The sequence below is a fragment of the Cetorhinus maximus genome, chromosome 25, assembly GCF_964194155.1.
Source record: "Cetorhinus maximus chromosome 25, sCetMax3.hap1.1, whole genome shotgun sequence".
NCBI lineage: Eukaryota > Metazoa > Chordata > Chondrichthyes > Lamniformes > Cetorhinidae > Cetorhinus > Cetorhinus maximus.
The window spans coordinates 23,994,377-24,138,555 of record NC_135903.1 but is presented as its reverse complement, the minus strand read 5'-3'; the positions used below and the strand labels follow the sequence as shown (position 1 = coordinate 24,138,555).

At 43.2% G+C, this 144,179-nt stretch overlaps 2 protein-coding genes and 3 long non-coding RNA genes across 8 annotated transcripts; 2 read left to right on the top strand and 3 right to left on the bottom strand.

The window, feature by feature from the left end:
• Positions 1-44,835: 44,835 nt before the first annotated feature.
• Positions 44,836-55,284, bottom strand: LOC144667740 (uncharacterized). 2 transcript variants are annotated; one of them, XR_013573366.1, is made up of 3 exons: positions 55,202-55,284; positions 45,963-46,058; positions 44,836-45,022 (listed from the first exon to the last, which is right to left on the bottom strand). It is a non-coding gene; the product is annotated as an uncharacterized LOC144667740 (long non-coding RNA). The 2 variants fall into 2 exon arrangements; XR_013573367.1 differs by lacking the exon at positions 55,202-55,284 and adding an exon at positions 54,770-54,851.
• A 2,023-nt stretch (positions 55,285-57,307) lies between these two features.
• Positions 57,308-61,863, top strand: dlx3b (distal-less homeobox 3b). The gene is made up of 3 exons (XM_078529631.1): positions 57,308-57,791; positions 59,377-59,567; positions 60,661-61,863. Exons 1-3 carry the CDS (start codon positions 57,458-57,460, stop codon positions 60,964-60,966), a joined length of 831 nt encoding a protein of 276 aa, XP_078385757.1. The 5' UTR covers positions 57,308-57,457; the 3' UTR covers positions 60,967-61,863.
• On the bottom strand, positions 57,740-66,426 carry LOC144667967 (uncharacterized). The gene is made up of 2 exons (XR_013573402.1): positions 66,114-66,426; positions 57,740-58,069 (listed from the first exon to the last, which is right to left on the bottom strand). It is a non-coding gene; the product is annotated as an uncharacterized LOC144667967 (long non-coding RNA).
• A 450-nt stretch (positions 66,427-66,876) lies between these two features.
• LOC144667739 (uncharacterized) lies at positions 66,877-97,015 on the top strand. 3 transcript variants are annotated; one of them, XR_013573363.1, is made up of 4 exons: positions 66,877-67,019; positions 68,614-68,706; positions 91,293-91,388; positions 95,838-97,015. It is a non-coding gene; the product is annotated as an uncharacterized LOC144667739 (long non-coding RNA). The 3 variants fall into 3 exon arrangements; XR_013573362.1 differs by lacking the exons at positions 66,877-67,019; positions 68,614-68,706 and adding exons at positions 77,512-77,851; positions 79,865-79,938; XR_013573365.1 differs by lacking the exons at positions 66,877-67,019; positions 68,614-68,706 and adding an exon at positions 77,520-77,851.
• LOC144667965 (homeobox protein DLX-6-like) lies at positions 70,072-76,981 on the bottom strand. The gene is made up of 3 exons (XM_078529630.1): positions 76,436-76,981; positions 75,525-75,718; positions 70,072-72,193 (listed from the first exon to the last, which is right to left on the bottom strand). Exons 1-3 carry the CDS (start codon positions 76,734-76,736, stop codon positions 71,942-71,944), a joined length of 747 nt encoding a protein of 248 aa, XP_078385756.1. The 5' UTR covers positions 76,737-76,981; the 3' UTR covers positions 70,072-71,941.
• Positions 97,016-144,179: the final 47,164 nt, after the last annotated feature.

The following is a 144,179-nucleotide window of genomic DNA, read 5'->3' as shown; positions in this document are numbered from 1 at the left end:
TTAGAAATATATAGTATGATAAAACAAGTCAACACATGGTTTTACATAAGGAAAATCCCGATTGACAAATATCTTAGGGTTTTTTGGGATGTAACTAGTAGTATAAATAAAGAGGAACCAGTAGAAACCTGAATTTCCAAAAGGCATTCAATAAGGAGCTACACAAAAGACTAATAGGCAAGATAAGGGCTCATACAGTTGGGGGTAATATATTAGCACGGATAGAGGATTGATTAATGGACAGGAAGCAAAGAGTTGACATAAACAGGGTATTTTCAAGTTGGCAGGCTCTGACTAGTGAAGTGCTTCAAGAACTAGTGCTGGAGTCTAAGCTATTTCCAATCTATATTAACAATTTAGATGAAGAGTCAGAGAGTAACGTATCTAAGTTTGCTGATGATAAAGCTGGGTGGAAAGGTAAGCTCTGAGAGGAACAGAGATATGTGCAGGCTTACTGGGTGGACAACAAGCTGACATAATGTGGGAAAGTGTGAATTTATTCACTTTGGTCGTAAGACTAGAGAAACAGAATAATTTTTAAACGGCATGAAACTTGTAAATGTTGATCTTCAGAGATACTTGGGTGTGCTCATACAAGGAATGCAGAAAGTTAGCATGCAGGTACAACAAGCAATTAGGAAGGCAAGTGGCACATTGACCTTTATTGCAAGGAGACTGGAGTACGGGAATAAATAAGTCTTGCTACAATTGCAAAGACTTTAGTGAGAGCACATCTGGAATATTCTGTGCAGCTTTATTCTCCATATTTAAGGAAGGATATACTTGCACTGGAGATGATAGCGCAGGTTCACTAAATTGGTCCCTTGGATGAAGGGGTTGTCCTATGATGAGAAGCTGTGGAAATTGGGCTTATATTTTCTGGAGTTTAGAAAAATGAGAGACAATCTCATTGTAACCTACAAGATCCTGAAGGGTCTTGACAGGGTATACACCGAGAGATTGTTTCCGCAGGCTGGGTAATATAAAACAAGGGAGCACAGTCTCAGGATAAGGGACTGATCATTTCGGACTAGGATGAGGAGAAATTACTATACTCAAAAGGTTGTGAAGCTTTGGAATTCTCTACCCAAGGGGATTGTGAATGCTCCATCTTTGAATACATAGGCAGATATTTGGTCTCTCATGAAAGCAAGGGATATGGGGAGCAGACAGGAAAGTGGAGTTGAAGCCCAAGGTCAGCCATGACCGTGCTGAATGGCAGAGAAGGCTGGACAGTTCGTGCTCCTGCTCCTATTTCTGTTGTTCTTGTAACTGTCCACAGAGTTCCAGACACATTCACCAGGCCAAAAAAGGAATAGAACTCAAAACTGGAACATTTATTTCACTGGATTGCTTTGATATTGAGCAATTAACAAAATGGTAACTGTCTTCTCACCGAAATGAGCAATGGAACAATGGCTTGGAACGAATTTGTTTTTTCCTTTGGGGCTTTCCTACGCTCCCAGAAGAATATCTTCCCTCAGTGACAAGATTTGTAAACTATGCAGTTTGTTAAATGATGCTGGCATTAACGATTGAAACATGCAGCCCCACTCCCAATCAATTCACAAACAACTATACAAGTTTCTACCACTTTAGGTCTCACAGTTTACACCAATGAAGGAGAAACCATTATTTTAAAGCAGAAGTCAGGGATCAAAATTTTGTAATAATGCGCAGAATTTTCTGCTTGTCGGGCGAGCGGAATTGGAGCAGGTGTGGACGGGCGCGGACCCAATCGTCACCCGTAATCGGATCCGTGCCGCCATTTTAGGTGGGTGGGCCAATTAAGGGAGTGGGTGGGCAGCGGCAGGACTGCAATGACCTTGCAAAGGCTGTCAAACATGGCTTGTCAAAGGGCTCCCCAGAGCGCTGCGGGTGAGCAGGCCAGGCAGGAGGGTAGGGCAGGGGGGCACGGTGCCCCTCGTTTTTCTGACGATTGCCTTGCTGCCCTCCTGGAGGAGGTGGCAGCACAGCGGGAGGTCCTCATACCTCAGGACGGGAGGAGAAGGCCCCCCCCACATGACCAAACATGCCTGGGAGGAGGGGGCGGAGGTGGTGAGCTCCCGTGACATGGTGCGGTGCACCTGGGTCCAGTGTCGCGTGCGCTTCAATGACCTGTTACGCTCGGGAAGGGTGAGTACCGTGTTGGCATTGGGCATTTAACCCAGTAGGTAGGCTTCCCTCCCCATAGTGCCGCCCCCCCACACCCACCGTGTCTGAGTGTAGTGACTGCATTGAATCATTGTGTCCTTCGCTGGGTGGGCCAGCAGATACTGCCCATGCCGAGGTCACCTTGAGAGGGTGGTGAAGAGATTGGTTCTGCCCCCGCAGCATGTGGTACGCTGAGACCCACATTACTGTTTTGGGGGCAACCTGGAGGAGATGCATCTAGGCACAGTCCTGGAACTCCAGGATATGTCAAAGTCAGGGTGATGACATGCTGGGAGGGGAGATTCAAGGTGGCGTTGGCACCGATCGATCTGCTGCCCCCTGCGCTCCACGTGCTTGCGCCTCCTTGCTATGGAAAGTTAGACCGTGTGGTGCCTAATGTGATGTAGGCAGCATTTGGCCAAGGGGGTGGGTGGGGGGAGGATAGGGCTAGCATCTTTGTGTGAGTGTTTGGCAGCAGTGGGGTGAAGAGGCACTGGAGCCCTGCAATGTCCCACTCTGGTTGGGGTGGGCCGGCCATAAAGAGAATCCAGGTACAAGTTGCACTAATCAATGCTCTTCTCTCCTTTTCAGGAGAAGAATGCACATAATGCCGCCGAGCGGATGAGGCCCAGGTGGCGATTCTCAGCTGCTTCGAGCAGGAGGCCCTAGATCTGGAGAGGCGCCATGCGCCCAAGTCCACCGGTGTCGGTGAGGCTGGGGTGCCACGGGCAGGTATGTTTGCCCAGCATTGAGGTCACCATTGTTCTCCCAAAAGCCATGGCAGTGCTGAATGTTCAGTGATTGAAGTTTGCAACATGGCTTGACTATGGCTTGTGGAAGGATGAGCATATAATGATCCGGGGGACAGGGATGTACATTGACATTGTTTCCACGTTAACTGATCCAATGCCCTTGTTCTTCCTTACAGCATCAGCAGAGTAGGGCCGGGAGGAGGAGCTGTATGGACCCCCTCTCACACCTGAGGGCCCTGAAGTCTCGGCCTCACCAGCGTCACACCATCTCTGTCAGGCAGGCACCAGCGCAGATACTAGCACCTCGGTGGGAATTAGAACATCGGCTAGTTTCCCGTGGCACAGCAGTGAGGGCATTTCACAGTCGCTGGAGGAGCTGGCAGAGACAGAGAGTGCCCATGGCGCCAACAGTCGGAGGGCTGCAGGGGACCAGGCACATGCTCAGCCGGTGGCTGATGATGTGCCTCTGGAATCGTCCGCGACACAGCAAACGCAGGAAATACAGCCGGGTGTGCAGAAGCATCTGGGGGCGATACATGAGGCTGTGCTTGGCTTGGTGTCCATGGTGGAGGAGTCTACACGGACGATCGCTGAAGCCTCATGGCCGAGCGCCATGCATCCTCCATGGAGAGAGTGGCGACTCTCGTGGAGAGGCTCCTCCACGAGACCAAACCGGGCTTTCTGGGGATGCGTTCGGACCAGCAAGCCCTCACATCGGCATTGACCTCAGCTGATCAATGCCAGTGTGGGAGATGGTCTGGGCACCAAGTTTCCCAGCTCGGTGCCCATCCATACACAGTGAGCAGGGAGGTCCGAAGCAACCTTATGTCAGTGCAGCAGCTGCCTGTCGTCTCTGCGGGCACATCTCAGGGCGCTCCGGATGAGGGCGACAGCTCCTCCTCCCCTCTGCCAGTGACCGTAGCATCCGGTGAGGATGCGACAACTGGGGAGATGCCAGCTGTGGCACTGGCAGCTCTCTCCCAGGTGGGGCCAGCACAGGCTCCACAGGCCAGAGGACGACCGCCAAGGTCATCGAGGCCACCAGGACAGCAGAGTGAGTAGGTTGTCTCAGATACCACTCCCAGCGAGGGGGCAGCACCAAGACGTAGCACCCAAAAACGTGAACATAAGGAACCTTAAGCACACCACGGGTTTATCACTGGTGCTTTTGTGTTGGCCTGCAATGAGGTCTTTATGAGTTGGTGTGATGTTTAACACCTTTGTCATTTTGTTTTCTTAAGTTCCTTTGGTTGTAATATTAAATTCAGACATGTCACCATGGCTGAGTGTGCCTCTTTCCTTTTGCAGGTGGATGGTTACCAATAATGTTATGAGTGATTTGTGGGACATTCAGCTTTATTAACAAGGCTCTTAGTTAATGTTCCTATCCAGGCAGATTTTGCACTTAGGTGTCGAATATAGAACCTGCAGCCCAGGCTTGTCCTGGAGGTCCATATGCGGTGTGCTATCTGAAGTATCATTGGATTAAAGCCTCCCAGTGTCCCTGCCTCCCTGGAGTATGCCCAGGTCAGCGTCTACACCCTCAGCATTTCCCTGTGCGCTTGCTCATCCTCGGACTCACTGCTGGACTCATCGTGTGCAGCCGCAGGCACTGCATCTACATCTTCATCATCCACAGCGTCCCCCCTTTCCAGCGCAAGATTGTGGAGAGTGTAGCATGCAACCACTATCAGCGACACACGATCTAGGGGTACTGGGGTGTGCCCCCTGAGCAGTCCAGGCATCGGAAGCACATCTTGAGAAGACCGGTAGTTCTCTCCACCACAGCCCGTGTGGAGCCGTGGCTCCTATTGTACCGCTGCTCAGCTTCTGTTCTTGGATGGCGGAGAGGCATCATAAGCCACATTCTGAGGGGATAGCCCTTGTCCCCCGGCAGCCAACCATCCAGCCGGGCTGGAGCACTGAAGAGCCCCGGCATCTGGGAGTGCCTGAGGATGTAGGCGTCGTGGGAGCTGCCTGGGTACCTTGCACAGACTCGTAGAATCAGCATCCTGTGATCACACACTATCTGCACGTTCATGGAGTGGAAGCCCTTCCTGTTGACGAAGGCACCGGGCTCACCTGCTGGCGCTTTGATGGCCACATGTGTACAGTCTATTGCACCCTGGACACGGGGGAAGCCAGCAATGGCCGCGAAGCCTCTGGTTCGCTGTGTCTGACTTGCCCGGTCGCAGCGGAAGTGGATGAAGGTCAATGCACGTCTGAACAGAGCATCTGTAACCTGTTTGACACAAGTGTGGACAGCTGATTGGGAAACACCACAAAGATCACCCACCGAGCCCTGGAAGGGGCCAGAGGCATAGAAGTTGAGGGCAGCTGTGACCTTTAGAGCCACTGGCATGGGCTGTCCACCCACACAACTAGGGGAGATCTCAGACCCAATCACCTGACAGATATAGTTGACTGTCTCCCTTGAGAGACGGAGCCTCCTTCGGCACTGCACCTCAGACATATTGAGGTAGCTGCTTCGCTGCCTGTATATCCTGGCAGCAGGATAGTGGCGTTTTCTGCGGCCCCTTCCATCTTGGGCTACCTCTTGGCCCTCCACCTCTTTGGCCTGCGCCTGTCCTTGCAAAGGTGGCTCCCCTAGAGGCTGAATGTGCACTCCTGGTTTCCTCCCCCTTCTAGCCCTCCCTTCCTCCTCAGGGGAGGTAGCTCCAGTGGAGAGTTCAACTCCCATTCCCAGGCTAAGGGAAGGCTTCCTGAAACCTGCAGGCCCAAAAAAGATTCTTCACTGCAGAGTGCTGACCTGAAGGTTGTGAGTCCAGTCCAAGTAGCCGGTATGCGTTTTGAAGTATTGCAGATCTCACAGGCAAGTATCAGTAACTTTGAAAAATCAATATTTGACAGAGAACACTCGCGACTCCACCGAGCCTCTGATCTCACCCATGGATGAGGTTTGTACAAATGTGTCCTACCCACCTGCCTGTTGCGCTGACCCGAAGATCGCACGGGAGCCGAAAAATCAGCGTCAATTGGCGCCTCAAGGGCATTAAGTGGACCATTAATTAATGGCGGGCGCGCATCGGAGATCATCGCGCGCTTGCCCTACGAAATATTGCGATGGCACACGGTGAGGTCGGGACGCTCGCTCGACATCACCACGCAACATTTTACGTGTCGGCGTGCGGGTCCCACCCCTGCACACCAAAGGGAAAATTCTGCCCAATATGTTCATAAAAAAATGGTATCTCATTGTACTTGTGAATGTATCAGTACGACACATACTTGGACTTGCTTTTAAGATATTGCACCAGATTAACTGACATGCACCTGACTGGCAGAGTACATCAGCCTGCAAACTGCTAGTCCCTTGCAGCACAACTTTGAGGGCCAGGTCTCTAAATTGTACGTAGAAAGCCACAGATGTTGAACAGGCGTCCTGTGCACTTAAAATGCGACAATTCAGATGACAATGGTTAACGCTAGTCATTGTGGTGGCTGTTACTTTGGTTTGGGTTGAAAGCTGTGGCACAAAGGAAAATGGGAAGCAGAGGCAGAATGAGTCAATGCCCAGGGCAGAATCTTCCCCGTTAGGGGGCGAAGTTCAAGAGTGGATGTGTGAAGGCGCGCCTCCGATCGGCGCCCCAAATCGGGGGGCGTGCCGCCATTTTACATGGGTGGGCCAATTAAGGCCTGCCCAGCGTGACATTCACCAGGAAGTGCTATGCGCTCCCTGTGCGGGCAGAGGGGGGTTTCCCTGAGCCGGGAGTGCACAAAAGAGCACACTCATCTTCCTGAGGCTAAGTGCTGCCTCAGGGAGATCGGCTCCACATTAAGAAATATTGAAAACAGAAAATAAACATTTCCCTGACATGTCCCCTCATGTAACACTGTCACATGAGTTGGGACATGTCCATCACTTTCAGTTTCACTTTTATTAAAAATTTATAAACCTACATGAAACCTCATCCTGCCCGTGGATGAGGTTTTATGCTATTTCCAATGCCCGCCAGGCTCCCAGCCTGCCCGCCAACCTTAAGTTTGGACGGGCAGGTCCACTAATTACCTCAATTACTTTGTCAATGGCCTCAATAGGCCATTGACAGGTCAGCTGATTCGGCTGAGCCCCCGCCAACCTGAAAATTGAAATGGGGCGGGGTAATGTCGGGAGTTCCACCCGACGTCATCCTGCATCATTTTACGCGTCGGCGAGCAGGCCCAGGCCCCGCCTCCCCCACTCGCCAACTGGGAAATCCTGGCCCCAGAGTACGGTAGGGCACTGGCCGAAATATGGGGCTGGACAAGTTTGGAGGTATCCCAATGAAGCACAAATTGACAAGGGTTAGGCAGTTTGTATTTCTAGAGTTAATGCAATGATCCTGTCTGTAACACCTACCTAATACTAAAATAAAATGAGGGGGATGGCGGCATTGTGGTAATGGTAATTAAACGAGAAATCCAGAGACCCAGGATAATGTTTAATGATGGGCCAAAGGGCCTATTTCTGTGCTGTAGACCTCTATGACTCTATGGACAGAATTTTCCCCCCATCGTGGGGGAAGTTGATGGGTGGCCGTGTGCAGGCGCGCTTCCAGTCGGTGCCCCCGATCAGAGGTGCGGCACCATTTTATGTGGGTGAGCCTTCAGCTATGCACTCCCTGTGTGGGCGGGGGAGGATCCCTAAAATCGAGAGTGCGGTCTTTCACGCATGCGCACGAAAGAGCGCCCTCATCGCCCTGAGGCTAAGTGCAGCCTCAGGGAGATTGCCTCTACTTCTAAAAATATTAAAAACAGAAAAAAAAAATCCCCTTACATGTCCCCTCATGTGACAATGTCACATGAGTTGGCACATGTTCATAATTTTCAAAATAGCTTTATTAAAAATTTTAAAACCCTGCACGAAACCTCATCCCGCCTGTGGATGAGGTTTCATGTTTTTTCCACTTCCCGCCAGGGCTCCTGGCCTGCCCGCCAACCTTACGGGCAGGTCCGCTAATGACTTTAATTGATCTGTCAATGGCCTCAATTGACCATTGACAGGTCGGCGGGCGTGCAGCTGATTTTGCTGCGCCCCCGCCTTCCTGAAAATTTAATTGGAGGGGGGCTGACGCCGGGAGTTCCGCTCGATGTCATCCCGGGTCATTTTACGCGTCGGTGAGTGGGCCCCGCCCCCGCTCGCCAACGGTAAAATCCTGCCCTATAATTCTACTGCAACTAAGAAAGAACCAACCCAAATCCTTCTGTAAACTGATGTCATTATAATCAATTTCAACACATTTGCAATTATTATTATTCTTGCCTTTTCCCAGGTAATACTTTCTCTTATCTTTCTCCTCAGTCACTATCATTGTGTGCTGGACGATATGCTGGAACTTTATAAACATTAGTCAGGCCACAACTGGAGCACTGTGTGCAGTTCTGGTTACCACAATATAGGAAAGATATGGTTGCACTAGAGAGGATACAGGGGAGATTTGCAAGATTGTAGCCTGGGCTGAGAATTTTAGTTATGAGGAAAGAGTGGATTGTTTTCTTTCTAATAGAGGAGGCTAAGGAAAGACCTAATTAAAGTGTACTGTACAAAGTTATGTGGGGTCTAGATAGAGTGGATAGGAAGCCTCTGCTCCCCGTGGTTGAGGGGTCCATTGCCAAGGCGTATAGATTTAGGGTAAGAGGTAGGAGGATTATAGGGGATTTGAGAGGAAATCTTTTCACCCAGAAGGAGGTGGAGACCTGGAACTCACAGCCTGAAAGGGTGGTAGAGGCAGAAACCTCCATAACATTTTAAAAGAACTTGGATATACACTTGAAGTGCAGTGACCCACAAGGCTACCTTCCGAACAGCACTGTGGGTGTTCCTACACACATGGACTGCAGTGGTTCAGAAAGGCAGCTCACCACCATGTTCTCAAGGGCAATTAGAGAGACAATAAATGCTGGCCTAGCCAGCAATGCCCACATTCCATGAACAAATATTTTTTTAAAAAGGCTATAGACCAAGAGCTGCAAAGTGGGATTAGGCTGGATGGCTACACATTGGTCGGTGTGGACATGATGGGCCAAATGGCCTCTTACCATGCCGTAAATTTCACTTATAATAATGTTTTCTCAATTCATTTCACTTCTATCCTCCATTATTTGTGCCATTTGTTGGACCACAGACAATAAATAATAACAGTTGCTGTTGACTATTGTTGGAAATAATCTCCCTGTGAAGAAAGAGTGAATAAACTGGAGACATTACAATGACCTTTCCTTAACTGAATCCATCATACTTCACAATTATAGAAGTAGAATTTTCTGGCTAACACAAAAGAAAATATTCCATAATAGTTAATACAGCCAACTAATCAATAAGTAACAGTTATGAAACTCATCTCCCAGTTTAAGGTTTGAATATTTACTATACAAAATTTGTGCTTTTCGTATTTTATATTGTTCAAACCACTATCTAAACACAGCCAGCAATTTCCATCTGGTAAGTCCACGTCTTGTGTATGTTCTACTAATCATTTGACCATCTCTGACTCCAGGATTATTATATATTGAGCTTCCTTTAATGTTTACTATAACTAAACTATATCATTAGCTTTCTGAGTCAGTACAGTCTTAAAATATGACTTCTCTAGAAGTAGCACATGGATAACTGGCTTTTGGAAGCCCATGGTACATGAATAGGGGGATACAATTATAGGTGCAGGATTGTACTCCGCCTCAGGAGTGAAATAGCAACTGGTTTAAACAAACAACCCTAAGTGAAGCTTGATTGGATCTAATATTGGTGAAAATATATACTACATAGAAAATAAACTTACAACTTTCATGGATGTTGCAGAGGGGAACTGGATATCATGTTAGAAATGACTGAAGATTTTGAGCTTAGATTAAATAACATTGACGCAGTGTGTGAAGCCTGCATTAGTATCACTACAGCACATTCAGGGGAGATTTTTATTGAAAATGCCAGAGCACTGAGCACCTGGACCAGGATGCTACAAACTATTAAATGGTTCCGCTGCAGGTTTTCTCTGGAAAGAGTACTCTGGGACATTTACATTCTCATAGGGCAGAATTTTGCCCTCGTCAGGTAAGCCAACCACCGCCCGCGATTGGGGCCGGACTGCGATTTCACGCTGGTGGGCCAATCAAGGCCTGTTCATCGTGAAACTCCCGCAGCAGCGCTGCCTGTGTGGGTGGGGGGAGGAGGGCGAGAGTGCGAGTATGCGCATGTGTGCTAGAAAAACTCCCTGAGGCACAGAAGCTGCCTCAGGGAGATGAAGAGTTTTGAACGTTAAAACAAAAAAGATTTTTAAAATGTTATAAAACATGATCCCTCATGTGACTCTGTCACATGAGCAGGGACATGTTATTAATGAAATGTTAAAATTTTTATTTTATTTTTATTTGCTGTTGGAAACCTCACCCCGCCCATGGATGAGGTTTCCTAAAAAATGCAAAGGCCGCTTGGCCTTTTCACCTGCCCGCCAACCGTGAAGTTGGACGGGCAGTGGAAAATTTATTTCAATTATAACTTTAATAGACCTACCAATTGTCGGCGGGCACGCTGCCAAATCCCGCACGTGCCTGCTGACCGAAATATCGCGCGTCATTTTACGCTCGGTTCGGTCGGGTGCGTGTCCGCCCAACGAGCGTTATATTCTGGCCATTGAAAAGGTTTGTTGCCACAGTATTTTCCAGGTTGTGTTTAGCACTAGGATAACAAAAAAATATTACCAAGTTTAATAGAGTACAAGATGAAAGCTTGCACATGCTGACAATCTGCAACATTAGCATATGAATAAAAATATTATGCTCACTCAAGTAAAAAATAATGACTCAAGTCATTATTGACAGCATTTTCAAACACAACAGACAGCCACTCTCAAAAATTAAATCAAATTCTATGCATTGCGACATGTCCTTGTTCTTCAGGCGACAGTCGCTTTGGACTAAAAAGTACAACATCAGATGCCATCAAGAGACCTTTTCTCTTTAAGAAAAGCAATTTTCCTGGCAAACTGACTTTTAGCACAAGCTTTTCAAATAATGCTCCATTTGAAAGCTTCCGTTGCTTGAGAGAGGGTGAAGCAATATTTAAAACAGTCCGCTTTCTCCTCCAGTACCTGAATTTGAAAAGGACTCTGACTAAGTGAAGTCCATTTTCTCCAAATATAAAAACAAAATGAATTGCAGAGTCCAAACCCAGACAAATCATAAAACTGCAAATAATTTGATTACTAATCAGCATAAAATTGATTGTGACAGATTACATGGATGGGCAATGTGGAAAATTAATTATTCACACTGGTAGAGTATAGGGAGTTTTATCAGATCATGGTGTGGTCACATTGTTGAGATAAAATAGACAAAACATCCAACTCGTAGTTTGTGATCAAGTTTCGACAGTGATACAAGTGCAGAAGGAAAAGTTCCTATTGTCCAGTGCTGGCATCAGCCAACCACCCTGCAATCCATGCGAAAAGAACATTTTAAATGGAAACTTCTTTTTTGACAATAATGCCCCAATGGCCTGGAAAGTATTTCTTTTGCTTGTGTAAACCTGTTCTCTCATCATATATTCTTATTGTGGATTCATGAGGTTACGTTGCTTACCTGAAGTATGAACCCTGATTTTGCCTTCAGAGAAATGAGGGCCATCACCACTGGCCACGAATAGGTTGCCCACAAAAATCCAGCGATCTAAGTTGCACGGATTTCCCATTTCCTGACATTAATTTGAACCAAGTCAAGTGGATCTCCAGGCATCCAGCAACAGTAATGTCATCAAGCAGGGTAAGCAGGCAATCACGTTGAAGTATTCTCAGACAGCAAACCAGGGAGTAAAATGCACTGATTATCCTTCCCTTTTAACTTCAAATTCTACAAGAGAGCAAAGAGCAAAAGAGCAAATTCTACAAGAGAGCAAAGATAAGTGATTGGGACCTACATATTGCATTAAGGTAGATGCTGAAATATCAAACTTAGAATTCATAATTTATTGAATATGGAGAAATTTGATATTCAGAAAATGTTTGTTTTTCTTGGGCCAGTGGGGTTGTTCAGCAATAATTATGAACTTGGCACACTATTAAAACCCCAGTTATACCTTTTTCAACAAGATGTAACGTATTCCAGGTGAAATTCAAATTCAATTAATAATTGGAATTGAAAGCTAGTTTCAGTAATGGTGACCATCCATTGTTTGTTGTAAAAACCCATCTGTCCTTAGGAAACCTGCCATCCTTACTTGGTCTGGCCTACATATGGCTCCAGATCTCACAGCAATGTAGTTGGCTCTTAACTGCCCTTTGAAATGGCCTAGTCAGCCACTCAGTTCAAGGGAAATTAGGAATGGGCAACAAATGCTGGCCTTGCCAATGATGCCCACATCCCATCAAATAATTTTTTTAAATTGCAGAATCACTGACAGTTTTCAATGTTTAACTGTGCACTTGCAGAAGTTCCTTTCAGGTTTAGAGGAGTAATAATGGTGAACACTGTCATTACTACCGCAAAATTAGGGCCATCTATTGTCAAAACTACAACTCTAATTAAACTGCACCTTTGATAGTGATGCAACCAATCATTCTCCATCCTCAAAATCAAGGATACAATACATTAAGGAGAGATGTTACAACAGCCTAATATAGTCTTGCCAAGTAGAATTATAAATTGATGAAGTGCAAAATTTGTTAGCTTTGTGTCCTCCCCAAGAAGCTATGAAATCAGTGAGAGATCAATATGTAAATAATATCAGATGCAAGATTATACAGGTATTTTGCTCAATTTATCATTGGGAAGGGAGCCAGAATGAACCAGGTTATCTTGGCTAGAGAAAGTTGCACAAGATTTGTTGAACTAACGGAGTTGATGGGCAAAATATGTTTTTTGTGATGCATTTTTTGTCACGCCCTTATAGATGTAAACCTATCATAGAAGAAAATGAAAAATACACCAGAAAGTGCAAACTTACATGCTATGCCACAAACTACCTGCACTAAAAAAATGCACCATCTACCACCCAAATATCTTCAGATCAACAGTGCAAAATGGCTTGTTGAGCTCACTGTCCCATTTGACGAGTAGACCAATTTCTCAAACAAATCAAATCTCCTCCATAAGATGAGGCCACACATGTAGTATCCTGCCCGGTCTCAAGGGTGTTGGCGGCCAAGTCCAATTTCAAACTTTCTTTGATCTAAGGTATTATTTGACAATAGCTTTGATGGAAAACTTATACTCAAAAATTCATTAAACTCATCTGGCTGCTTGTTTTGAAATAACTTAGATTGAACATAAAACCTCAGAACTCCTGCTTCAACCTGAGGAAAAGCACACTTCTACTTATACTGAAATAATCTTATTGAAGCATGCTCGAAAATTCTCCAGATTGCATAGCTGTGGGAGTTGAAGGCATACATGGTGTTGACTTCCTTCAGCTGATAGTAGTAAGTCTAGAGGAAAAAAAGCCCTGGCTTTTGAGATTTTCTGGTCCCATCATTGCGGAACTCCATCGCTGACGCCATAGTTGTCTTCCAACAGCGAGAGGGGTGTGGAGCAGCTCAATGTCACTCCTGCTTCCCCTTCTCCTCAAGGAGTTAGCCAGGGGCCCTCGGACACCCATAGGGTGGAGGATCAGCAGGTGCAGACCCCCGGGGCCATCCACCCAGGTGACTCCGGGGGTATCCGGCACATCCGAATCCCTCTTTCTGAGGATAACAACTACCTCCGATGGCGGAGAGATGAGTCACGAGGCAACCATGATCCAGACTTTGATCCGGTCCTGGTAAAAGACGGGCAACGCCTGCAAGGAGCCACGAAGGCCCCTCAGGTCTGCAAACAGGAGCTGCAGGTCATAATTCAGGCCGTGCACCTGGCGGAAGAAATACATCGTCAGGGCACACCATCTCAGAGGGGGTTCGACATAAAGGTATCGCTGCAGGGCCTGATGGTGGAAGGTCACCTGGGTGCGTAGTCACACCAGCGCCTGACCGCCCTCCCTAAGCGGGAGACTCAGAACCTCAGCAGCGACCCAGTGCAGCCTTTTGTCCCAGAAGAATTCAACAAGAATCCTCTGGATTTTTGTGACAAAGTCCGGGGGAGGGGTCAAAGTGACCAGCCGAAGTTGCACGGCCTGGACACAGCTGTTAATCACATGTACATAAGGTTCACTATTGTAAATAAACTGCCAAGAATGCCTCCTTGCCAATGGTTCCTTGGTCTGATGAGCAGTGTCTGTGTCACTCAGATGTGAAACCTCGGTACCTGCACAAGATAAAAGCAGGTGTCTCAGTTCAGGGCCATTCCCTGTGCAGTGTGTAACCTTCAGACTGAAGTGATGGTCCGGCTTCACACACACTGGACGCATTACTGATTCCTGCACCTCGATGGTGCTGGTCATTGCTGCCAAAATGTCGTAGGCAGGCGTCACAGAGTTCCATCATCCTCTCTGTGTGCCCTCAGCACCTTTGAAGTGGGGCTGGCCCCCCCATGTCTTCAGCATCTGTGACCAATGACGCTGTGCTCCCGAAGGGGTCAGGTGCATTTGAAGTTTCACAGTTGCGTTTCCAGGATATGAGCCTGATCACAGAGCGCAAGCGAGCTGCCCTCAGCCAGACAGGGGTCAGACATTCACAGAGGCAATGTGAAGGTCTGTTGAATGTCCTGACAGCATCTCATCTTCATCCTCCTGGAATCGAGCAACTATTAGCGTGTCCTCTGCATCTCCATGACAGGAGCCTTGTCACAAAGGGCATGTGCGATGCCATCAGCCAGACTGGAGTCAAATGTTCACAGATGCAATGTGGGGCTCTGTGGTGCCTTCTCACTGCCTGTCGTCATCATCCTGCATGAATCTAGCAGCTATGAGGGTTTCCCGAGCATGCCTGCCTCATGTGGCCAGTGCAATGGTCTCATCGTTGGCATTCCTCGCCTTCGAGGACCTCCTCACCGTCATCCACATCAACATCCTCCTCATTACAGGAGATGTCCAGCTCTTCCATCTCCTCCTCAACCATCTCCTCTCCCCGTTGCAGTGCCAGGTTGTAAAGGGTACAGCAGACGATGACAATGTGTGACACCCTCTGCGGACTGTATTGCAGGGCTCCACCAGACCGGTCCAGACACTGGAACCTCATTTTCCACATTCCGATAGTTTGCTCCACCAAGTTGCGAGTTGCAGCATGAGCCTCGTTATACCTTCTCTCTCTGCAGTCTGAGGCTGCCGCATGAGCACCATCAGCCAAATCCTCTGCAGGTAGCCCTTGACCTTGAGGAGCCAACCCTGCAGCCTCTGTGGACCCTGGAAGACATCAGAGATATGAGACCTGCTAAGGATGTAAGAGTCCTGGACACTCCCTGAGAACTTTGTGCAGACCTGCGGGATTTGATTGTGACGGTCGCACACCAGCTGCACATTCAGCGAGTGGAAGCCCTTGTAGTTGATGTAGTTGCCTGCTTGTTGCCACAGAGATCTGAGCTCCACGTGAGTGCAGTCGATGGCACCCTGCACCTGTGGGAAACCTGAGATCTGGGCAAATCGCAGTGCTCTTGCATCCTGGCTGTCCTGGTCCCGGGCGAAATGCACAAAGTCCCTTGCAAAGATGGCATCCGTGACCTCATGGGTGTTTTTGTGCGTAGAGGCTTGTGATATCCCAAAGAGTTCACCTGTGGAGCTCTGAAAGGAGCCACTGGCATAGAAATTGAACGCCGCAGTCACTTTCACAGCCACTGGCAGTGGATGCCCTCCATGTCCCCGTGGCACCAAATCCTGCAGCAGGTGGCAGATGTGACCAACCTAGACATGCGCAGTCTTCAGCGGCATTGGTTCTCGGACGTTTGCAGGAATGAAAGGCAGCGCCTATAGGCCCTGGGTCTAGCTAGGCACCAACCAGCGACGGCTCGCTTCGGCTCTTCAGCAGGTGTTTGCAGGAGTCCCAGCTGCCCATTCTTCCTGAGGGTGCTGCTCCTCCCTCTGCCCAGCCTGGTGCCACCATCACTCTCTTCTTCGTTTCTGCTCTCTGTAAGCCATGAGGCATACAGCTAAGTCGCCAGACTCCATGCTCCTAATGTACTCCTCCTGCAGGATGAAAGAAGAGACGCGATGGTTAGCTTGGGTGTAGTAAGAACCTCTCTTGGTTAAGTCTGAAGGACCTTTAAGGCATCCCAGAGAGTGCTGGCCACGACTTGGATGGCCAGAGATTAGTGCGCTGCAGGGCTGCCTGAAACCCCACCCACCTCTGCCCCACCCCACCTGACTGATTGGCGGCAGCTTTGCCCACTGGACTGCATGCTGTGCTCTCAGCTCAGGCGCAGGCATTCTCCTAACCCACGCTGCAAGGCTGACCTGTTAACTTGAACCATGGGGGAGACTGGTCCAAACCGGGATGATGACGGGGCGAGGGGCTGAGAGCGCCTCCACCAGTGACTGGAGATTGTATGACTTGCACAGACATCCAATTCTTCTGTAGTCCACTAAAACACTGATTAGTTTGCAGTCTGTGCCCGAGGGGTGAAGAGCTCTGGAGCATTTGGCAGCACTTTCAGGCCTCTGTGTTGCTTGAGTGGGTAGATAGGGTAGAGGCCCGACTCCAAGCTTGTCAATGTGGCTGCTTCTGAACTGTCTCAGCTACAGAGGAATGGTCACTTTATACAAGGTTTCCCTAATGCATAGCTGCTTCCCTCCCCACCCCAGCACGTGCTTGTGCACTAGCATCAACCACAGTGCAGCCCTTGCCCTGGCACCGCACTGTCAGCCAGCTGGCAAAAAGCAACTTGCCTGTGCCTTCACCCAAATGCACGGCGCCTCAGCCTTGAGTTCCAACATGCGATCCTCGCAAGTGCTGCACAACATTGCTGTGCACTCAACTCCGAGTCCCCCTCGAAGTGCAGCTCACCAGCTACACACCGTATAACTGCTGTTGTGAAGCCTGCTCAGATGATCCAGGGCCAAGGGATGATTCCGGCGAGCTGGGCTTATAATAATACGCAGATGTATTACAACGAAGTTCCCGACATCTGGCGGCAATGGCAGAAAATGCAGCCTGCCATCGACAGGTGGAGCGGGCGATTGCAACCACGCTTCATGACGGCGTGAAACCGATTTTTGGCTTTCCCACCATATTGTCTGCTCACGCCCTTCATGACACCAGCGGTCACGGAAAATTCCGCCCCATATATTTGTCACTGGTGAACTGGAGTTATTTAGAAATAAGTAATTTTAACAAAAGTTAGAAACCTTATTTTAAGCTAACACAATGAGGGAAAAATCAGGTGAGTTTTTATTTTGAATATAAAATGTTGGGCAATTTGATTAATATTTCTCTAAATGGTACCTGTTGCTAACCATACATTTTGAAGTAATTTTTTTTCAACTCCATAATTGGTGATTCACAAATTGGACAGTGTACACCTGTTCAGTTAAACTAGAAATTGTAGCTAAATTGGTCTAAAAGGGTGAGGGAAAAACAAGATGAATGAGCCTTGCACTATTTCTTGCAATTATGGTGCCCTATTTTAACTCTGTCCAAATGAATACATTTTGACTGAGTTAAAATCTTACCCATAGACACTGAGATGGTGTGGGGAAGAATAAGTGCACTTGAAAAATCAGAAGAAGGAGAAAGGAAAGTAAAAGTAGAATTTTTAAAAATCGTACTTCCCACTGAACTGTTGGGGTTCTTCAACCTGGCCCACTCTTCATCCCTGTGAGTGGATCAGACCAATGTGTGAAGAAAACAATTAGCTGTTTCTTTCACTTCAGCGCTCTGCAATAAAATTGATGTTGCTTGTACACAGCTTAAGTGTAGCCCCTTAAAAAAGGCATAAGAGAAAACTATTTCCTCAGTACTGGATTCAAATCTGTCTCCTAGAGGTGAAAGAACTGTTCCCAGTCACACTGTCTTCATCTGGGGTCACTTATTTTGTCCTCCTGCTACAGAAACTATTTGCAAATTGTAATTCTTTTTATGCGTTGACACAAACATTAATCAATTAAATACTATTGTGTAAAACATAACAGTAATGCAAGTTACTACTGCACATTCTGCCTGGGGTTATTTTCCTTTGAAAGACAAAATTTGGAGAATGCCTTTTTTTAAATAAAAAAACACTGGAACAATTACCAGAATACATGGCAACTTGACCTCAATCACCAAACATGGTTTTGAACCATTATTATTTTGTTCTATTTAACATGAAATGTAAATTGCTTCCTCTGTTGCTGTCTGAGCAGCATGGGACATAAATCCCCATAATGTGTACCTAATGACAGATAATGTAAGCTATTATAGGGGATTTAAATTCCTTTGAGTCAAAAAAGTAAATGATATCGCAGCATTAAAATGAAACATCTCCAACCAAGATTAGTGTTGGTTAATGATTTTAGTAGATTCTGACTGAAGTAAAATTGCCATCCAATATCAAACTGTTGACAGATATCCATTTTACAGTTTCTTTTCAATTCCATGCACTGATTTTAGGAATCTCTGGATAAAAAGCTGTGTGAAAGAATTTCCCTGTAATGATTCTTGTCCATAAGTTTTATTCCTTTGGGTCTCATCTCAAAGGGTGCCAATCTGTGCTGTTCTTCAGTTTATTTCGTGTATGCCATGATCTATTCCACCACAGGGGCATCATACCGGAATAATTTCCCGATAGATGATTCCATTCTCAGGCACATGCATTCCACAGCAAAGAATGTTGGAGAATGTGTTATGACATGGATTCGTTAACATGGCCACAAGGCTGTGGGCTCAAGCACCCGAGCATATACCCTCCTGATAGTGCTACAGTGCTGAGGAAGTCCTGTACTGGATATATGAACAAAGCACAATGGGTGGAATTTTCCCGGCCCCACCGCGGCAGGTTTGATGGTGGGAGGTGGGGGAACAATGTGGCGGGATCTGAAAGGTCAGCTTCCCACTTTCGTAAAACACAGCGGGATCTTCAGCTCCTGTCGCCATGGCCAGGTCGCGATTCCTGCCAGAGGCCGGCGGGAAACCAATCAGCATCCCGTTAATAGGGTGCAGGTGAAGGCTTGACCAGGATCACCTCATCCCCCGCCTGGTCATCTGCACAGCCACTGGGAAGCCATGCCGGTCCAAAACATGGCTGGACCAACGTGGCGTGTACATATTGGCACTTACCTGACTAAGGCCTGAGGCTGCCTCCAGAGTTCGGGATGGAGGCCTCCAGCGGCAAACATGCAACAATGGATGGGAGGAGCATCTATAGGGTGGCTCTTCCAGCTTCAGCGTCTTCAAAAAGGCCCATCTTCCATCTCCAGAGCGTTCTTGGAAGTCCATCTTCTTTCTCCAGGAGCTCTATCTTCTTTCTTCAATGGTGGGTCAATGATGTCCGGACGCCTTTTAAAAATGGCACCCGGATATGATGACAGGGCACGAGCCATCCAGCCCGCCCCACCGCGTGACACTTCGGGAAACCCCCCGACTGCACAATCAACAAGGCCAAGGTCGCATGACACGGCACAAACTCCCAGTGGCCTCCGCAGCGGGAAACACTCCTCGTCCTCACCCCCATCACAGGACTTAGTCCCCAAATGGAAAATTCCGCCCAATCAGAACAAGTTATTAAATAAATGCAAAACTGAACATGCAGACTTGAGGTGCGAGTGCAATTATACCATGGCATTATGAAGCTGATCCACTAGATGGAGCTAGAATGCTCATTAGATTAAAGTCTGCCATGTTTGTTTTGTATACAAATGATGCAGGGATATGTTTGAGCACAATTTATATAATTGCCTAATATTTTTGTAAACAAATGGAGCGGAGGTAATCTTTTGAAATTATGCTTTCCAAGAAAGCAGCGAAAAGGAAATCATGGACTAATAACTTGAGTAATGTATAATGCAGTAAAAATGTTCTAAGGTGCTTCTTAAGAGGTTTTGTAGAAAATTTGACAGAGACACACAAGGAGATGTTAAGACAGGTGACTAAAAGCTTCCTCAAAGAGGCAGTTTTTAAAAGAGTGACTTCACTCGCATTCTGCACGTATATTTTAATTACAGCCACTATAAATTTGCCCACTTCACCAAGCCACATTTCCCTAATCATGTCAATACATATTTTCACACTTAACCTTCTACCAAAAAACACATCACAAAAATTCATGACAAACACTTACTTTGCTTATTACCACTAAGTACACTGAACAAAGCTACTTTGCCCAAAAGTCGTCCACGAATCGGGATTTCTGTAAGCTATAGATAAAAATAGTCAGTTGATAAACTGTTGTTCCACAGGCCATTCAATGACTCATTCTGTAATTCAGCATAAACAAAAGCTGAAAAAGCACTGAACAAAAGAGAATACTTCTCTAAATTGCAGTTGTCTTAGCGTATACTTGGAAGTAAATTATGCTTAGCTCACGATTATGCAACAAGTGATGCATTTTTCACAGTTCAGCACCTGGGAATTCATGTTAGCATTCATAATTTACCAGTGTGCACTCAAATTTTTTCCTGTGATTGTTAATTATGTATCTTTACAGACAGATTTTCTGACCCATATAAAGCCATGGATTCAGGCATTTACATAATGACCTTTTAAAAAATATGTGAAGGAAGTGGGGATCTCACTGCCTTTGGGAAATATCCACCAGCAGTGGATGGAATTGGAAATGTTCAATTCAGACAGAGGGAGTGAAGGTCAAGCATGAGTAATAGAGATTGATTTTCTTAAAGAGAGCAAAGCAGCTTCTTCCGTACATTCAGATCTCACCTATGCCAAGCGAAATTCTGATAAACATTTAAAATAGACAACTACCAGGGTTGTGCTGCATGGGAGTTTAGATAGGAATCTAGAATTTGCACAGCTTCCACCTTCAAATGTACATCCAAGGAACTCAAGCGCAGGCACCCAGGCTGGGATTTTCCACTCCCTCACGCTAGCAGGATCTTCCAGTAACATCGATGTGAATGGAGATTTTAATGGCTCGCTGGCCCCACTACGGGCAGTGTTGGGGGGTGGTGGGGGTGGGGGGGAGGCGGCAGAAAATTCCAGCCCCAGACTTGCGGAAGTTGCCATATATGCTGCCTAATATCGGCTGCAGAGAATGCTGACTAAATATCAATCCAAATTCCTACATACTGATGGCATTGTATTTTGTTTAGAAGGATTCACTCAGCATTTCTGCACTTGCTCCAGGGAACTTTGCTCAGTTGGTAGCTTTGGTCAGGGAGTCAGTGCCAATGTTGGCCTCTTGTGAATCCCTGATTTCCATCGCCTCAGTATTAGCAGCCATGCCTTCAGCTGCCTGGCCCTAAGCTTTGGCACTGCCTCTCTAAACCACCTCTGTACATCTCTAGCCTCCTTTAAGTAGTTCCTTAAAACCTAGTTCTTTGAAAAAGTTATCAGTCACCTGTATCACCATCTATGGCACAGCATCAAATTTAGTCTGACAAATACCCCCATGAAGCACCTTAGTATGTTTTTATTATGTTAAAGTGTTATGCAAATACAAGTAGTTGTAGTATTGTATTCTCCGTTTGGCATTCCCATCTGGGTAAGCCCCATCTGAGGAGCACTGCATTACCGAAGTTGCCTTACATTGTACTAATGGATCTTCCATAGCGCAGTCAACAGGGTATCAAGGGATATTTAATTTTATGGCAATGGGTTGGTTCGAAAGCAATAGAATGTTTAGAAAGAACTCTGTGCGCAAATTGCTCAGAAGAACGTATTAAATTGTTTTTGATTGTTGCTCAAGAAGTTTGAGGTGATTATGACTTTTTTTATGATCGACACTTATGGTTCTTAACAATCCAGCATTGAATAAGAAAGGAACCACCATATTCATTATAGTGTTAAATACCTTTGCATACAGCAGTGTTCAAAAGCTCCTGCTGGTTTAACAACTCCATCTTGCAAGCTGACGTAGCTAGTCTGGATCTAAGTATAGCATAATTCTAACATGGGCAAAGCATTTTGTAGTTTTAAGGCAATGCTTCTAAATTTTTAGTCAGGCTGATAGGTCATTATGGAGACATTACAATAAATGAGGATATAATCATATATACTGAAAATGCTTTCCTACATCATAGTGCTTTGTGCTTGTTACTTAACGTTCTCAGTGATGGAATAAAACATAAGGGAAAACTAGATAAGCACGAGAGGGAGAAAGGAATAAAAGGCTTTGCTGATGGGATTAGGTGAAGTGGGGATGGAAATAGGTTTGTGTTGAGCACAAACACTGAAATAGGCCAATTGGGCCAAATGGCCTGTTTCTGTTTTGTAGAATCCAATAAATCTTAATCCCCATACAACTGTGAAACAGCACCAAGTCGAGCCCAGGTGCTTTTCGAAAAGTGGCAGAAAGAACATCACAAGTCACCTGGATTCATTGCTAATCTTAAATTGCATTGATGGAAGATGAAGAGCAGGTTGCTTGTCAGTCTTTCAGTGGGGATGGTGCATGAAAGCGAGACCCAAAAAGGGGACATAGGGCTGGGAGGAGAAGTATTTCAACCAGAGAACGGAACATTACTTGTTGGGCACCTCTTACACTGGGTACAAATCAAGGTCCAACTGTGGCAAGCGCATGAAAATCGTTACGGGTTGGATGGGGGCAAACAGAGGTCAGGGCTGTTTCTGGGTTTCAAATTACCCTCCAAAAAGGTGAGGGGAGGAAGAGAAGGAAGTCACTCACCTGAGCTTTTTCCTGGGGTGACCAATTAATGACCAGAGGGTAGATTCACCGTCAAATTAAGGAGGGCTAATGGGGTCTTGAGGTTGAGAGCCAATGAGGACTATAATGGAAGATAAGTAAGAGAGAGAGACTTTCAAAATGTAGGCGTTCTCTCTCCAATTTTTTGAAAACTTTAATTAAAACATAGATTTAGCAGCCAAGCCGTCACTGTGGGTTGGGGGGTGGGGGAGGGGTGTTGTTGCCGGGAATCCCTCTTTTACAGGGTGGCCGACAGCTGCCCCTGCACCCAGGAAGGCAGGGGACGAAGGCCTCTAGGCCTGCACCAGGCAGGCAGGGAGGGCCTGCAGGCATGCCTGGAGTGTTGCTTCGCAGCCTGCTGATGGGTGCCTAGCTCCAGGCAGCTAACTGGCCCCAAACCTGGAGACTGACTGAAAGAATTCCAGTCGGCCTCCTTTAACAGGCCACAATTTCGCTCATTAAGAATCTATCAGCTACGCACTGCTTGCAGGCAAGTGGCCCTGCCAGCCCCAATCCTGCCTGAACAAAAGTGGCATGCCAGCTGGTCAGGAGACTTTCAGCTTCCACTCCTGTCACAGCCCCAGTGGGAGCCAAAACTCCAGGCCTAAGATCTGAAAATCTACGCAGGCACTGATCACAGCACAAGTGACACTCCACTCCCCTCGCCCCAACCTCTTCTGCTGACACAAAAATTCATGGGGCCAGTAGGGGGTCACATATTTCGCATGGCTTCAGTTTTCTACAGCTGCACCTGGGATGTCCTGCTCATCGAAGAGGCTGGAAGGTCTAGCATAGGGTCCTGCACCATTTTGGGTTCCGCAAAGCAATGTTAATTTTCCTCTATGGCCTCTGTACAAAGGTTTGGCGATGGTGCAGTGGGAGGTTACCCTAAGATCACCATAAGAAAATGCCACCCTGGCCTGAATCGCCTAAGGAACCACAATATCCAGCTAGTTGGTTGGTAGGCTTGCCTGAGTAGGCCTGGAGCATGGGAATGCCCATGTTCAGACTCCTTGCTCCCCCATTGTCAACCAGGGGGCTACGAAATGTCCATATGCACTAAAGGAATATTGGTCCTCCAAGGAAGATCCTTCCTTGCCTAATAATTCAAATTTATGGCAACTCAGGCACAAGGTCGTGACTGGGAGCTGGCCTAGTTCCAGTAATCTACTGCTGAAATTATGGCCGGAGCCTGTTAAAACAGTTGTTGATTTTAGATCCTTAAATATTTGAGTTGACTTGTTGATAGTAAGGGGTACAGACAAAGTGAAAATAGGATTTTTTTTTGGTAGCCTTACAGAATCACAAGAATGGTTACAGCACATAAGGAAGCTATTCAGCCCATCTACACTGGCCCTCTAAAGGAACAGTTTAACTGGTGCCACTGCCCGGCCTTCTCCACATTGCCCTGCACATTCTTCCTTTTCAGATAATAATCCAATTCCCTCGTAAATCCTCAACTGAGCCTACCTCCACGACTCTCAGGTAGTGCATTCCACATCCCAACCTCGTGAAAACGTTTCTCCCCATGTCTCTATTGCTTCTTTTGCCAACTACTTTGAAACTGTGCCTTTTTGTTCTCGGTCCATTCACCAATGGGAACAGTTTTTCTATATTGCATCTATACCGCCCCTTATGATTTTGTATACCTCTACAAATCTCCTCTCAACTTTCTTCTCTCCAAGGAAAGCAGTCCCAATCTCTCCAATCTATCTACATGGCTGAAGTTCCTCATCCCTGAACCATTTTCATGAATCTTTTCTGCACTCTTTCTAATGCCTTCACATCTTCCCTAAAGTGTGGTGCCAAACTGGACACAATACTCCAATTGAGGCCAAACCAGTGTTCTGCACAAATTTAACATAACCTCTTTGCTTTTGTGCTCTATACCCCTATTAATAAAGCCTAGGATGCTGTATGCATGATTAGCCATGCTCTCAACCTTCCTGCCACCTTCAATTATTTATGCACATATACGCTCAGGTCCCACTGCTCCTGTACTCCCTTTAGAGTTGTTTTATTTATTTTATATTGTCTCTCCATGTTCTTCCTAACAAAACGAATCACTTCGCATTTCTCTGCATTAAAATTTCACCTACCACTTAGGCAGCACCTTCCAAACCCACAACCACCTAGAATGACAAGGGCAGCAGATACAAGGGAACACCACCGCTTGGCAGTTCCCCTCCAAGCCACTCACCATCCTGTCTTGGAAATATATTGCCGTTCCTTCACTGTTGCTGGGTCAAAATTCTGGAATTCCCTCCCTAACAGCACAGGGACTGCAGCGGTTCAGGAAGGCAGCTCACCACCGCCTTATCAAGGGCAATTAGGGATGGGCAATAAATGCTGGCCTAGCCTGCGACGCCCACATCCCATAAATGAATAAAAAAAACGTGTCCGCCCATTAATACATATCAGGAAGAGTAAGGGTCCTAATACCGACCCTTGGAGAACTCCACTACAAACCTTTCTCCAGTCCGAAAAACATCCATTAACCACTACTCCCTGTTTCCTGTCACTCAGCCAATTTTGTATCCATGTTGCTACTTTCCCTTTTATTCCATGAGTGATAACTTTACCCACAAGATTGTTGTGTGGCACTTTATTTTTGGGCATTTTAACGAGACGAAGGGAACAAGATATTTACATTACATTTGGAATTTCAAGCTTGGAGATAACAGTAACTGGGTTAAAAACAACATACACATAGACTTTTACAAGTAGGTAGAGTGGTTCACGGTGTTGAAAAAGGGTAAATTTATGCAACTGTACAGCCGAACTCACTTATTTCGATGGGTTGAAAGCATATTCTGTGATCACACTTGATTTTTTTTAGCCACATCACATTAGATTCAGCAGGTGATGCTTAACTTAGAGTTTGGACTTTTACCTTCAAAGAAATTCCACATAATGATATTCCCTGGGCAAATGCTCTTTGGACTAATGGAATAATGTGCAAGATGTTGCTACTAGTATGCTGGACAGATGTTTTAGATTGAAACAGAGTGGTGAAATGAAGTGACGACTTTCTTTGTCTTCCTGACTTAAACAGGGAGATCAAACTTAAGGTCTGATAATCCTATTAAAAAAGGAGATGTGACCAAGCTCTCAGGGGGCAGAGCAAACTTTAGCACGAAACAGAACTACGATCAAATTCTCCAGTCTTCGTAGAGCAAAAACAGAAAGCGCTGGAAACACGTAGGTCAAACAACAATGTCGAGAGAGCCTAAATCAATTGAAATTTCAAGTGTAAACCCTTTCTAAGACACCTTCCGTCTTCATGGCTTTAGATGGATTTTCTTTGCCCCTTATTAATTCAATCAGGCAGTGTTTATTGCCAGGTGAATGCAAGATATAGCACAGCCAAATGGGGTGCAACTTCCTTGAGTGTTTCATCTCTCCATCTACCGGCTACCTTTACAACCTGCTCACTCCAACTTGGAACAGATGAGATTACCAAGCCAAATGGGTGAACACTGTTTTCAATGCTTACCAGCTATTAGATTGATAATCTACATTCTTAAATGAGCAAAGAAAAAAGATAGGATAGTCACACAATCCATGCAGAAAGCAGAGATGTAAAATCCAACCTCTACAATTTGCAATTTCCCTGTTTCCTCTTCATTAGTTTGTCTCCACAGAAGAGAGACAATAGAACTACTTGACAGTGTGACAACCTTTAACCCAGACACAGTATAGTAAGGAAACTTTGTAATTTCTTTAAAAGGTCTGTGGAATCTGTAATTTTTTTAAAGAATGTTTGAAAAGACATTTTTAAGAGTTTGCATTAATTGTAAAGGGATCCACGATAATTTTCTTGAATCGAAGAAATACTGGCCCATGTGACCTAGAAGCAGTACCAACAGGATGGAAGTTACGAAAGAAGCCATGTGTCTGCTAAAGGCAAAGGAGAGCTACAAGCAGAGGAGCTGGATGGTGAAGGTGAGCAACGCATAGATACAGGCACAAAAAGAAAGAAGACAAAGACAAAAAGAGGAACACAGAGAATTCTTGAGAGGAGAAAAAGCAAATCACTCTCAGAAAGTGGTGTTTTCCCGTTTGGCAGAAAAGGAGACAAGAGCTCTTGGAGGTACTGTGCAACCTGGCTGAAAAGGTTTGAAACTTGGAAAGCTGAATAGCTCAGAGATGCTAAAGAGCAAGTTGTTATCCCAGAAGTGGATAAACCATGAACTAGGGATATTATTGACTGGTTGGTTGAAAAGGAACTCTGGAAAGCTACACTACTGGGATTGTTGTAGCCTGAGAGAGTGAGGGTGTGTAGAAGTGTGTCTTGCTGATGATAATCATACCCATGAAATTCAAAGGTAAAAGCTGTTGTTTTGACCTACCCTGCGTGAATTAAGAACAGTATATTGTGCAACTATATAGCTATGTAGTGCCATGTTGTGCAGGGAGTGATGCAGGTGCTAGTCACTATGTAAGATGTATCTATGTTATATTGAGTACTTAAAGTGAAACTTACCCTTTTTATTTATTATTTGCCTGTTGATTCAGGTTTAATCTATGCTGGTTCTGATTTGTGTTAAAGTAAAAATTACATAAAGTGAATTCTTGCTGGTAATTTCTTCATTTGGGGGTCATTCAGTAAATTTCAGGTTTACAGTTCCCCCATGGGAATCATAACCACAGGCAGACCTGGTAGTTGAAGCTGTGTCTCAGTTAGTAGCACTCTGACCCCTGAGTCACAAGATCTTTCAGATGAGATGTTAAAACTGAAGTCCCATCTGCAAGTTCTGGTGGATGTAAAAAATCCCATAGCACTATTTCGACAAAGAGCAGGGGAGTTGTCCCTGATGTTCAAGCTAATATTTATCTCTCAATTAATACCACAAAACCAGATTGTTTGGTCATTATCATGTTGCTGTATGTGGGCGCAAATTGGCTGCATATTTCCTACGTTACAACAGTGATTACACTTCAGAAGTATTTTGTTGGCAATAAAGCATTTTGAAATATCTGGTAGTCATGAAAAGCTTTATATAAAGCAAGCCTTTCTTTATGAGATTATAAGATTGTGTATTCTAATGAACAATGCATTTCCATGAGTTTTAACCCATGCAAATTATCAATTTTCAATACTTGAAAATACTTCAGAGTACAAATGTACATTTATTACATGGAAGGTGTTTGATGTTAACATTCATCTAAATTACTAACTAACTTATGCAGACAAGACTTTGAATGTTGCATAACTTACAGAGAGCATGAAAATGTTATGGCTTTCAGACATTTTTCTACAACAATGTATTGCTAAGCATTAGCTTAGGCTGCCAGCTAGAGGACAAAGCAAAATTGGAATACTATTTAGATTTTCTATGAAGTGTTAGTGGGTGCTTAGAAGGTTTCCCTGAGGGAAGCTCCATTTCATTGGCAACAAGCCACCGACTGATCGAACAGACAATCTGTTCAACATACTGACCCTTCTTAAAAATTCCACTTAATTTCTGGAAAGAATTTGTAATGTTCAAAGGCTTTCTTTTTGTTCAAGCAACTAAATAAAGATGATGAATGAGTTTCACAGTATTCCTGGCATTGGGCCACTTTAAGTACAGTTTTGTCCTTATTTTGACCTTTCCCAGCACACATCCAATTTGACTTTCATGCCAGACCCTTGTGCAGGTGAGCAGCCTGCAGCCTCCTGTTGTTTCTCGGGCTTTTGCACTTTTTATAGTTAGAAATATGCTAAAAATCAGATCGTTATAGGACTGAGCTCTCAATGATCTTTAATATGGCAAAACCTTCGACAGCACTGGCATGGACGAAAATGTGCAAAAGAGTACACTATTCTGAACTGGTTTAAGTGCCGGCTGTCATTGACTCAACGTTAAACATCAATTTACAGCAAGGGTTCATCTGTGGTGCCATCATTTCTCATTTTTAAACACCCTGGTTTAATGGAAATAACTACATTTTGCAAAGGTAAAGAGGTAGCTGTCTGCCAGGAGTCTACATGTTGGGAAATGGAGTGTGGGAGGATTACCAAAGAGAGAACAAGTTAGAACAGTCACATATCCAGTGCAGAGAGTAGCGATGCAAAATCCAACCTCCACAATTTGCAATCTCTGCATATTACTTTTTCCAGTGGGGAAGTGCAGGGGGTAGTGGTCTGTGGGGATGGGATGGGAAGCGGGTGATGGTGGAGGGGGAATATTCTGGCCTGTACAAGAGGGAGGGGATTGGATGGTGGAAGGAAGGGTAAAGGATGGTACTGTCCTATACAGGGATGGGTGAAAGTGTAGTGAAACATGTTTTGGCCCACGTGAGGACAATGGTACTATCCCAAGCCTGATTTTAAAATATGTTAGAATTTGCAAATGATAGCCAAGAAATGCTACTTACCAAAATAAAATCAAGGATCGTTTAATTTTTCTAAAATATTTGTTGTTCTTGCCATAACTTCGAGCTCTTGCAGGATGTTGTGGGGGGGCGGCCAAGACCTAGGGCTGGATATTCCGGCCCCGCCCATGGTGGGCATCATGGCGGGCAAGAACAGAAAAATATCACGAGATCGGAAAAATCAGTTTACCTCCATCATAAAAGCAGTCCGGAGTCGTCCGCTCCAGCCATCAGTGGCAGGCTGTGTCTCACACCGCAGCCCGTCATTTTAATATATTTGCATCTCGTTATAAGAGCTGCTCATCAGAACCATCCCCCCACACTGGATCAAGAGGGCACATCAGTGTCCAACTACGCCGACATGTTTCACAATGGTAAATAAGGGACATGGAGCTGGCAACCTGCTCTTTGCTCGTGACTTTCGCACGTTCGCCTACCTTGCATCGCGCAGAGTGCTCATGCTAACTCAAACTCAGTGCCAGGCTTTGTAGCCAGGACCACATCGCTTCCAGGGTGGGGAGGGGGGTCCGCTGTCAGAGGCAAGTCTCCACCTACTAGACCAGCGGTTAGGCTGGGGGTGGCTTTTAATGTACCTCCACTGGGGAAGGGGAGAAACTGGCCTGAGACATGGGAATGTGCTGCAGGGCAAGGGCTCCACTGGGGGTGAGAGTGGGGAAGGTTGCGCTCAGACATATGATGGAGTGGGGGAGGGTGCATTGGGGAAGCGTCCTTAGCACCAGGATGGGGAGAAAGTCAGTTACAGAGTCACATAAGCGACTTTGGGCCAGGATGAAAGAATCGCTGAGTGAAGAAGTGCTCAATGTTGACCTTGCAAAGACTGTCCTTGTCCCAGTCCAGGCAGCGGGAGAGCATGTCAGTCGCATCTCAGTCGTGCCCAGCATGTTGTGCACAGGGCTTTGTCATAACATGCACATTGGTCCGGAGGGTTTCTGGCATCATACTGGGCCGCAGATGACACACTCAGGCAAGGGAGGCATCTGCAGCCTTTAGATGGAGAAAGGTATTGTGGGGACATTTGAGGGTGTCAGAAGGTGGAGGGTATATGTCAGACTGTGCAAGTGTCCTCAAGATGGGGTGGGGTGGGGTCCACAAGGGGCATGGGCACATCTACCTCACTATGTTCAGGGGGTAACAAAGGGATACCTACCACAATCATGATGGGATCAAGGAAAACAGGGGGAGGATTGAGAGGTTCTTCGAGGGATGGAAACCTGAACATTAAGCTCCTGCAGAACGTTGGGAGGGATTTCCACACTCGCACAGAGAGGGTCTAAGCTGGTCTGGTAGTGAGACCTCAGCACTGCCACCTTCCAAGCAGCAGCGATGGCGCTGTACAAAATTAAAATGAGGAGGAGCTCTGCTGGTGAGGGCTCTGAGAACTGATTGAAGGGCAGGTGCACGCACTGGGGGTTGCCAATTAAAGGGGCACCCAAATGAACTGTGCATTCCCAAATTGCTACCAGAATGTCTTGTCACAGAGTTCCATCATCCTCTCTGTGTACTCTCAGCACCTTTGAAGTGGGGCTGGCACCCCCATCTCTTCAGCATCTGTGACCAATGACGCTGTTCTCCTGAAGGGGTCAGGTGCATTTAAAGTTTTACAGCAGTGTTTCCAGGATATGAGCCTGATGAAAGAGCACAAGCGAGCTGCCCTCAGCCAGACAAATAAGGAGAGATGCACAGCCGAGACATGTTGGGAGCCTTTCAATGACAATGCAGGGAATCAGGAAAGTGAGGCTACGATGTGCTTTCATGCGAGACTAATCCCACAAAGGGGCACTAATCGGCCTCCTTGTATTAATCCCTTATTAACTGCGTGGCAATTCCCCAGAGTGTTAATGCACTCCAGAGCAATTGGGTGACTGGACAAGCTTCAGATGCATGTTACAATCGTGGTGCTGGGAGCTTTCACAGAAGAAAAGACTCAGGGCCCCCTCAAATAATCTCAGTTCCTGACTAAACATTTTCCTTCATGGGCATTCCAAAGAATGTGGCATTAGAGAGCAGTGAATGAGGATCTAAGTGCCTGGCAATCTCATAGCAGCCGGCCATGTAAAGGCTGAGGGGGTGGGCGGGTTGACGCAGGGAAGGCGCACCTTGAAACGAACCCTGCACTGGCCGGGATTTTTGGAGCGACTAGTTTCCGACACTGGCACAAAGCCCTTGCACCCACATTCACTGATGAGTCATTGACAGAAATAGGGGGAAGGAATTCTCCCATCCCGCCCGTGGCGGGTTTCGTGGCGGGCGGGAGCAGAGGATTGGAAGCCCGTGGTCGTAAAAACAGGCCGCAATTCCCCCCAATGGTGTTTCCATGGCGGGCTGGTCATCTGCCGACCGATGGCGCGAATGCCATTTGCACCCATTAGCATGTCATGAATGCTCATTAAAACAGCTGCTTGCGGAATCTTGCCAAGCCTTCCAATCTTCCTTCACGCCAGCGGGAAATTACGTCAGCGTCAAACCCGTTTGAAAAGGGGCGGCGTAAACAAGTCAGGCCTCAGTTCGCTGCTAACTTTGAGGTGAGTGGAACTTACCTGTCATAGCGCTGCGCCGGTCATGTTGTGATGAACGCCACTCTTCTGGGGCTGTAGGATTGGACTGCTCCTCTTTGCTTCTATTGTCCTGAGGAACACCACTGTGCTGTGGTACTCATGCAGGCCTCCACTTTCAGAGACTAGCGCTTCAACCGGGGGTGGGCTGTGAGGCGAGGGGTCGGGCTGACAAACACGAGGGGGTCAACGGGGAGGGAAGGCTGTGCAATGGCAGTGAGAGGGAAGGGCAAACACAAGGGGGGCAATGGGGGGGTTGTAAGGCTGTGGGATAGCAGTCAGGATGAAGGGCGAACACAAGGTGGGCCTATCTAGGGTTGCCCTTTAACCCCTTGTTGCTGCCGGAGTGAGCAGGAGCCTGCTTAGAAAGAAAGGAGGAAGACCTCCTTGTGATGAAAGCCACTTAAAGCCAATGGCTTCATTAACATTGTTAAAGGGCTACTCAGAACTCAGTGGCTTCACATCACAGTCGCTGCATTTCAAGAGTAACACATAGGAATGTAGAATTTGGGAATGCAGACAATAGTGAAGGAGGCACAGCTGTATCATATACAGCATTCCATCAATGAAGGCCTGTCACATGTTAACCAGATGTGATGCTCCTAATGGGACAAAGGGCATCCACTCATTGACCATGAGCAACTGATTGGTCATTAATATACCACGTCAGAGGTTTGAGCATAGAGATAGGTTGAGTCAATCGTCTCACTTAAACTTTAGCATCTCACGCAGGGCTCATGATGTTTCATATCTGCAATACCATCTTGGCCATCGCAATGTGTGTGCTAGTGTCTCAGGGACAAGGCGGCATCAGTCACCATGCAAGTAGGGCAGGAAATACTATGGGCTCTTACAGTCTCCAAATGTGTCATCTTCTGTGCTTCACTTTGTTGCCCCTTGAATCATTAATGCCTTTAATGTTTCCTTTCAGAGAGAAGGCAAAAGCAGATATGGATCCAAGGCTCAATGCTGCCTTTGTTAGAGTCCAAATGCAATGGAGGAGACGAAGGAGGGAGAGGAAACTCCGTGCACAGTTTCAGCAGGAGTGACATGGTCAAGCAGAGCCACAGCATGAAGAAAAGGGTCAGGAGGAGAGACCCAGACAACGGGGGTGACTCACCAGACCTGGGGTTTATCATAGAAGAGTCTTCTATTTACAGATGAGTGAGAGGCAATGCCGTGTACATCTGCGCTTGCCCCGAGATCAGGTACATTACATATGCCACATTCTTCGTGAAGGCCTGACGCCACATGGAGTTGGAGGGTATCCCTTGCCAGTGGCTTTGAAGGTGACCGCTGTACTCAATTTCTTGGCCTCTGGTTCTTTCTGAGGATCAACAGGCGACCTGTGCGGCATCTCTCAGTCTGCAACACGTTGATGCATAAAGGAGGTCACAAATGCCCTTTACAGGAAGGCCCATCATTATGTGAGGTTTGCTCTGAATGAAGATAGCCAGGCTGTGAGATTCACCAGCTTCACCACCAGGCTTCCCTAGAGTGTAGGGTGCAATAGGCTGCACCCATGTGGGCTACACGGGCTCCATGGTAGTAGGCCCTAATGTTTATAAACCACAAGGGCTACCATTCCATCAATGTACAATGTACAACTGGTGTGTGATCACCGGAAGCACATGCTGCACGTTTGCACATGGTACCCTGGGAGTTGCCATGACCCCTACATCCTGAGTCACTCCCAGGTGCCTGAGATTTTCAAGGGGCCACTACATCTGCAGGGATGGCCGCTTGCGGTTAAGGGGTACGGACTGGTACCCAGGAGGAGTAAAGCCAAGTGAGGGAATATGGCCACATCTCTCCTAGCCCTCAAGGCCATTTTCTTTAAACTCAGGGGATGTCCACCCATGTGCAACGAGAATGAGTCCCACACTCACAATTGCCTCATGAATCACCAGGCCATGATCTTTGCTTTGATCGGTAGGGTCCTGTGAGGTAGAACATCAAAGCTGGTGAGCTGCCCTCACTCAATTGTGTTATTTGAGGAAGAAGGATGAGAAAAGCTTACATCACACACTTCCAGTAAAGATTTAAACACATCTCCCTGACATCACACAAGGGTGCAGAGACTAGTTCAACTGAGGTCAACATCATGGGAATGTGAATCTCACAGTGGGACACTATCACTGAGTGAAAGGAGGGTTAAACCTCGAAATAAGAGGAATCCAAAACACAAAATCACGACACCTTCAGTTGACAGGAACCATGAAATGTATTAACAAAAGTGCAGTTTGATTTACATGTCTAGCACACCAGTGACCCAAAAGTGACATCAATTTTTCTTAACTTTCCTAACTCTAGCGCTCCGCCTGGGTGCAGTCCCGACATCAGCAGCAGAGGTGGAGGCAGCCTGCTGACTGCTACGTCCTGGTGTCTGTGATGACCTTGGCCTGTTGCGTGGAGGGCCCCGGCCTGATAAGGGTCACCTGCTCAGGGGCCTGAGAAGCTGGAGTGAATCGGGTCACAGGCGGAGGGAGATGTGAGTGACTGCACACTCTTGGAGTGTCCTGAGAGGCGGCCCCCATGGTGTCTGGCTGATGCTTATCCCCCCCGTGGGTGTCCAAGGGCCCCACCCTGACTCCTGCAGGAGATGGTGCACCCAGAGGGAGGTCAAGGTGCCTCATCGCCATGTCGCCTACATCGTGATGATGTCCACCAGGGTGTGTGGCCATAGAGTGCAGGGCTGAGCACAAATCCAGGAGGGCCAAGGTCTCCATGGTGGTCACCAGCCTTCCCATGGTGTCCTCAAAGGAGCCACAACACCAGACAGAATGTGGATGGACTCCTCCATCGTTCGCTCTAGTCTGCTGCGTGACTGCTGAATCTCTGCCTGATGTTCCGCTGCCTGTCGTTGCATCTCCAGCATAGATTTGGTGGCCACTTCCAGAGGCTCTTCACCTGACTCGGACTGAGCGGGTGGCTGGTCTCCAGCAGCCCTCCGAGTGCCAGAGACCTGGGCTGTCCCTGCCTCCGGCTGCTGCGGAGATGTGTCAGTGAGGTATGCCCCAGAAACTGAGCCCGAGCATAATGTACATCTGTGCCCCACCGAAGTGTGTGTCTCTGAGCTGGTGGAGGGCGTGTGTGAGTGCCTTCCGGAGCTTCATCCTCAGATGAGGTCCGGGGGCTTGCACTGGTGGCACTGGGCTGGCTTGGGGGCCTCGATGTGTCTATGCCTCGAAAACAGGATAGTTTTAGTCAACGAACATGAGCTACATAAAACTGCATGTGACTCACTGTGAATGTCAGGATTTGATGAGGTGATGGAGCTGTGATCCGTACTAGGTTGGTTGGAGACGCCGATCTCCCCTTCCCCACAGGAGCGATTCCCTGTCCTCCTCAGCCAGCTCAGCTGCAGCCTCCTTGAATTCATGGAGGGCAAGGATGTCGGACGTCCTTCCCTCTGTCTGCGCTCTCTCGCGACTGTTGTGTACCAGCCTGTATGATGAAGAAAGAAAGGCATGTGTTGATAAGGGATGGGGGCAGAGGTTGGGTGAGTTGCATGTCCCCTGTGTGTGGTGAGCCCTTCCCAGAAGGGCCAGAGGATGGAGTGTGAGCAACATGATCGATGGGTTGGTGGTGATGTGAAAGTCTCAGTGAGAGAACGAGTGCTAATGGTTGCATGAAACCCCTGAAGAGAGCAGCTGTTTGAGTGCATGATGCAATGATGAGAGTTTAATATTAGAGGGTGTTGAAGGATTACTTACCCTGGCAGAGCAGATGAGGTAATTCATCCTCTTCCTGCACTGGGTGGCACTTTGGGCGCGGGTATCAATTGCGCTGACCTGCTCCACTACCATGTACCAGGCCCAAGAGGTGAGGCTGCTGTGCTTTCTGCAGTCATCTGTGGGGTAGAGCACATGCTGTTGTTCCTGCACCCCTCTGACCAAGGCCCAGAGGGCCTGGTGGGTGAAGCGGGCCGCAGGCTTTCTCTTATGGGTTGCAAACGTCTCTGGTGAGCTGGAGAGATTGAGGTTGTGTGTTGGACTGGCGTTTAAATATGGCACCCTGACCTTCGAACCCACCAGCTGATGGCGGGCGAACGAATCAGCTCCAGAACCGCTAGGTGATTTGCAGCGAAATGCGCCTCTGCATAATTAATAAGGCTCCAAGCACAGAATCGGTGCAAGTTGCCATCATTACGGATGGCGGCCATCACCACAATTAGTTTCATTTTGGGAGAATTTCGCCCAGGATCTTTGCAGGCTGGTGCCGACTCATGTCCGTTTCTCATCGATGCTGCAGAGAGGAGACCATCAGGAAGGTGGAGGCTGGGATTATTGCTGCCTGCATAATTGCGTACAGGCAGGAGAGAAGAAGGAGACGATTGCAATGGAGGCATCTGTTGCGCCAAAGGGAAGAGCAAAGCCCTCAAGACCAAGGGTCAGCAGGGCCCACTCCAGATGCAGAGGATGAGACTCACAGAGACTGGGAAGACATCCATTGCCACCGGCTGTGAATGTGACTGCCACACTGAACTTCTACGTGAGTGGCTCCTGCCACCCCTCCACTGGGGACCTCTGCAGGATCTCTCAAGCATCCACGCACAAATGCAGACATGAGGTGACAGACGCCCTTTTTGCTAAGGCCTAAAATTACATCAACGTCGACAGAGATCAAGCAGGCCAGGACGCCAGAGCAGTGGGCTTTGCAGCAATTCCTGGATTCCCACAGGTACAGGGTGCCATCGACTGCACTCATGTGGCTATAAAAGCTCCCAGCAACAGGCACTGTAACACAAGAACAGGAAAGGCTTCCGTTTGCTGAATGTACAGCTGGTCTGCAACCATAAGAAACTTATCATGCAGGTTTGCGCTAGATACCCAGGATGTGTCCACGACTCATACATCTTGAGTACATTGCAGATCCTGGACGTCTTTGAGGAACCACACAGGGTCCAGGGTTGGCTCCTCGGTGACAAGAGGTACCCATAAAGAAGGTGGCTGATGATGACCGTGCAGCAGCCACTGAATCCTGCAGAGAGAAGGTACAACGATGCTCATGCTGCTACCTGAGCATTGGTGGAGCAGACCATAGGCATCTTAAAGATATGATTCCAATGCCTGGAGCACTCCAGTACACTCCCCAGAGGGTTTCATTGACCATCGCAGATTGCTGTGCACTGCACAATCTGGTGCTGTTAAGGGGGGAGGACTTGCCAACATGGAGGGGCTGCACGTCTCCTCCGATGAGGAGGACATTGAAGGGGATGAGGGCATTGAGCTCGAGGAAGCCAAGGATGTAGGGGAAGAGGCCATAACATGGGCCAGATGAGGCAGGTGTGCATGTGAGGCCCTCAGAGCCAGCACATTCCCTGAGGAGGATAGCAAGTTGCAGTGAGTCTGGGTGCATCCCTGACATCCACAGCGGAGGTGGAAGCAGTCTGCTGACTGCTACGTCCTGTTAGCTGTAATGAGTTTGGCAAGACTCCTCTGGAGAACCAAGAACTGGGAGGCCCAGCCTGCATAGGGTGTTCTGCTGTGGGACAGGTGGACCCGCCTCGGCCTGTGGAGCTGGAGGTGATGGGGGTTCCCAGGAAGAGGGGATTGGGATGGGCCGGACACGCCTGTAGTCACCTGGGCGGACGGCCCCTGAGTGTCCGTCTGCTGGTCCTCCTCCCTGTGGGTGGCCGAGGGCCCTGGCTGATTCCTTGAGGAGAAGGGTAAGCTGGAATGGTGTCCTGGGCCAAGGTCTCCATGGCAGCCGCCATCCTGCCAGTGTTGACCTCGGTGCATTGGCATGCCGGCGCTATCAGCTCAGGCTGAACGTGCACGGACTCCTCCATCCTCCGTTACAACCTGAGGAATGCAGCTGACATCACTTCCTGATGTTCCTGTTATTGTCGCAGTAGCTCCAGCAACTGATTTAGGATCGAGTTTGGAGGCTCGTCATTGGACTTGGAATCAGCAGAATCCTGCCCTCCAGCTGTCTTCTGAGTGCCGGCAACCTTGGATGTCCCTACCTCCACTTGCTGTGGACCAGATCGTGTGCTGTGCTCACCAGATTGTGACCCCCAGCCTGCTCTAGAACTATGTCCCACCTAGGTATGTGTAGGGTGCGGGTGAACGCCATGATGGGTCTTTTTCCTGTGGCATCCTCATGCAAGGTGTCATCAGGGCCCAATTTAAGGGCCTGGCTGGTTGAGGCTGTTGGATACTTGGCTGAAGTTCCTATGAAAGAGAGTAGAGATAATTAGTGCATGGCAGGAGACTCTAAAACAGGACGATACACTCACAGTATTGTAGTCTGAGGCATGAGCTGGTGCAGGATCCTCACGTGGGTTTTTGCCGCTGACCTCACTGTCGTCACAGGCACATTCCACGCCCTCTCCAGCCAGCTCACTAGCTCAGTTTTCAAACTGAGAGAGGACCTTGATTTCCAGCGCTCCACCCAGGATCTGGGACCTCTCCCTGTAATTGTGTGCGACCTTGTCCTGCACAAAGGCAGATGGAGTGTGAGCAAGGAACATGCCAGGGCAGATGATAAGGATGCCTGGCGTGTGTGGGTGGTGAGAAGAGCCAAGGATGGGATGAGGATGCGATCTCCAGAGGAGATGAGCCCAGATGGAGATGTGAAGGTGTGTGTGAGAGTGAATGATGATGCTCCTTGAGCTGGCAGTGAGTCAGATGCCAGTGAATGTGTGATGGGCTTGTGAGTGAGTGAGTGAGTGAGTTGAGAGTGATGAGATCGTTGACTTACCCTGGCAGCACAGATGAGATCATTCATCCTCTTTCTGCACTGAGTGGCTGACCTCTTATGTGCAGCATTGGCGCTAACCACCTCTGTCACTGCCTCCCAAGCCAGACTGGTGAGCTTACTGGAGCTCCTGCAATTCTTGCCCAGTCCCCATCTCAATATTCTCTCTTTTATGTCGACTCATTGTTGGGCTCATAGCTTCATGACCCTCCAACTTTCCCCTCAAAGCCTAGCCTCTCATGCCTACTTGGTGTTGCTACTGCATTGGAGAATTGAACTATTTTGCATATGGAAAGATTTCAAATCTCGCAAATTGCTAGATCCTATCCAATTTTTTTTAAATTGAAACGGTTAATTCAAAACTTTTTGATATTGCATAGCATTTTCACTGCTGTTTTGCCAATTAGTTCCAAGATTTCATCAATTTTTTGCACATAAGCCATGCAGGGAATTTTCCCAGGAGGTGGGTTTGCATGCGGGGAATTAAATCCCTTAAAATTGACGTCGGTTAGGGATCTGAACATCATTCCACCCTCTTCCAGGTTCCTGTGGGATTGAAGGCGAACAGGAAACCACCTTGGATCTGTAGCGTATGTTATTGCAGCAATTGAAAAGCCAATTTGGAGCTGTTTTAACCCACAACCCTGGATTTCCCAACCTGTCAGCAACTCACCAGGGTCACCGAGGCACATGCAGAGCAGGAAGACAATCTTCAATGAAAATGACAAGTTGGAAAGACTTTGATCGGTTACACTGAAGACATCCAGCCATGGTCAAAATGAAACCTCTTTCTTCTGTCACAGAACACGATCGCTGCTTGTCAACTTCTTAGAAGTCACTTCATCCATCCAGGGCTTCACTCACCTTCAGCTTCACTTCTCCGTTTCACCACAGCGTGGAAGTGGCTTATGTGGCTCCACCTCTGCTGAGGGGGCAAGAGCTGAAGCAACACCACTGCCAACAGCAGCGGCAGAAGCAGGAGCAACACCAGCAGCAGCACCAGCTGCTTTCTCCACAAGGCAGAGGGGTTGGACACTAAGGGCAGGAATTTATGTCCACCGGGGGGGCATGCGCCCAACCCGATCAAGCGCAGTATAGCGTGCAATATCTCGGTTGGCGGGCACGCGCAAGAGTTGGCAGCGCGCCCGCCAGCAATTAAGAGCCCAATTAAGCCCAACAAAGTCTCAATTAACGAGCAGTTTTTTGCTGCCCCTCCAACCTTATGGTTGGCAGGTGGGCAAATCAGCCAGGCTGCCTTTGGATTTTTGAGGAAACCTCATCCACGGGCAGGTTGAGGTTTCCAACATTCATTTTTTTAAAAAATAAAAATGTTTGACAAAATTTTTATTATGTTTATGTGAATGTGAGTGAGTCTTAGGTGGGGACATTTTTTTTTAGACTTTTAAAAGCTTTAATTTGGGTTTTAATATTCTTCAGCTCCCTGAGTCAGCTTCCGGCCTTCAGGGAGCTTTCAGTGCACACGCTCCCCCGTGCATGCGCAGGCTCTAGTGCTCCCACAACTCCCGCACCCCCACCCCCACCCCCACCCCCACAGCGCTGAGCTTCTCAGCGCGCCTTTCACTCTGGCTGGCCGCGGTCGGGGGGGCGATCACGGGCGGCGGGCAGTTTCCCGGCTGCTCCCGGGCCCACCCGCCACACCCACCCAACGACCCGCATATCCTGCCCTAAGATCCGGCTGGAAGGAGGTGAGACCTCTCCCAACATAGGATCTGCAGGCAGAGGATAAAAGATCAACTCCCTCAATGTGTCTGAACACCAGTGCCTCAGGAGGCGCTGGCTCTCATGCAGGTTAGTGCTGATACCTGCAACCTATTGGGAGAAGACCTCACTTCATGACAGGATTAAGCAAGCTCTGATTTTTATGTTTTTATGTATTCCAACGAAAGGCTATCAACCTGAAACGTTAATTTTTTTTCTCCTTCCACAGAAATTGCTGGGCCTGCGTAGTATTTCCAGCATTTAATGTTTTTATTTCTGTGATTTTCCAATAGTTTACTTTCCCCAGCCTGTAGACTTGTATAAATAAGCATTTCAAATAGAAACCGTTGAAGCACCTTATACATTAATTTCTGAGCACTGGCTGCTGCAACAACAAAGGTTACTCGAACTATGAATGGATCTCATTAGTTTTACCAGTCGACACTTTGAAAGATACACTTTTCCTAGGCCAGTTCTTAAAACTCCTTTGCCCTGCCTGTACAGCATAAGAACTGTATTTGTTTCATTTGTATTAGTGGAATCTTCCAAATCATTTCAGCAGCATTGGTCTTTACTCCCAGTATCTTCCATATTGTTGCTTCCATTCACCATAACAAGACAAGAACAATTCAAAAGTGAGATTCTCCATAATTAGCCTGAGCAGAGGAGCTATATTTACCATTTTTTTAATACATTCATGGAATGTGAGCGTCAATGGCAAGGCCAGCATTTGTTGGTCATCCCTAATAGCCCTTGAGAAGGTGGTGCTGAGCCGCCTTCTTGAACTCCTGCATCCACAGTGCTGTTAGGGAGGGAGTTCCAGGATTTTGACCCAGTGATGGTGAAGGATCAGGATGGTGTGGTCTTGGAGGGGAGCCTCCAGTTGGTGCTGTTCCTGTGTGTTTACTGCCTTTGTTCTTCTCAATAGTAGAGGTCGTAGGTTTGGAAGGTGCTGTCGAGGGAGCCTGGGTGAGTTGGTGCAGTGCGTCTTGTAGATGGTACACACTGCAGCCACTGTCCGACAGTAGTGGAGGGAGTGATTGTTAAAAGTGGTGAATGGGACGCCAGTCAAGAGGGTTGTTTTGTCCTGGATGGTGTTGAGCTTCTTGAGTGTTGTTGGAACTGCACTCATCCAGCCAAGTAGAGAGCGTTCCATCACACTCCTGACCTGAGCTGGACTTGAGCCTTGTTATGTACAGCCTTAGGGACTGGGATTTAGCATCAGGGGAGCAGCTAACATAGAAAGGTGATGGGAACTATTCACAGTTTCATTGAAATGGGTTTACTACCCAGTTCCTTTTAAAAGTCAAGACTAAAAATTTCCATACATCTAAAATATTAGCTGTTCAAAATTTTAACAGCAAAGGTTGAAAATGTAAACATTAAAATGGAATAATCATTGAGGTAATTATTTCAGAAACTTTACATTAAGAGTTCAGCTACAGTTAGATCTTTAGAACTGATCTAGTGCTCAATTAGCTTTTAAAAAATCCACTAGTCTACCAAGGGAGGCAATTAAATTGAAGAATGAGATTTTGGGGAATGTGGTTTGCCTCAGGCCTTATGCAAATGTTCCACAGATCCTCTTCTTCATTATCCGGAGGCATGAAGCCCAAAATAAATGGCAATACCAGAACATGAAAAGATTGTTACTGATGGACTCAACCCCTTGTGTGTAGGTAAAACACAGGTGAAGACCGGTTTATATACGTTTCTGTTAATTTTCAGATGTTTTCCTTACAGGCACCATGGCAACAGTGCCTTAGCAACAAAAGAAACTGTCTCACATGTCCACTTAGTACATTTTGAAACTTTTCCTAAGATTAGACAAGATTTGAATCATTCCATTTCTTAGAAGCAGTTAGTCCCATCTGACCACAGAATCACAGAATTATTACAGTACAGAAGGAGGCCGTTCAGCCCACCATGTCTGTGCCGGCCCTCCAAATAAGCATACTCACAATTGGTGGTTAAAACAGAGGAATGGTAATTTTGTAGTACTGAATTATTCAGTTATTCAGCTTTGTTGGTGGCTAAATATACTCGGTGATGTGGTTTGGCACTAGACCCAAGGTTTCCCAAGTTCAGCCCATTGTAGATCTGGAACTATATTATCGCAGCTAGGAAACAGAATTGTTCACAACATCCCCAGGCTGTGAAGCTTCGGAGAGGCCCCATTTGACGACTCATTAATATTCAGCAGGGCATGCTGAAAATGTGCAATGTAATGGCTGGACAAAGACAAGATTAGGTGCATCAATGTTGATTTCAGAGTGAAATAAATCATTGATAATGACTGGGTTTACAATTAAGGAACAGCCACTTGCACTTTGCAGTTGTCGGGTGTTGGTGCCTGCAAAACTGTTTCCTGCACTCACTTAGCCCTGATCCCTCAATACATTATGCTCAAAATCCTCATTGTCCACCTCCTTCTAGAATGTGACTTTGCAAAGAAGCTCTGGAAAGCGATGTAAGGGTTTTTGTTGATGTTCATCTGAGCAGCTCCATGACACAGGACCCCCTGCTCTATAGGCTCTTCCCTGGCATACACACTAAGACAAACATCAACTCCTACTGGAGGACCATCAGATTGGTAAAGATGCTCCTTGGTCTGCCAAAAACTTCTTGGTCTTCCAGTACAATGGCCGAGTATTGCAGACAGACAACTTCCAAGGCCCAAGATGAAATGTTGAGGGATGCACTAAAAGGTGTGGCAATGCGGCTGTTGCATGTGGTGACTCTTAACTGCCCTCTGCAATGGCCTAGCATGCCGCTCAGTTCAAGGGCAATTAGGAATGGGCAACAAATGCTGGCCTTGCCAGCGACACCCACATCCCATAAAAGAAAAAAGAAAGAAAATATAGAAAGAAAGCTTGGGGCAGCCACCACAAAGGCTCAAAGGGAAAAGGTCACAGTCTAAGGCCCTCCTGTTAAATCACTCTGAGGGGCTGGGATCCAGGTATGCACCAGAGAATATTGGTCATGAAATGTAAATGTATATTGTAAATATAACCTGTAACTGTACGCATGATGAGGCGCCTCTTGGTGCCACACACTGCATTGGAAGAAATTGAACAGTATTACACTTTATAAATGTCAAATTTGAACTGTTATTTGTATTTTTGCAAAATTTTATGAATAAAGTATATTCTTCGAGAAAAAAAAATCCTCATTCTCACCTACAAATCCTCTGTCCTACCTCTGCAATTTCCTGTAGCCCATACCTTTGAATCCTTTATGTGTGCCTCCCTCCACCATCCACTTCACTCCTCAAGGTCAGCAGAACCTCAGGCATGTTCTGTGTGTCATTTTTTTTAAAAAGTAGATGATTCCACGTTGCACTGGTCAAAGTTTTGATTTTGTATTCTAACCAGTTTTAATCTCATTCAAATTTGAAATTCTTTGGCTGTTCATTCCCATTCAGTGCACGTCACTGTGCTGTTTCCGTAAACAGACAAACAAAACGTTGTTGCAAACACTCTCAGGTTTATCAAGATTTAAGGTTTTTTGTGGCTGATGCAGCTGGGGACGCTGAAGGTATTCAACACATATCTACCCTCAAGTAAGTTACTTTAAAAACTTAATGAGTTGACTTTGAAAATATTAACATCCTTTTATTTCAGCAGGACCTGCCTTCCTTGCATGTACCACGAAGAAATTCAAGAGTTGCAATGCTATGGGAACACCACCACCTCCATGTAATTCTCCAAGTCATCATTACTGCTGGATCAATATCCTGGAATTTTTACCAATCACTATTGAGAGGGCAATATTATCAAATTATCAAAAGGTCTGCAGCAACTCAAGGAAAAGATCTATTGACAATTTTAAGGCAATTAGGGATGGGTAATAAATGCAGTCTTTCCAGTTTTGCCCATATCCCTAGAACATTTTTTTTTTAGAAATTATGACTAATACTTATGTGCAACATCAAACAAACTCAGCCACCAATGGGAAACAGCTCACACATGAAATGCACCTCAGAAAGCTGCAGGCACATAGTCAATGTCGTTCAGCCCAGTGAAACAGGCCACTCATCAGAAGTTCCCATGATGACTTCTTTTGAGTTTCACTCCACTCTAGAAGCCCCAGGTCATTACCGTAGTTTCTAGTCATATTTCTGCTGGATGTGGTGAATTTTCCAAACAAATATTTGAATACCATGCTGCATTGCCCATGATTTTCTGATATGTGATAGTGTCAGTGGGTGAGGTACCATGGCATTGGTACTTAGTATATTTAGGTTCACATCTTACCTTCACTCATCCTATGTGAAATATAGGACTAAATGAAAAAGCGAAGTTGTTACACTCGGCTTGTTAGCCTATATGAACAGGAGTCTCCTTATGACTACTTCAAAATGTTACCAGTTTTGGAGTAAATTTACAATGACATAACCACATTACAAAGTCCTCGCTCTTTGAACAGTGTGTTGACTATCTGATTTTCTCACATAAAATTATTTCCCACTACATCAAGCAAAAGCCATAATTGTGCAGTTTCTCTCACAGGGAAAAAAGAACTCCAGTCTTCCTAGTATTATCATCTATATCGCTAACTTCAGAGCTAACATTCATCTTAGTAACTTCCTAGTTCTTGCTTACTCTGTGGCCTTCATTTTTGCTTTGAAACCCCTGTGCTTTGTATAATTACTGCCTAATTAGAGAATGTTTTCCCATATCAATTGATATCTCAGAGCAACTTTCTTTAGCATGATGGCCTGAATGACTTACTGATAACAATATAAATTAGGTGTGAGTTGTAACGAAAACATTTTGGGAAGCACTAACCAATCATATATATCAATATAATACATGATAATAGAACAAGAATAGTGCAATAAATCTAAAAGCAGTCAGAATATCCAATGATTTATAATCTTTAGAATGATCGAGCTAAACGGAGTTGGTGTATTTGGTGACCCCGCTTTCGTGCCTTCAGAGTTTGGCCAGTTCCCCTGGCAGCATGAGGGGGATGGCACTCTGGATCTCCCTGGCCGAGTTGGTGTGGCGCTTGTTGTAGTGAATGAGGTGCGAAGCCTCTGAGGTGATGCGCTCTAGAATGTCGACAACGAAGGAGTTCATGACACTCATGGCCTTGGATGAGGTCCTGGTGGAAGGGTGGACCTGGGTCAGCATCCTGTACACATAAATGGAATAGCTCTGCTTGTGAGATTTCCTCCGCTTCTTGAGCGGTTTCTTGGTGACTTCAGTCAACGCCTTGCGGGACGCACTGCCCTTCACCGCAGCCGTCACCTCAGGCATTCCACTCGACTTAGACCAACTCAAATCATGTTAGATCTGTCTCTACATAAATCATTGTTCCTCTCTCTTTGTTCCAATACCCTGACTGTATTTCAGTTCCTCTTTTACTTTCCAAACTAAATTTTGTCCTACTTCTGTTTAACTCCAGAATTTTCAATGCTCCTCAACTCTTCTTTAGCTTTCTCAATTGTACCAAGATGGGCTTTCCTTTCCCCTGAACTTCTTAACCTTTCCCACAATGGTCCTGATAATTCCCCCATGTGGCTTCTCTTTTCCTTCTAATTTTGCTTTACACAATGTTTTTAATTCCTTTATTGTCTCTCATTTAACTCTAGGACTCTTAAACTTGCTTTTTAAAAAATATCTGTGTTCACGGTTACTTATTTCATTTTTTTCTCTTCCTTCTCTCCTCAGCACTCTTCTACAGATTCTATATTTATGCTTTCACAGGAGCCTTACACTTTAGGCAGTTACCTTTGCTGAGTTTGCCAACTGTCTGTAAATCCTTATCCATCCAACACTCTTCTGTTCTCACAGGAACATCTTTTGTTTTGGAGAGTCAAATTGGCCTCTAGTCTCAGAGGTTCTCAGTGCTGTGTCCAGCTCCTATTGTTTTAATTGGTAGCTGTGGGGCATCAGGCTCTGGAAGTTCTGTACCACAACTAAGGATTGTTAGCCGCAGAGCCAGATCAGAGGTATACATTTCCCCTCACTCACTGAGGGAAAGTGCCGTGACTTGGCTCAATGACTCCTTATGTTGGCATTGTTGGGCTTGGGAAGCTCACCATTTAGGGATTCGCTGGCATCAATCATGTCCTTTCCCTCTCCGGAATAGTGCATCGGGGTTCCAGTGTGTTTCCCCAAGGACCTTTCTGTCAGACCTGTAAAGTATTTAAACTAAGGGTTTAAAAATACCAAGCATGGGCCTCGCACTCTTGTTTATTATCACATTTTAAAAGAACGAGCCTCTGTTTCATGTGGTTACAAACCATAAATTAAAAAGCAGACACATTTTCTCAGGTGCTCTCATCTGTGGTATGAAGTTAAAATGTTATAGGATCTGGAAGGGAGTTCCTGTTTTCATTCCTTTTAAATTTACTGCAGACATTTTGGTAATTCTGGGCATATTCAGACCACCCAGAACTAGAAATAAGACAGCAACTCCCTTGAAATGCTAACTTGAACATACAGTGAACTGCAGCTACATGGAGCAGTGAAGAATTTCAAATTCTGGTTTCTCTATCAATTTTCCAATTATGTGGGTTACTTTTCATTGGCATTTTCCCCTCCTCATTAGGTTTTTCCATGACCAAGTGTTCAGCCAGTGATCTACAACCTGCTCTATTTATTATTGTTTAATCCTATGGGGATAGGGCACAACGTGGGTAACAGGAGATATTGAAATACTAGGGTGAGACATTAGCCCTGGTACAGGAAATCCAGAGGTGCTGGGGCAAAGATACAACACAGGTACAGAGGATAGGAATACAGTAGGAACATAGGAAAAAGGAGCAGGAATCGGCCATTCACTCCTTCGAATATGCTCTGTTATTCAATATGACGAAGGCTAGTCCTCTACCTCAACTCCCCTTTCCATGTGATGTGATAAATCCACAGTGCTGTTAGGGATGGAATTCCAGGACAGTGAAAGAACAGCGATATCGCTCCAAGTCAGGATGATGTGCGAATTGGAGAGGGACTTACAGGTGGTGGTGTTCCAATATGTCTGCTACCCTTGTCTTTCCCAGTAGTAGATGTTGTAATCTGGAAGCTGCTGCTGAAAGAGCCTTGGTGAGTTGCTGCAGTCCATCTAGTAGATGGTACCACTATGCACTGGTAGTTGAGGCGTGAATATTTAAGCCAATGGATGGGGTGATGGTCAGAAGGGCTGCTTTGTCCTGGGTAATGTTGAGCTTCTTCAATGTTGATGGATCTGCACTTACCCAGGCAAGTATATCCCATCACACTCCTGACTTGTGCTTTGTAGGTAGTGGACAGGCTTTGAGGAGCCAGGAGGTGAGTTACGCATTGCAACAACTGCCCTTGCAGCTATAGTATTTATATGGCTGTTCCAGTTATGTTTCTGGTCAGTGATAACACCCAGGATGTTGATGGTGGGGGATTCAGTGGTATTAATGCCATTGTGCATCAAGGTGAGATGGTTAGATTCTCTGTTGTTGGAGATGGTCATTGACTAGCACTTGTGTGGTGTGAATGTTATTTGTCACTACCAACACATTTGTTACAAATCACAAGTGAATTCTTTAAATGTTTGTCATTGTTTATATCTGTTTGTCATTGCTTATATTCTGTCATACTTTAAATCTTGGCCAACTAGTGCCTCATACCTACATGGTTTGCTTTGTTCAGATTTAAGACCCTAATTTTGGACTTAACTAAATCACTCTCAACCTCATTCTAAAATTCCACATAGTATGATCACTTAAACCTAGAGGCTTCTTTTCTACAGGATTATTATTTAACTTGTTCTCATTGCACATGAGATGCTGAGAAAATGGTTCCCCTGGCTGGAGAATCTAGAACACTGGGTCAAAGTCTCAGAATAAAGGATAACAATTTGGGACTGAGTTGAGGAGAATTTTTTTCAAATGTTGTGAATCTTTGGAATTGCCTACCCCAGAGACCTGTAGACGCTTAGTCATTGAGTATATTTAAGACATTGGTTGATAGAGTTAATTAAGAGAATTAAGGGTTAAGGGGATAGTGCAGGAAGGTAAAGTTGAGGTAAAAATTCAGCCATGATCTTATTGGATGGTGGAGCAGGCTCAAAGGGTCAAAAGGCCCACTCCAGCTCCCATTTCTTATGTTCTTATGTTTTAATACTAGATCTAAAATAGACTGTTCTCTTGATAGTCCCTTGACATACTGATCTGGAAAACTATCTTTATGCAATCTTTGAACTTGTCTTCCACATGATTACAGCAAATTTGGTTTGCCCAGTGCAAATGAGAAAATTAAATTCCCCCAAGATGACCCTTTTTACACGCACGTCTAATTTCCTGATTTATACAAGACCTGACTTGACAAATATTGATAGGGTGCCTATAAGTCACTCCGACCAGTGTTTGCTGCCCCATGATTTTTCTTACCACAACCCAAACTAATTTTGTATCGTTATTTTCCAAGCTAAGGTCTGTTCTGTCTTCTGCTTTATCCAATCTTTTATTGTGAGGGCTACCCTCTTCTTTTTTCCATTTTAGCTACCTCCTTTAAAAGTCGTGTCCTAGAATATTTACCTCCCACCCTTGTGAATCTGCAACCACACCTCAGGAATGGCTATGAGATCATGGTAATTACATAGGGCAGAGTTTAATACCCCTCACCCCTGGAAAGTTTAGTGGCAAGGGCATTTAATCAGGCAGGAGGGCTGTGGATGGGTACCCCACTGCCTTCTACCACTGCCCCAATTAAGTCTATGGCAGGAAAGCCCATGGACGGCCTTACCCACCCCCCACCCCGCACCCTGACCACCACGATTTGAGTCCCGTAAATGGGCAATTAATGCCCACCTAAGGGCCACACCCTACTGCCACTGGAATTCACCCAGCAGCAGGCAGGGACTCGCCACACGGGAAACCTGAAAAGCTAACCCTGTCCTGTTTGCTTGCGGATACCCGGGGTGGGTTGGGCCCTCATTGTCAGACAGTCACTGATCAAGGACCAGGCATCGGGAAGTGAGGGCTGGTCCACTGACAGCCACACCCTGCTCTTGCTGCTGAACCCTCTCGCTGCCTCGCCCATAACCACACCACCACCACCCCCCCCCACCCCCAACCACCATCACTTACCTGTGCCTGAGTCCACGGTCTAGGCCTCGGGTGGGTGTAATATTGGCAGCACCCGCTGCCACCCAGGGGCATGCTGAGCAATGAAGAGCTGCCAGCCTCTGATTGGCCAGCTGCTCTCAACAGGTGGGACTTACAACCCGCCTGGTGCCCATGATCGCAGAGAAAGCCAGGCACTGTCCAGTTAGATGCCTGACTGGCAACTAATGCTGCAAGCAACGTTGGGCTCTCGCCGGCTCTCCAGCTAGTGAGCACGAACCCCATCACCTCCATTAAATACTGCCCATAGTATTTTGTTACAATCCCCATGGAGACTGATAACTTTTAAAAAATGTTAGAAGGTCAACAGCCGAAAGAGAAAGATAAGTTGATCTTTGGATGGTATCGATATCAGAATACATCAAAATCCTAAAATGTCCACTTGAGACACTGACCTAACAAAACCAACTTCAGAATGGATGAATAATGGTATGCATTAACAAATTGGTAAATACTACCCATTTGGAACAGGGTACATATTTTCGTGGAATTTAATCAAACTCTTTTGTTTCTGCTTGAAGCCGATTTTAATATCAAATACTTAGTGGTTCCTTTATCATACTGTCAAAAGACATAAAATGGTTAAATAAACAAAAGTTATATGAGGATTCACTAAATAAATTACACAGCCTCATTATGTAAAGCATCTATACTATCAGCTTTCAAAGTGAACACATTAATAAGATCAGTGCATTTCAGAAAAAGGCACATTATGTTGCTTTCATTGTTGTTTGCATTACACCTCAAGCTCCTACAAAACTTAAAAGCAAAAGTTTGCTGTTTCTTTGACCTGACTGTGTTGAATTTGAAAGACTCTTGGAATTAACTAAAAGGCTGAAGTACAGAAAAGAGGCTCATAGTTAAGTTTTTTTTTTAAAACTAATGCTAGCTTGAGTCAAGAAAATAACAAGATGTATTTTACAGCGAGAAACCCTGCAATCTACTGCAAAAACATAGGGACCAGAAATGGTATCTGCAACAGACAATGTTCTCCAGCCTTCTTGTTTGCTCTCCCTCAATGTGGTGCCATTGGAGATCATAATCTAATCCTGGATTATACTGCTTCATCTTCCCATGCGTCTCAAAAAGGAATTATTCATGTTCCCCATACCAGTGGGAATGTTAGAATCTCCACACTGCTCCACTCTAGTTGATTTACAGCGTCAGTTTGGCTTTGTGGTAGCTCTCTCTTCTGAGTCAGGAGGATGTGGGTTTATCTCCGCTCCAAGACTTGAAAACATAACTGAGGTTCACACTCAAGGGCAACAATGAAAAAGTGCTGCACAATCAGAGGTGCTGTCCTTTAGATAAAATGTCAGGCTGATACCTGCCTGCCTGTTCAGGTGAGCATAAATGCTTACATGGCACCAGCCGAACAATAGCGGGGAGATTGATCCTGCCAATGTCTAGGTCATTATTTATCTCCTCTACTAACACCACCAAAACAGATTAGGTGGTTATTCATCTCATTGGTGTTCATGAGGCTACACAATGCATAAATCGGTGGCTATCCTTATCTACAAAACAACATTAATTGAACATGAAGGTCTTAAGGCATGCTAAAGGTGTGAAAGGTGTCACATGACTAGAAGTTATTTTCTTTGCAAACTCATAATCTAAAATGTTTTCGGGCCAGAGTGAATAAGTATTTGAAAAATCAGTTAGAAAATATAATAAATAGCGTGGAGCTTTTAATTATGGAAAATCCCTGTCTTGTATGACCAAACAATACATTTCCAACCCTTGTGCAGACACTTATTAACTTGACTTGCATTCATTTGCCTTCGCTCAATGATTATACTGAAGAGCGGTTAACATTAAACAAATTGGAAAATGTAGCTTAGACAATTTCCAAGGCTGCAGATTGTGGTGAAACAAAAGCAAGGAGATACAAACCCTTTGAAAAATACTGATAACAATTCTGTTGCAGTTTCAGTTCTGTCTAAAAGACTAATCAAAAAAATATAAACTGAAGCTTCTTTCTTATGAATTCTCCGAAAATGACAAGTTGATTATTTCAATATGGGCTTCAGCTGGCTAAAAATTGAGCAGACTCATCCAAACAAGGCAAATATTTCTTACTGTGAGAGGGAGTTTGAAGTTTACACTTTTAGAATTAGTGTCTCTTTAAATGAATGTCTAATATGACTTGCAAGTTAATTTGCCAAATGGTTTAGATGCACACTTCTAACTGCTGGGAACTTTGGGGGAATTTTTAACCACCAGCTGCCCATTTCTCACCTGATAAATGAGCAGCCAACAATAGGAAAAAGGTAATGGAAGGGGGTAGAATTGCCAACCCTCCAGGATTGGCCTGGAGTCTCCAGGAATTAAGATCAATCAGGACACTGTTGTGTGCAACCCTGGAGAAATATCATTGGGATATTAAACAAAGCAGTTCTTCTTTCATTTTTTTTTGAGCATTTCTCTTTACCGGATATAAAAATATTGAAAATGCGAAAAAAAAAAAGCCAAGCATCATTCAAATGGGCAATGAGTCATTTTGCTTTCCAATTGACGTAGGAAGACAGCGCATCACAAGGATGGATGTGTTGGCTGACTAATGACTGGAGCATGGGAACAAGTCATGTGAGGAAACTTCCAGGAATACATTTAATCAGAGTTGGTAACCCTAGGAGGAGGACAGCATCCTGGCCACCCCATTGGCTAGGGCTAAAGATACACTTTCCAGGCAGAGCTGTAAGTAAGTGAGTGACACGCCTGTTTGAAATAGGGAGGAGACTGTGTGAATGTCAACATAGTTGCAAGGGCCTGATTCCAATTTTTAGGTACAAGTAGGCAGAGTGTGCCAGTCACTCTCTACCCATTTATACCAGGCTTCAAGAAGCCTAGCCAACAAGACTTATAAAGAGGACTAGAAGTCAGGAAACTTTTAATTTGGTCTTGGCAAAGAGCCAACAGTGTTCTTCTTGGCCCTTAGAAGAAATCTGTCATGCTGCTGGTCTGTTTGGGGCCCTCACCAGAATCATCACCCCCTCCCACGCCCAAAGGCCCCACCAGTCACTTGGCTCAGCATGGGATTCAGCCAATTTCACAGCCTTCCATAACTGGCAAGCTATTAAGGAGAGTTAAAGAGACAACTAGCTCGGACCTAATGTGAAATGTTAGCTCCATCAACTTTGCACCCATTTCAGGTGAATACTAATGGTTCACACCCTTTGCGTTTAAGCTCCAGCAGCAGTTGACAACTGGGTATTTTGCCGTGATTTATTTTGTGAGATCTCAACAACACTGCTGTGAATTCCATCAGACACATTGGCTTTCTCCTGCTGACAGAATAGCCGGGAGGCACTTATCTAATTGCTCACCACCTCAGCTTCTACAGGTTGAATGGAGACAAGTGGTTATGACAGGCAGATGAGGAAAAGTAATGGCTAATTCAAAACATATTTTTCTGAGCATTCAGCTTGCATTTTACAACAAATCCAACTCTGAGTGAAATTCCTCCCATCAATATTTTATCAACACTGTTGATGTTTCAAAAGGAATTACTCATTATGTGTTCATGGCAGGTTTCTTTTTAGAAAAATTACTGACAGGAGGAATTTTACCCTCAAAATAACCTGAGGAAGTACACAGAAAAATTTAATCTATTAGTTTCAAAACAGTGCATGTTTAAGAAAATTCTTCTCCATAGGAATAAATCCACTACCACGAATCTTTGATGGTCATTATTTGGTTTAAAGACAGCAGGGTTATGATCGAGTTTTGTAATGCATCCTATTCAATCTTGATTAAGCCAAATGTGACTTTAATGATTGTCATAAAATCAAAAGGGCTCAAGACTATACTACCGTTCACATGCCCTTACAAAACGCTTTAGTTCTCTGTTTTAATGAAGGGGTTAACCCATTTAAAATAAGTGGGTAATAGACTGTGCGGGTTTATTTTGCTTCCTTTGAAGTAAATTGGTAATGTTTTCTTTAAGATAGTGGACAAAGACATTTTATCCAAGCATGTGACATACTTGTTTACCAGTATTTTTTACTTGTGTAAAGAGAGCACTTGTATTTATATTGCACTCTATCATAGTCTGAGGAAAATTCAAAGTCCTTCACATGCATTGAATTACTTTTTTAAAAATTTAATGCAGGCAAATACAGCAGCCAATTGTCACTGAATAGATTTCCACAAATTTATAAATAATCTGTTTTTGGTAGGGATTAGGGAGGAATGTTGACCAAGACAACTTCCTGCCCTTCTTCCTATCATACTAAAGGGTCCTTTATGTTCATTTTACTAGTTGGGCAGAGCCTACTATAAACAGCCAAAACTGGCATCTTTGACAGTCCAGTGTTTCTTCGGTACTAGGGTATCAGCCTAGATGTGTTCAACTCTTGGAGGAGGTTGCTTAAACTCATAATCTTCTGGTTTAAATGCAAGGGTGACTACCAATTTAGCCAAACTGTAGTCCTTATTAAACTAAATTTACCTACATTACAACAAATTTCATTAACCTTCAGCGAGTGCTTTGGGATTGCTCTCACTAAATATATTGCATTGGTGTAAAAGCCCCAAGTTAAACACTACTGTGTGCTTAAATGGATTTGTAATGTAAGGAGTTATGTGTACTCTAAGTACCAGTCTCATTGGGACAGTTAGTCCTCTGGTAAGATCCAAAAATGTTAAAATTAAGCTTTTAAACATTGCTTTGTGCCAAACTTCACTTATGTTGCAGCAGGCATAAACACTAAACAGTGTTGGGCTATATCTTAAGATGGTCTTACACCTCTTGCCTGAAGTACATTTTAGGTGACTTCATACCTAAATTGCACTGCACTGTTTATATCAATGGAAATCTCAAACTGCTTTGAATCAGCCTAACATATTTAGTATAAATGGCCTATTTCAATGTTCTCACTGCAGTTTAAAACTGTATAAAACTGAACAATTTCTCTGGAGAGAGATTTACAAAAATGCTGAATACTAAAAATCTGCAATTAACAGCAGAAAAGGCGAACACCAAATAAATCGCTGCAGATGCTGGAAATATGAAATAACGGCAGAAAATATTGGAAATTCTCAACAGGTCTGGCAGTGTCTGTGGAAAGAGAAATAGAATTAACGTTTCAAGTCGATGACCCTTCAGCAGAATGAAAGATCATCCACCTGAAAAGTCAACTTCTGTTTCTCTCTCCACATACGTTGCCAGGCTAACAGAGAAGCCCGTCAGCGCCTGAATGTTTTCGGAAGCTCTGGTGATGGGTCGTGCCTTCCCACCCCGGCCCCCCCCCCAGATGTTGACCGGCCCAGTGGACATTGCAGTTGTTGCTATTTCAACAGTGGGCAATGCAGCAACAACTCAATGAAACCTATCGGCCCTGATGGCAACTGGGGATACGAGGAAAAAGGCTGGAAATACTAAGCATATGAGACAGCATCTGTGGAAAAACAGAGTTAACAGTTCAAGCTGATGATCTTTCTGTTTTCTCTCTCCATGGTTGCTGCCTGGGCTGCTAAATATTGCCCACCTTTTCTGCTCTTATTTCGGATTTACAACACTTAACAGTGTTTTGCTTTTGATCGAAGGTTAGATTGTTTTGGTTAAGAGTGAAGAGGTCTCCCATGAAATACTTATGAGAACTTGGACAATTCCACTCCTAGTAACCTCCCCCCACACCCTCCCAAAATGAAATACAGATTCACAAATGAGAAACAGGAGATCCTAAATATCTATTTTGGCATCTAGCTAAATATGCAACATCCCAACAGTTAAGTCCGCAAACCTTGTTGACATTAGAAATCAAAGCGTGTGCTTCTGAGAGAACGAATAATGTTCCTTTCTGGGTGTGTCCCTCAAACACAATCACCTCATCTCTTATGTCCATGTACCAACATGTAGCAGGCGCCCACGCTATTAAAAATGTACCAAACGCGTGCACATGACGTGCCGAAATGTCCGACTAGTTTCAGGTTAGAATCAGCCTTGACCTTAGCTCACAGTCTGCACCTGTTGTGGCGATACCGTCAGCGGATGGACGGCCTGTCCCTTTTAGGGCCATTTGCAGGATATGCTGGGATATTCTAAACTTTCTCACCGCATCTAAATGAGCTCTTAATGATAAATAAAGCGTACAACAACTATCAACATTTCAGTTTGAACGAAGCTTAAAAAGTGACCTATTAAAATATTGATTAAACCATGTTAAGATACTTACAACATCCTGTGTACTGGATAATTATGAACCGCTGGTGGCAAGTTTGCTTATGATAAATTTATGCTTCGGCAAGATTATTAATAAATGAAGATAAAATTACAAATTATGGGCTGGCCGAGCCTATACGGGAGAAACACTAGGTGGCACCATTGCACATCGAATAATGTTCACCAGACTGCGTTACTGGTTTAAAAAACATGTGATTGGCTTCCCCGTTTCTTGACTTGGTCTCCCAGTGTCAGAAATGTCCTTACACAGTTCGTTACTTGAAATATGATCAATGGGAGGTGCATTTTTACTCACATCCACAATAATAAAACAAGCTGTAAATTATCTGTGTTCCAGTAGCACCTTCAAGAAACGGTATTAAAATGATACATGTTGCTCTCGAACTTGCCTGAAACAAGATAAACTCACTTTGTTACGGTGTTTTCTAACCAATATGTTAATTCATCAAAAACCTGATCCATAAGGAACACAAAATCCGTCCCGTTTACCTTGAATTGAATTACAATTGCTGAAGGTTGTTTTCAGATGCAGGGGCAGGTAACACATGAGAAATAGTTCGGAGGGGGGGAAGAACAGTTCAAATTGGTAAAACTAAATAAGGGGTACAGAGAGGACTGTATTGTATTCATAGTTTGCTTTATTATTCCCCCAATCTTCTCCTCCGCGGCCTTAAGTAGAAAGCCACAAAGGTAAAATCCAGTAACACAGAGTGGTGGTAGACATATCTCCACCTGACCATATGAAACAGGGGCAAACCCACTGCCCACATGATTCATGTCAAGCTCATATTCATGTTTTATGTGAAATATGACAAGTTGAAAGGACATGCGGTCATTTGCAGGGCCCAGTTTAAAATAAAGACGCTCGGCTGGACCAGCCTGATCTCTAAAAGTAGGGACCTCGTTTTCTACTGGATGACTTGAACATTCAGCCAGGGCTTTTTTTGTTTGCTTTACACAAGTTTATTTTCCTTCACTTGCACCCAAACTGCGCTAGTGCCGGTCCTCATAAGCGAGGGCATCTTTCTAAGGAGTCGGGTAATTCCGCCCGCCCACGTGTTGATCGCTCCACTCTCCAGGTGAGTCAAGCAAACCCACTCCTCATTGTGACCGCGACTGCGTTCACGCGGCGCCGCTCGGCGGTGTCATTCCGCCGGGGTAAATTCTGGGGAGCGCACCTTTGGCGGGCGGTTACCCGTGAGTCACACACGCAACCTTTGCTTGTCTACGGCTTCCCGTCTGTTCGGGGCTCACTGTGGGAGGGTGTTTCGCCAAAAAAAAAGGTGGAGACAGTATTGTGTTTATTTTTCCTCTCTTAGGGCGTCTGAAGCCTTGGGAAAACCTGCGGCACAGGTTAGACCACACCTAGGTCCCTGAAACCAAAACACTTGGGTTTGAAGTAGTTTTATAGATTTATACAACCCCCCCCCCAATACCTTAGTTATGTTGCATTAAAAAAAAACACAATTTAAGTTAGATAGACGTTTTAAAATTGATCTGTGGATTACAGATTAAAGGCTTTAGACGTGTATGTGACAATGGCTGATAAATTGCATCGGCTAAAAAAGTAGTATTCAGTTTAAAACCCATTTCGAGTACTTCATGAAATCAACCTGAAGTTTGAACCTCCTCCAAGCGTTAAGAAAACGACTCTTCAATGTGTGTGAAAACACAAATAATCAGACGATCACTCGCAACATTTAAATATATAGTTCCTTTGTAGTATTTTTTTTAATGGAAAACATAGCTGGAAAAAAAAAACAAGCCAGCATTACCGCGCCCCCTCTCCACACCCCTGCTCATGTAGGTCACCCTTTTAAGAAATAAAACCAGTTATCAAACTGAGGTGTACGAAAAACACAAGTCGGAACTTGTTGGAGTTTTTCAAGCCCCTTAAAATGCATGTTTGGAGGGAGCATCTACAAAAGGGCAGACACTTTTAATAGTTGAGGAAGAGTGATAATAGACTTGGCTCCACAAATATGAGCGTGGGAAGTCTGCAAAACTTGGACTGCTTCTCTCGGCGACATCTCTGGAACCAATAAGCTTCCTGTATCCACCCTTCTGTTCCATATAATTAGGGCTTTAACCACGCTGGGCTTGTTAGGTTACATCAGTTTGCCTTGAGTTGCAGTTGCTGTAAGGATCTCGTCTCCTCGAAGCAGAGTGATGTGTGCATAGTCTGAGCTTTGCATTTTAAAGATTAAATCGTCTTTTTCTGTTAAAAAAAAGTATATTGTTTGGAACAATGAGTGGAACTTATGAGAAAAAGCTACCTGGGCTTCTGACCGACATCCAGGGCTCAATGGGATGTCACCCTGCGAAAGATTCTCCTACTCTCCCAGAATCTACGGCGACGGATGTTGGGTACTATAACCCCCAATCCTGCCATCCTCAGCACGATTACTATCCGACTTCAGCCTATTCTCAGCCCGTGAACCACTATCCATACCATCAGTTTAATCTCAACAACATCCCAGGGCCTGGCTCCTATTCACAAAAGCCCGAGTACGCTTACAACAACTCGTACCGTCAGTATGGGCACTTCAACCGGGATCCTCAAATGTCAGCGGCTGAGAGGGGTAAGGAGTCTTGACATTTGCTTTCACTGTGCCCGAGGAGCGATTTGAAAGTTGCTCCTGTAGGACGCGAAGTGCCGGCTGCGTAGTTACATAATGTTGCACTTCCCCTTAAGAGAAGAGAGCTTGGGATATGGAGGAGGTCTGCTGCTTGCATGACTGTCAGGGGGAGATTGTAGTGCAGTCTTTGTATCTGAGCGTTCAAACCTGACGGAACGCTTCTTAAAGCGGTAGCTTCAGTTTGTTTATTGGGCGCGAAATGACCTGTAACAGCTGGGACACTGCACAAAGGTTCATGTGTTAGAATGGAGTGTTTAACCTGATAGATCTACGCACATATTTTCTTTATCAACCAATACGCATCCAATCTAAGTAAGGTGCCACTCGATAGTACTCCACAGGCTGTTTGGCACTTTGTTAAGGGGCTACATTGTAATTTTTTTTTTGACCCACTCGATGTGACCAAAGCGATTTCGGCTGCCGAATAATTTTAAGAATCGTCAACAGGCGCGTTTGGCCACATCGAGCAGGAAGTAACAAATGTTCATTCGAGCAATGGCTGAAACTGATGCAAAATGTAGTTGCACTACAGACAAAGCACGAAGCGACCTGTTAAAAGGAAAACTCATGTTGTGTATTTAACAGGGTCTGCGTTTTTTTTGTTTCACTCGATGAGGGAAGAGTGGAAATTAGCACCCGATCCAGAGTGAGGAAGTTAAAAGGACATCACGGCCCAGCTCCCTGCTAACCAGTGACACCAAGTGCGCGCTCATTGTGTATGTGGGAATGAGGCAAACTTGTGTCTGGACACTTTGAACCCAACGGGGGTTGTGAGACCAGAAGCTCGGCTGGGGGAGGGGGCATTGGGTCCGAGCTAGGTTTAGGACCATGCACTTGGCCGGAATGAGTTTGCTTTGCTCAGGCTCGCTTTGTGAAGAGGCAACGGCGTTGCGAATTGGGAACAGGGAGAGCTGAGTGTTAATTCCCTGTTAAAGGGTTAGACTGGTCGCAGCATTCTGGAAAGATTGTCCCGAGTTTAGCTCCCTCGTTGGGGGCACGTGTGCAGTTTCACCGTGCCCGGGCGCCTTCCATAATCCTTTATTGGCACACGACACATATAAATACATCAAATCACAAATAAACAAGATTATACTGTGTACGGAAGAGGCGGAAAACCTGAAAGGGGACTTCACTATCCAGATGAGATAAAGCTCTGGGTTGTGTCTTGTGAAAATCATTACCAATAATAATAATTAGTAGTTTCCTCCCTCTTTCTGTCATTTGTACCAGGAAATAAATCATTGACTTAACTCGCAGAATGACAAATACACAGTTTTGAAAGTATTTTTCTGTTGTATCAGTGGAATATTCATGTGGCATTTCTCATGTCCTAAAAGAATTCTGTATTCCCTTTGATTTATTTTGCATTCACAGCATGAATTGAAATGTAATGGGGGCATTTTTCTGCCTAGCCTGAACTCTTAACTGCTGCGGTTTATGTGTGTGTTTTTATTTCAATATGAAGCCTCGACAATTCCGAGAGTCTGTGTTTCATTTGTGTGTTTTTTCTCTCTCTCATCTGCTTAAGTTTCAGTGAAAGAAGAACCGGAGCCCGAAGTGCGAATTGTGAACGGGAAGCCCAAAAAGATTCGCAAACCCAGGACAATCTACTCAAGTTTCCAGCTGGCGGCTCTGCAGAAACGCTTTCAAAAGGCGCAGTACCTGGCATTACCTGAGCGAGCAGAATTGGCAGCCTCCCTGGGACTTACCCAAACACAGGTACACTCTATCCCGCAGTATCGGTGCACCCACGGCCTATACATCTCACCCAGCACCCTTGGGCTAAGGCTTGCCCTGGGTGGGTGCAATAAGTAGCTATAGTGATTTAAGCTCCACGCCCGCCTAACTGCTGAGCCGTGCTATTCATTTCTTTTCTCTCTCTGCACTGGCTCAAAAAGCAGGTAAACCAGCAACCTGCACCACGTTACCCGCGATAATGCAACTTTCAATGCAAGTTCTCTCTCCCATATTTGTTTCTGCAAACATTTCTCCCAATCTCGCATGACCATACTTGCATACCCCATTCTTTGTTTATTTTTTTTCAGAATCCATACAGTAGCTTAAATAATCACTCAGAGTTATTTACGTGATTTTATTTGTTTTATTATAGGTCTTTACATGGTTTGTCTTTCACTGACTGGTTATTGCTTTTGCCACTAGAAAAATTGAAAGCTGTTACTTTGCAGTATGTAGGGAAAATTCATGATCAGATGTGCATAGAACCGTTTTAATACAAGTATTGACTAAATCAGTGGCAGAGAGGAATTTAGCATACATCCTGTGTTGTGCCTACCTGCTGACCTATGTAGTCCTCTATTAATTCTCTAGCACAGGAAATAAATGGAATCAAGACAACAACATGAAAATATTTCAACCAAAAGTATTTCAAAGGCCTCAGAAACATGTTTTCACATTTTTTCTCAGTGTGTTTGTGTATGGGGCAGTGGTGGTGAGGGGGGCAGGGGGGGTGGAATTGGATTAATGCGAATTGCACAGAGGATCCAAGGAGTAAAAGAATAGACTCCATCAAGTTCCATTTTTAAGTACTTAAAAATATTACAGGGATTAAATAGAAAGTACTAAAGATTGACTACTTGAAATAGATGTGTCTTTAGTCCCAGACACCATAAAGGGATAACAGTAAAATTGTTCCCACAGTAATAGTTGTATTTATATATTTATATATTTCAGAGGGGTGGATTTTTAATGGCACCTTTAGTTAAATGTTTACGTGCTCCCTCTATCATGTTCTTGAGACTTGACAATGAAGTCTTATCACCAATTCTATTTTTTCTCTTTCCCGCCTGCTCAGGTGAAAATCTGGTTTCAGAACAGAAGATCCAAGTTTAAGAAGCTATACAAAAATGGAGAGCTCACGATGGAGCACAGTCCCAACAACAGCGACTCCATGGCGTGCAATTCACCCCCTTCTCCAGCCGTGTGGGAGAACCATAGTTCAACCAGGAACCCCCTCCAACATCAAACCCCGCATAACTCGTCTCAGAGCTACCTGGATGACTTCAATCACTGGTACCCACCCCACCCCTCAGGCTCTCACTTACCAGCAACAAACTCACTGCACCAGCCACCACCTCAGAGTACTGGAGCAGTCTACTAAAACTTTTATTTTTACTTCAGAACTTTGAAACTCTTGAATTTTTGATCTCTATGCTGTTCTGGAAAACAACAACAACAACTTGCATCTCTAAAGCTCCTTTAAAAGTAGGGGGGAAACATCCCAGAGCTCTTCACAGAAGTGTCAAAAAACATAAATAAATTAATGAATAAAGCTCTACATCCACGCTGCAGAAGAGCCTGGAAAGCAGAAATAAACTTTCAGCATTCCCCCCATTCATTTCTCTCGTAAAACACAGCAGTTTTGTACAGAATACCAATAACTGTATAAATGAGGAACAAAATGGGGGTATTTTGTAACTCTGTCAGTTGTCAGATCTCCACTGCACACTGAACCGTTATAACTTTTCCCAATTTTAGTAACAAGCAACCTTCTGCATTCTTTTGCCTCTGTTTTGTTATATTATTTAAGTTTTTTTTGATCTATTGGAGTGGTTAAATTATTACTGCCTGTATATTATTAGAGAGTAGCGGCCAGTTTGTTTGATGTAGCAGATAATAATGTATTCATTGAACTATGTCCAATGCAGTAAGATTAAAAAGTGCGGTATTCACTGTAAAATAGGAAGTCAGTTTGCAATAGACAATATAATGGAGCACAAACTGTCTCAACAAATAGCAGGAACTCTATTTATGATGCTCTGTCAGGGTATCTTTTTCTAAAAAAAAACTGTGTATATAAAATTTTACACACCAATTGTAAAATAATAATTAAGCAAATCCTTGCGGGTAATTTTTAAGAATATATGTGACACTGGGAGGAATTCCTCAAATACATGAAAATTTCATTGCAACTATTTGGCTTGTAAAGGACATCCAAGAAGCACCAAACTCTGTTGTAATTTACCTTCTGTTTTGTAATAAATATTTTAAATGCTTATTTGATGATGTTCTTGAGAATAATGTTAATTAAAAAAAAGTCATCATTCCACAACTTGAAAGCTGTTGACAAGATAGCTTACTCAAAGCTCGACTCTGTATGGTTTGAACCCCTGTATTCACACCGTGGACCTGACACAAAAGTCACCATAAAATAATTAAATATCAATACTTCCACCTGAAGTTGCATTTTAATCGGAGTGCATCCTTCGACATTGATTTTCCATCATACACATTCTGAAAGTTACAGTTAAGCAGGATGGTGACCTAGAGTTACACCTGCATTTCACTGAGATTGAAGGGCTTCTATAGAGAGATGTACATGGGTTAGTTCACCGACACACACTGTGGCCCATTTCCTCAAAAAGGGCTGGGTAAAATACCGGAATAGGATGAAATATTAAATCACACACATTCAAAACAAATGAGAACTCCACATAGAGGCAGCATGTGGATAGTAAATAGTTAAACGTACACCCATCTCCTGCTATTAAAGGCAGTTTGGTTTGAGGGCTGCGTGCAAAAGCTCTATAGGCGACAGCCAGGCAGACATTCTGGAGACACTGAGTTGCGTGGAGCAGGATTTTATTAGGCACGACTGCCAGAAAAAAACTGCTCCATCGCCTGGGGTTAATATCGTGCTAGAGCTCACATACCAGCAAGTGCATCAAAGCTGTTGCAATTGCCAGGCTGACTGCAACAGGAGCTGCCTGATTTAACCCTATTCTTACCGAACTCAACCTCGGAATACAATACAGGTCCGCATTTACTATGTAAAGGACCTGTACACCCCGGGAGGGGAGTGGGAAGGGGTGGTGCTTGGAAGTGGAGTTGGGGAGGAAAAGATTTCCAAGTGACGAAGTTTGCTCGCTATTTCTCCCTTTGTTGTGCAACAAAGTAATGGTCATTTTGGAAATACACTTAAATAGATTTCTGTGCCCTTTAGGTGATAACTTAAATCAGCAGTTCTAATGAATTCACCATTTAAGATGCGAATCCATACCGGGGGTTGGGTTATAGGGAAAAGAGCTAGGCGGGAATGTGGAGTTGGGACCACAATCAGGTCAGCCATGATCTTACTGAATGGCGGAGCAGGCTCGAGGGGCCGAATGGCCTACTCCTGCTACGAATTCGTATTTTCGTATACGGGTCCAACGGTCTTAACTGTGAAAACAAATGCATTTTACTCCTGACAATCTTTAAATAATCTTAACGCTTATGTTTCGGCCTGGCCGAAGAAAGCAAAGAGTGTTTAATGTTGTAAAAGTAGGACCACCAATGCCAATATTGTAGATTTATTTATTATGCAAGTCCTGGATATCGTATTTGTACAGTCCTTTCTGCATATGAACAGATCCGTGGGTGGTCCATTTTACACCATTCCGGATTTAGTTGCACTGATTTGCACATCTATGTATATAGACAGTTAGTCCCCTCAATGTCCCCCCCCCCCCCCCCCCACGTAATGTGGACACGCGTGCGGTTTATATTGTATAGAAACATACGAGCGCGCCGTCCCTAACTACAAATCAGAGGGAATCCGTACTATTTGCAACAACACTGAAGCTCGTGAGTCACGGTTATTTTTCTCCGCTTGTGTACATAATGGTGCTAGTAATAAATAAGGCTGAGTAACAGGCATGCCGCATTAAGAAATATCTTAGGTAGTAATTAAAATGACATGACGAAATCCCAAAAGTGGTCTCCTCGTTGCAATTGAAGGGAATGCGTGTGTCATGTTGCAAAATATACGCCGTAGTGTTCACTCCAAGAAACTCAAAGCCCGTGGGTAAAGACAGGTTTAGAACTTTTAGAATTGCTCTGTTTAGCAGGATGCGACTGGAGACAGATAGGCAAGTTAAACACTGAATCCCTGTTCTTAGGACCGCAATGTTATTCATGGCTGTGTTCTCTGTCATGATAACTTTTTTTCAATAAATCTAACAATTCTACCTACTCTTCAAACCAAATCAGTCAGGAAGAGCTCGGACCACTGTTCAATGATTCATCTCTTGTTTCAATCGGTAATAGCACCTGTAAAAATGTGGAACAGGAGAGTTTCCGAATGTATAATTCAAAAGAATGACATTATTTGCCAGACCATATGTAGAGGATGCGTTAAACGTCAGTTACAGGCTGCAGGTAAAAAAATGCAACGAGCATTTATCAGTCATCATCGTGAAATGTGCAGACATATTGGTTGAAAACATTATCAATTGTCGCAGATCATATTACATACTGTTACAACATCCCAGTAACTACATTGTAGATTTAGCGATATATTATGTATGCACAACTTTCCCGTAAGCACACATATTTTCCAGTAAGGTGCACGGGACATGCATTAGAAGCGTTCAAATAAATGAATATTTAGGATGATGCCAATGAAAAATCGCGCTACTTCCATTCATGAACAGTTCTTGTAAATATGTACAGATATATGCCCGGCTATGTGTAATGTACAGGGACATGTCCAGCAAGACGTTATGGCTGCTTGGTGACACAATGTATGTAAATATTAATCTCGGGAAGGTTGCGATCTTAATGAATGCCCAGTTTTGTGTTGAAAGCATCGTGCTAGCCTCAGCAATCTGCAAAAAATGGCACGAACGCAAATTACTTTAGTCTGATAAGCGTATTCTAAGACGCGGCCCATGTGGAAACATGCAACGTTTTCAATGAGTTTTTGCTTAGAGAAATCGACAGAACCACGGCATCATATTTTTTTTTTCCATTTTAATCTCATGTACTTTCTCGGCGTTGCAATTCATGCCAAAGGAACATCATAGGTTGACATTGCGGCCAAGATGTAGAGTAATTTGTATTATTATACTTCATGAAACCTTACGGTATGATATATTTTACATATCAACATCAGGAAGAAACAGCTCCACGTTGAATACCGAGTAAAATAAACAAAAAAAAACAGTTGTTGCTTTGTAAATTTAGCTTTATTTCCATAAGGTGATCTCTGGAGGAAGTGTAAACATGATTGCCAGTTCATTAAGAACAGGTTCGTATTACAGTTCAGAGCAATACACCCCCACCTCAGCATTACATATATGGAAACGTTGTATTTAAAATTCAGCGGAGAGATTAATTTCTTTTCTTGATTTATCTCCACAAGTGAACTGGTTACTATCCATTCATTTTATTGGATACTTTGTGGTGGAATTTTAGATTATTTTATGTGACATTTAACATTTGGAAGGATATATTTCAAAGGAACAATCTCTAGCCTATTATTTATGAAGTGGTTTCCTTAAGTAATGTATGAGAATCTGTTCCTGTATGGTAGCGAAAGATATAAATATGTTGAATATGAAAGATATTGCAAATGCATTGGTTTCAATCACACACGCGAACCGATGTGTAAATTCATGTAAATACATAGTGCTTCATGCAGCGTGCTAAGGCTTTGCCTAACTCTACATCGTATTTAATGATTGTAATTGATGGTGTCGGGTATGCAATGAAAAAAGTCGTTTAAAAATTGACTAAAAAATTAAAGTGGAGGCTATCTAAATCCTGGTATATTGCGTGACACAGGTAGAGGGAGCAGTGGACTGCAATCATTTCAGTAAGGATGGCAACGATAATGCTGTTTTAAGAAGGACGCTTTGCAATACAAAGAGAAACGCGTAAATACTTAGTAAAAGCTGTGATTTAAAAATAGCCCGCCCATTGACAGAAAGAAAGTGAAACTGGTGCGGGGTGGGGGTTGGGGTTTCGGGTTGGGGGAGTTGGGGGGAAGCAGGGGGAGAGGGAGTGTAATTAGAAATTGGTTAAGGCTTCATTTTCATTGTTGCAAAATGTCTATATCTTGAAATATTGCATAATGTGCCAAAAAAAACGAGAATATTAGTGTTGTGCGACGGAAGTTGAAAGGATACGACCAGTGTATCCACTTTCAGCAGTACGTGTGTATTTTAAATAAGAAATGGATGGCATATAACAGCGTTTCGAAATCACTACAGAACATTTAGCATGTAACAGCCTCCCTAAGAGCAATATTCAAGTGTAACTCTTTGCGGACAGGAGGGCACCAGTTGAGTTCAATTATATTCCACAGCTTGGGCGCTATAAAATATTGATCAATCTACTTGAATTGCTATAGCGTGCTTCAAGGAAGTAGAAGCGCTGAGAATCCTTTTCGTTATGCCAGGGTGCTGTGCTGTGCGGCCCGCTGCAGCCTGAGGAGGGTTAAAACGAGTCCCCTTCCAATATTCTTGTCAATTGAACATACTGTACCATTCGGGTCGGGAGCTGCGAGGCTGGCGTCCCTCTCCCAAGGCTGCAGTCACATTTTCGGCAGAGATCCGGGACTATTGTATTCACAGCGTTTAAAAAAATCCTTAGCGGTAGACATCAAAGCGAACAGCAGAATTTCATTTACATTGTCGGAACCCAGTCTGACCTTACAACTTTTTTTTTTAAGCGATCACAATGGAAAGTATTTCAACTATGTCCATGAAAAGGACCCTCAGCTCACCTCAAAGGGCCACTTTCCCAACCTCTCCACACACACAGACACAGCAGTCAAAGAGAAAAGGGGTAAAATAGCCCAGCCTGATCTCGGCTCTTCACTGTGAATAAGCAGTGTCCTTCTTAGATTTACCGGAGAATGCGTCCCAGAGGCTCATAATAATAATAAAAAAAAAAATAATCCGAACTGTAATTATATCTGTACGATTTGTATTCATCAAACAGCCCCAAGTTCGTCAAAGAGAAGAGTAAATAATGAATTCAGTTCTCTGGAGTTCCTAAACCTTTCCAGTAATTATGCTGTTTGGAAGACTATACGTAGGCTGTCCAGATTGGACTGCTATTATTATAATCTCAAGCTTTAAAATTACCTATAATTTGCAAAGATGAGCAATTTCTCTATTCAACACATTTTATCCCATCTCTCGATGAGTAAACATGGCCAGTAATAAAGGCTAATTGAGCTGAGAATATAAAGAGGACGCTGATAGCAGAATTAATTCACACTTGGAGCTTTAACCAGAGCTAGCAGCACCGGCGTTGTTAGCTCCATTTCCTGCACTTTTGCTGCATGTATTTCAGGGGAGGAGGAGGGGGGAAAAAAAGGGCTGACAAAATGCCATTCTTTGCAGGCTGCAAAATAATTTCTTGAGTAAATACCAACCACAGCAGGTAAGCCATAGCCTTCGCTTATGCTTCTCGTATGCTCTATAACAGATATTGTCTCCAGTAAGACTGAGAAATATAATGCCCTATGTATTGAATGTGTCGGTTAACGGAGGAGAGAAATGCTGGGATGCCCAGCAATATTGCAAAGCAACATGTTAAGCTTCGGTCTGTGAAGCGAATGTGTGTTCTGCTCACCCCTGTGGTTGTATGTGGTATGTTTGCTTTTTTGCCTCGAAGGCGTTCTTTTCTTAATGTTTGGCAACCTGATTCGGTCTATTATTAGTCATGCATGTTTTCTGTATCGATGGTCGATCCGTCAGGGCGCGTCTGAGATAGTCTGCTGCAAGCTATGGGCAGAAATATCGACTAATTATTCAAATTTCCATCGTGCGGTGTGCGGGGGTCAATGGAAAAACTAACGAGCTGCCTCCATGACATCAGCCAAGATGCAAGTCTTTTTTTTAAAAAAAAAATAATTCCACACCCACTTATGATTTCCTTGTGTGTTCCATTCCCCCATTATCCCAAAGGTAGATCGAGTGCACGAGCATGATTTGTCTCCTTCTTTTATTAGGCGGGCCTGTTGATAGATTATCTGCTGGCTATTCTGGTACATGAAAATTACTTACAGGCCTGATGCTGTCAATGGGTAGGCTAAACTGAACTCAACAGGCAGGTCACTTGAAAATATATGCTAACGTTTAAGAGGGGGAAGCATAAAGATTTGAAGTATTTTAAAACCGAATGGGCCATAAAAAGCTAAAAGGGGGGGTGGGGCATATCAGGTGGCATTTTAAATGAAATAGCCACTGTAGATGCACCTCCACAAAAACGTGCTCGGCCCCAGAATGGTGATGGTCAAGTCACATCTTTCTCTTGGGGTGACTAAACATTTTCTACCTCAGCCATCGTTTTAGATCCAATGTTTTTTTTTGGCGTCATTTTATCTTGGCACCATCTAATGGGGGGTTGGGGGACTTAACATGTTCCCTCCAAGGTAGAGAAAGTGAGGAGTTAACAATATTTCAGTGGAATATTCAGCTGTTTTCTATCCAATTGTCCACAATAGGTTGTCCAGCTTTACACAAACTGCCTATTACTAACACAGACTGTTGTATGCTCCGTTTAGTGATAGGATAAAGGATGTTACTGTCGCTCCATTTGTAATGTAGATTCCCTCCTTTGCCTTTTACCTTCGATGCAAAGCATGTTTCTTTTTCTTTTATCAGTATTTGGCTGATTACAATATACACCTGCAAGTAATTTAGGTAATAACAATTCAAATCTGTGCAGCCAAACTGCAGCCGGTGCATCTGCCTGATTTCGCGTTTTTTCCACTCGGAATTGTTACATATTAAGCAGTGCATTTAGGCGACTGAAAATTGCTGGTAATTATCTTGATGGAAAGCGCTTTATTCAGGGAGCTACAGTCAAAATTGCTCTAATTACAGCCCCTTTCACACAAGCATAAAAAAATCTTAAAATAGCAGAGAAGTGGGCTTTGCACACGGCTTCCAGTGCAGATGTTACGGGGGGAGGCTTGACATGCGAGCTATTATGCATTAAAATCTGTAAACACCACTATCTTGTCTTGTAGACTGACTTTGACAAAAAATTGGGAGAGCTAACCATGGATTTCAATACGTGTTGTAGTTTCTGAGACGTGACAAGTGGAGATCAGACACACGTGGTAAGTAATGCGTTTCTTAATTGGGAATGTTAGATACAGGTGTATCTGTCAGACCTTTAAACAGGGAATATCGATTTATTCGCTTCCATGTTTTTAAAGGAACCGTCGATCACATTCTTCCGCGCCTAAAGGCTTAAAAGGCCGTCAGTCCAGACTGACAATCAGCACATATTATAACTGAATCAATCTCCTTTCGTACGACGGGTTTATCTGTTTACTTGGCTAACCATAGGCTTACTGAAGCAGACTTCAGCTATCCAGTAAAGAAATACACTCGAAAACAGGATAGCACGTGTTTAGTAATGTGAGGTGGGGGGGGGAATCTAAACCACGGAGCTAATATAAAACGTGTTTTTTCCCATTCGTTTACATGGAACAGAATTAGCACAGGTTTTGGATCGGCCTCCAGTGACGTACTGCAGACAGTAAAAGGCACGCAAAATGTCGATTTGATGTACAATGTTACCACCATTTTATTATTTTGAGGGAGGGAACACCACCAGCTGGAAGTTCCCCTCCAAGTCACTCATCATCCTGACTTGGAACTATATCGCCGTCCCTTCACTGTCGCTGAGTCAAAATCCTGGAACTCCCTCCCCTGTGGGTGTACCTACACCACATGGACCGCAGCGGCTCAAGAAGGCAGCTCACCACCATCTTCTCAAGGGCAATTAGGGATGGGCAAAAATGCTGGCCCAGCCAGCAAAGCCCAAATTCCATGAATGAATATAAAAAAAAAGGCGGGGTTAAAAAAGCGAAGAACTAAATAAATGCCATCTAGGTGCATACGTTGGAGGGCTGATCAGAATGAAAGGCAAGATGAAATATTAATGTCAAAAGTGCAATTAAATATACTTGTTAGGGCGTTAAAAATGTAGTTGGTTCGTCGGCGATAAAATCGATTGGGCACAGGTAGGATAGGGTGATGTACAGCCGCTGGAAGCTGTAGTAGACAATACATACACTGCACATTGGAAAGCCAAGTTATTATCACAATTGTTTCCTGTGTGTCAAGTACTAACTTTCATTTTTTGCCTCTCAGTTTCAGGTTAGGATCTTATAATGGCATGTGTAATGTTCTACTTATTGGTAAATAGAAAAAAAATCTACCTGCTCCCCCCCGCCCCCCCCACCCCCAAAAGGTATCTTCAGTTTTTTTTAAGAAGTCGATCGATAATCTGACTCAACATGTTAATATTGCCAGCTCTTCCGTTTCTTTAGAAAGGAACAGCAAGAATCATAGGAAAATTACCATCCAGCTCCTGTTCTAACTAAACCAGAGCTCTCACAATATCCAGGAAATCCCAGGTCACCTGAGACAGATACATAGGTAAGGCCCTCGGTTACCACACTGGAAGCCACAGCTGAATTTTAAAAGTCCAGGTTTTTTAATCATAAAAGACAAATAACAACATTTCCAGAAATGCACCAGTTCTTGGCAAATCAAACTGTGGTCATGCAAAAAAAAAGTCAACGTTTCCTCCACTTTTTAACATGACCGCATACATTTCATATATTTTTTTAAAAATCTATTAAGCTTCGTGTCTATGTTTGACCCCAAAGGAAATTTTAAGCGAGAAATTGTGAAGGGAGGTGAAATGAATGGAATAGTTGATCAATTACATGCAAACATCGCGCCTTTCCTTTACACATAATTACAGTTCAATCCACAGTAAATCGGCATTGTTTTTTTTCTTTTTTAAAAAATGCTCACACTCCGGTTTCTATAATCCTGAGAAACGTACTATTAAATTGAGTAGCCATGTTTATCCGAATTGAGTGGATATAGGATGCTTTGAACGCGTTATCACTGTTTTACTTAGAATAATGAAACATAATACATATGCACTATTTACAACTAATTTAACAATATATACACGCACGTACTGTGTTCTCTCGTTCTCTGTTCTCCAAGAAATCCTTTTGCCTTCATATTGCTTGGATGAGCTAAACATAACCCTTTTATTTCCATACATAGGCTGTATTTCAAATAGGAACCACGTTCATCCACTTGGTTATTTCGTCTTGTATAACATGTCACATTCATCATGAATTGTATTGTTGATTTTTGAGCGTTAGAGGCAAGGGGTTTGGTGGGACGCAGGGAGGCCGTAGTGGGCGACCATTTTCCTGTGAAAAATGGAAGGGAAGGACCCAACATAGAGGATTTCGCCTCTAGTTATTTTTAACCCTTAAATCGTGACCAGCAATCACTTGGATTTAAACATGGCAGACCAGCTTGCACCCAACTATTAGGCGGGCGATTATACAAATTGCATGCGCGGTTGGAGATGTCAATAGAAATGGAGATTTTTAAGCGTCCCCAAAGCAGTTCAATTATATACAGGACAAACGAAACTGCTGGCCGACAAACTGACATTTCCCGAACAACAGAAACGGCTGGAAATACACGGTATTTCCCCTAGCATCTTTAAAACTGTTAATGTTTGAGGTATTGGTTCTTTTTTTTTCAGAAATTGAGGGAATTTCTGATCAAGGACACGTTGAATTGTCTTTTTCCCTTTGAGATACCGAGTAACCCATTGTGTATTTCCAGTCTTGCTGCTCTATTCCTTCCAAGTATACATGGCTTTGCAGTTTTATGTTTTGAATTTATCAAATTCACTTCACACTGATACAGTTTGTTCTTTGTGAATATTCCAGTCCTATACTCCAACTAACCAGCTGTTTGCAGCTCTGTCTGACTGAAGATATATGAGGGCAAATTCTACATTAACATTCAAACTGGAATTACGGCAATTAAATAAAAATACCAGTTGATATGGTACTAACTTTAAAAAGGGGGTTGGGACAGCCGATCAGTAAATGCTTTGAAATACAGCCTGCGTATTTTGCCCAGCTAAGAAGGACCTGCATCCTGGAGTAAAAATTAGGTTTTGTTTTGTTAAAACACGAAAATTGAGTTTAATAGAACAGATATAAAATCAGTCCTTTTTTTTGCAATTCACAACGTAGATTATAGATGCATCAAACTTCTCCAATAGAATTCCAAACATCGTACAAGGCTTGTATTGCACTCATTAGAGGAGTTTGACTCTATATACCCATTGTATTTCTAGAACAAACCTGTTTAGATATGACTGAAAGCACAAAGTCATTGTTATCTCTAATCAGTCGTCTTTTCTCGTCCGTAAGACTGCTTCACACCATGTGACACTGATTTTTTTTTGTGTGTGTTTTTAAAGTTTGTGGGGTAGATGGTACTCCTGGTCAATCACATCATCTGGGGTCTTGGCATGGTGTCCTGGTGGGGCGGCGGGTACCACGACCCAAAACTGTTAATGTAGCTGTTCGGTGGCATAGTGGAGCCCTTATTTGGCATGGGAACGTCCCAGACTGGCGGGATATTGGGCGAACATGGAGACAAAGCAGCGGAGGTGGGCAGGTGGTCGCCTTCTTGCACGTTGGAACTGTGTTTCATCAGCTTCTTGTACTTGGAACGCTTATTCTGAAACCAGATTTTCACCTGAAATAAGATATAAAACAAAACAAACGCATCACATCTACTGCAGCTCCAACTTGATGCACTAACTAGGCGCATTCGGCTTCGCAGAATGCAAGACCCCATTGATTTGCAAATGGACAAACACACAGGTAATTCATTCAATGAGCGATTCAACCAAAACTCCCTCAAAATGCCTCTCGTTTTAGATTTCAATGCATTTGTTTTTTTTTGTAAAAGCAAACTGTATTCACATTTGTTGATGCGTATGAAGGATTAATGTGTTATATAGACAAGACTATAAACTACTGCAACCCTTTGCCAATGATCTTGTCAAATCAGTGATGCCTGAGCATTCAGGCTGATCCAAAAAGGAGGTCGCGAGTAAATAATTACTGCAATCACATTTAGAAGCACCAAAATAAATCGAGTGGGCTGAAGCACTTTGTGTATAAAGGATTGGGATAATGTCGTTGTAAAAAGGTTTCAATGCGAACGTACAAAAAGATACAAGGAAGCGGACACAAGGCCCAGGCAGTCTTATAACGCAAGTTATAATTCGGGATCTGATTCCACCGTCTACATAAAGGTGTAGACTCCTTACAAAACAACTAGGATTTTGTATAAAGTGGCGCAGGCTGAACTGACAGTAGCAGCAAAAAGCTATAAATTGGTATGATGAGTCAGTTTTGGTGATTTTAATTGATCGACAATAAAATGCGAGAGTCTTTAATTTTACATAAAAATTGACTATAGATAGCGAAAAAAAATGTTAGTTCCTAATTAAAGATAATAAGGTTTAGCCTGAAATGAAAGTTACCTTTTTTAGACAGGGACCAGTGGCATTTTAGGAATTTGGCTAATGGCGATTTAACCTGCAATCAAAACCGTAAACATTACCCCACATCCTTTGTCTTTGAGAAGTTGCCGAATTATTTGACATACAAAATATCTTCAGACAGATTCTAACTCCTCTGGTAGGTGTTATATTTAGATTGTGAAACCCAACGCTAAAAGAGATTAGTGTCTATTTAATTTTCCCTTGATCCAATACTTCACTCGAGAAGACAGGGTCACAAAAAAAGATGCCAACCGATTCCTGCAACACAGCGTTGAATCAGCATTACAAGTCCAGCAAATCAAGCAATGTGCTTAAGTTATTTTATACTGATCCATTGGGCGTGCAACTATTAATTGTTTTAGTAAAGAATCTGTACTTTCACGTAGGCTGTGGGATCTGCAGCAAACTTTAAAAAAACACCTTTCTCATTAAAAAAATGTGTCCCTTTCTTTGGGCCTTCCTTAGGTATCTGCAGAAAGGCATTGTTTTCAACATGTTTCTATGTGGAAATAACTGGCGATTTTTGTAGCGATCATTTGTAATTCAGACACAATGCCGATGTCAAAGCGCCGCTAGCTAGCACGTTATCTGCCTGCTCTCGTGAAAAGTTCCATTGGGGCAAATAGTCGATAGCACAAAAAAAATTGTAGAACACAGGACCAATTGCAGCCAGAACAGTTACTAAGATTTTGAAAGACCTGCAGTGTCTATTAAGAGCGTGCAAACCGTTGTTCAATCGTTTTGACGAAGTTCTACACAGGTATTTGAAAGCCCGCGGAATTTCTGGCAATATTTTGTTCCTTGACTTTTAAGACATGGAACAAAATACTCGCACTAATTTCATTTTTAAGAACTTATGTACGTCAGCAGTAATTGGAATAAACATTTAAATAATTAAAACAAATCATTCCTTTGGCAGGGAGATGCTACGGTATTAAATTATTATCATGTTTTCAAATTAAAAAGCTTTGTGTCTCTCTCCCCTCTGTTTCTCTCTTTTTTTCTCTCTGTTTCTCTCTCTCTCTCTGTTTCTCTCTCTCTCTCTGTCTGTTTCTCTGTCTATATGTACACATCTCGAGAGAGTTTCTTTGTTTGCGTATTTAAACTGCCTCTACAGTAACAATTCTGGAGAATTCTTTAATACCAGTTGAAACTGGAAATCCTACAATGGTCCAGCAACGCGAAATACATTTTTACTGTACAATTTACAGAAGCGACTATTCAACTGAAAGTACCAGAAACACCAATAACAGCAGAATGTGGAAATAAAGGCATGCATGCTTAGCATGAGCTTTGCTGCACGTACATTAGTAACGGCAAGCAGGTTGTCTGGGAATATTGGAGTTTTCGATCTACGCTTTTTCTGGAAAAAGTTGCATTCACCACGTAAAGAAAATGGGGGGGTGGGGGGGGGGGTGGAATATGAAAGCTGCCGGTCAAAACATTCTTGATATGTAAATTATATATTGATATTCTAATGTATTTATTTTACAAGTGGGGAGGCTGCATGACACAATGGACTGGTTTACTGTGGGGCATCGAAACAAACCATGACTTCAGCTGTGGAGAAATCGATGTGCCATTTACCTATAGTACGGATTTATTTAATAGATGGGAAATATTGGAGGGTGTAATAGATGGGAAATATTGGAGGGGGTTATCTTTTCTTAAGTAGCGGCCATTTTGGATGAAATAAATTTTGCTTTTAAAACATCCTTCGCCCTGTGTAAACGGCAGTGAAAGAAACACAATAGTCACGCAGCCATTAAAAATGCATCTGATCTTCCAAACACACAGAATTGATTTGCCTGGAAATGTGTTAACCTGCACCTCGTTTGATTTAAAAAAAAACCTTTTACAGATTAATTTAAGAAGTGATGGAGCGTAAACGACCACCCTTTTATTTTGCCCTCAGTTCAACGAATTAACACGGGCTCGTCACATCACATGGAATTTTCCAGCGCATACCTTGCAGCAGTCCTGCCAGTAAACTTCTCTTATAAGAAAGTGGCATTTCTCTCTCTCTCACACACACACACACACACAACGTCCTGTAATTAGCCTTTGCCATTTTGCCGGGCCGTGGTACAAATAGCTTCTACTTGCCTCTTTACAGCACACGCTGCCATCCAAATAACCTGAGCTGGGCCATTATGCCCACATTCCAGGGGATTCTATCCCAGCTTTCGGGGCTCGTGAACCCTACAAGAATTCGCAGGTTGCCGAGTTTCTTGCTGGAATGTTTAAACCTAGTTCATCGCTCACACTTCTGCTCATGGCACGTTTCGTGCCCTTTACCAAAGCACGAAGACCGTCTAGGGTACTGAGGCTTATTTATTTTTTTCAATCGAGAACTGACCCCTGTGGTTGGCAAACGGGGGTTTCAAACAGCAAGAACGGCCTGTGTGTGTGATCGCCTTCTAGCACACAGAGAGTGCGTTGTTTTTAGGGGAAATAAAGGTGGACTCTCTCAAACTCCTAAGAGGGAGGAATTAGTTCTGCCCAGCACCCTACCTGTGTCTGCGTGAGTCCCAGAGAGGCTGCCAGTTCTGCTCTCTCCGGCAGTGCCAAATACTGTGTTTGTTGGAATCGGTGATTCAGAGCTTGCAATTGCAGACTCGAGTAAATGGTCCTCGGCTTTCGGATTTTCTTCCCTTTGCCGTTCAATCGGATTTCTCCATTTTCGATTACAGTCGATTTCTCGTGTTCTTGGAGGGAAATCGGAAATTTAATTTAGGGTACATCACATCTTTAAATCGCGACCTCTTCCCTTCAACAATCCCTCCCAAATCTATATATAAAAATATATATATATTCACTCATTGTGCCTCGACTGGGCGATCCCAATAAAGACGGAGAGCCTAGCAATGCGAATTTACAACCAGAAAAAGTCCTGTTTTAATCCGAGTGCTGGATGCGCCGTAGAAACTCGATTGAAGCTTTCTTCCTGTACTCGGATGCGGCTTTACTACAAAAAAGATACAGGAATGGATCGAATTCTCTTATTTTCCAAGTCGGTAACATATCCCCCGACCGCTCTCAATGCAACAATCCACTTCTATAAGCGGCCAGGTCGTTTAAATTTCCCAGCAAAGTGGGTCTCTCGGCAGACAATGGATAATTTCGCCCCAGCGCCGCTCAATTAAAGTGGCGTTTTGGCAGGAGACGGAGTTCTGTACCCAGCTCATGGTTTTCCAGCATTAGATTTGCCTAATTGCGGTTGTCTATTTAAAGAACGTAATTAAATATTTTTTTCTCTCTATGAATATATAAGTAATGTCATCAGCGAGGCCTCTCAAATCTCGGCACCGCACTCCCTCAAAACGGGTTTTTTTTTTGGATTGGGTTGCAGAATGGCGATAAAGCCACCCCGTGCAAAGCGATCTTATTTAACAACGTGGACTGGGTGTCCGAGCCGCTCTTACCTGTGTCCTCTAACCTGGTGTGACCCAAAGTGCTGCTGTTCTGGTAGGGCATGTACGGATTGGGTGCGTGATTGCTAACTGGGCTGGGGTACGGGTAACCCAGTGATCTGCCGTAGGAAGAGGCGCCGGAGTAGGAGCCATCATGCTGAGAGTGTCCGCTCGAGTGCAAGCCGTGCACCGGATAGTGTCCATGGGACATGCCAGGGGATGACTGCTGCGCTGGGTGTCCAAACTCCAGAAAGGCCGACTTGGATGAGTCTGGTGCTAACAGACCGTCAGCCATCGCGGTCATAGTCATCATTAACGAGGAAGTGCACGGGACTGACTAGGAATTACCAGCGTGCAGGAAATTGACAAGGAATTGACGCGCAACATGAAACTGACACAGAGGCCGATCGCCAGCCAAATCCAGCCGTCTTCTCCCCAATTTTCCAAGCAGAGGCGAATTTCCCACTTGTATGCCGAGTAAAAAACAGGGGGTTAAGTTGAGAGAATTCCCCGTGAAATTCAGGAAAACTTCTGGATTTGCATGGCTGCTTCATGCATATGGATCTGATATGCAAACGTATCCAATTGGCTGTCTCCTGCCGTGTGATTGGACGAAGGGCGTATTACATCACTTACCCGGCGGCGATCCTAATTAACTTTAATTAGAATCAGTTAATGAAAGCTGCAGTTCCTTCGGCGAACAGCCCAGCCGAAATAATCATCAGACAATTTCACAAGCACGTTATAACATGCTAGGGAAGTGTTTGCTGCCCGCTGCAATGGCGTGCCCCGCAAAACGGGTAAACAAACACTCGCTGAATCTTGCGGGCTTCCCCCCTTCTGAGCACTGTAGCCATCATCAGAATGTAGCCCAGTGACCGCAAGTCGAGGTTGGGGTTGAAACAAAAAAGGGGGGGGGGAAGGGGAAGTGGTGGAGGGGAATCTATACAATGAGAACAAGGGTCGTCGCAGCCAACTCCAAGTTTGTGTCGAAAATACGGCTCCTGCTTCAGCCTGCAAACGTAACTAGAGGCAAAATGCTGTTTAGAAAAAAATATTTTAAAATGGCCACGAGGCAAACTGTACCCCACAAGTTACAGAACATGGTGTTTAGGACACGATTCCTTCAGCCAGACGTCTATCTGCATCACTTTATTAAAGCTAAAGGCTGGATTCCACACACGTTAGCAAAGGCGCAAAGAGAGTTGCATTTTTAAAGTGTTTATTCGGCCATTTACCTTATACTTCATCCCTTAATTATACCTGGTCTCTTCCGCTATCTGCTAATCAATGCGGCGATGTAAATGACATTCTCATGTGATACCCACTTCAACTATAAATGTCTTTAGTCCTGTCACAAGCGGCGAATTGCCTGGCGCTCGCAACTGCAACCCATCGAGCCTCCGGTAGCGACTCTCGGTACACCAGGTATCTGTCACGTCAGAGAAAACGCGAGTATTGATCATTTTATTGAACATTGACGGGATGTTGGACAGAGCAGTTCCCAGAACTTTGTTAAAAGTCAAGATCGTTTACTAATTTCTGTGCATATTTTCTCTCTCTCTGTCTGTTGTCACCGCTTACATTCACACAGCTTCCGTGGTGTCATTAAATTAACGGGCGTTTGGCGGATCAGTATTGAAAGGTTTTTTTCCCCCAATCTGATTCTAACCAGCCGATTATATTGTCAAGGCGACGGGAATGGGGGGGTTATACAGAGAGAGAGAGAGAAAGAGAAAACTGAAAACGATGTTTGCACACAGAATGAACGAATTGTCAGTGAGTTATTTAAAAACATAAAAAAAACTTTTTTTTATAGACACACGTGTCATTGGAAGATGATGAATGGGGAAAGCGTTGTGACAGCTCTGGCTGACGGCTTTGAATAAATGAAGCTTTTTACCTAGCCTCCCTCCACCTATGGAAGAGTTCAAAGGTGTTGGAAGGCATGTGGAGAGGTTGAGGTTTTCTTTGTTCGCTCTGCTTGTTAACCTTGGAGTGCAACACGCGAGAAAGCAATCCGATCTCCTGATGGCTCTGGGAAATGTACAATACAAAATACTCAACCCAGTCTCATTAACAATACAGAACAGTCGGATACTGCATTCAACTTATTTAATTTTATTCCTTTTTTTTTAATTAAAAAAACAAACAAACACCGAGAGCTGTTGGTTCCCAAACTGTTCAGTAAACACAGTCTGGGGACTAGCTAATCTGATTAGAATCGAGTATTTTCCAATAGAGGGATTGTTTCTTGTACCGAGCTGCCTATATATAAAAACTGACACCGCAGACCCGAATATTCTTTTGATTTCGCGCAGTAATATAACGGCTTGCTGCCGACCGAGCAGATTCCAGTTTATTCCTGGCTGCCACTCTGCGATTTTTTTTTAACCTTCTGAATAGATTCATGCAATGCAGAGAGAGAGAAAAAAAACCCAAATTCTATTACAGTCACAACCCTCGCTTTTTCTTTTGGTTGAATATTGGCAGCTTTTCCCGAAATCTCAAAACAACGTTGAGCGCGGAGCGGTCTTAGACCGAGCGAGAACAGGTGAATTTTTGACCTGCACAAGAAAACTCATGGGTTTTTTCTCTCTCTAAATCGAAACATTATATTTTACTCCTGTAGCGAGGCGTGCTCTCTTATATCTGGACTTTGTTGAGCTCCCAGCGCTATTTTTAAATCGCTTTGTAAAATAAAAGAACGCCGCGGGGGTGTAGTCAGTATTTAACAATTTTTGCCTACTAGCGGTCCGTAATTACTACTGATCTATGCAGCCTGAATAAGCCCCTCATTGTGGAAGTCTCGTTCCGTTCCGTACGTTTTCTCTCTCCTGCTGAGATGATGATTTACAGCCTTCCAAATATACCAGGAAAGTCATTCAAAGCCAGGGAAAAGAAAAGATTCCCATCCAGAGAGAGAGAGAGAGGAGCGAACTGTTAAATAGTTAATTATACAACAGGTGCAACCAGTTTGCGAAAATTGGGGATAATTTTCGCGATTCTGTTTGCTTTCAATGATTCAAAATCTAAAATATAAAGCGCTGAATGCGAGGCGAATTGGAAAAGCTGCAATACTATTCATTCTAAATCGGAAGCTGGCTGAGTGAGAAACATGAGATATAAGACCACGGACTTATTAAAATGAAGAGTAACATTATTTGTAGGATAGGTCCGGCACGACGCGGAGCATTTGCACTGATGTGGTGCAAACTTAAAAAAAAATAGTGAAGGTTGAGAATTCGGAAGCACCTCTATCTCCCCGTTTATACAAAACGTTCTCTGTGATAATTCTTGGATTTTGAGATTTAGAACTGTGCTGCTTGCTGTCCATGAATGCATTTTTGCTGTTTATATAAAAAAAGACTTGCTGTTTTGTATGTACCACGCGTCACCTTTTTAAAGCAGTTCTTGGAAAGGTTTTTACTCGTTTTGTAGGAGTCCAGGTGAAACGTGAACAAATACTTCGAGTAGCCCCTGTTTGCGCTTTCCTTTTGAATTCATGTCCGGAGGTGAGTGATCTGCGGCTGCACATATTTAATCCAGGGGCTAAAATATCCCTGTTTAATAAACTCAAATGCTGGCAACACTCAGCAGGTCTGTCAGCATCCGTGGAGAGAGAAACAAGAGTTAACGTTTCAGGCCTGCGACTTTTCATCAGAAGTGTTCGCCACAGATGCTGCCAGACCTGCTGAGTTTTTCCAGCGTTTTCTGTTCTTATTTCAGTCTTCCAGCACCCCCTGTGTTTATCCAGGGAATGAAATAAGCAGCGTTTGCGTTACATTTTAATTGATGGGAAGAATCCCTATTTTAGACTGAACAACCATCAGCAAAAATAAATGATCATTCTCTCCTGTACAATCTCAGTTATTCTGATATGAAAATAGAGTTCACTCAGCAAAACAGGCGCACACCGACATCTAGAATGTCTTGAGCCTTCTCTTATGTCCATAACCTACAGGGACACTATTTGCGATATATCGAACTGTCATTTTCCACTTTGTTCAAAAACACTGTGAACAAAGACATTTTATTTTATCTTGTATTGAAAGCAGCATTGTGTGTGTGTGTGTGTTTTCCACATTTAGCTACTATTCCCGAAGACATGCCTCTTGGGTTAACAACTAACTATCAAATGTATTATACCTCCCCTTGTGCCCAGATGCTGTTTGTGGTAAACTCATGTCCATGCTATAAAGAATAATGTTACTTTTCCAAATAACTTGTCGTACAATGTGTTGTGTAAACACGTCATCAGAAGACTGTGAAAGTTAAAGCTTGTGCGCTGGGAGTGTTTCTATTAGCCACCCATTGAAGCTGTAAAAGAAGATTAATATTGCTAGTTTTAAAATGATTTAAGCCTCTTTCCATTTTTGGCCAAAATATTATTTTGACTCAATCATACCAGGAGTATGGGTTGCAAATCTCGACTACCCCAACATGCTTTACAGTTACAGTCCAGACACAGCACTTGCTTCTCCTGGGACGGTCTTTCAGATAGAGAGTAACTTCTGCAGAACAATTGTCATAGTCTTTGCACCGAGCAGGTATAGCCGTGTATTTGATTCAGTCCAAAGCGATGTTGCAGCGTTCGACTCTGCACAGTCTAACACACTGCAGAGATAAATATGAACATTAAGCCATTTTCTTAACTGTTCCCTTTAAAAGCTATTTCACCAATAGCTCAACCGCTCGATGTGCACACGCTATCGAAGAGAAGGATATTGAGATGCTAATGTACTGATTTTAAAATCTGTTTCTGACACAATAAGAAATAATCAAAAGGCTCAGTTTTGAGCCATTTGGAAACGACGGCCGAACATCTCGTTCAATATTCCACTCTATGTTTGGCTCGGTTAACGTTTTAAAGGCAAAAACAGTATTCACATAAAACGAGAGAATATCCTGGAAACGTCTGGTCCTGTCCAATTGATTTTGGGACCTTTTTTGTTTATATTTTAGCTTTTATTTATTCTTGGGCATCAACGAATGACTAACCGAAGAAATGTGTAATCTCGTTTAGTGACTAACAGCTTATTAAAATGGAAAGCAGGCAGAATTCCAAGCCTTTTAAAAGACTGTAACGTTCAGTTCAAGTTTCCTGAACACTGTGGATGGAAGAACACAGTAAAGTTTGAGGTGAGAACGTATGGCCGAAAAGAGTTAAAGGACCTATAAAATCAGTGGTGATAAAGGAAACATCTTCCAGAAGTGTCAGTTTGTACTTTAAGAACTGTTCTGGCGGTCAAGTTTAGTTGGGGGGGAGGGGTTTGTTAAAAACTTTATAAATCGAACTTGTATTGATAGTTCATATTCGCTGACTAATTTATTGGAGCACTTATAGTGACAATTGCTGAACGCCCGTTCCCACGACTAAGACTATTCTTAATGTCAATTCAATTGCACGCCCTAGCTTGGAGATGCACAACAGTGTGCATTTACTGTACAATTGCTGCTCGCAAACTTTGTTTGAAAGCAGCGTTATAGGGACAATTAACTTACTTTTACTGACCGAGGCAGACTTTTTTTTTTAACCAAGTTATTAAACCGACATAGCAATCTAATTTTAGCACATATCACGGTGATGTGGTCCTATTGAAGGAATATGTAATCAAATCAGACAACACCGTCAACACTTTCACCCAGGTATGAGACCTGCACAAATACACTGAAATAACATGACAGAAATGCATGCTCTACATATCACTTTTTTTAAAAAGCAAACTCCCATTACAATTTAAAAGGCAAAGGAGGAGGCACTGTTTCGTTGTTCGAAGTCAAAGCAACTTTTCGCTAGCATTTACTTTTATGTTTGTTCTTTTTTTTAAAAGACCATCTTAGATTTGCAAAACATAAATTTTAAATGCTGGATTAGCAAATCGTGCGGGGAAAGACGTAAATCATTTGGTGACAATTCAAAGTGGTTGTCATAACACGGAGAAGCACCGAAAAAAGGAAAGGTACCCTATTTTAAAAGCTGTAATTATGGATAGAGGAAGAACAAAGGCGAGCCCTGGAGCCATGCATTGGAGGCTGAGGCTTCAATGTGGAGTAATAGAAGGAGGGGAGCTCTAATAACTAGACATGGGAACGTCAGAGCAGACATCCAGGCGTCTTAACACCCCCACTGCACGACTTCGAAACGAATTAATACGTTTTAAAAAACAAGCCCAACAAGCATGGTGTAAGATGGACATAAATAATAAATGCCCTATTCAGATCCACTAAAGAAACTGGACTTTTTGATTGGGCAAGCGAGGGTTCCCTTAATTCACAAAAACAGATACTGCTTTTTAATCAAGATAAATATGGTTTATATTGCCAGAGTCAAGTTAAAGTGGGCAACCTTGGCTTAAGGAAAATTATCGAGTTTAACTATAATGACACGCAGGAAAAATGCAAAGCAGTCGCTTTCTTCCAACTGTAAACGTTTCTTCCCTGTTTGTCTTTGCTACAGTGTGTTCAATAGGTAGTTGCCATGAACACACCAAATAACAAGGGTTTTACAATCTACCGAGTCAACGTTACACCTTCGCCGTGAATAATCAGATTTAATTGTCTCAAAAATTGATCATGTTTCGATAACTGTCACTTTTAGTTGTTCGCTCTTTGAAACATTTGTTTAAAATGCGCCGCCTGATATAATGCAAAAACCTGGTCATTCACGCTTGGTAAATGTATCATGGTATTGTAGATTGCCCACATACACGCATTGATAAAACAGGCTACCTGCTCATTATACAATGTAGGTTTTAAATTTGGAAAACCGAAACCGTAAACACCCTTTTGAACTGATTCGCGCAGCCTTTTAAACACCGCATTTCTGCACCAACCAACCGGGTAAAATCGACACTTGGGCTTTAGAGACACGGTGGGCAGACCTGTTATCCGACAATGAACTAAGGGCTGTGGACATCATTTTACCCGGAACGTAGATTTTCGACAGTGGAAGGGAAAAGGAGGGGTACTGAGCTAAACAGGTGACCAGTCCAGTCACTTTACCCCTGAGCCAGAAAGAAAGTTGAGAGACTTGAACCGGTTTGGGTCGGAATGTTTGTTCATCACAGGAATACGTTCGAACCCATAGGGGACTTTTCTCTCAGTATAGCGGAAAACACAAATTGGAATTTGACAAATAGAATCCAATTATTCGAATCATTAAACGAGTCTTTGCTTGTAAACGAGACAACAAATTTAATTAGAGCTCTTAATGCTGATTTTAGACGGTTGAATTACTATCAGTCTTCAGTTGGTATCACTTCACGGTACTGGATTTCTAACAGCGGTTTTCAGATTACAGACTAGGACCTATCTTAATCTGACTATTCTGCGTTAACACCAATTGTTAAATCGTTTGTTTGACTGAGGGAGATGGGTAGACAATAATCCGCCACGAATTGCCTTGTCTCCGACACTTCGGATTTCGCCAGTGTCACTCGGTTACAATTATAATTTTCTGGTGGCACAGAAATGATTATAATCCGCGACTGGATCAATTTGAACTATTTAACAGCAATAAACAAAGCGCAGCTGCATTTCCAGCGATTTTAAAAAGCCTCTTCTAATTGAATGTGCCTGGCGCTCCTCATCTTGTGAGACAGATTTGGCTTACACTACTTCGCAATTCATTCTAAAAGACCTGAGATGAATGCACATATATCATTTCGTTACATCTTCACTCACAACCTATGTTCAGGGAAGCTGGAGTCGCAGTCAAGCTGTTTAACATATTACACCGTGTTGCTGTCTCATCAATTGAATTTTCTGCCGGTAATTTCGTCACACCAAATTTTAAAACCTTAATTTGTATTTTTAATTACACCAAACACGAGCCATCCACCAAAGACCACAAACATTGCTGTTCGGCAGATCATATTATTATTTAATGTTTAATTTTCTACTTCAAATAACGGAGCGTTCACAATGGTTTTGTTAACCTTAACGTATTATTAACATTAATGTATTGTTCACCTCCTAATCAGCACTTTTGATCTGTAGTTTACAAATAACAGCCCATAAGCAAACATATAATCAAATTCGAGTTTCAATTCGTGCAAAAGAATCTAAACACGACACAGCGTCCCCTTCTAAATGAGCGCGCACTAGCGCCTGTTCGTAAATAAAAATGAGCATGTTTTTATTTGCTGCTGACTTTGGAAGGTCTGTTTTTTTTTCTATTGCATTTGTGGTACTGGATTGTGGCCAACTATCACATAACCACGAGATGTGTTTAAGCTTGCAGATTTGGAAAGAATTTACACAGAATTGACTGAGGACAGGAAGGGCACTTAATCCTGCGGTTGTTGTGCACATGCATCCTCCTCGTTGCAGAAGCACTTTGCTCCTGCCATTTATCTCCTGATGAGGCGAAATTACTCTGTTGCCTTGGCTGCTGCACCAGTGAATGACAAGGGGCTGAGGGAGCCCGGCGATTCATGCGGATTAACGGGGGAGGGGGGAAACCCCTGATAAACACCATCTTTTCTGCTCCCCGCTGTGACTCGCTTTGCTTTTGTAAGACCAGCAAATATTTCACCGTTATTAACACCTTTTACGAACTTCGTAGTTTAACTTTAACTTTTCAAGATTTACCATTTGATGACCTTCACGAACTCCCCCCACATTAATGTAATTCTGTTCATAAATAGGATGGGCAACCGAGTTTATCATTATTAAATGGAAGTGCAAACAACACATCAGATCAGGACACTACACGCGTTGTGCGGTCTGTTGCTGGTCAGAATTCGTTCAGCATCTTTGCCTAAACTACCGCCACCCACCCATCTTTGTATATCTTCATTGGGAAGATGATGATCTTAGAATCTTTTTTTTAAAGGCGCAAATCGCTTGCCGGCCACTTGTTACTGTCAGTTTCATTACGTTTGGTATATTTAAAAAAAAACCTGGTTTGAATGAGCGAGGCTGTTTCTCGTGGTCATTATAAAATCTCCTGAGATGCAAATTGTCGCTGTCCGCGAGCTGCTCCTACCTTTCTTCGCTTATCCATTTGTAAAATGGACATAGCCTGTTTTGGATTCAGTTTTTTTTAAAACTAGAAATTGGCACGTGGCTAATAAACATTTCTTTTACAAATCTGGATTTTATTTTGTTATTGTTACACAGTGCAAATGGGAATATAAACATAACTCTTTAAAAGCAAGTAAACTAATATCACCAAGACCTTGTGCATAAAAGCAACGGTCAAACAAGCTTTGATCAGTGTAATAAGGCGTATGGGACAGAAAGAAATGAACAGAATCATAAGCGCCATTGAAGGTCAACTTGGGCCCTCCTTTCAATGTTTGCACCGTCGCGCGGCTCTGTGAATAAAAGGAGAGCAGATTTTATATACACCCAATTCCGAAAAACATATTTTTGTACACGTCTGATCTGGATGAAATGTACATCGTTTAATCGACATAATAAGGGAGGCCTTTTAAAGTCAAGGTGCCTGCCACAGACGACAAGCAAAACTAGCACGAAACTTATATTTACTGTGTGAAATTTCGGCTACATTGAATGATTGATGAGCAAGACTGCTCGGCGGGTATGCTTATTTTTGTAGTATCAAGTTTAGCATTTGCACCTCCTGAAATAGTGGGACATTTCATTTTATTACCTACACAGACCGTCGCTGCAAATGATATTCTGAACTTCAGATTTCCCACCTCTGCATAATTTCCTCGTGATTTTGCTCCACCTGCCTGGTGTTTTTCTACATTGCATTTTTTTTTTTGCATTACTGATGGCCCACTCGTCTATTTTCCGTTCCATTTTTATTCTAAGCGGATATAAAACAAGGCAACACATTTCGGAAAGTCGCAGGTGGTCAGCGGTAAATCAAAAATAGCGATTGGGATTTGGACGTCCACTTCTGCTTTCAATGCTTGGGCATAGACTGACCTCAAGCCACCTTCGGCTAATGACCAGTTCTTGCAACTCATCAAGAATCCATTATTCTGCATATAGGCAGAGTGCAGTGCAAAAGTGGATCATTTGATTGTCAGACCTGCTGAGTTTTTCCAGGTATTTTTGTTTTTGTTGTATTAAATATCGTCCTTTTGTGCAAAACTGCTCACAACATTAACAACGGATAGGACACAGTCGATGTTTTAAGCGCACACCTGTCAATAGCTTGGGAACAATTGAATTATGATGATTCAGCTAATGTGTCCTAAAAATGCCCAATGGCCGCCTACCAGTATAAACACTCTTAACAATTGCCATGATGCCATTCTAACATCACACGTTAACTGTTCTTGAGCAGCAATGAACTAACCCACCTGTACAGGTAATCATATTGTTGGAGAATGCCAACGGTCAGTATATATCACCCCCAACCCTTCCCCACGTCCCCCCCACCCCACACCCCTTTCTTTGGGCTCATCAATGTTCTTGAAGTTTTTGATACATAGACACAGATTCCTTCCAAACCAAGCAGGATCATGAAATGTGCATTTTATTCCCAATCAGCGAATATTTTATATTTTCCATGCTAACGTTATGCTACACCACTGCCTAAGTTAGAAAGTCAGCAACCACAAATAGACTTAAACCCAGTAAAGTATGAGGAGAATCTATCTTGTGCTGAAAAAGATTTAAATATACTAACATCTTGTTTCTGAGATATATAATTGTCACTATTTTAATTATTAATTGTTAACTGAATCCAATGCACTGATCATTTTAGCTTCACAAGGCATTCTCTTATTAATGTATCTCTACTATATTGCAGACCATGATTCATTTTAATCCATTCCCTTAATTAACCCTCAGAGAATAAAAGATTTTGAACAAATATATTCACACACTGGATTCTTGCTATTTTGACTTTTGAGTAAATATTTTAGGTATAATTGTTTTAGCTCATTTAATATTTTCAAAGCATGTTCCATTTTCATGCCAGTTGAACACGTGTAACAAAAATGTTATTCATATGCAGGCGTATTATTAAGTTCATATTTGCTCAAGTCATTTGAAGATTAGTGCATACTATTTTAGTTAAACAAATGTTAACTTATAAACTGATACCTCTGTGTTCCTACAGTAACGAATGGATTTAGAATTGTATTTCAGTAGATTCACAGGGATTATAAAGTCATTTGGGGGTGTTAAAACTGAATAAGAATGTACAGGATAAGCATACAGATTACAAATAATTTGTTACACAGAGAATGACATATACCTTGTGATTATTACAAAAAGTGATGTGATTTAGCAATTCTGATGACATAAACCACAAATGTGAAACTTAAGCACTTTGATCAGTCAAACCCCAAAGCCTACCTTAAGATCACTTCAGAGTATCTCATAATTCTGTAAATACTTTTTGAAATTTTACAATTATTTTTATTCCATTTTGTGTCCTCTTTGCTTGCAGTGCTTTGAGATATTCATAGGTGATTAAGATTCACATTAAAGATTAATGACTGTGGCATAATCACTACAAGTGCATTGAGAAAATTGCATTGAAGTACTGGGAGAAACAGGCAGTGTTACATTGGTATATATTAATTAATAGCTGGTCTTATTTTAAATAAATCAGTTGGTCTCTGTTATCAATTAAAAAATCAAAAGAAAATGTAGTATTATCAATAAGCTTGGTGAAAATCAGACACAATCACTTATTAGTCACCGAGAGGGAGTTTTCATCTCGCAAGGAGGCACAGAAGGTTGCAATATAACTCTGCTGTCAGGTCGTGATCTGATGGGAGCACAGCGATGTGAAGCCTCCCATAGACTGCACACGACATGAAGCACAACTCCAGTGTAATGTCAAGGTGGGCTTTCAAAAATGTTCACTGATGCACTGGGCATCTTCTCAACTGATGTAGTTTTCCCTTTAAATTGTTTTGAGAGCCTGGAACCAGTCTAACTATAATCTTATTCACTTAGCCTCTTTCTATAGTTATCAAAATACATTTTCCTTATTTTACTTAAGATATAGAGAATTGGTTAATGAAATGTTCTCTTTGGTCAGCATTAATTTTAAACTGTTCTAATGATACCAAGAACAAAAGCACTATTTGACCAAATGAAAGGTTCTTGGCAGAAATGGAAAATCCAGCAAAGAACTCAGGGAGACCTTGGACAGTCCAGGAATTTGATAGACTGCAGTGTAATCATTGTGACACAGTAAATGTCAAGTTTTGGCCTGAAATTCAATAAATGAATGAATGAAGAGGTAATTTTGAATTCCAGGATCTTGAACTGGGCACAACACTTTAGGAAGGATGTGAAGGTATGAGAGAGGATGCAGTAAAGATTCACGAGAATGATTCCAAGGATGAGGAATTTCAATTACGTGGATATATTAGAGAAACTGGGGCTATTCTCCTTGGAGTGGAGAAGATTAAATGAGATTTGATAGAGGCTTTGGAAATCATGAGTGGTCTGGACAGCATAGATGAGGAGAAACTGTTCCCATTGGCAGATATCCAGACCAGAGGATGCTGATTTGAGATGATTGGCAAAAGATGCAATGGTGACTTGAGGTGATAGCTTTTTTACATACAGTGAGTGGTCGGGATCTGGAATGTACTGCCCGAGAGTGTGGTGGAGGCAGATTCAATCGAGGCTTTCAAAAGAGAATTTGACAATAATCTGAAGAGAAAAAAATTGCACAGTTATGTGGAAAAAGTAGAGAAGTGGGACTAGTTGAGTTGCTCTTGCAGAGAGCTGGCACAGACAGTATAGGCTGAGTGGCCTCCCTCTGTTTTGTAACCATTCTATGATTCTATGATTTTACCGGTCAAAGTCAGAAAAAACTAAAAGTTTATGTTGAAAATGCTTTCTCAATTTTCTGAAGAAGATTCATATTTGACCTGAAACATTAACTTTGTTCCTGTCTCCACAGATGCTGCCTGACCTGCTGAGTATTTCCAGCAATTTATGCTTTTATTTCAGATTTCCAGCATCTACAGAATTTTGCTTTCTCACTTTTGATATGATGTATTTATAGAAAATGTACAACTGAGCATATAAAACATGAATGAGAGATTATGGGTCTTCTATTCAAGGTCACCTTTTGATAGTCCATCGACCTTTTGAATTGAAGGTTAAAAATGAATACAAAGAAAGGGGCTAACGAGCACTTTATATTGGTTTTAAAATACTGTCTAGTACCTGATAATGACCAGTGAGATAGATGGCCATTTAAGTGTACTTCCTTTGATTCTTTATCACACCAGTGGTTAAGGGGCCATTATCATTATACAAAATCCTTTTGGTGCACTTAAGATGGCACCACTTCATGGTTCTTTGTGGCTGCTTGGTTTAGTCTATTTGGGTAGCAATTTAATGATTGGAGTCATAACTTAATGCATTTATTTTAATATACATTCGCAAAGAAATTGATGAACTTCTGATTTTGATGCTACGGCATTAAGCTAATTAAGGCAGAAGGTGATCAATATAACCACAATAATATGTAAAAATAATTTTATAAATAATATAAATTCACTTCATATTAAATCAATATATCAATGACGTGCACAAGGAAGCACAATCGAATTTATTTGGGTTGTGTATCTTCACCTATCAGCCAATCTTCAGCTCCTGATAAGTCTCACCAGATTCCTTCTATCTACCTTGATTTTGATTATTCAACATTTTGCTCTCCATGGTGTGAAATGGTCACTTCAGACACTTTGGGAAGAAAACAGAAATTGAAAAGATACTAGTACCTGTGCAAAATCACTTTTGCTTGGCACACATCCCCAAAAAGCATGAAATAAATAAGTAAATTTTTTTACAGGAACTAGTAATGGATACGTTAGCAACATTTTTAGGGTCTATTATCTTAAAAATTAATCTTTAAAAGAATTTCTGTGATAGACCCTCAAGTCTTCAAATCTCAAATTGGGTTTCTCAGAGGATCAAGTAATCAAATCAATTTACTCGATTATTTCACAGCATGCCCACTAAAAATTGGAAAGGGAGTGCAAGTGTGTCAGTTCAGTAGTTATCGGCGAAGGGGGCAACCTATCGTAGATCCTCTATCCTAGAAACCCACATCTATTCTGTTTATTTGGTACAAATGCAAGCTGAGGGAAAATGACAAGTGATTATCAGCCCAATCACCATAGTTACCTCAACCACGTGACCCCAAACAACCTAAACTCTGTCATTGAATTTCCTGAGTGTAACGTTTTGATATTTTGAATAAAAATGCTTGTTGCTTTTCCTAAATGTGACTGTATTTTTACATTGGACAATTTCACATTTCACTGGAAAAACACAATATGATAGTATTAATATTATGAGTAAATGGTGTAGTTGACAACTTTCATTTATGTCAAAATACAATCCACTTTGCATCACAAAGAGCAATAAACAGCATGGTAAAAACTACAGTCATTAAAGGATTGAATAGTCAACAACACTGAGGAAAAAAACACTATTGTAATATTTTAACATAACAAATTGCAACAAGCCTGTTAAGATAATAGCAAGCAGGTTTTGTTTTTTCACTAGAATTCGGTGAATAAATAATTTCCATACAAAATTAACTGAAACAGATCAGACCCTTGGCTTTTAAAAGAATGAATAATCACCAGGTATAAAATATTTTCATTGCCCTTTTGTCCTTTTAATGAAAATCAATTTGATATTTATCAGAAATAGAGACAGCAGAACACATTTCCATCATTTGAAAAGATGAATGGCTTTGGATTCACAGTTGCAAATCCTCTCTGGGGGTGCAATCAGTGATTTCAGCATTTTTATTGACTATAGGATTTCTCAAGCATTGGCCACTAATGGATTCCATCAGGAGTTACCTTTTCTTTGGATTTCCATGGTGCTAACTGTTTTCTAAGTGTTTTTACTTTGTATAACCAGAGGACTGTTTTGTCTGCATTCCCAGAACAGATCAACCCATTTAATGAACACATGACACTGAATAGAACTGAGCTTTCTAATCCTTCACTGACCTCCGGAGGACCGTCGTGGCACAAATCAGGTAATCTAACACGGTAAAGTAGGGAATTAAACTCTCATGAAGCCAAAGACGTTCCTGGGTCCTGCTGTCCACCAGTTAAAAGTTTGAATCAGACTGGCTGTCTTAAAAGTACATCACCAGATCAATCTGTGTTTCTATTTCTTGGCAGGAAGTGCACTAATGCACGCTGAATTAAAGGATTTTTGGCAAGAATATGTGTAAACAAATTTGCAATGGTAAATTCATGAATTCCAGTAGGTAATGATCTCAAATCCTGCTGATCTGATAGTAGAAATAACTGGAAAATTAAATACGAGTAGTACCAGGGCTATCACTAGAAGTAATGCCCTGAATTTAATTTTTGGGAATCATATACTTTCATCTAACATAATTGTGGTATTATGAATTATGCAAAATTATTGTATATTTTTGACATGATACACATTTTTATCCTATGGGTTTCATCATCTGCACACGACAGGATAGTCCAGCTACAGATCTCTCAAATTTGGGCTTATATTGCAGCCCCTTTGTGTGTGAAACTGGGCACTGACAAATTAATATTCCATTGATGCTTGATCATTTCAATTTGGAGTCATATAAAATTAAATTTGTATCATCCTGCCAGCAGAAATTTTAGCATATATTTAGCACTTGAAATGAAATTGCCACTTTAACTATTGCTAAGGTATATATTTTTTATTATTCATTCATATTGTGCTAAAGGCATGTAACGTGCAAAAGTGCAATAATAGTAAGTTATTGATTAAACCAATGATTAAAAATCAGAACTAGAGAGACCTGATCGTGCAATGGGTTAACTCTAACCCTTCACCTGTTGGTCCAATCTGTCATAGGCCATTGGCCATAGGGGATCAATGTGAATTGAGTTTGAACAGTCTTAATGCAGTTCTTACTATGCAAGGGCATGCAGCACCAAATTTCATTCTCATGCACAATTTGCATATTGAAAGTCTAACATAAATATAAATTAGAGGGTACAGGATAGGTTGGTGTGGGGACTGGAAAAATGTCACATTGGGGCAGTAGGGGTCATTCTTTTAATGTTGAAGCTAATGGATATGTTGGAATATTGCCCGTAATTTACACAAGGCAGTGTTAAATCTGACTTCCTGACCTGGTGCCTGGTTCTGAGTCTTGGAGCCTGGAAAGGCAAGAGTTCTATTCGCCAATGTGAATATCCCAGACTTTGATGAGCACAAAAATTTATTAAAACAAATACTGATTAAGGCAAGCTAACTAGTTAAGATTTATAGAACTATTAACAATAATGCAGAAGTTTGACCAGGCAATAAACAGCCAACCTGAATGTTGTTAAACATAGAGGCATGTTGCAGAAGCTTTTAGTCTTGCACTCATCAGGACAAATGCAAGAATACCACATTTCAAATTATGACAACAATTTATACTATAGGAGAAAAGGGTGCTGTTTGGTTGGCCGTTTGACTCTAATTATCTGAGATGTTGCCATGGAGAAATATCAGCTCTCCAAGCTCTCAGGTAATTCAGAAAAAAGGTACAAGGATTGAATATATTCTTTTTGTTTGCAGAGAATGAGTCCCTGCATGTGAATGTATATCGTTCCTAGCAAGCGTAAATGATCCAGGTTATGAGTTCAACTGATTATCTTAAATTGATTGTTAGTATAGCTATTAGCACACTCAGAATTGTTCAGAAAGTGCTATCCAACCACAGAATCACATCTAACAGTAGACATTTTGTTTTGGTTTTTGCAACTACAAGCTGGTTGAGTATGGCCTGTACTCTGCCTATCATGAATGACTGAAGCAGCATGTTCTTTCGCTTGAGCATAATAGGCAGAGTACAGAACATATAGTACCAATGCGTGCTTGCAAAACCCAAAGCAAAATGTCTACCATTAGCTGTGATTCTGTGACTGGGTAGCACTTTCCGAATGATCCTGAGTGTGCTAATAGCTGCAGTAATAACTAATTTAAGATAATCAGTCGAGTATTGCTGAAAAAAGAGATATGTCTAAGCTTTTTGTCTTGCATTCATCAGGTCACATTGCAAGAATACCAATATAAGGGGAAAACAACAATTTGTTTTCCCCCTATATTGGTGTTCTTGTGAAGTGCCCTGATGAGTGCAAAACAAAAACCTTAGATATGTTCTTTTGTCAGCAATACTCAAGTTCTGTACTGGCAAACTATTATAATCAGTTAAGCTCATAACGTGGATCATTTACTTTTGCTGGAAGCGACTTACATTCACACACAGGGATCCACTCACTGCAAACAAAAGGAACATGTTCAATCCTTGTCCTTGTTTTGAATTATTCAGGAGCTTGGGGAGCTGATAGTTCATTATTGCTTTTTCCATGGCAACGGATTCAGCTAGCCAACCAATCAGCATTCTTTCCTACTGTAGTATCAATTGTTGTGGTCATTTGAAATTTGGCATTCTTGTATTTATCCTGATATCTGCAAGATGAAAAAATTTGGCATCATGTCTCTCCTTTCAGAAAAAAATATTCAACAATTACAAACTGACCATAGTTAAGAAAATAAATAACTGAATTTATCTAGCACCTTTCACAATCCACGGGCTTCCCAAAGGACTTTACAGCCAATCAAGTATTTTTAAAGAATGGTCACTGTTCCAATGTAGGGAAACACAACAGTCAATTTGCACACAGCCTGCCAAATCTTCAGCTTGGCGAGCAGGGGCGGGGCCCACTTGCCGAGGCGTAAAATGACATGAGGTGTCGTAGGGGGTGTGTCCTGACATCACTGTGCGTCATTCAGATTTTCAGTTCGGCGGGCGCGCAGCCGACTAAAAGGCCTGTTAAGGCCATTTAACAATCAAATCATTGACCTGAGCTGCCCGTCCAACCTTAAGGTTGGCGGGCAAGCGAAGAGCCCAGGCGGCCTTTGCATTTTTCATGGAACCTCATCCACGTGCGGGATGAGGTTTCATGAACATTTTTAAAGTGTTGGAAACTTTTTTTATTAACATTAATGGACATGCCCCAGCTCATGTGACAGTTTCACATGAGGGGACATGTCCTTAAACTTTTTTTCTCCCTTTATTCAATGTTTTATACGTGAAACTAATCTCCCTGAGGCACCTCTATGTGCTCAGCGTTTCTGGGTGCGCGTCACGCTGGGTGGGCCTTAATTGGCCCGCCCATATAAAATGGCACCCACCCCTGCCCTCCCCCGATGGGGAGAAAATTCTAGACTATTTGATTTTAGTGATGTTGGTTGAGGGCTAAAAGTCAGCTAGGACATCATAGAGAAATTCCCTGCTCTTTTTCAAAAAGTCCCATGTGGGATCTCTTATGTCCACCTGAAAGGGTAGATGTAATCTTGGTTTAATGGCACCTCCCTCTGTACTGGATTGAAGTGTCAGCCTAGATTTTATGCTCAAGTCCTTGGGGCAACATTTTCCCCCTGTGGGGAGGAAGTGCGGGAGCGGGCGCCAGCAGGCTTGTTTCCGCCATTTTACATGGTGGGCTAATTAAGGCCCGCCCAATGTGACATCCGCCAGGAAGTGCTGTGCGCTCCCTGTGCGGGGGGTGGGATTCCCTCAGCTGGGGGTGCGCTCTTTCGCACATGCGCACAAAAGAGCGCACAGATCTCACTGAGGCAAAGTGCTGCCTCAGGGAGATCGGCTCTGATTTAAGACTTTCAATAAAGTTGATAAAAAAATTTCCCTGCCATGTACCCTCATGTGACATTGTCACATGAGTTGGGACATGTCCATAACTTTTATTTAAACATTTAATTACATTTTAAATACCCTCATGAAACCTCATCCCGCCCATGGATGAGGTTTCATGTTTTTTCCGAAGCCCACTTGGGCTCCCGGCCTGCCCGCTAACCTTAAGGTTGGACGGGCAGGTCCATCAATTAGGTTAATTAGTTTTTTAATGGCCTTAATAGGCCGAACTGAAAATCAAAATGACGCGGGGTGACGTCAGGACGCACGTCCAACGTATCCCTGCGTCATTTTATGTGTCGGCGAGTGGGCCCCACCCCTGCCCGCCCACCGGAAAAACCTGCCCTTGGTGTAGGGCTTGAACCCACAACCTCTGACCCAGCAGCAAGGGTGGTACTACTAAACCAGGGCTGACAAGTTATGTTATATCTTATTGTGTATTTAACATAAAACAACAGTGGCAAATTTATGTAAATAAATTTATTTAGATATTGTAATAAGGTATTTGCTATCTGAAAATACATATATATTAAGGAACTGGGCACAGGTGAACATTTGTCAGAACTGTGCAAAAAATGAAAACACAAAGTATAAAGCAGCACTGTCTCCTTAACATTCCTTTAACATTCATATCAAAATTGTTTCTGGGATCAGGACGATGAAGTGAAAATCAGTAACTTTTTATTAAAAGTGAATCCTTATTTGTATTTTTGCAAAATAAAGAAGGAAAAACATAATTAACTCTGTTTCTGATTATTTTCATAGGAAAACCCTCTAAGACTACTTGTACTCAAACTTTGAAAGGAGACATTCCAAGAATATTTCATATCATTAGCTTTCAAAAGGTGTGGCATTTGAGCTCAACAATCCTGTGAACATCATAAATGAGTTTGGAGTAATGATTCCTTTAACAACATGGAGGATGGTAAAAGTTGGGGGAGTTGTGCCATTTGAAGATAACTGTGCCAAACTGCTTTATTAACTGTGCCTAGGTACTTTGTGTAACAATGCTAGTATGTAGTGTCAATATTCTGATAGAAGTCAGTCTATTTTCAATATCCTAAGCCTGCGAGTTACTCTCACTTTTTATCGATCTTGGTGTATGGAATGGAGAAGAATCGTTAAGGCAATTCCTGAGGCATGTAGTCAAAGTGTTTCTTCTTTTTCTTAGGTGCAATAACCTCATCATTTTGCTATATGAAGGATTCTAGTATGGTGACAGCTTTCAAAATTTAAAAGTTTAAAAAAAAAAGTAAACTTTGTTCTTGATGGGTGCTAAATTGTAAAGCTATATTTAAAATATAATCCTTGAATAATTCATTGCTAGCAGTTTCCACCTCTGTAACTCAAAATGCACTATACCTGTGTCAATTTTGGTTTAGCAAGTAATCTTTTGTCACTTTGTCTTCCATCATGTTAAAACATACAATAGCTTTTATATTAAATTATTTTGCATACTAAAATATGTTCTCTAAAATAACAGTTTTAGATTGCTATATTTCATTAGTTGTATTAAATAGATTATAGAATAAGAAACCTGAAATGCATACTGAAGATTTGTATGTAGTCTTGAATGTAAATAATGTTACAATGCATTTAGTTAAAAAAAAAATGCTGATTATTTTCAGGGTCATTTCCATAACACTGCAGAAGCCAACTTCATAAGGACCTTTACACCTCTTTTACGCTGAAATCTAACCTTGTTTATGAATTGAATGGATTGTGGTGTGACTGAGATTAACAAGGTCCTTCTTCTATACTGGATTGTATGACATATAATATCCCCCACCAGTGGTATGCTCCTGACCTCTCTGTTAGGCAGAACAGAACCGCACTAATGGAGAATATATTTCGGAGTAAATAAAGAACTGTTTATTGTAAGAGAGAAAAATGGACAACAGCAAGCTAAATGAACAGATGAAATAAAAGAGTGTTATATTCTCGTTGGTATTTTAAAACTGCTTCCAAGCCCAACATAAGAAATACTCTGATGAGCTTTGATGTAAGCACATCAGTCTACATTCACGGGGTTCCGTTTCACTGCAATGACCTAACTATATGGTTGAATGGAATGAACTAAAGATGAGCAGATATTACCTTGACCTTTATAATAGGGAATGTTCATGTTACAAGTGTGTATTTTTATGCAAGTAATTTAAGTTATTAACTGTAAAGATCTTCTAATGTTTTGGTAGAAATTTTGGGGAATGCAGTGGGTGTGGGTGTGAATGAGCTAGATGCAACCCTTGAGCTTGAATGGAAGTCTGAGGCACTCTCCATATTTGGCCACGGGCTTCATTTCAATGAAGCAGGCGAGCTGCTGAGAGCAAAAAAGTGGATTGCTTGCTTTTGTGTGGTGGAAGATTGGGCCACTGCGATACTAACAATGGCCCTCAGGTAATCGAGGAAGATGGCTGACCAGGAGTGGCCTGGGGGTTTGGTAACTGGGATGGTGAGGGAGGAGGAGGAAAAAATGGCCCGGTCAGATTGGGGTGGGGGTAGGTGTCGGGAGGGAAATCAATAACTGGAGTAGCAGTTTGGGAGCAGCAGCAGTCTTTTATTATGGGGTTGGGAGGAAAATTCTGTTCCACATTCAGATAAATGTTTTTATACTTTTTTAATTAAAAAAATCTTACTTTGGCTGTGGCCTGACAGGTCTTTAATGGCCAACTGTTTAGGCTGCCTGTAGGCTTGACTGTCTAGCTAGCAGGGACTGGCTGCCTCAGGACGAACCAGTATTGTGGTGAGGTCCTCAAACAGGTGTTAGGCCCTTATTTGCAGTGCAAAGGGGCTAATGCCTGTCTTAGGCATAGGCATTGCATGGTGATTTTTTTGTAATTTTCACAATATGGCTGATGGTGGCACACTTCCTGCTCACAATCCACTTTTGTTTCCTGATTGCCAGACAGTTGGGAAGCCATTTAGTGCCGGCAAAAAAAAAACGGCGCTGTACCGCCACATTTCTCATCCAAGGTCTCTTTGTCCAATTGGATGATGCAAAAGGCACTTGATTTCTTTTAAAATATTATTTGTTTGCCAGGAGACTCCTGGCAGTACAGCCAGCAAATGGTTCTTTCCCTTCCCAGCAGTAGCGACTGTGCTAACATTGTCTGAGAAATTAATTAAACACATTTTGGCCTGATAAAGGTTTGTTTTTTAACAACCAAAATAAAGAGAAACTGGTTATTCTATGAAGCTAGTGCTTATAACTTCAGACAGGGTTCACATATTTGTCTATCCCACACACACAAACAAAGAAGACAGAAATTCCTTCCAAAAATAAGTTAATAGAAACCAGTTTTAATTTAATATTAACACACAATGCTTCTTGTCTGTACTCACTCAAAAATAACACATGTACATAAAAGACACAATAAACTGCTTCTAGACACTAGTTAACGGAAACTAGTTTAAATTTGTCAAATTTTGGCCCCAAATGAAATTTTAATAAAAAGAAATCAAATGTAAAAATATTATAATTTGCAACATGACGGATCTGGGTCCATTACACTTCAGCCATTATGTATTCTTTACATAATTATCCACTTATTCAGTTAACAGCAGCAATTAGGAGAAGATTTAAAACTAGATTAATTTTCAGTCAATGGAAAATTTTGCATATCAGATATTCACTTTACAAGAGTATTGCAGTCAACTGAACTTCAACCATGCTGTTACATTAGAATTTCTTCCACATGTAATAATATATTCAGAGTTTCATGATGTCTATGCTTTATTATTCGTGGCATTTAAATCAAAGCATTGCTTGGCCCGTAACCAAGTGAATCATTGAAACAGAGCATTAAGCAAAATCTGACATAGTATATTGCATCTAACCCCGAAATGTTGGCTGAGCCTCTTTTCTCCTGGTTCAGGAGCTCCCTGTCTGTACACTATCGGTTAGGCAGCTGAGAACTTGCCAGGACCAACTTCTACCCCAATGTCTTTTAGTTGATAGATAACTGACAATCATCTCTATGTACTAACTTTGTAGCTCTGGAATTATGCCAAGGATACCAGCATAGTAATGTTTAAATTCTTCATCTGAAATCCCTCCCTCCACTGTTTTATCAGAGGACTTAAGTCATTTATGTTAAATGGGTGAAACCTCTACCATAATAGGCGAGAGAGAAAATTTCGATACAAGTATCAAATGTCCATACTGTACTAGGTGGGTTCAGAAATATGGTTTTTATTTCTATGAAAATGTTGCCCCTCCATCCCCCCCCTCCATCTTTGAAATAAATAAAATCTTAGTTGATTCTGTGATCAGATGCCAAAATAAGAATCATCTGTACTGAAGCAGAATGGTCAGAAATTGTGGTCAGCCTTCAAATTAACATGGGGATAGAAATAAAGAAATTAAGAATAAATGAATCTCTTATCAAATGAGGATCAAAGTGATTACTTTGCATGGATATAAGGACTTAATTTCCTAATCTATTACTTCAAGTGAGGAAAGGGCAATTTGGCACACTCAACAAATCCTGTCTCTTTTTGAAAAAATATCTTTTGTACCAAAAGATATAAAATTAAAATTGGGAAGAATGTGGGAATATATTGAGAAGATACCTCTTAGAAGCATTTCAAGTAATAAAGCATCACAGAGTTTATAAAAAATGTAGCCTAGCAAGCTAACCAATTTTAAAAGCAATCATACCCTAAAGAAGACTAACAGTCACCTTCTCAGGTTAATTAGAGATGGGCAAAAGATATGAGCAAAAACTGTGCATTACCACAATGACTACAGTTTAAAAATGCTTCATTAGCTGTAAAGTGCTTTGGAATGTCTGGAGGTAATGAATGGTGCTATATAAATGCAACGCTTTTCTTTCTGTGATTGGCATATAAGTATCAAACAAACTCTACTTACTGCATCAGAATCTGGGCCTTACCACAACTATGTCAAGCTTTTCCTTCAGTTTTATTGGCACAAGTGTTACCCAGAAAAACTGGGAAGCTATTCAAATCCAAATAACTTGAACAGTATCTGACCATTAATTCCATAGTGAAATAATGGTTTGGCTCTCTGTGAGGAGAAACAGTAAAGACTCTGCTAATATCATTTCTTACATCTTCGTAAAAAATGACATCACTTGCAAGATGTACAGCTGCAACCATTAAAGTTTCCATTGATTTCATCTTGCTTGCAGATGACATTCTACATTATCGCATCTTGCACATGATAAAATATCACCAAATGATATTGTTGCTCCGGACAGACAACTGCATCTTCAAGAATAAAAAAGGGTGAGGAAGGAATACCTTTTGAAGAGAAGAAAGTTCTTCCCTTTATTTTCTTAAAGACAAAAGAGCCATCGTGGTATTTCTTATCCAGAGAGATGAACTTTCTCTTAGTGCCATGAGAGTTAAATGAGAGTTCATTTTTTCTTTCATTCTTAATGCATTAATAGGAAGGTGCACTTTCTGTGAGAATACTTGCATAAGGAATAATATACAACTGGGGGGACAATCAGAATGCAACTACAAAAATGTTGATGGATCACTTGCTAATCAGCTTAATGGAAAATGAAAGCAATAGAAATAAGATGTTGACAGTGCATCATCATTTAAGCATCCACAAAGCAGACATATTGCAAACAGTTTCCCTCACTGACTATGAGGCGCTGATCATTGTAGATGGTAAGGAGGAAAAGGCAAATACTCTTTTTAAGGTGGAAGTGAATTCCATAAACAACAGAAGATCCAGAAATCATGGGAAGTAATAATAGCAAACACAGCATTTCCAAAATCTGCAGAAAGATAGGAGAGAACGTGGGGAACTTGTGGAGGGAGAGATCCAGAAACATGGGGGAAGCTGAGATCCTGACGAGTTTAATGCAAGGATCTCATGATTATTTTTGAAATTTAATGTAATTTAATTTAGCTTCAAATTTAATTCAGCCAACCAAGTTGATAGGCTGGCCAGCTGCCAGATGGGAAAGCCAGTGGTAGTTGGCCCCATTTCCTCCAGACAGATGCTGGCTTGAAAGATCCCTTCTGTTCAGGTGGATTGCCAAATGTAAAATTTGACAGATTGAACTCTGCCAAGTTCATAATGAATGACTATAAATGCTAGCATTAATTGGGGATATAAATGGGAGGATGTGAATTGATTGGAACTCTTCCAATTGGGAAAGAGTCAGGGTGGGAGGTATGAGGAGGGTTGGGTGGGGGGGAGGGGTGGAATGGAATGGGTTGTCATAGCTCAACAATTATTTTCACCTAATTTGTTCAGCTTGTGATTTCCCAGCCGGTTATATTTTGTGTGCTAGAGTTCATGTGTATACCTTGTTCCATAGCTCCAAAATGCATGTCAATGCTTATGTAATCATTATACGTCATCTCTTTGCAAGGAAATACCACAACTCAAGGAGGTGGAAGCAGTACTGCAAGACTGCAGTACTTATTTTTGAACTCTTATACCCCCCACTTAAAGTAGATACTAGCTCAGAGGTATTGGAAAATATTAGTGAGCTTGAGGTTGGACTATGTATGAGAAAAAGCAGATTTAGAGGCTTAATAAAGAAAAAATGCTGGCAAACAGAGGTCCAGGATGTTCACTTGCCCTGTTGATTCGGACCTTATGGGACCACCTATGAAAGAAGGGTAGTTCATGAGCTTGAATTCGTGAACCAGTCATATGTGTCTTTGAAGAACACGATGCAAACTGGTTTGGATGCTTCAGGAAATATTATCACCTGAATGGAAACTGTTATGGGGTAATAATAGCCTGCTCTGTAGATTGCCATAGAGCAGTAATCAAAAGGAGTGTCAGGGGGTATCTCAGTCAAACAGATGCATGGGGGCATCTCGGTTTAATGGGCCCCTTTGGGACTTGGCCTACAAAACTGACATGCATGCTGAAGTGCAGCAGGCTTTCAAGCCACCACAACTTGCCAGCAAGTGACTACTTGGGCGAAACAAGGGGCACAATTTTGCCCTGGCGAGGGCGTTCAGTGGGGGCGGTCCGAAGCCAACCTTCGCTCGCGAACGGCACTGCACCATGATTTTACATGGGTGGGCTACCCAGCATGGAATGCGAGCGACAGCGCTCAGTGCTGCCTGTGCGGGCGGAGGGAGGAGGGCGAGTGGGCCTAGCGCGAACTTTGCGCAAGCGCGCAAAAGAGCGCTTCAACCTCCCTAACGCATGGAGCTGCCTCAGGGAGATGAAGCACTGTTTTAAAAAACTAATGAACAAAATAAAAGTGTAATTAAAACATGTTCCCCCATGTGACTCTGTCACATGAGCAGGGACATGTTTTTAATTCAAGTGGAAAATTTAAAAAAAAAAAATTTATTTGCTTTAGGAAAGCTCACCCTGCCCGTGGATGAGATTTCCTAAAAAATACAAAGGCTGCTTGGCCTTTTCGCCTGCCCGCCAACCGTTAGGTTGAATGGGCAGTGAAAAACTCAGCATACTTGTTAACTTAATGGCCTAAATAGACCTTTTAATTGTTGGCAGGCAGCCCGCCAACCTAACTATTGCGAGAGTGCACATTGATGTCGGCACGCTCGGCCAACGTCAATGTGCTTTATTTCACGCTCGGGTGTGTCGGGCACACCGAGCGAAAAATCCTGCCCAAGAAGTCTTAAAAATGCTTTCTGTTCCGTTTGGCCACAATAGAACTGGTTATTTTCTAGTGCATAAAAAGGACCACGACTTCTCAAATTTAGGCTTAGAAATAATAAAGCGATCTACAACAGATTTTACAACAGGCTTCCATCTATATTTCTTTTGTAAGGCCATCATTTGGAAGTAGTGCACAAAACTAATGCAAAGCTGCATTATTACAATAAGTGTAAGGGAACATGCAGGTGACACCACTTAAAGGTATACAATACATTAAATTTAAAGAAATAAAGGCAACGTTGAACACTGCCATCTTTTAATTCATAAAAAAGGCATGACAGCTGATCAACTTATGGAGAGAATAGCTATAACATTGTGAAATTGTTCTTTCTATTGTTTTAAGGACCCTCTGCAAATCCTCACTGGCTGCCTACATTGGTACATATTCTTCCTTCTCTTTTTGGGGTTTGACTTACTGCTCATTAGCAAGCATCCTCATGGCTCTTGCAATTACACTATTGTGTACTAAGTAACATTACCATTATACTACCAACTCTGTTGGAACATTCTGGGGCACCTGTCACCTCCGCCCCCACCTTCAAGAAATCTAACTGGGTTGAACTTTAACCTGTGTGTCTGGATGAGGGATGGGGTTAAAACTGGGAAAAACTTGGGGAGCTGGCTCCAACCTTCCAAGCTCCACATTTAACTTAGATTCTGCGCACAGAATCCACCCTTGGCAGAGACTGTTTTCTTCTCTTTATTCTTTCATGACATCGCCAGCAAGGCCAGCATTTGTTGCTCATTGCTAATTGCCCTCGAACTGAGTGATGCGCTAGGCCATTTCAGAGGGCAATTCAGAGTCATTCACACTGCTGTGGGTCTGGAGTCACATGTAGAGTAAGGAAGGCAGATTTTCTTCCCTAAAAGACATTAGTGAAATGGATGGGTTTTTACAACAATGATAGTCCCCTGGTCACCATTATTGAGACTAGCTTTCAATTCCGGGTCCGAAAAGATCAAAGAATTGGACCACCGCAGGATGAAAGCATCATGGCAGCTACCCAGGAACTTATGCGCGCTTGCATAAACATTTTTTTATGGCTGCAGGCCAGCTCCACATTGATGGTGTAGATGTCTTAGCGGTTAATAAATACTCTTGGTTTCTTTGGGGACACCCAGATTTTTATGTGCAGTCGATGGCTCCCTGCACTTGTGGGAAGCCAATCAGACTTGCAAAGCTGAGCACCTACTCATTCTGACTGGCACCATCGCTGGCAACGTTGTATAGTGGCAAGACTTGGATCTGCAGACAAACAAGGCAAAAAGCTCAGGTGCGTCTTGAGTGATTCAGAGGGAGAGGAGGAGGGGAAGGGTTATGAGGACAATATACCCCCAGCTGCTGATTTTGCTGCCTGGGTTGCCAGGGATGGCCATATTAAGGCATGGTTGGCTTAGGCTGCACCAGTGGTCATGTCACAAGGAAATGCACATGCCAATCTTCCTGCTCCCTCCTCCTGCACCAATGCCACAGTCACAAAGCAATCCTACAACCAACCAATGACCGCCACCCGCTGCCCCCTTCAATAATTCCCAATTGGTCTCCATCAATTCATGTCCTCATGTTCATCATCAAACAATTTTGAAGGCTACTTACAACCCAGCAGCCAACAATGGACAAGATAGGAAAGTCGTGAAAAAGAATAACATTTTGTGATATAAATAACAAACAGAAACATATCTGAATAATATTTTCTCAGGCATCCATGTAGATACTCTTGTGCAACTACAAAGCCTAACTCTTCTTTTTTCTGTTGATCTAAGGTGGTGTGACCCCTATAGCTTCAGCAGAGGTAGGGACAGGCTGTTTAGATTCCTGCTCTGGCAATTGGGTTTTGGAGTCTGAGAATCCCACCAAAGACTACTCCACCTGTACCTGTGCAGGGGCAGCCTTGGCTGTTAGTAGGCAAGGCAACAGGTGGGTTACTGGCTGATAGGCGGGCTGTGGGTGAGAAGTAGAAATGCTTTGAGTGGAATCCCCTCTTTACCCTTATTAAAATCAGCCCTCTCATAGCCCAGCCGCACTTCACTGCTACCACTGAGCTGGAGGACACTTTGATGCAGATCAGTGTGGTGCTGTAAGGCCAAGGCTGAAGTACCTCTCAACCTATTTCGGGTGGCAGGCACGTTGGCACTCTGAGTCTGCATTGTAGGGCTGAAGGCATTCATGGGACTCACTTAATTGGAACATATGACAGTCCATGGCGCTGGCCATTCTGTCCAAAAAAGAAGACATCATCCCAGTGGCCTGCAACATCACCCACCTTGTGCTTGATGTGAACTCCTCCAATCTCTCCATTTTGAAGATCTGTCAGTGCATCGCACATTTTCTGCTGCCACTCAATGATTCTACTCTTCACCGCAGCTCCCAAGATACAGCATCTATGTCCAGCTGTGCAGGGCTTGGAGAAGACTGTGCCCTCCGACACACACACTCCACAGCTGATCCTGACTTCATCACTTAGTCTTGTTCACATGTAAAATGTGAGCCACCAGGCAAAAAACCAAATATCTGCCGTGCTGGTCTCACCTAAGTGTTAATATCTTAGTTGGTGCATGGTCTGAATGAGTACTGTGACATTGTAGCTCCCAAAGGGCTCAGCTCCTTTGAGAACTTGTCACCTGTCATATCCAATAACCCTGCAACACGCGTGAAGGCCCTGTGGGAGATAAGAGAAATTGATTAGTCATGGCATGGTAAGAATGTTGCGAGTTATCATGGTAAAGATGATCATATTTCACTCACCTTTGAAAGCAAGTCAACATGCCATTTGACATGTGTGGCTTTTATTTAATTATGCACCTAGGAGGGAAAGAAAAGGCTTATGAGTAAGTGTAATGGCATCTGACAGATGGAGTGTATTTGGTGAGGGTGATTATGACAGGGAGGGTTGACATTACAAATGGATGAGGTGAGCAAGCATGGTGGTTGGATGGATGGGGATGTGAGGCAGTGGACATAAAGAGAAGGGTGGGTGCACCTGGCAGTAAGTGGGGTGTGAAGGCTGATGTACTGGAGTAGACTTGAGAAGGCAGGGTGAGGGGATGGGGACGCGCGCAACAGGCTGTAGGTAAACGTGTCATTGTACTTACATTTCTTGCGCTGTTTAGGCCATTAAGCCACGTTCTGCATTGAATCCAGGAACACAGCAGAACACTTCTGCTGTTAACCTCCTCAGCAACTTCCAACCATGGTTTCTTTGTCTCAGTGGCAGGATTCTTCCTCATGTTGCCAGGAGAAAATACCTCCCTCTGGCTCCTCACAGGCTCCAGCAACACATCCGGGGAGGTGTCTGTGAAGCAGGGTGTAGCCTTTGCCCCTTTCAGTTCCATTGAAACAGTTCTCTGACAGCCAACTCCAGCTGCTTCAGTTTTCATGTGAAGATTGCTGCTTTAAATACTGGAGTTAAGATTGCATCATGCATGTACATATCATGTCTGCTCTGATTGATTGGATGGGAAACCCAGAAGCAAAATGATAATGAGTTAAAGAGCCACTGAGAGACAAGCTTAATATAGTTCTGGGTTTCCCACATGCTATCGGATCCTGCCCCCGGCCCCCGGCCCCCGGCCCCCTTGTCACGCCGTGCCCAGCGTGTTTGCACATTATGATTCATCTCATTGTTTCAAGATGCTTAAGACGTCCTTTATTATATTTGTGCCTAGTGATGTGTATTCTTCAACACCCTTTCTTAATGTGTACAGGATTCCATACAAGGTGTTAAAAGTACCAGGTAACTCATAGCCCCAAACAGTCAATCTTACAGTGACTTTTGCTTGGACCATTCTTGATGTTGCCAAGATACACACTTGATGAGGCAAACACAGTGGTCAAATATCAACTGGATATGAATAAAGCAGTAATCATTTCTGTTCATAAAAGGTAGAGCCTCACGACATGCTCACAGCGACATTACGAGTGTAATATACAATGCCTTGCATCCTGGGATTGCTACCCATAAAGTATCTTCTCGTCCTCCAATGTGTCTACACTTTTTTTTATTCATTTATGGGATGTGGGCTTCGCTGGCTGGGCCAGTTTTTATTGCCCATCCCTAACTTATCTACTGAAGGACTCAGTCTCAGCTGAGATCTTTGGTGAATGGCTCATTTCATTTTTTTTTAGGTCCTGTGTTTTCTTTAACTTGTCTCCTGATACCGCAAGGGCAGTACTTCTGCAACATCACCTCTAATGTCCTTGAGGACCACTGCTGGTGTCCCTCTTTCTGGCAGGAATCCTGCCAGAAGTCCACCATGAATACTTAATGACCCCCAGACCAAGAAAGTAAGCTGGGTTCAGAGCAGTGGATGAAATCAGGAAAACCATGTTAATCCAATCCCGAGCCAGTTGGTGAAGCATGAAACTAGACAGCAATACTTTCCTTGATAATAGGTTTATTCACAGAATGCAGCATCACATATATCTGCTTCCCCAGCTGTTACTGCATCTACATTCTCTGTAACCTATTGAAATGAAACAGTGAAAACCCATGATTGTAAAGTTGCTTTAGAATTGCAGAATAATGCTATTGTTATAACAGAGGGTTCACCTTGACATCATAAAGAGATTAATATTTTAATGTTACTGCAGATCATTAATATCAAAAATATATTTCAATTTGAATTGTGATGAGTCTGCTGCTTACTGATGAGGGAGAGAGCCAGAGATTGTCACTTCCTGTCAGCAGTCTGATTCAGCAACTGTGATGTACATCGGATACTGGTTAATTACATGACCAAGATCTCCTGGTACACAGATGCTAAGAGTCATGGCTTAAATACTGGTTTTGCCTATGAGGTCTAATATCTGGCCACTATAACTGAGAGCAGAGCTGGTAGTCTACACCCAAAATACCAACCCACCTCTAGATGTTCATGTGCCTGATGCCTGTTTTCAGTATTTGCTTTCCCCGACCTCTTTTTATATCAACTGTGGAGGGTGATTTAATGCAACTGTCATTGTGGTTAGTTTTTGTTGTATGCCATATGGAATGCATGCGCCAGTCTTGAGAGCTCCAGCTCACCATTTAATGACATGAGTGAAATCATTCCATTCTATCTTCTGCAAGGACAATAACCCATTACATTACTTTCTCTGACAGACACATATTCTAACAATTTGACCTATCATCGACTTGCAGAAGCGTTGACAGATTGTAGCATCATTGTGTTAATCAAAATTCATCAGTTAACAGTTTCATCAATGCACTTGTGCACAAAGCTTTAAGCATGATATTGGAAAGGCATCCAGTGAATTAAATCCTGGATGGACTGGGTTGTTAATGTTATGTTAATTATATTAAGATATACAGGTGAAGGACATTGGTTAATTAAGTACTTAGAGTACTTATAAAGAGAGACCGCTGGAACACTGGGTTGATGGTAGGTAGGAAGCAGATATATACAATGCTGCATTCTGTGAATAAACCTATTATCAAGGAAATTATTAGTGTCTAGTTTCCTATTTCACCAACTGGCTTTGGATTGGATTAACATGGGTTTCCCTGATTTCATCCGCTGTTCTGAACTTAGCCCAGTTTTTTGGTTTGGGGGTTATTATGTATTCAGGGTAGGCCTCTGGCCAGCAGTGGTCTTCAAGGGCATTACAGGTAATGTTACAGAGGTACTGCCCCTGCAGTGCTGGAAGATAAGTTAAAGAAACCTCAGGACCTAAAAAAAAAACAAACAAGCCATCTACCAAAGACCTCAGCTGAGACTGAGTCCTTCAGTAGGTAAACATAGACACATTGGAGGGTGAGAAGATTACCATTAGACCCATTTGTTCCTGGTGGGGATATTACCACAATTATAACAGACCAAACCAAACATAGGAACATAGGAAATAGGAGCAGGAGTAGAACATTCAGCCCCTTGAGCATTCTCCGCCATTCAATTAGATCATGGATCATCATCTACTCCAATACCATTTTCCCACACTATCCCCATATCCCTTGATGTCTTTACTATCTGAAAATCTATTGATCTTTGTCTTGAATATATGCAATGACAAAGCTTCCACAGCCTGCTGGTGTAGAGAATTCCAAAGATTTACCATACTCTAAGTGAAGAAATTCCTCCTCATCTCAGTCCTAAATGGCCTACCCCTTATTCTGAGAATGCACCCCCTGTTTCCAGACCTCCCTCAGCCAGGGGCAACATCCTCCCTGCATCTACCTTGTCAAGCCCTGTCAGAATTTTGTATGTTTCAATGAGATTGCTTCTCATTCTTTGAAACTCTAGAGAACACAGGTCCATTCTCCTCAATTTTCCCTCAAAGGACAATCCCGCCATCCCAAGGGTCAGCCTAGTGAATTTTCGTTGTATTTTCTCTATGGCAAGTATACCCTTCCTTAGGTAAGGAGACCAAAACTGTACACAATACTCCAGGTGCACTTTCACCAAGGCTTTATACAATTGCAGCAAGACATCTTTACTCCTGTCCTCAAATTTTCTTGTAATAAAGGTGAACATGCCAGTTGCCTTCCTAATTGCTTGCTGCACCTGCATGCTAGCTTTCACTGACTTATGGACAAGGACACCGAGGTCCCTTGGACATCAACACTTCGCAATCTCTCACTGTTTAAAAAATACTCAGCATTTCTATTCTTCCTACCAAAGTGGATAATTTCATATTTTTCCGCACTATATTCCACCTGCCATTTCCTTGCCCACTCGCTTAGCCTGTCTAAATCCCCTTGAAGCCTCTTTGCATTCTCCTCACAACTAACATTCCCATTTAGGTTTTTGTCATCAGCACACTTGGAAATATTACATTTGGTTCCCAACATCCAAATCATTGATAGAGGTGAGAAAAAGTGAGGCCCAAGCACTGATCCTTGTAGTTCCCCACTAGTCACAGCCTGAGAATGACCCATTTATTCCTACTCTCTTTCTGTCCATTAACCAATTTTCAAACTATGCCAGTCTCGTACCCCCAATCCCGTGTGCTGTAATTTTGTTTACTAACCTCTTGTGTGGGACCTTACTGAAAATCTCCTGAAAATCCAAATACACCATGTCCATTGGTTTCTCCTTATGCATTCTGCTAGTTATATTCTCAAAAAACTCCAACAGATTTGTCAAACATGATTTCCCTTTCATAAATCCATGTTGACTCTGCCCAATCCTACCATTATTTTCTAAGTGTCCAGTTATCACATCCTCTATAATAGATTCTAGCATTTTCCTTACTACTGATTTCAGGCTAACAGGTCTGTAGTTCCCTGTTTTCTCTCTTCCTCCTTTCTTAAATAGTTTTATATTTACAACCCTCCAATCTGTAGGAAACATTCCAGAATGTATAGAATTTTGGAAGATGATCACCAATGTATCCAACTCCTTCAAAACTATGGGGGTCAGGAGCAGGCGTGCAGCCGATCGCCGCCCGCAATTGGCAGTGCACCGCCGTTTTACGTGGGCGGGCCAATTAAGGCCCGCCCAGCGTGATCCGCACCTGGAAGCACTCAGTGCTACCTGTGCGGGCGGGGTCAGGAGGGAGAGTCGGGGCCTGCGCTCTTTCGCGCATGCACAGAAATCTTCCTGAGGCACGAAGCTGCCTCAGGGAGATTAAGTTAAGTGCAAAAGATGTCAAAAATAAAATAACAAAATTATCCGGACATGTCCCCTCATGTGTGACAATGTCACATGAGCTGGGACATGTTTATGAATTTTAATAAAATTTTTTATTTAAGTTATAAACCCTTCAAGAAACCTCATCCCGCCCGTGGATGAGGTTTCATGAGAAATGCGAAGGCCGCCTGGGCTCTTCACCTGCCCCCCCAACCTTAAGGTTGGACGCGCAGCCCTGACAATTGCTTTAATTAGGTTATTAATGGCTTAATAGGCCTTTGACAGTTCGGTGGGCGTGCAGCCAACTCCGGTGTGAGCCCGCCGAACGGAAGATCAGAATGATGCACAGTGACTTTAGGATGCACGCCCGATGTCACCGCGTGTCATTTTACCAGAAGATTCTGCCCTATGGGATGTAGATCATCATGTCCAAGGAATTTACCAACTTTCAATCCCATTAATTTCTCCAGTACTAGTTTTTCATAAATACTATTTTCTTTCAGTTCCTCGTTCTTGCTAGAACCTTGGTTCTTTAGTATTCCTGGGAGGTTCTTTGTATCTTCCTCCGTGATGACAGATACAAACGATTTGTTTAATTTCTTTACTGTTTCCTTATTCCTCATCATAAATTCTCTTGTCTCTGCCTGTAATGGACCCACATTTGTCTTTGCTAATCTTTTCCTTTTTACATACCTATAAAAGCTTCTATAGTCCATTTTTATGTTTCTCGCTTTACTCTCATATTCTTTTTTCCCTTTATTAGTTTCTTGGTCCTTTTTTGCTGAGTTCTAAAAAGCTCCCAATCCTCAGCCTTACTACTTTTTTGTGGCAATTTTATAAGCCACTTCCTTTAATCTAATACAATCTTCAACTTGGCTTGTTAGGTATGGTTGGATCACTTTCCTGCTGGGTTTTTGTGCCTCAAACGAATGCATATTTGCTGTAAAGCATGTATTAATTCTTTAAATTCTAGCCATTGCCTGTCCACCATCATACCTTTTAATGTAGTTTCGCAATCTATGACAGCTAATTTGCCCCTCATCCCTTCATAGTTTCCTTTGTTTAGATTTAAGGTCCTAGTTTTGGATTGAACTACATCACTTTCAGACTAAATGTAAAATTCCATCATATTATGGTCACGCTTCCCTAGAGGCTCCTTTACAATGAGATTATCAATTGCCCTTTCTCATTGCACAATACTAGATCTGCAATAGCCCCACCAACAACAAATGAAAATAGAAGATTGAATAGATATTCCCTCACCCTCCAATGTGTCTATGCTTACCTACTGAAGGGTTTAGTTTCAGCTGAGGCCTTTGGTGCATGACTCATTTCATTTTAGTGGGTTCCTCAACATGCTGTTCTAGAATTCAGCAAAGGAGGACCAAGGGATTGATTAAGAAGGGGAAAATAGAGTACGAGAGTAAGCTTGCAGGGAACATAAAAACTGACTGTAAAAGTTTCTATAGGTATGTGAAGAGAAAAAGATTGGTGAAGACAAATGTAGGTCCCTTACAGTCAGAAACAGGGGAATTTATAATGGGGAACAAAGAAATGGCTGACCAACTAAATATTACTTTGGTTCTGTCTTCACAAAGAAGGACACTAATAACATACCAGAAATGTTGGGGAACACAGGGTTTAGTGAGTGGGAGGAACTGAAAGAAATCAGTATTAGTAGGGAAATGGTGTTGGGGAAATTGATGGGATTGAAGGCTGGTAAATCCCCAGGGCCTGATACTCTACATCTCAGAGTACTTAAGGAAGTGGCCCTAGAAATAGTGGATGCATTGGTGGTCACCTTCCGAGATTCTATAGACCCTGGAACAGTTCCTACAGATTGGAGGGCAGCTAATGTAACCCCACTATTTAAAAAGGGAGGCAGAGAGAAAACAGGGAATTATAGACCAGTCAGCTTGACATTGGTAGTGGGGAAAATTCTAGAGTCCATTATAAAAGATTTAATAGCTGAGCTCGTGGAAAACAGTGGCAGAATCGGTCAGAGTCAGCATGGATTTATGAAAGGGAAATCATGCTTGACAAATCAACTGGAATTTTTCGAGGATGTAACGAGTAGAATTGATGAGGGGGAGCCAGTGGATGTGGTTTATTTGGACTTTCAAAAGGCTTTCGACAAAGTCCCACATAAGAGATTGGCGTGTAAAATTAAAGCGCGTGGTATTGGGGGTAGTGTATTGAGATGGATAGAAAACTGGTTGGCAGACAGGAAACAAAGAGTAGGAATAAACAGGTAAACAGGTCTTTTTCCGAATGGCAGGCAGTGACTAGTGGGGTACCGCAGGGATCGGTGCTGGGACCCCAGTTATTCACAATATATATTAATGATTTAGATGAGGGAATTAAATGTATTATCTCCAAATTTGCAGATGACACAAAGCTGGGTAGGAGGGTGAGCTGTGAGGAAAATGCAGAGATGCTTCAGTGTGATTTGGACAAGCTGAGCGAGTGGGCAAATGCATGGCAGATGCAGTATAATGTGGATAAATGTGAGGTTATCCATTTTGGTAGCAAAAACAGGAAGGTAGATTATTATCTGAATGGCTATAAATTGAGAGAGGGGAATGTGCAATGAGACCTGGGTGTCCTTGTACACCAGTCGCTGAAGGTAAGCATGTAGGTGCAGCAGGCGGTAAAGAAGGAAAATGGTATGTTGGTCTTCATAGCCAGAGGATTTGAGTAGAGAAACAGGGATGTCTTGCTGCAATTATACAGGGCCTTGGTGAGACCACACCTGGAATATTGTGTGCAGTTTTGGTCTCCTTATCTGAGGAAGGATGTACTTGCTATAGAGAGAGTGCAGTGAAGGTTTACCAGACTGATTCCTGGGATGGCAGGACTGACATATGAGGAGAGATTGAGTCGATTAGGATTATATTCGCTGGAGTTCAGAAGAATGAGGGGAGATCTCATAGGAACCTATAAAATTCTAACAGGACTAGGCTGGGTAGATGCAGGAAGGATATTCCCGATGGTGGGGGAGTCCATAACCAGGGGTCACAGTCTGAGGCTATGGAGTAGACCATTTAGGACTGAGTTGAGGAGAAATTTCTTCACCCAGAAAGTGGTGAGCCTGTGAAATTCGTTATCACAGAAAGTAGTTGAAACCAAAACATTGTATGTTTTCAAGAAGGAGTTGGATCTAGCTCTTGGGGTGAAAGGGATCAAAGGGTATGGGGAGAAAGCAGGAGCAGGCTATTGAGTTGGATGATCAGCCATGATCATAATGAATGGCGGAGAAGGCTCGAAGGGCCGAATGGCCTACTCCTGCTCCTAGTTTCTATGTTTCTATGTAAAACCATATTGTATACATTCTGAGAATTCATCCTCCACAGCACTAATGCTAACTTTGTTTACCCAATCTATATGTATACTGAAGTGCCTCATGATTACTGTATTACTCTTGTTACATGCACCTCTAATTTACTGATTTATACTGTGCCTGACATTACCACTACTGTTTGGTGGCCCATAAATAACTCCTACCACTGTTTGCTGCCTCTTGCTGTTTCTTAGCTCCACCTAAATTAATTCTACATTGTGATCTTTTGACCTAAGATTCTCTCTCGCTAATGTGATGATCTCATCCTTTCTTAACAGTGCTACCCCACCTCCTTTCACTTTTTACTATCCATCCTAAATGTCAACTACCCTTGAACATTTAGTTCCCAGCCTTGGTCAGCCTGTAGCTACGTCTCCGTAATGGGAATTAGATCAGACTCATTTAGTTCTATTTGTGCTGCCATTTCACCTACCTTGGGTGGAATTTTACGGCAGTGGGATTTTACGTTCCCGCCAAAGTCAATGGAGTTTAGAATGGCTCACCACATTTTACGCCCTGTCCCCACAATGACAGGGCCATAAAATTCTGGCCCTTGTTGTGAATGCTGCATGCATTCAGATAAAGTGCCTTTATATTTTTCCATATTTTGACCCTATTTCATTCCGGCCTTTGTTTCCACTGCCTTCACTAAATACTTTTCTTCCTACCATTGCCAGCTTTGTTTCTCTCCTATCTGAATGACATCTCTGGTTGCCACCCCCATGCCAAGTTACTTTAAACCCTCCTCAACAGCACGAGTAAATCTCCCTGCAGGGATATTGGTCCTGGTCCTGCTAAGGTGTAACCCATCCTCCTTTTACCACCCACCTGCCCCAGAACCAGTCCCAATGCCGCAGAAATCTAAAACCCCTCCTTCCTGCACTATCTCACCGGGCTCATTTGTTCTATCTTCCTTTTCTGTACTTATGTAGCATGTTGCACTGGGAGAAATTCAGAGATTGCTGACTTTGAAATCCTGCTTTTTAATCTCTTTTCTAGCTCTCTAAGGGCAGGAAGAGGGTGGGCGATGATGTTTCTGCGGGTGCGGGTGAGCATTGCGAGAAAACTCCCTGAAGGCAGACAGCTGTGTCAGGGAGCTGGAGACCTGAAAAAGCTAAATAAAGGTTTTAAAAGCTGAAAAAAAAGTGTCCATGCATCATAATCAATCACCTCAAAATATAGCTGATAAAAATGCTGTCCACAGAAATTATTTTAATTTTATTTCAGCAGGGAAATTTCATCCGCCCTTGGATGAGGTTTGATGAAAAATGCAAAGGTCGCCTGGCTGAATCACCTGTCTGCCAACCGTAAGGATGGATGGGCAACGAAAAATCGGAGTCAATTGCGCCATTAATGGGCTTAATTGCCCTCTTAATTGTTGGCAGGCACAAACTTCTGACTTTTGTGCACGCCCGCCAAGCGAGTGCTGATGACGTGGGGACACTTGCCTGACGTCTTCTCACATGATTTCACGCCCGATCGAGTCGGGTACGCGCCCGCCCGCCTGCGGGGCGTAAAAATCTGCCCAAGGAGACTTGTATTGCCACGGCACATGTGCAGTGTGATTTGTATGGCAGCAGGCCAGGATTGAATAGTTGAGATGTGCATGGATGAATATTTCTAAATTTCTTGATTAATTTTGTGATCATTGTATTTTTTTTTCAAAACTTTACCTCTGGATATTAAGTGCCAGATAGAGTTCACATAGAATAATTTACACATGGTCTGTGAATGGGCAATTTCTTCTTCTGAGTTTAATTCTTATCTCTAATCATGGTAGGCAAACAACACAATACATTCTAGAAGTATGATTTAAGAACATAACACCATTCTCAACTTATATCCGTCTTTGAGTGAAATTCTCTTATTTAGTGTTACTCTCAGTCCCACATCTTTCCTCACAAACCTATCTTGCCAGATCCTTTGCCATTCAATAGCTCTTTACTACTGAGAAGGATAGCTTACTTTTTTGCAAGACTAAGCCGCTTTTAAAGCAGGGCGTCTGAAGCACACTGAAAAGATTTGAAAGAGCTAGTGCATGTTGTTGCTATAATGTGCCAAGTTTGTTAAAGCAACTGTGTGTTTAGGTATCACCGCAATGTGTAAATCAAACAAGGTAGCAGGGCTTGAACGTAAAACATACCTATGAAAATGAATCGAGGTTAACTGAAGTTAAGAGAAGGGTACCAGAGATTTGCATGCAGAATACCCAGAGGGTTCTGATTCATCAAGAGCAAAGGACATTCATTAACTTTTGGTTGATGGCCACAATCTTACATAACAAATTGCTCAAGGGCCACACTCACAGACTCAGCATTAGGCAGTGCCATGTGTTTATTTTTAACATCAACATGTGGAATACATACTTGAGCAGAAAGTACTGACAAAAATCCAAAAGCACAAAATTGTGGTGACAGTTTTTAATTAACATTGGATACCATTTATTTAGCTGATTTTCTACTCTAGATTGCTGACATTTGTTTCCAAAAACTAGCTGTCTAAAGGTTGGCTGCAGATCAGATGGTTCAAATCTCATCCAATCTCTTCTAATATATCTTCTTCAACCATATGTTATGAGGAGGGGCCAGAGATGCGTTAACTATGTACTCTCAGCAGCAACGGGCTGAAGAAAATTCTGGGTCACTGAAAATCCTTTTCAACATCAGTCCCAAACAGAAGTGCCCGAGATAAGAATGCAGACCTTTAGATACTGAAAGTTCAAGTCTTAGGCACTTCTTGGCTGGGATCAAAATGGCAGCCTGGTACAATGGGATACAAGTTGAGCCATGGTTCAGCAATTTTTAAATTATTCATTCATGGGATATGGGCATCGCTAGCAAGGCCAGCATTTACTGCCCATCGCTAATTGCCCTCGAGAGGGTGGTCTTGAGAAGGATCCTTGAGATGGATCTATTTGGTTTGATTTCAAGCCTGTCCTCTTAGGTAGAGAAGGTATGTGGTACAGGGAGTCTACAGGATCAAAATGCAGCTAATAATTAGCCTGCACCTCTAAAGTTACAAAAAGGTTTTGTAAAAATTAATTTGACCATGTTTTTTCCTCAATCATCTTTGTTCAGCCTTTCCCATTCCGGCAGTCTACATTTTAGCAGCCCGACTATTGCACCTTGCTTCTCTCATCTACATATACACTGTTAGAACCATAGAAAAGTTACAGCACGGAAGGAGGCCATTCGGCCCATCTTGTCCATGCAAGCCCGAGGACACCCAGGTGCCCTTTCTAATCCCACCTTCCTGCATCCGGCCCATAGCCCTGCAGCTTACAGCACTTAAGGTGCAGATCCAGGTACTTTTTAAAAGAGTTTAGAGTTTCTGCCTCTACCACCAACTTGGGCAGCGAATTCCAGACACCCACTACCCTCTGTGTGAAAAAGTTCTTCCTCATGTCCCCCCTACACCTTCTGTCACTTATCTTGAATCTATGTCCCCTGGTTCTAGAATTCTCCACCAAGGGAAACAATTTTATCCTGTGCACTGTATCTATTCCCCTCATAATTTTGTACACATCAATCAAGTCACCTCTCAGCCTTCTTTGTTCTAAGGAAAATAACCCCAACCTATCCAATCTCTCCTCGTGGCCACACTGTTCTCTGAAGTTATTGACTGGCACAAAATGTTATAGGCTTTTCTATTTGCCCATCAGCCCATGTGAGTGACAGAAATTTCTAGAATCTCAAGAGATACTTGTTAATAACATTTTGCAAATGATATGTAGGTGTACCTAGTGTACTAATAAAAAGAGTGTTATTGAATAGTGGGGGGGGGTGGGGGGGAGTTAAAATCTGATGATCTTCTAACCAAAATATATGGCTATGCTACTATATTTCAGCACAGTCTGATTCATGCAAGTGCTTAGCTTTATAGGCTAATTTCATACATCTCATTTATTGGCATTTTTACTCTCCACAGATTTAATCGCAAAATTATCATTAATTCTAAAATGCTTTAGGTGTTGGATGAAGACTTTTTTTTTAGAACCAATAGTTTTGCAATCAAGGCTGTGGAAAGTAAAAATATCAATCATCAAATTGTGTGAAATTAGGCCTATTAAAGCCAAATGCTTGCATGAATCAGGCTGTGCTGAATTATAACAGCAGTGACATATTTTGGTTAGCAGACAACCAGACTTTAGCCTGCCTATTCAATTAATGCTCATTTTACTAGTGAGATATATCTGCATGTCATTCACAAAATGTAAAAATCAAGAATCTCTTGAGAAATTTGTCTACTTCATTTTTGAAATCCTTCAATTTCCTCTACCACCTGTGCTTGCTGTTTATCCCATATGATGACTACATTTTGCTAAAGAAATGCTGTCTGAATTACCAATTTACATTTATTTTTCTTATCTTGATTGAGTCCCCACTGTTCTTCAATAGTCTGAAGGAAAGGTACTGTGGTTCCTGAACTGGGTTCTGGGCTGTCATTCATGTAGTTCTTGTTTAGACGTTGCATTTATCAACACTAATACTAAAATAAAGATTAAGTTCATCTTATCAGGAATATATTTTGACGTCTCAACATAACTGCTGCTTAATGACTAACATCTTTACCTAATGGAAAGTCCCAATAATCGCATTCTATTATTTGAGAGGAGAGACAAGAGCCCTTCAATAAAATTACTCATTTGTCATATTTTTCTTTTGTTTAAAAATTCTCAGCTCATTGTTAAATGTATTTTCTTTAATTCGATTTTAAAACTGACAGGATTTTTACCTACAGCATGTTGCGAAAAAGTCAATTAATTCTTTATTTGTCCTCCTGTCCTAAATAGTTTACCTGGCACTTAAAAAAGTCACAGTCCCTCTCTAGGACATTGTTTACATTCTTGCTACATGCTATGTGATTTACAATGTAAAAGCAATACTCTTTACTGGAAGAATCAAGGGGATTGAATGTACACTTAAAATATTAAAATGTAAACATTACAATTAAGCAAACGGAATAAAGCACATTTGAATTTTACTTTGTTGTTAGACTTATGTGATTGCCAACAAATATACACATCTGTTTGACCAATTTGAAGCATCAATGCACTAAACAAAATTACAATGAAATAAGCATTTATTGTGTGTACATGTCAGGCTTTTGGTTACAGCCAGTTTGATCAGTCTGTAGCATATAGGGACCTATATATAGTTATAAAAAATCATGTACACTTACAACATGAATGAAAAACATTACACATCGTAGGATGTGTTTGAACATACTTCAAGGATAAATTAGCAATATGCACTACGATTACATAAGGGTCATGTTTGGCTACTAATATTGCTGGAAGTGATTTAAAAATATGATTCATTTGCAATGTCATTGGAAATAATAAACCCAAACTGTGCTAATGAATATGAAAGACCAGATTACTTCATCCCAGTTGTTTATAGCTATGTGTTATTTCTGATACCCATAATTTTGCTTAATTGAAACAATCAGCAATTATAATGGAAAGATAGCTTTACTGAACTGACAAAGTTTTCCTTCAAAATCAATTGTTTTTGAATGTCCCGTGGCATGATTGACTGACCTACCAATGCTGCTTTGTAGAGTAGAAGGACACAAGCTTTCTCCGATCGGTGGCTTAGTGAATATCTGATTCCTGCAATGCGATGGAGGAGGGAAAACGAGAGAGTAAGTCAACCTGGCAAACAGGAGCAGCTTCTTGAAATGTGTACAGAGCCACAGAAACAGAAACTGGAAGAATATAGCATGCTTTCGCTTGTTTCATGGACATAGTAAGTGACAACAGGAAGGGAGAAGAAAAGACTAACAGTTTTAAAACTAACAAAAAAATGCCCTACTTTTGCCAGGTGTCTTGGAGTCAGATTCCCACACTTTTTCAATCATTCTGTTGCTGATCTCCACTTTCCCTTGCCCTAATATCTATCTATTTTCACGAGAATAGCGTTACAATACTTGCTCCAGCTACCTATTTCTAGATGTAAACAAAGTGTATCTGCTGCTTATGGACTTTATTTATTGTAGAATTTATTCTGCTAGTGAATTCATGGGATTAAAATGAACAGGAAACAAAACAAATAATCAAACCCCTGCTGTTATAACCACCACAAGTAATATGACATATTCTTACATGTAAAAGAAATTTAATTTCTAATGTGAAATAACAAAGAGCAATCCAAATTTCCTTTTACTGATAGAATTGTTAACAGTGTGACAGATTTCAAAAGGAAACACTAATGTCAATGCACTGTCTAATCTTCACTTTCATACAAACCTAGTTCCAGTCCACTTGGAATTTCTCCCCAAAGCTTTTCACATTCCTTGTATCCTGCATGAATTTGCATGAATGGGATTGTAATGAAAAGTAAAAGATCGATGATCAGTAAAATTAAAGTTTGCGTTCAATGCTTTATTTTTAAAAAATGCTGGAATTTTCCATCATGTGATACTGGTAATACCAAAACAAAGTATATTTTGGTGCGTATTATATAATTACATGCTAACATGCATATCTAATATACTTTGACAGCGCTCATGTGTCGCCCTCCCCCTTTGTACTGCCAAAACCAGATCAGGTTTCCCCCATTCAGTGATTCAGCACCACCCTCCATCTACCCCATCCACCAAAGAACAAGTAGGATTTTTTTACTTTTGTAAAACATTTTTTTAGCTGCCTCAAATTGCAACGCTTGGTTTCTGTCCAAGCAATCAATTCTTCATACAACTATGTTTGTACTTATGCGGCTATACAAGATGTTTAATAAAACTGGCTGGAAGTGAGGGGGATTAATTTACAGATACAGTGGTTTATCTTACCACTTCTCTCATTATATTCTAAAAAGATTATGCCATGAACCAGGCAGCATAAGATCACCTTCTAATTCCCTAAGTTCATTTTACAGTTCCTTATAGTGACTCTAGTATAGATTGTGCAATGACTTGTTTTTATAATAACTGGAGGCTGCATGCACATCAACCATACATAAAATACAATCCTTTTTGATTGATGACTTAAATTTTGCGACCTTACATTTTTTCTTCAACCCTTCTCACTAGCATGAGCCAATAGCTAACACTGGTCAAATCTTGACTTATATTATGAACTTGAATTTCTTTAACAATAGCATATCACAACCGTACTACACTTGGCTGAAACAAACTGATGCACTTAAATAATATAAAAACAGCAAAACTCAGATATAACAACATAAGATAACTTATTGTCCCTAGTTCAATTTTACAGCTAGAACTTCAATGGAAGTACTGTGATTTAAAACAGGTTTAATGAATTTAATTCAGTAACTTACAAAATATTGAGATTTTTTCAAAAATAAAATGTCATGCTTCTTCTTTTCTATTTAAAGAGGCAATGATTAGGATCCTTCCGGGGAACATTTAATACTGTTCTCTACTCACAATAAATACCCAAGCGGACACTTGGACCCAGAAGAAAGCTGACAGCCTGAGGCTGGACTGTCACCTGAGACACCCAAGCTTGTTCAAAAGGCTACCTGGTGGTTACACAGCAACGGGAAGTTGGTGATGGATCAATAATGGTCTCTGTCCAAGCAATCAACTCTTCAATTTACAAATTCAAGTGAGGATTATTCCAGTCAATAAAAACTGAAGTGCATAAGTTTGAAGTGCAGCCAATTAAACTCTCCTTCATTATACAAAAAGTGCACTGAAGCTGACATAAGACTACAGTTTAATGAACTCTCATTGTATTTTACACATACAATGTAGAATGAAAAATGTGCCTATTCAAATTGCAATGGATGTTAATTCCGATTTCCTGACTGTAACCACACTTAGTTTGGTAGAATGAACATAAAAAAATGATCCCACAGATATGTTTGCAACCACAAACATTGCACATTGTTAGAAAGCCTGCATTTAAAAATCACAATTATATTGCTTTGTGGGAACCAAGAACTGTAGTTTTAATTCAATCCATCGAATAAACTTTTTGAGTTTCAATGTGCATGTGCTTCCAATTTTATCAACATTCTACAAACATCTGAGCTCACAATGGGGCTTTGTAACTCCAGAGTATATCCAGACTGGAGTAAATGCTACTGGAGTCTACAGGCTCAGCCCCAGAAAAAACAGATTGTTCCTGTAATTGTGGCCGGCTTTGGAGTGAATTTGGAATTGTGTAAATGGAGGATCTAGAGTGATTCTGAAACAAACTCAATATTTTGAGTAGATGCCTCAGCCAGGCATAGGGGATGCCAATGCAGTAATGTTACTACACTAGTGTCTTTATTATCTATGTGATATTGTGCTTTGGAACTTACTATCATGTTAGTTTTCTGACTGTAAAACCACCTTTCCTTAGAACATGGGGTAAAAGCATGTGTCAGTTGATCTAAGTTTCAAACTAAAAATAAAAGCACAGAACAATTACCCCTGATTTTCTCATTGTTTTCAAAGGCATTATTTTGCACAAGTTGTAGAATATCACTTAAAGTTAAATGTGGGGCGGTGAACGATTGCTATCCAGTGATTACTGCACCATGTGCTTGGGCGCACATTTCATGAGGACAATCTTGGATTTGCATCTGATGCTCCCACAATCAAGTAGCCGCTGTATCCTCAGCAAGGCTCACCTAGGGAGAATGTTCAATATGCTGAAGTATGGAAAGCTACTGGTGCCTGGGCAACTGTGCTCAAGAACGAGAAAACTGAGGAGCTATCGCTTACAGTAGTGCAGTGTTTATATGACTGAATTATGCCGTCCAGAGGACTTGAGCTCAAATCCAACCGCAGAAATCTGTCAAATTGAACGCAATAAATTGGTATGGACTGGCATCAGGAAAAAGTGGCCATGAAATGTGTTGGGCTGTCATCAATGTCCTACTGATTCACTCACGGGCTTCAATGAGCAGAACCTGTCACTTCTACCCAGTCTGGCCTACCCATGGCTCCAGTCGCACACTATCCTGTTGAATGCTTAAGGCCCTTTGAAATGGTCTAGCAAGCTACTCAATTATAAAAACAAAGGGCAGAACTTTCCATTTTTAAGACTAAATGCGATGGCAGGCGGGTTTCGTGGCCCGTTTCCTGCTGGGCAGTGTGGCGGAAACTCACGCCCGATTTCGTGCTCGGAAACTTATTAGTTATGCAAAGGCGAATTTCTGTCTTGAATCATGTGGTAGACCGGGAACTGATTCGCCCACCCCGCCGTCACCTAATGGGTTGAAGATCCGGGTGCCATATTTAAACACTTCCCTCACTCTCTCCAGCCTAGCTTGGAGAAGAAGACATCTAGAAATGGCTGCTGCAAAGGAGGGAGCTGCTCCGAGGTTCAGCAATGACGCCCTGGAGGTGCTCATAAATGGTGTGTGGCAACACAGCGATATCCTCCACCCCAGCAATGTCTCCAGGAAGCTCAGCAATCTCATCTTGCTAGCCTGGGAGGCCATTGCGAGGGCAGTCAGTGCATCAGGCAGCCGCCCTAGAAATGCAATCCAGTGTACAGGGAGGATGAATGATTTCATCTGCTCCGCCAGGGTAAGTCACCTTCTCCTCACTCCAGTCTTACACTCATATAATGGCATTATGCACTCAAAGAGTTACATTGCATGGGAATCTCACACAATGTCAGCATGGGGAACAAATCACCATTGATTGTCTCACGGGCACTTTAACATCATCAGCATCTCATCAATCATGCTGCACAAGCTTCATCCTCACCCCTTACTGGGGCTGGCTCAGTACACACAGCAGGCATGCATGCTTCCCAACCTCTCCTCCATCTCTTCTCATCACGCTCCATCTACTTGTCTTCACCCGGGACAAGCTTGCGCACACGAACAGGGAGAGATCCCAGATCAGAAGAGGGAGGGCCAATCTCGTGGAGCTCATGAAATTCGAGGAGGATGCCTCCGAGTTGGCAGGGGATGACGGGGACTGCTCCTGTGGAGAAGGTGAGATCGGCCTCTCCCTGCAAACCAGTATGGATGAGCCCTCCATGAGTTGATCACATCCATACATTCTCAGTGAGTGATATGCAATATTGTATTCGGTCTGTTCCTGAACTAAATCTATCTGCTTCCTCTTACAGGCACCAGCAAGTCCAGACACACACTGAGATCCAACATAAGCCCCAGCCCCCAAGGTCACCTCAGAAGAGGAAGCTGAGGATCTACTCGAGGAAGACCCGTCACTGCATTCACCTGCACCTTCCACCAGCTCAGAGACATATACTTCGGTGGGTCCTAGTTACAGAGTAGGCTTGGGGTCACATTCTGGTGGACACCTCACTGACACATCTCCACAGCAGTGGGAAGCAGTGACAGCCCAGGTTCTGGCACTTGGAGGACTGCTGGAGATCAGGCACCTGCTGAGTCAGAGTCTGATGATGTGCCTCTGGAAATGACCCTGTCAAATATGCCGAAAATGTAACAACAGGTGGCAGAAAATCAGGTAGAGTTGTTTGAGGCAATCAGCAGACTAGAGCGAAGGATGGAGGAGTCCATTCATGTTGTGGCTCCAACATGTGAGCGCCTCGAGATCTCCATGGGAAGGATGGTGACCACCTTGGAGACCTTGGTCCAGCAGATCTTGTCAGGTTTGTGCTCAGACCTGCACTCCATTGCTATAGGCATTGGTGGGATCCCTCAGTGGCTAGGCGAGAGGGGGGCGGGGCACCTTGCTCCCTCCAGGTGTTCCTTTTCCTCAGGGAGTCAGGCACCCACAGGGAAGAGGGCCAGCAGGTGGACACCCTGGGGCCATCCACCCAGGTGACCCTGAGAGAGTCCTGCCTGTCTCAATCCCCTCTGCCTGTGACCCTATCAGCTCCAGCTGTACAGGCTGAGGAGGATAGACCTGCCCCACAGAATGACATTCAAAGCATAGCGGGGCCCTCCAGCTCCTGACCCTCTAGAAGACGCTCGCTAAAGTCATCAAAGACAACAGGGCGTAGCAGTCAGCAGGTTGCCTCCACCTCTGCTGCGGATGTCGGGGATGCACCTAGATGTAGCGGTAGGGTTGGAAAAATTAACAAATTTTGAAATCACTTCTGGATCATGAGTGTTCAATCAGTGTAAATATCATGCACCTTTGTAAGTACATTTGCTGTTCATGACAATGGTGCAGTAATTTGAAAGCATCGTACAATGTGTCTGTGTGCCCTCTTCTTGCAATGGTCAGCCATCTTCCCACTCAGTGCTTGTCTCCCTTTGTGAGCATCACATTCATGTGATGTGTCGCTGACTTGTGATTTTTATTTTACTCTTGTGTTATGTCAGGGAGATGTGTGAAACTCTTTACGGAAGTGTCTGCAAAATGCACTAGCAACTATACTCCTTACAGACAGCCTGGAGTTAGGTGTCATCACTAGCCTTGGAGGGGTAGCTGCAACTGTCTCTCCAAATGAGAAGGCTGCCTTCATTGGTAGTGCCAAAGCACGAGACCTGCAGCCATGATGCTCTCTCCAAACATGCACACATCTCAGTGTCGGCAAAAAGCTTCTCGTAAAGTGACAACCACTGCACTAAGTCTTTTTATGCAGTGTCTGCGCTGTTGTGATAACTATCACTACCTAGAGTGCACCGATGGAGGGTTCGCCACTAACCTTTCCAATGAACAGGCCGAGTGATTCATGAGGTTTGAAGTTGCAAGGTTGAATGCTGAGATTGCTGTCAATGTCATTGGTTGTAAAGGCTTTTCAGTCCACAAGGCAGTAAGGTATGGAAGGATGTCGATGTGTGCCATTTCCTGTACCTTAATCACCCTGGAATCGAGTGACTCAGAGGATGACGCATGGGTCATGTGCCATCATTTGATTGGGTACCCCTTATCCCCATGCAGCCAACTGTGTATTGTGCTTCTGATGATCACACACCAGTTCAATGTTGATGGAGTGGAACCCTTTCCTGTTAATGAACATCAGGGGCCATTGCCATGGAGCTCTCAAAGCCACATGTGCACAACCGATTGCACCCTGTACTATAGGGAAGCCTGAGATAGCTGCAAATCCCAGAAATCTAGCAGCCTGGCTAGCTTCATTGAGTGTGAACTTCACATAATGATGAGTCTTACTGTAGAGAGCATCTGTCACTTCCTTGATACATTTATGTGCCAAGGACTGTGAGATGCGGCACAGGTCCACTATGGATCTCTGGAACATATGGATCTCTGGAACAATCCGCAGGCAAAAAAATTGAGCTCAGTGGCGATCTTCAGGGGCACTGGGGATGTCCTCCCAGTCCACAGGGCGTTAGATTTTCCCTTAGAATGTGGCAGATACGATCCACCACATCTCTTTACAAGTGCGGGTGGAACGGCCTTGTCTGTTGCTCATCTCCACTAGGAGAATCCCCTGCGGTAGACCTTTGATCATGCGAGTCAACACTTTGGGATGGGTCTAACCTTCTTATCCTCTGGTTGTAGATGGGGCTTCCCTGGACCATGGATCTCAGGTCAAGGCCTCCTCTCTGAGCTTGGCTAGGCAGAACCTCCTCCTCTGTTAGATCATAGCCATCAATAAGACAGCATTAACCAGAGGCCCCATTCTTCAATCCTCCTTCTCCCTGAGGAATGATAGATGCAAGAGATTAATGAACACATGCCACTCACACATAGAAAGACAATGTCACGCCCCACAATTGCATTTGCGCTAATAGCTTTTTGCTGATACAGCCTTGTGGCTGGGGCACACACTCACATATCTAGGTGCCCACGATGCCAACCATGACACTTTACATCTCAATCCCATAGAACTTGAGAGAGCTTCAGACACATGATGCAAAGGAACTCCTGCAATCTATTATCTTGTAAGATGATCAGCCTTAACTTGTACTTCAGCAATGACTGGATGCCCTTAGGCCTATGATCCATGCCAATTGGAGAAAGCACATTAGAGGCTTTCATTGATGAAGTGGCACATGCGCAGCAGCTGTGCTTCCTAGACGCTTGCCCTCATTTACCCTCTCACATACCACTCTGTTGATGCTCAAATGGAGCAACTGCATTGTGAAGCCAGTCACTCCTGCAGTCTCTCTTTAAAGTGCTAAAAGCGGCAATGGCGCCAATGGAACTTCTCAAGAAAATCTCTCTCTTTTCTATCAGCTCTGACTCCAATTAAATGTGTTGAGTGCAAACAGGTTGAGGCTGCCCACTGAAATGGGCCGCTGAGTGCAGCCCTGGGCTCCTCTCACACTGACTCCGAGCCCTCCCGCCCAGATTCTTTCCCACTTTTGATTTGTTACTGCACCATTACTTTGTGTTGGAAGATAGTGGTGAAAAGATTTTATTACGAGACCAGCTTCAACCCTCCCCCTGTCAGTGTTACTGTCCCTCCAATCTTCCTGGAACTCCATGGTGTGAAGGTAGTGCTCCCTCCCGTTAACCTGCAGCCTCCCCAAGTAATCCTGGAACCCCTAGTCATTGTGGTTGATATTCCAACCCTTCCACCTGAACCCATAACTATTGATGTCCCAATGCCCACTATGGACCTCATCCCTCCCCATCTCGAGGCTGTGTGCATGGTCATGTACAGAGGAGACCCCCCCCTGCCCCTCAAGGAAAGCTTTGAATACCCTCCTTGTATTACATTTTCTCCCTTCACAGGCTGCAGATGCCTTCCCTAACCCTGACCATCCATTCTGCAGCCCAGTACCAAGACAGACAAGACCATGGCCAGCGACAGTAAGACCATGACCATGCCCTGCACACCAAGCTGTGCCTTATCCCAATTGTGCACACAGCCCTTGCTTCCCACTGGAGCTGGAGCACAACTTGCGTGCCATGCAGAGCCCTGGAGCATGGCCCACAAAGTCCCAGGGTTGCCTTTACTATTTCACCCTGATCATGAGCTCCACTCAGCCACAGTAACGTCTTTACTCTCTCACCCTGGCTACTTGGCTCCAGACCAGGGACTATGACTGCCTTTCGATGATCTCTCTCATTCTTTCTTTACTGCTGACAACACAGTCTCCCTTTCCCCACCTCCCCCAATAGTCTCTGTGCAATCCAACCCTCATGTGCAACTGTAAAGATGTATTACCGGGAGGCATCTTTAGTTGAACAATGAACTTGATTTACAGAGCTGTTGGATTGGCTGCTTGTTTCTAGCAAGTCTACAATACACTCCCCCAGGGCTAGGAAAACTCCATCCCCTTATGAGATGCCCCGCGCTCATGTTGATTGGCTGCACTGACCACGTGACCCTTACTCAATAAGGCTGGCCTTAAAGCAGCAATCACCACAGCATGCCGCTCCCCACCCCCACACTTCCATGAGTCTCTGCACAAGCCTTACCCTCTTGTGCCAAACTAACACAATGCCCCTACCTCCCCACCTTCATATTCCTGAGTCTGCATGCATCCCCTCCATTTCGTGCTGTTCTGTTCCCATTCCAACCCCTACTGTGACTGTGTTCGAGTCTTTAATGTTGGGCTCCAGCTTTCCACCCTTGGTCTCCCCTCTGCCTGCCATCGTCTCCCCATCTCCTCTCCAGCCCCACCATTCCCCATTGCCCCCACCCACCCATCAGTATCTCCATCTTCCTTTCCCCCATCCCCGGTCGCAATGCTCATCTCTGTCTCATCTGCAGCCCTGCCTGAGCCCTGCAGAAGACACCCTCCCATAGAATGGAGGAAGCCAGTGAGCAGAGCAACTCTACACCCCCACCAGTGTGGCGTCCCTGTTATTGTTGAGAACCCAGAGTGGCGCTGTTGCAGGTGGACTTTGCATGTTGCATTCACCTCGAAGTCATGAGTGAAGTGAGGGCTGACAGCTGCACACCACTTATATCCAACCGTGTTTCAGACCGGTCTAATGTCCTACTGACGTGGTGCTAGATTGGGAGGGGTAACGTGATTCCAGCGAGTGGTGTTTTTAATGAGCATTCATGACATGGTAATGTATGAAAATGGGGTTCCCGCCATGGATCAGCGGGAAATCCGACCTTCCATCAGCTCACCATGAAAGTGATGAGGGGAAAATTCCAAATTGTTTTTCCGCCAGTGGGTTTCCAATTTTTGGTCCCTCTCTGAATTTTTCGGTCTTGCCCACCTCAAAACTCGCCCCAGGCTGGAGGGGGAAATTCCACCCAAAGAATCGACTACCATCTTTTCAGGGTGACAAGATGTGGACAATTGTTGCAGCCTTAACACACACACATCCCAAGAAATCATTGGGCCAAAGAACAAAAGTGAATCTACATGCAAAAACCCCCTCCTAAATAAATACAAGTAGATTTTGTAATAGCAGAATTGTGATATGTTTGTAATATCCAGAAAAACAATGTCCCATCTAATTCTTTTGCACAATCGTTGTGTAGATTTTACTAACATTATTACAAATTTGTTCATCTCAAATTCCTTACACTATGTTGGACTGAAAATGGGTGAAATCTTTAAACAAAACATATCTCTAGATGAATAGGTAACTTAATATTTGTCTGCATGAAATGTTATATGTGCAGGGTATAAACCATTTAAGGCATATTTTCATCGATTCATATTCGTATCTCCTCATGAAAAGCAGTCATAAATCATTGTAATAAGCACACTGTAATAGCACTACTCAGATTTTGAATGCTTCGCCTCTTTTCAGCATTGCCCATGTAGCCTCGAGTTTTCTTGCTCAACAGATCAATATATCTCAAAAAAAACCCACAACCTGTCAGCTTTTACTTGCCTGCAGATAAAATTACAGAAGCTACATAAAACGTTCCTTGTTTCTCTGTTGCTAGAGACAGCGTGTAAATAGTATAGAGGAAGGTGTAATGTTTTTTCTGGCAAACCACTTTGGCCCCTGTGACAACATCGGTTATTCCGCGCTTCCATCCACTTTATTTTAAATGTCATCCTGAGAAAACTGCAAAGCTTTGACTTAGATTAATACTTGTGGCTCATGCAGTTTGCCAAAATAATTCCTGTCTCCTACATATGCTTGCCATTGAGAACACATTTTTGTTTTACTATAGAGCTTGGCTTCAGACTGAATGTTCACTTATCAAGACAATGAAAATGAAAATGTGTTGTATTTCATGAAATTAGAGATGGGGAGCTTTGTTGTGTTTTTGAAAGGAGGAGCTACAAGTCACACTGAAAATGAGTAACCAATGCTTAATTAACTGTTTCAGTGCTGTTTTACTCACACACATCCACACACACACATGCACATGTTGTAGGGTGTTGGTTACAGTTCAGAAGGTCTGAAGAAGTCTTCGTAATCATATGTAGGTTAATTGTAAGTCCTTATTGATTCTTAGAACTATTTACGAATATGCAGTAAAGGGTAGCCAGCTAGGAGCTGTATCCATGCTTTCTGGTACACACAGGTCTGCCCAACACTAGTCTAACCCTGCGTGCGGGTCATGTGCTCTCTTACATCACTGCGATGGTGGTACTATGCTCAGTCCCGCATTAACCCTGTATATGCCGGACCCTTATGCTACAACACACGCATGCACAAATATGCATGTACGCACACATACAATTTCAAAGTTTCGTGGTTGTGGTGCTTTCAGAATTGTGATCAGATCTGAGGTTCAGTGCTGAGCTGAAATGTTTCCAGTCATTGGCTAGTCCTTTGACTTGCCAATCAGCTTTACTGAAAACCAGGCAGAGGTCAGAAGCTAAAATGTTTAAAAAATGATAAATTGTGAATTAGTGGATACGTGAGAGCAGGCTTTAGAGTTAAAAGCCTGTAGGTTATAGGAATCAGGAAACACTGAGTTCCACAGTTTATAAGTTCTTTCATCCAACCACTTACAGTGTTTATTATCTAGTATGAAAGCCAAACTTAAATGCAGCAACACATTCTCCATGTAACATGTTTCTCTTTACTGTAACAGTGACTGTGCTTCAAAAGTACTTCATTGGCTCTGCGGTTTGGGTCATCCCAAAATTGTGAAAGGTGCTGCTTAAGCGCAAGTTCCTGTTTCCTTTCTATCAACATACAGTAAAAGAACATCAGACCACTCCTTAGTGTTAGCTTGGATATGGGTTCATGTGGAGTAACTGTCATTAAAGCCGGTACCCTTACAAGAATTCCAGTAGAAACTGTTTCTATAATGCATTGATATGCCAAGGTCTGAAGCCTCAACCATGAAAGCAGTTGGATGAGCATTGTGATGATGCACCGCCAGTGTCACAGGCTATTGTTCTTTATTAGCAACAGTCTGTGCACTCAACTTATCCCAATGAAAAGCTATGCACAAACACAGGTAAGTCAAATAGATACATTATACATGTTATATTTTCCAATGTAACAGCCAACTAGGGAATAGGTTTACTGATGTCTAGGTGCATTCTCATCAGATATGCCTGAGTAACAAACAATAGGGTCTGTATCTGCACTTGGAATTTATCACTGACCTTCCATTAATTGATAATTAACATGAACAGAGTTTAGTTTCCTATTTCTTGCATTATCTGAGAAATTGTCTCCCTGTAAAAAGTTCATATATGCAGTTATTGTTTGTAGTTTTCAGCTCTGATATCCACCATTGATTTACTGTGTTTGTAATCACAGGAAAAAGGATCACAGGAGAAAGTGCCACCTTTGCTTTAACTATCTTTGGTTCTATGCTCAACTAATCCTATTGGTAATTTTCTTCCAGATTGAAATGATAAATTCAAATCAAATCACTTTTTTGTTTAAAAAAAATGATTAAAATGCAAAGGAAAATATGTATCTCATTGCCTATTTATAAATGCATTTCAAAGGAGCATGTCCTGAAGCCTTTAGATTAGTTAGAGGTAATTTCCCAGTGAAATGTTAATTGATATAGTAATATATGTTTTACTTGTCTGTCTTGGTTCCTCTGTTTTTAAAGCTTGTGCACACCTATAACTGCCATTTACTGATTACTGACAACTTACGTGAAGGTGCTGTGACCTCAATTTGGCAGCAAAACACAGGTAATATAGGGATATGAATATGCACATATATAATATCAAATGATTGAGTGGCAGTGGGTAAATTACAGAGAATCCTCGATTGAGCAGAAGTACGCATGTGTACTCATAGTTGAACTGCTCATATACATATCTACCCAAAATCAATCCTTGCTTAACTCCCCAAATCAGCTATTATGCTTAATGTTTTAGCAACATTATTTGAGCTGTCTACATAACTGACGCAATGTCTATGATATGAAGGAAACAGCTTCCATGATGGATTTGTTTTATTCACATTTTTGCTGAACCTTTCACTCCCTGATTTCCTTTCTATAGCTAGAGAGAAGCATAGGTTGAGACACTGGGCTAGATCTTGGCTTTGTGAGAGATAGAGATTAGGCGGCCTGTTTTACATTTCCCCAATTGGATTTCAATGGAAATAAAAATCGGGAGAGATCTAAAATGGGCTGCCAACTTGCTACCACATGAACACAAGATCTAGCCCATTGGCTTCTCCACCTTTGCTGTCAGAATTCCTGTGAGGAGACGCTGATCTTGCCCGGTTTCCTTCACTATGACTGTTGGACCATACTCAATGAGGACAGGAGACTTGAAGGCCACTTTAGCCTGTGATTCAAGTACCTGGACTTCTGACTATATCATATCAAATGATTGAGGGGCAGTGGATAAATTACAGAGAATCCCTAATTGGTCTGCAGTATGGACGTGCACTGATCTTATTCCATAAACAAAGCATTTGTTATCAGGGATTAAAGAAAGCCATCAAATATACAGGACTCAAAAAGGCTTGTTAAGTTGAATTTAAAGATGACCTGCCTTATCTGGACCTGTGTGAGGGTAAAAGAGCAGCCTGACACATCTAGGTACCAGTATATACTTTGTTTTGTAGGTCATACCAACAAGGATGTGTGAGTTGACTGACATCAGAAGGACTGAACTCTGCTAATACTGTCACTTCTCGATATAATCGAGAAGGTTATTTCAGAAATTAGGGATATACAAGATTGTATTTTTTGACTCTAAAGTCAGTTCTAAATCTCAATTTTCAGCCTTCAGTCTTCAGTTCTTAGTTTAGTTCTAGTTCATTTAGTCGGTCTTGTAGTTTGCTTCTTCTTCTTAGTTGGCCCCTTGAGACTGAGGGTAACTTTCTTCCACTCCAGGGTTGTGGGTCCTGAGGTGCCTAAAAAGTCCAATGTTGGATCTGCACACTCTGCCACAGGTGGGGCAGGTAGTGTTTGATGAGACATGCGGGTGGGGTGCTCGGATTTTGGTACACTCTTTCTGCTGTTTGCGCTTGGCCTCCATCTGGGTCTGCCGAAGACACTCAAAATGGTTGGCAGCTTTCTGGATGCTTCTTCTCCAGTTTGGGTAATCTCGAGCAAGAGAGTCCCACAGATTGTTGCATTTTTTCAGTGAGGTGTTGAGGACATACCTGAAACATTTCCCCTGCCCTCCTGGTAACCGCTTGCTGTGATGAAGCTCGGAGTAGAGGGCTTGCTTTGGGCATTTTTTATCAGGCATGAGTACAGTACAGCCAACTCAATGTAGCTGATTAACCAGTTTTGTAGTACAAGGGTAGGAATTCAATAACTACTTCTGGTGATAGGTCGTAAATTTGAAATACTAACTCTTTCTCTCTCCACAGTTGCTGTAAGGCTTGCTGAGCATTTCCAGCATTTACTATTTTAAATTCAATATACATAGAAAAGTATCTCTGTAAAAATTGGGAAGTGCATCTCTTGCAGAGAGGTTTAGACTATATGGCTATACCAGCCAAATATAGGCAGATAGATATGTATCACTGAGAGATACAAGTTTCCCTAGAAGCAATTTTGGCAAGGTTAAATACAGCCAGTTCAGATAAATCCGCTAATTTTCCCAGGAGCTGTGGATCCAAAAGAAATAAGGAACAACTAAACAGGTGGAGGTTCATCATTGTTATGATCTCAGTAGGGACCATGTTTGTTTATTTTTAAGAATTCAGAAATCCAGGCATTTATTAAAAGAATGATGTCACAAGGTTCAAAAGAATTTTATTAAACAAAAATCAAAGAACACGAATACTAATAACTACCTTAAACAGTCAGTTATGTTAAAGGTATTACAAGTACAATGAATACAGTTGCTTATACTTTAAATTGAACTTTCTAACTGAGCTTTCATTCTACACTGATTTGTCTTACACCCCCAAAAACTCATGTCAGATATTTATCTGAAAGTGGAAGCTTAACCACTTGGTCTGAGTACTGTTTCAAAGATTTGTATAGGGGCTGAGATTTCTTGGGTCTTCTGCTTATTTCTGGTAAGGTTGTCCCTTCAAATCTCCTCCAACCATCCCATGGTTATAGATTCCCCATTCAAGGAGTCACTAATGCCTTAAACTTAGCCGCCTTGGGTCAGAATGCTTCTAGCTCTAACATTATTTAACTTTCAAGTTTTGCATCTTAAACTCTTTCTCTCTCTCTCTTCTCAGCTGGGCTAACCAAGAAGCCCAACTCACTGTTAGGAGTCCTTCAGTTAACCTGAGTTTAAACTCTTTTAGCCAGCACGCAGAATTTCAAATGAACCCTGCTGGAAAGAGATGTTTCCTGCAGCCAGCTTGTTAAGAGGAGTCACGCCTGCCACCCCAGAAACAGTTTGGAGGCAGCACAGTGGCTGCCATGTGTGGAGACAGGTTGGGCGATAGGCTGGCCTCAGTGATTCATCATTTTGTCCCAGTTGCAAAAAAAAAATACCCAGCCCGCTAGCCCTCACCCTTTGACACCCTCTCACACCCTACACAATCACCATGCTCCATCCATACCAACCCCTGCCACCTCATGCATCCACCCTCTATGGTCCATCACACACTCCAAGCCAACCTATTCCCTTCCACCCACTCCAATGGCCCTTTATAGCCCTTAGGCCACTGCACCCACCACACTTTGCCCTTACATCCTCTGTGCCAATTCATCCATTATCCATCATGGGCAGACCTTGAGGGCCATGCTGAGAGGAAGTAAAATTAAGTTCTAAGTGTCTACTGATGAATTCACTATTTAAAAAAAAACACTTTAATTAATGAAAACCCATTCACTATATTTAAATTCCTCCAGCTAATATCCCTTATAGCAATAAGTATTTGTATTCATAGCCACACATCAATTACTTTATAACCACTTGGAGCCATCAATCAAACAGTGAACTGACAGGCACCCTATTGAGAAAATTCTAGGTTGTGAAATCCATCATGTAGCACAAATCCTATAATGATAACCTTCAGGCTTATGGCAACAGATTGAAACAGCAAACACTTTTTTTTTAACCTGCAAGCTGCTTTCTTTTTAAACTTAAAGGCCAGGAGATTGAAATCACTTGATAGTTAGCTTGACAGCTACCTTGACAGCTCGACAGTTCCAATGAGCTTGACTGTTCCAATATGTTTATCCACTTTTTAAAGATATTCATGTCTAATTTTAACAGTCCCAAAGGGCACATGACCTCTTCTAAAGGTCATCTTTCATTTCCCAAAGGACATCTTACCTCTTCCAAAGGTGTCCTTGGACCTATCCAAAAGGGTACCCTAACGCTCCAAAGAACTCTGCTAATTTTAAACTTTCTTCTGATAGGTCTAAAGTGCATAGGTCTTGTATATACAGTCGGGAGAGAGTTGTCTGGGAGTCCTCAACATTGGCTTTGGACCCCATGAAGGCATCAGGTCAAACGTGGGCAAGGAAAACTCCTGCTGATTACCACATACCACCCTCCCTCAGCTGATGAATCAGTGCTCCTCCATGTTGAACACAACTTGGAGGAAGCACTGAGGGTGGCAAGGGCGTAGAATGGACTCTAGGTGGGGGACTTGGTGTCAGTAGCACCACTACTGACCGAGCTGGCCGAGTCCTCAATGACATAGCTGCTAGACTGGGTCTGCGGCAGGTTGTGAGGGAACAAACAAGAGGGAAAAACATACCTGACCTCATCCTCACCAACCTGCCTGCCGCTGATGCACCTGTCCATGACAGCACCGATCGGAGTGGCTACCGCACAGTCGCTGTGGGGACAAAGTTCTGCCTTCACATTGAGGATACCCTCTATCATGTTGTGTGGCACTACTACCGTGCTAAATGGGATAGATTTCGAACAGATGTAGCAACTCGAGACTAGGCATCCAAGAGGCACTGTAGGCCTTCAGCAGCAGCAGAATTGTACTCAAACACAATCTGTAACCTCATGGCCTGGCATATCCTCCACTCTACCATTACCATTAAGCCAGGGGATCAACCCTGGTTCAATGAAGAATGCGAGAGAGCATGCCAGGAGCTGCACCAGCCATACCTAAAAATGAGGTGGCAACCTGGTGAAGCTATAACACAGGACTACTTGTGTGCCAAACAGCATAAGCAGCAAGTGATAGACTGAGCTAAGCGATCCCACAACCAATGGATCAGATCTAAGTTCTGCAGTCCTGCCACATCCAGTCGGGAATGGCGGTGGACAATTAAACAACTCACTGCAGGAGGAGGCTCCACAAATATCCCCTTCCTCAACGATGGAGGAGCCCAGCACATCAGTGCAAAAGATAAGGCTGAAGTGTTTGCTACAATGTTCAGCCAGAAGTGACGAGTGGATGATCCATCTCAGCCTCCTCCGGAGGTCCCCACCATCATAAATGCCAGTCTTCAGCCAATTTGATTCATCCCACATGACATCTAGAAACGGCTGAAGGCACTGGAATCTGCAAAGGCTATAGGCCTTGACAATATTCCGGCAGTAGTGAAGACTTGTGCTCCAGAACTTGCTGCACCCCTAGCCAAGCTTTTCTAGTACAGCTACAACACTGGCATCTACCCGGCTATGTGTAATATCGTCCAGGTACACAAAAAGCAGGACAAATCCAACTGGGCCAATTACTGCCTGGAAGGGGTCATCAACAGTGCTTTCAAGCGGCACCTGCTTACTGACACCCAGATTGGGTTCCACCAGGGCCACTCAGCTCCTAACCTCATTACAGCCTTGGTTCAAACATGGACAAAAGAGCTGAATCCCGAGGTGAGGTGAGAGTGACTGGCCCTGAAATTTGACCAAGTGTGGCATCAAGGAGCCTTAGCAAAACTGGGGTCAATGGGAATCAGGGGGAAAACTCTCCGCTGGTTGGAGTTATACCTAGCACAAAGGAAGATGGTTGTGGTTGTTGGAGGTCAGTCATCTCTGCTCCAGGACATCACTGCAGGAATTCCTCAGGGTTGTGTCCTCGGTCCAACCATCTTCAGCTGCTTCATCAATGACCTTCCTTCCATCATAAGGTCAGAAGTGGAGATGCTCACTGGTAATTGCACAATGTTCAGCACCATTCGCAGTCCATGTCCAAATGACAGTACCCAGGCTTGGGCTGACAAGTAGCAAATAACATTCGCACCACACAAGTGTCAGGCAATGATCATCTCCAACAAGAGAGAATCCAACCATTGCTCCTTGATGTTCAATGGCATTACCATCACTGAATGCCCCACTATCAACATTCTGGGGGTTGCCATTGACCAGAAACTGAACTGGACTAGCCATATAAATACTGTGGCTACAAAAGCAAGTCAGAGGTTAGGAATCGTGTGACATGTAACTGACCTCCTGGCTCCCCAAAGCCTGTCCACCATCTACAAGGCATAAGTCAGGAGTGTGATGGAATACTCTCCTTTTGCCTGGATGAGTGCAGCTCCCACAACACTCAAGAAGCTTGACACCGTCCAGGACAAAGCAGGCCGCTTGATTAGCACCCCATCCACAAATATTCACTCCCTCCACCACTGATGCACAGTAGCAGAAGTGTGTACCATCTACAAGGTACACTGCAGGAGTTCACCAAGGCTCCTTCGACAGCACCTTCCAAGCCCACAAACACTGCCATCTAGAAGGACGAGGGCAGCAGATAGATGGGAATACCACCACTTGGAAGTTCCCCTCCAAGTCACTCACCACCCTGACTTGGAAATATATAACCCTTCATTTACTGTCACTGGGTCAAAATCCTGGAACTCTTCCTAACAGCACTGTGGGTGTACCTACACCACATGGACTGCAGCAGTTCAAGAAGGCTACTCACCACCGCCTTCTCAAGAGCAACTAGGGATGGGCAATAAACGCTGGCCCAGCCAGCGAAGCCTACATCCTATGAATGAATAAAAAGTAAAAAATCCATGACTCTAATGTTATTATCAACAACTGTTTGTTCATGACTGTTGTCTCACTGCTTGGATAATGTGCAAGAAAGTGTTATTCATTTACTCAGTAGTTTGTGTGGATCCTGATGGGAGATTGGCAGTGTAAGTGCCAGTATAAAATTAACTGGTTGATGCAAGACAGCTCTGTGATCCAAATCTAAACATCATTAATGCTGTGGCATAAACTAGTGATAAACCCCAAACAGTTGCCTGATAAGGAATCAAGCTGAAACCTGAAGAGTTTGCCTGATGCCCATCATGTATATTCTTGTGAGGGAATTAATCCAAATGTTCTCACAATGCTTTTATTGGCTGCAATAACTCTTCAGTTAAAAAGGGAAACATAAATGTCATCCAGTGTTCCACTTCCAAATGCTTTCTTGTGACTCCTGTTGGAAACTGTGCACGTGGTGGTCAATTGGATGAGGACAGAATCAGACTTGGCTGCAATGTAACTTGTGATTGAATAACCTGCCAGCACTCATTATCTAAGGCTCACATGGATTAAGTGAACAGGCATGTGAGGAATATTTCCAGCAATTATGGAACTATGCCTCAGCAAGCGTCTTCAGGACAAAAAAGAAGAATATTGAAATACAAAGTACAGCTCATCTCTTATCAGCCCATTGTGTGATTTAACAACCCAATCTATTATTTTTGAATCAAAACTTTGACATACAGTTGCAGCGGCATAGTAGTATTGTCACTGGACTGGTAACCCAGAGACCCAGGGTAATGCTCCAGGGATTTGCGTTTGAATCCCGCCATGGCAGATGGTGGAATTTGAATTCAGTAAAAATCCGGAATTAAAAGTCTAATGGTGACCATGAAACCATCGGAGTCAAGCAGGCTTAAATTTCAAACAATGCTTGACAGTTAACCGTCAGTCATCATCAGCTGGTGTATTCTCCATGGCACTGCCTCTATCAATCGGTGTCCACTTCCCAACCAATCAGCACTCTCTTCTCATGCAGCATAACATTGCTGTTTTCCCTTACATTGGCATTTTCTTGCAAATTGCTCTGATGAGTGTAAAATCAAAAGCTTCGACAAAATGTCTTCTTTCAGCAATACTTAAACTCTGTACACCCAAACGACAGTTCACAAACTACAAATTTTAAAAAAAGCTAGAATTGACACAACAGAAAGAATTGTAAATTGGATTGATTTTGCAAAATATCCCGAGATGGGATTTCTGCTTTCTTTCTCTCCCACACAACATGCCATTTTCAGTCAAAATGACAGGAAGGTTATTTGCTCACAGGTCTGTAACTGGTGAAGGCAAGCCTGAGACCTGATCAAGATGACCCTTGCCCACTGTTGTCAGGAGCCTACGTCCCTTTTAATTTTGAAAATATGATTTTAAAACTTTCAACTGACTGGAAGTTTTGAAATTTGAAATGAGACAGAACAAACTATTTAAAAATGCAAGGCCACCTTCCAAGGTGAAGGTGAAAAAGCAAACACAGCCCCCTCAAGGGAGTATGAAGAGAGACATTTCCTATAATTCAAAAGATCCATTGAAATTCATCACTGTCTAAGGAACAGACATTGAAATGCAAAGTATTGGATATTGAAACAATGGGCATGATTTTCCATGCACACTGGAGGCGGGAATGTTTGGCGGTGTGAGCAGAAAATATGGCGAGAAGGCCAAAAATCAGTTTCACAATGTCATGAAACCAGTTTGCAATTGTACGCTTTGCCTGTCAATGGCGGGCTGCGTTTCCCGCGTAGGATGTCAGGGCCTTCCTTTTAATACATCTGCATACCGTTATAAGCCCAGCTCGCCGGAATCAACCTCCACGCTGGATCATACAAGCACATTGGTGTAATTGCCCACCGACGTGTTTCACAACTGTACATAAGTGACATGCACCTGGTGAGCTGCAGGTCACTTGGGACTTCGAGGTTTTTTTGCCTACCTTGCTTCGGGCAGTACTCATGGTCATCAGCGCCAGGCTTCGCAGACAGCACTACATAACTTTTAGGGGGGCTCATGGGCAGGTCTCTACCCACCAGGCCAGCCATAAGGCAGGGGTGGCTTTTCAGTGGCTGCAGGGCTAGGGCTTGCTTGAGGAAGGGGGAGAAGTGGCCTCAGGCAAGGGAAGAGGCTGCAGGACGAGGGCTGTATTGGGAAAGGCGGATATCCTAAGGTGTATGTGGGGGCACAAGTTGACCTGTGTAAGTGGTCTCAAGATGGTGAGGGCTGAGGAGGCAGTCTCCAGAGGAGATGAGATCAGATGGAGCTGTGAGGGTGTGTGTGAGGGAATGAGTGGTGATGTCCCTTGAGCTGGCAGTGAGTGAGATGCCAGTGAATGTGTGATGGTCTTGTGTGTGTGAGTTTAGAGTGATGAGATGGTTGCCTTACACTGGCGGCATGGATGAGATTATTCGTCCTCTATCTGCATTGGATGGCCAACCTCTTCTGTGCAGTATTAGCACTGATCACCACTGCCATCACCTGCCATGCCAGAGTGGTGATGTTGCTGTCCCTTCTGTGGCCAAAGCAGGGGTAGAGGACATCATGGCGGGCCTCCACGGTGTCCAAAAGGAGTCCTAGGGATGCGTCACTGCATGAGGGACTACAGTCTTCTTGCCTTTCAGGGCCATGTCTTCTGTGCACCAGTCCTGGGCTGCAAGTGCTGAGAGGTGTGCGCATGGCTGCGCTTTAAATATGGCATCTGGCATGAGGAAGTGTCGAGGTGACAGCGTAGCAGGCAAATGAGAGCCTGCCCTCCATCAGAACAGAATATTCCTGGGAATGCATGATTAATGAAGTGAGATTGGGACTATATGCGGTGAAAAGCCGCCATTGCGGCTGGCAGATAAAACATTCTTTTTTCCATCCACTACCGCACTTAGTGCAAATCTGGGATGATTCCACCCAATGGCTGCCATAGCCAGACCCACCTAAAACCCCTTGGAAATACACAATGGTGCAGTATAACAGGCCAGGCTGCAGCTACTGCAGAGAGATTGCAAGAAAGACTTCAGCAGAAAGGACAGGCTGAAAAATCTCTCTCTTTTGGAACAAGTGTCTCACCCGGTTGAGGAGTCAACTAGTAGAAACCTACCAGCGAACCGAGATCTCGTAATAATTGCAACATCTTCTGTATCTAGCCGCATCCCAAGAAACAATTGAACCTAAATCGGCTGCAATGTTTAAAATCTACACCTCAAGGAAAGTCAAAGGACACTTAACTGTATATTCTTTTAACTTATTTTTTATTGGAATCTAACTTCCCTTATCTCTGATACGTGTGTGTGTGTGTGTGTGTGTATGTGTGTGTGTATGTGGGAGTGTGTGTGTGTGTATGTGGGTGTCTGTGTGTGTATGTGGAGGTGTGTGTGTGTGTATGTGGGGGTGTGTGTGTGTGTATGTGTGTGTGTATGTGGGAGTGTGTGTGTGTGTATGTGGGTGTGTGTGTGTATGTGGGGCTGTGTGTGTGTATGTGGGGGTGTGTGTGTATGTGGGGGTGTGTGTGTGTGTATGTGGGGGTGTGTGTGTATGTGGGGGTGTGTGTGTGTGTATGTGGGGGTGTGTGTGTATGTGGGGCTGTGTGTGTGTGTATGTGGGGGTGTGTGTGTGTGTATGTGGGGGTGTGTGTGTATGTGGGGGTGTGTGTGTATGTGGGGCTGTGTGTGTGTGTATGTGGGGGTGTGTGTGTGTGTATGTGGGGGTGTGTGTGTGTGTGGGTGTGTGTGGGTGGGTGTGTGTGGGTGTGTATGTGGGGGTGTGTGTGTGTGTGTGGGTGTGTGTGGGTGGGTGTGTGTGGGTGTGTATGTGGGCCCGACTAACTGCATGAAGGACAATTATTTGACATTGTGGTTTTATTATTTTTTCTCGGGTTTAGCGCTTAATAAATTTGTTCTTTCTTTAACTCAAGAAAACCTTGTTTGATTGGCTCCTTATTGCTCACAACTTAAATAGTTAAATACATTTGGATTCGGAAAAGACATATCCTCATGGAAAAGAAACTTAAACCCTGTGTTGTAACCAACTGAGGGGGCTGAATTGAAGGAAGCCAGTTCATCCCTTCTCACCTGGTCAGAACAATATAAACAAACTCCAAGGTATCATTCAGCACTTCAGACGAAATTGGGAAGAAAACCTTTGCTCCGCCAACAATAGTGTGGGAATTCCAATCTGCTACACCTATTTACTATGCAAATTAGATCTTGACTACACCTCATTGTAGATGGAGGTGTTCTTTATTATTAAAAAGCTGTCCAAAAATGTCTAAACATATTTCGTACTAACAGCTGTGCCTTTAAAAATCTGGAGCAAAATAATATTTGTCCAGTGCAATAGACGTGGGCAGGAGGTTGTATTGGCACACACAGACACATTATAGGAAGACTAACTGAGCTAACTAGCTTGAGAGCTGAGATCGAGCAAAAAATGTTAAACACGTAAACTGTTTCATATTCATTCCTTTCCTGACATTACTTTTAGTAAGGAGGTTTGGTTCTATCTTGCCTGTCAGGCAGGGGTGCTTCTGCTGTTCCCCCATATTGGAATACCTGCTGACTAATTTTGTTATTTCGTTTGTTCCAGTATGCCATCATCAGAATGCCCACAATGGTGATGATGAGGTGAAATTATCAATGGGAAGAATTCCGTGCCCCCCCACCCCCCCACCCCCCTGTTGGGAGGGGAGGGGGAAGTGCAGGAGCAGGCTTGGGCAGGTGCGCCGCCATTTTACGTGGGTGGGCCAATTAAGGCCCGCCCAGCGTGACGTCCACAAGGAAGTGCTATGCGCTCCCTGTGCGGGCGGGGGGTGGTGGGATTCCGTCAGCTGAGAGTGCGCTCTTTCGTGCATGCCTGCGAAAGAGCGCACTCATCTCCCTGAGGCTAAGTGCTGCCTCAGGGAGCTCGGCACCAAATTTAAAAGTGGTACTGGTGCAAAAACAAAATTTCCCTGACATGTCCCCTCATGTGACACTGTCACATGAGTTGGGACATGTCCATCACTTTAAATCATACATTTATTACATTTTAAAAAAACCCTCATGAAGCCTCATCCCACCCGTGGATGAGGTTTCATGCTTTTTCTGAAGCCCACCAGGGATCCCGGCCTGCCCACCAACCTTAAAGGTGGACGGGCAGGTCCATTAATGAGGTTAATGATTTTGTCAATGGCCTCAATAGGCCATTGACAGGTCGACAGGCGCACAGCTGATTCGGCTGCACCCTCACTGACCTGAAAATTGAAATGATGCGGGGTGACTTCGGGAGTTCCACCTGTGTCATTTTACGTGTCGGCGAGCGGGCCCCCCCCACCCCCGGGCCCCACCCCCCACGCCGACCTAAAGATCCTGCTCAATGTTCTGCTGCTTCATTAGGAGACCCTCAAAATAGCTAAGAATTGGTTTCTGTAGGTAGCTCCACATGCAATGGTACCTTCGAGATAAGTTAAAACTTGGCTGACATTGCAAACTGAAGTAGTCATATATTCTGTACTCCTTACCTAATTTTCTGAGGGTGGGGTATAATTTCTGGACCCCAGAGCTGAAACAGTCAGTATGCTCTTGAATATGGTACTGCAATGGCTATATTATTGGGCTAGTAATCTAGAGAATGAGTGTTCAAACCATGATGAGGTTTTAGATTCAGTATTTAAAGCATTTGGAAATAAAAAAGTTGGTATCAGTGAAATTAATCATAAAGCTGCCAAATTCTTGTACAACCCAACTGGTTCATTCCTTCCTCTATGCAAGAATGTGCATAGATTAGAGGGTTCTCCTTGGTGTAGGCTTCGGTGACTGAAAAGCTCCTCCATGCAATGCAGATGTCTTCATCACCGCAAAGGCCACCATTGTATTAATGTGCAACTGTTGTACGATGGCCAGCAGTACATCATGCAGATTTGTATTCGCTTTCCTAGCAGCTTCCACTGTGCTTTTATATTGCTCCAGTGAATCATCCTTCCAAGTGTTTGGTCCTGAACTGCATGTTACAAGCTGACTACTTGGAGATGCACATTTTAGGGTGGCTTTTAAAAGCTTTCAGAAAAATGTCACGGACAGGATTTATGTGTTTTCTTATCGCCCAAAATCAATATGTTTTGTATGTGAGGTGTGTGTACTTTCTTACTGTCAGAGTGGTTGCCCCAATTTAAATAAATTCAGCAGCAAGCTTTTTTTTTTGAATTTTAAAATAAAGAAGGTTATTTATTATCACATCCTTGCCCCGGAGGTTTAAAAACACAATGGGCAGAATTTTGCCGTCGGCGAGCAGGGGGCGGGGCCCGTGCACCGAAGCATAAAATGACGCGGATGATGTCGGGCGGAACCCCCAACGTCATCCCGCCCCATTTAAATTTTCAGGAAGGCGGGCCCACAGCAAAATCAACTGTGAGCTCACTGACCTGTCAATGGCCAATTGAGACCATTGACAGGATCCTTTAAACAATTAAAGGACCTGCCCGTCCAACCTTAAGGTTTGCGGGCAGGCCAGGAACCCCAGTGGCAAATAGAGAAAATATGAAACCTCATCCACAAGCG

Excerpts from the sequence above, each read along its gene's own strand:
- dlx3b (XM_078529631.1), top strand. The coding sequence starts at position 57,458 with ATGAGTGGAACTTATGAGAAAAAGCTACCTGGGCTTCTGACCGACATC. Across the intron at positions 57,792-59,376 it reads AATGTCAGCGGCTGAGAGGG|TTTCAGTGAAAGAAGAACCG; the intron begins GTAAGGAGTCTT and ends CATCTGCTTAAG. Across the intron at positions 59,568-60,660 it reads TGGGACTTACCCAAACACAG|GTGAAAATCTGGTTTCAGAA; the intron begins GTACACTCTATC and ends CCGCCTGCTCAG.
- LOC144667965 (XM_078529630.1), bottom strand. The coding sequence starts at position 76,736 with ATGATGACTATGACCGCGATGGCTGACGGTCTGTTAGCACCAGACTCA. Across the intron at positions 75,719-76,435 it reads CACCAGGTTAGAGGACACAG|AACACGAGAAATCGACTGTA; the intron begins GTAAGAGCGGCT and ends TTTCCCTCCAAG. Across the intron at positions 72,194-75,524 it reads TGGGACTCACGCAGACACAG|GTGAAAATCTGGTTTCAGAA; the intron begins GTAGGGTGCTGG and ends ATCTTATTTCAG.